The 144179-nt window shown below is 37.8% G+C and overlaps 6 protein-coding genes and 1 long non-coding RNA gene across 7 annotated transcripts; 3 read left to right on the forward strand and 4 right to left on the reverse strand.

Moving 5' to 3' along the window:
• Positions 1 to 26700: 26700 nt before the first annotated feature.
• Positions 26701 to 36926, forward strand: LOC121421204 (zinc finger protein 585A-like). The gene is made up of 2 exons (XM_041615867.1): positions 26701 to 26752; positions 33168 to 36926. The coding sequence occupies exon 2, from the start codon at positions 33231 to 33233 to the stop codon at positions 36924 to 36926; it is 3696 nt and encodes a 1231-aa protein (XP_041471801.1). The 5' UTR covers positions 26701 to 26752; positions 33168 to 33230.
• Positions 36927 to 48663: 11737 nt separating this feature from the next.
• On the forward strand, positions 48664 to 63125 carry LOC121421455 (protein SAAL1-like). The gene is made up of 11 exons (XM_041616147.1): positions 48664 to 48844; positions 50742 to 50957; positions 53081 to 53203; positions 54364 to 54447; positions 56259 to 56338; positions 57434 to 57609; positions 58365 to 58488; positions 59380 to 59462; positions 59901 to 60071; positions 60550 to 60878; positions 62286 to 63125. Exons 2-11 carry the CDS (start codon positions 50751 to 50753, stop codon positions 62409 to 62411), a joined length of 1503 nt encoding a protein of 500 aa, XP_041472081.1. The 5' UTR covers positions 48664 to 48844; positions 50742 to 50750; the 3' UTR covers positions 62412 to 63125.
• A 4924-nt stretch (positions 63126 to 68049) lies between these two features.
• Positions 68050 to 92944, reverse strand: LOC121421338 (cysteine--tRNA ligase, cytoplasmic-like). The gene is given in 17 exon segments (XM_041616025.1): positions 68050 to 68366; positions 68953 to 69096; positions 69908 to 70056; positions 72280 to 72361; positions 72990 to 73058; positions 74021 to 74210; positions 75211 to 75311; positions 76772 to 77005; positions 78075 to 78203; positions 78770 to 79004; positions 79598 to 79686; positions 80713 to 80795; positions 80798 to 80852; positions 84499 to 84624; positions 85975 to 86170; positions 87043 to 87220; positions 92725 to 92944. Coding segments are annotated over 17 exon segments (2187 nt in total). The 5' UTR covers positions 92738 to 92944; the 3' UTR covers positions 68050 to 68252.
• A 546-nt stretch (positions 92945 to 93490) lies between these two features.
• On the forward strand, positions 93491 to 103201 carry LOC121421492 (thymidylate synthase-like). The gene is given in 9 exon segments (XM_041616223.1): positions 93491 to 93608; positions 96473 to 96742; position 96785; positions 99255 to 99383; positions 99386 to 99446; positions 99776 to 99945; positions 101351 to 101451; positions 101917 to 102063; positions 103008 to 103201. Coding segments are annotated over 8 exon segments (993 nt in total). The 5' UTR covers positions 93491 to 93608; positions 96473 to 96496; the 3' UTR covers positions 103146 to 103201.
• On the reverse strand, positions 101956 to 102193 carry LOC121421493. Its single transcript, XR_005970981.1, has 2 exons — positions 102126 to 102193; positions 101956 to 101985 (listed from the first exon to the last, which is right to left on the reverse strand). It is a non-coding gene; the product is annotated as an uncharacterized LOC121421493 (long non-coding RNA).
• A 13792-nt stretch (positions 103202 to 116993) lies between the features above and the next one.
• LOC121421205 (G-protein coupled receptor GRL101-like) lies at positions 116994 to 122005 on the reverse strand. Its single transcript, XM_041615868.1, has 4 exons — positions 121917 to 122005; positions 121525 to 121596; positions 120773 to 120844; positions 116994 to 118248 (listed from the first exon to the last, which is right to left on the reverse strand). Exons 1-4 carry the CDS (start codon positions 122003 to 122005, stop codon positions 117042 to 117044), a joined length of 1440 nt encoding a protein of 479 aa, XP_041471802.1. The 3' UTR covers positions 116994 to 117041.
• A 2302-nt stretch (positions 122006 to 124307) lies between these two features.
• Positions 124308 to 136709, reverse strand: LOC121421207 (reticulon-4 receptor-like 1). The gene is made up of 9 exons (XM_041615869.1): positions 136639 to 136709; positions 135834 to 135888; positions 134788 to 135009; positions 133480 to 133551; positions 130115 to 130186; positions 129303 to 129374; positions 128780 to 128851; positions 125456 to 125527; positions 124308 to 124383 (listed from the first exon to the last, which is right to left on the reverse strand). Exons 2-9 carry the CDS (start codon positions 135842 to 135844, stop codon positions 124308 to 124310), a joined length of 669 nt encoding a protein of 222 aa, XP_041471803.1. The 5' UTR covers positions 135845 to 135888; positions 136639 to 136709.
• Positions 136710 to 144179: the final 7470 nt, after the last annotated feature.

Here is a 144179-nt window from a genome sequence, read left to right on the forward strand (position 1 = left end):
TATGTTTACTCTGCTTTCAATATTGGGAAACTTATTGTCCCTGAGCATTTCATTTTTTCATTCTACGCTTCTGATTTTTCGTTTATAACATGTATATATAGCGTTTATGGTGTCACACATGATGTTTTATGGGTGTGTGTGTCTTGAGCTCTCATTGAAAATCATAATTAGCATATTTGACAGTGACATAAGCCTATATCAGCTATTTGACCGCTAATATTTGAGCCAAATGTTACGTTTTTCGAATGGAAACCTTTGATTTTAAGACGTGCTATTGATAAATGATTGGTCAAATTAATTATCAAGTAATTAACGTAAATATATAGGGAATGATTTAAACCACTTGAGGGACTACTTGTGGTTTTATAGAGGAAAATACATAACAAAGAAGTCCCTAAACATTACGTCACTCCATGACTTCCAGAAGAACTCCATCCTTTAAATAAATTTGATTTCAGAAAAAAAAAATATTTGTGATGGTTTGAGGCAATCCATCAGAGAACTATAAGGTGGTGATTTTTAAAGTATTTCAATGTGTAATACAAGGTCAAAATCATTATTTTTAAGGTTCATAATATAAATACCGTTTCTTAATGCTCTGTCTGAAAATATGATTAATGAAAGGCAAAGTTTAATAATTCTTTATTATCAGTCTAAGAAAATTGCAATTTATAGAATTTAATGGTGGAGCTGCATGTGAAGTTTTAAACAACCAGTTTAAAAACTGTAAATATTTTATGGCGATTTTCTTTAATCTAATCAAAATGAATATGTTTCTCTTTTGCTGCTTTTGTTGAAACCGTCTCCACACCATATGGAAGGTTTAGATTGATTTCGACAATACAAAAAGATAATTGCTAATGGGTTATCAATAAAATTAATTAGACATTCCTGATTAGAACTAGTGCATACGAAAATAATGAGTTTACATTACAGATTAGAAAGATTTTATACTGATGTTCTTACAAAAAAGAAACCTGGGGTTTTATTTTAGTGTATTTGTATGATAATGTCACTAACCCTACTTTGTGGCAGGCTATCGTGAATGTGTGAGCATTTTCTTTGAATCTAGGCAATAGTTTTATGTTGGCGCAGACGATTTACACATATGTATAATCATGTAGACAAAGAGGACAGGTCATAATGGAAATTTGTATAAGAACCTTACATTACAGTACAAAAGCAAAATATGAATTAAAAATTTAATTGATACCACAAGTTTATCTATTTCGTTTCATTTTCGTTTGTCTCGTTTTAAATTAGTATTTTATATATTGTAGTTTGTTTTATTTTCCTACTTGTGCAACGGAATAGTATCGTGTACATTCCACATTCTTGTCAGTAGCTCAAGTAATGTATTTTTAGTTTTGAAATGTGAAAGAAAATGGATGAATCAATCCATTAAAATTGTTTCAAGACGTTAACTTCTTGTTCAAAACTGTTCTTGGAAACTGTTCATATCAGCATGAACCTTGATTTTTATATACATACATTATATATATGTTATGTGTTATTTCATGTAATGCAATGATAATATATAAAATGTTGCCTTGAATTTTTTAACCAAGCGTGACCAACCTTTCATCTTTATAATCGAGATTAAATAATATACTATTTTTGCATTTTGTACATTCAGTTGTATGTTGAGACATATTTAATAGAGAAATTTTATTTAAAAGTGTATCATTGAAGACTAGTTCTGTTTGGAGCATCTGATTTCTATTTTACATTGTATGTTGATACCTATTTTAGGGAGATATTTTATTTGAACTTGCAGACTAGGTATGCTTAGAAAACATTTTCTCTCCATTTTCTTCACAATGTCTTCGCCACAATTTATTTACAAAACATAATGATGTCATGAACCATTGAACGTAATGCCTAAACAGACTGCAATGCTTTTTTTATTCATTGTGTTATTGAAGATTATTGGCGATTTGAAATTGTTTTGTCGATTGCATTGTTAAGGAGTTTCATGGCTCCTGAAATATTATTTATTTTACTCTAATGACAATGGTGCCTTGGTCATTTTTTCGGTTCTATCGCCATATATGCTTCCGTATACAGAACCTACATGCCGCATTACGCATATTGATTGTTATAATTGACCCGAGCTCTCGGTCTCTATATAATCGCACGGCATCCTATTTTGTATCTGAGCAGGGAGGTCAAGGTTATACTCAATTTGCCTGATCGAAGTATTGACATTACGGTGCCGGGATGATTCCTGGCTTTAAACTTTGTGAGTGTTACTCGGACTTTAATATTATTATCAGTATTTTATGTTTCTTCCATTTCATAATGTAGCATTAATTTTGACGTCGAGTGGCTTAGCAAACACTCAAATTACACCTTGGTATTTTTGTGTGTACATCGAAGACGATAATTTCAACCTGAGCTTTCAAAACCTATTTTTAAGATGACAAATCATCATTCAACTTTGATTATTTGTAACTGATTGGGATCCTCGACAGCAATATGTGGTGCGTTATCTGATTATTTTATTTGAGATGAGTATTGCAAATGATAACGTATGCCTCAAGCTCCCCTTATACATATCCACCAGTCCCCATATCTTGAATCCTTCAGATTTGTCTCGAAAACACATTGAGTATTAATTCTACTTGCTCTAATTTTCTCTTAATATAACATTTCTTCGATTCAATGTTAATATCATATGCATTGTACATGTTCACTAACTTATAGAAACGATTGTGTATTTATTTAAAGTGCTTTGAAGCCATTGATACAGGCGCCATTAAATTCAGCGCATTTTTACTATTCATGATATTTTCGTCTACTGATAACCACTCTTTGTTTTGATTTCTTTTTTTATCAAAGACGTATGTTTACTCTGCTTTCAATATTGGGAAACTTATTGTCCCTGAGCATTTCATTTTTTCATTCTACGCTTCTGATTTTTCGTTTATAACATGTATATATAGCGTTTATGGTGTCACACATGATGTTTTATGGGTGTGTGTGTCTTGAGCTCTCATTGAAAATCATAATTAGCATATTTGACAGTGACATAAGCCTATATCAGCTATTTGACCGCTAATATTTGAGCCAAATGTTACGTTTTTCGAATGGAAACCTTTGATTTTAAGACGTGCTATTGATAAATGATTGGTCAAATTAATTATCAAGTAATTAACGTAAATATATAGGGAATGATTTAAACCACTTGAGGGACTACTTGTGGTTTTATAGAGGAAAATACATAACAAAGAAGTCCCTAAACATTACGTCACTCCATGACTTCCAGAAGAACTCCATCCTTTAAATAAATTTGATTTCAGAAAAAAAAATATTCGTGATGGTTTGAGGCAATCCATCAGAGAACTATAAGGTGGTGATTTTTAAAGTATTTCAATGTGTAATACAAGGTCAAAATCATTATTTTTAAGGTTCATAATATAAATACCGTTTCTTAATGCTCTGTCTGAAAATATGATTAATGAAAGGCAAAGTTTAATAATTCTTTATTATCAGTCTAAGAAAATTGCAATTTATAGAATTTAATGGTGGAGCTGCATGTGAAGTTTTAAACAACCAGTTTAAAAACTGTAGATATTTTATGGCGATTTTCTTTAATCTAATCAAAATGAATATGTTTCTCTTTTGCTGCTTTTGTTGAAACCGTCTCCACACCATATGGAAGGTTTAGATTGATTTCGACAATACAAAAAGATAATTGCTAATGGGTTATCAATAAAATTAATTAGACATTCCTGATTAGAACTAGTGCATACGAAAATAATGAGTTTACATTACAGATTAGAAAGATTTTATACTGATGTTCTTACAAAAAAGAAACCTGGGGTTTTATTTTAGTGTATTTGTATGATAATGTCACTAACCCTACTTTGTGGCAGGCTATCGTGAATGTGTGAGCATTTTCTTTGAATCTAGGCAATAGTTTTATGTTGGCGCAGACGATTTACACATATGTATAATCATGTAGACAAAGAGGACAGGTCATAATGGAAATTTGTATAAGAACCTTACATTACAGTACAAAAGCAAAATGTGAATTAAAAATTTAATTGATACCACAAGTTTATCTATTTCGTTTCATTTTCGTTTGTCTCGTTTTAAATTAGTATTTTATATATTGTAGTTTGTTTTATTTTCCTACTTGTGCAACGGAATAGTATCGTGTACATTCCACATTCTTGTCAGTAGCTCAAGTAATGTATTTTTAGTTTTGAAATGTGAAAGAAAATGGATGAATCAATCCATTAAAATTGTTTCAAGACGTTAACTTCTTGTTCAAAACTGTTCTTGGAAACTGTTCATATCAGCATGAACCTTGATTTTTATATACATACATTATATATATGTTATGTGTTATTTCATGTAATACAATGATAATATATAAAATGTTGCCTTGAATTTTTTAACCAAGCGTGACCAACCTTTCATCTTTATAATCGAGATTAAATAATATACTATTTTTGCATTTTGTACATTCAGTTGTATGTTGAGACATATTTAATAGAGAAATTTTATTTAAAAGTGTATCATTGAAGACTAGTTCTGTTTGGAGCATCTGATTTCTATTTTGTAAGCAATTTCTAACAGAGGTTTATATTTGAAAATGTGTTTCAAACCATTGGTTACAAAATGTTATGACGTCATGATGCTAATTGCATTATTAAAGACTTTGATGGCTTTGGAAATTCGATTTGTTTTACTATATTGTTCAAATTAACAATGGAGCCTTGATACTTAATTTGAGCTTAATTCTATCGCTACAGGTGCGTGCGTATAAAGGCCCATTTTAAATGTGATAACTGACTTGAGTTTTCAAACTCATATAACTATTGCATCTTACCATTGGGTCTGGAGACGTTGAATCTGAGCATGAAGTACAGGGTTAGACTTCCATTTACTGACATGAGAAGAAACATTACTGTTCCTTGATGGTTTCTGAACTTTTAATTTGACAGTGTTACTCGGGCCTTAATATTATTACCACTACTTGAAGAGCTTGATTCCAAAAAGGGCTAAATCCACTTTTGACTAAAGTTGATTTTTTTTTATAGAAATATATGTAGGGTATCTTAGACGTGGGGATCAATGCAACATATCGAATTTGAAAAAAAAATGAAAGATTGGTAAAAACTGATTGCAAATTTGAGTTTTCTTCCAAAAGGAGATAATCCAATTTACAGTTATTCAAAATTGATTATTTTCGCTATTTCATATTAAGTTATGCATTCAATTCTTTTAGGTTCATGTTATGGATACAGGTTTACACCAACAGTGCAAATTTGATGAAAATTCAATGATTTTAATGAATATTTTGGGATGTAGCTCATTTTGGAATTATACCGAGAAGTCACCGTCCTTAGAAAAGATGGCAATGAATGCTAAATTTTAAAAATCATGATTATATGAATCTAAGATGATAGTGCTATCATATATATCAAAATTATAATATGGTGAATTATAGGAAAACTTTATTTACAGAAAAACACCAAAAATAAATCAAACTCCTTTTGGAACAAAACTCGTTAATTTTGGTTTCTCATTGGAGACGGATGCTATCTCATTATTGCATTTTGTAGTGTAGCATTAATTTTGTCGTCGAGTGTGTTAGCAAATACTTAAGTTACACATTGGGATTTTTGTGTATGAAACATCAAATACGATAATGAACACCTGAGCTTTCAAATGTTCAAATCTTTATGATAGCAACTCATCATTCAGCTTTGATTATTTGTAATTGACTGTGATCCTCGGCAGCAACACTGTGCCTTGACTATTCAATATGTGGTGCATTTTCTGATTGTTTTATTTGAAGAGCATTGCGCGTGATAGCGCACTTGTGAGCCTCAATTTCACCTAATTCGTATCCGCCAGTCTCCATACCAACATATCTTGTATCCTTTAGAACTGCCTTCAAATCACACGTCTTAAAAGCATTTCTTTATTGAATATTAATTCGTATTGTTCTAGATTTCTCATAATATTACTTTTCCTCAGTTCAATTTTGATATCTGTACATGTTGACTGACTAATAGAAATGATTGTGTACTTATCTATTTAAAGTGCTTTGTTCAAACCCTTGATAATGGCGCCATTTAAATACACCGCATTTTTCTATTTTCATTATTAATAACATTCTTGTCTACAAAACACACTTTTGGTTTGATTTATTTTAAGTATAATTATTAAAGACTTATGTGTACTCTGCTGTAAATGTTGGGAAACTTATTGTCCCTGAGTATTTCTTTTTTTTTTGGGGGGGGGGGGGTGTTTGTGTGTGTGTGTTGAGTTCATTGAAAAACATGATTAGCATAATTGACAAAGCCTGTCATCACGTTACATGAGCTAAATCAGCTGTTTGACCGCTAATATTTAAGCCAAATGTTACGTCTTTCAACTGGAAACGTTTGTTTTTTAATGACGTCCTATTGATAAATGACTGGTCTAAATGAATTATCAAGTAAATAACTTAAATAGTGAATGATTTTACCATTTGAGGAAAATTATATTAAAACCAATTTTGACATTGTAACGTGTGCTTACGATGCAGTCATGTCATTTTAAAAACGAATTTAGAGCTCCGTGTTCGAATCCAAGAAGTGTGTGCGTGTGTTTTTGAGAGTCTGTTTCAGCTAACGTCGCTTTAGATCAGTCTCAGACATAAATCATGTAAATAGGATGATTGACTGTGCATAGTGAATGAAAGAACGTGAGTTAGTACTGAATTTGTCTTCCCTTTTTAGGAAGATAATACTGAAATCTTCGTCACCTTTGTTCATTACAATCATGTTTCACGTTTCATTGAAATGAATAAAGTATTAATCTCTCTCTTCGTTTGTATATCAGTGAATGATGTGATAGATTTCGGACTATTGTTTAAGTCAAGTACTGCAAACTTCAAAATCTGTTATCGAAATACTTAAGGAATAAATAATTCCCATTCATTTGCAGTTAGTTTATTTTGTTGTTGCTTTTTTTTTGGGGGGGGGGGGGTTGGCCACTTATGTAACCTCTCAGTCCTGGGTCAATAGCAAGTTTATTGTAATTGATTTCAGAGGCATTTTGCATAAACGAGTGAAATTCATTCAAAAATCTGTAACGACTCTCAATTTTTGTCTCGCCTGAAGGAAGTTCGGTAGAGACCTACCAATCACTTTCCTGTATTTGGTACCTTTAATTTGGTTTGAAAGGTCAAGTTTTTGTTCAACTTGATCTCATTTCTTTATTTCTACATCAGTATGTTCACACTTAATTGGCACATAATTATGATCCGTGAGTAACGCCACATGTGTGTCCATTAGGATAGTAGGGACAAAGGTCATCTAGGGTCAAAGGTCAAATGATATGAGTTCGTGTCCATTGTTTTTTACTCTTTTTGGTGAAACTTTTTTCTCATTTCTTTCTTTCTACATCATTTTTCATCACACTTCTTTCAAAATGATAACTGGGTAATGCCACATGTGTGTTGTTGAGAATGGCAGGGTCAAAGTTCATCTAAAAGTCAAAAGGTCGAATAAGATGAGGTGCATGTTCACCGTGACCCTTTTATGAAGTTTTCAACTCGCTCTCATTTCTTTATTTCAGCATCAATTTTGATCACCTCTTGGTTAAAAGGGTCAAGTTTTTGTTCAACTGGATCTCCTTTCTTTTTTTCTGCATCAGTTATGTTCACACTGTCTTAATTGGCACAAATGATCCTTGGGTAATACCACATGTGTGCCCGTTAGGATAGACCTAATGGCAACGAAGGTCAAATGACATGAGGTCGTGTCCATCTTGTTTATTTGTGTGTGTTTTTAACACACTTGGTTCAAATAATCATTGGGTAAAATAATGCAATTTGTGTGTTTTTGAGGATATACAGGGTCAAAGGTCACCTAAGGGTCAAAAGGTCAAGTTTTCTGTTCAAGTAGTTCTTTTTGCATCAGTTTTGTTCACCCTTGGTACAAATAAGCCTGGAGTAATACCAAATGTGTATTTATGAGGATGATGAGGTTAAAGGTCATCTAGGCCTAGGCTTATCATGTCCATCCTTTTTTGCAGGTTGATGTTTTTGTTGAACTTGCTCTCATTTTCTGCATAAATTGTAGTTATAGGCATGTTTTGAGGATGCCGATCAAATATCATCTAGGGGTCAAAATTCATCTACATGTAGGAGGGTCGATCCCTTTTCATCTTTTATTGATCGCAAAATCGGAAGACTCCTGGTTCGTGAACCACCTTGTTTAGATTGAACTTGAATAAATAGACCTACATTTACTGCCTAGAACGTTGATTTTATTGTTAATTGCGATATATTGCACTGAATGACAAAAGATGACCATAGATTTGCTAGAATCGGGAATATATTACACAGAAAGATTCAAGAGGTTTTGAACATTTATGGTATCTATGATAGTATATTATAGGTTATTAATATTTCTTAATTCATTTACCAACATGATTCGATGCCTACACTTGGGTTCGCAAATTCACAAAGGCACGGGGTGTTCCGAGCAAATTTCCAGCTGATTCTAGCTGACTGGATGAGACCACTGAAGGCGTATATTGCGACTTTTTGAAAACCGGATGTCACTATAAACATGACAAAAATGGAGTCTAGACTAACTGCACAATATTAAATTTTCACAATGAAATCAAACATTCCGTGTTATTTCATCCGCGAAAAAGAGCAAAAGATTTCATATTTGTGGCAATACAGAAAGGGAATAAATTATTAGCGGGTACGCATCCGACAGAAATCTTAATCAAGGGATATAAAATCAAAAGTAGAATAGCTCCATCATTATAAACAGGACCTATCCATGGTCTATAAAAGAGAAGAATGGTTAAAAGTTTAAAAGAAGCAGAAACGTGTTGGGAAAAGTGTGTGTGTGTGTGTATGCGGGGGGGGGGCGGGGGTCATGAAAAAAGGCCCGTTCTCAAGCCACGCCTTGAAAAAATATTGGCCAGGTAAACGTTTATTGATCATAAACAAAAGCTGCCATTCTTCAGTAATGTAACCAAAGGCTTGATTGGTTGTTCAGAAAATAGAAAAGGCGTGAAAGATTAGAATGCGCCATGTTCAATTTGTTAGCGTTGGTGCACTAGTCGGCGGTTTCAACACTTCACGTTGAAGTCTTCAACACTGTCGCTCAGAATGCGGGAGGATGACAAGACATACAGGACCTACAGCGACTGTCAGGATTTCATATACACAACGTATTTAAGACGTATTTTCTTGCCTAATAAAATGACAATTGAAGAACTGTAGACGCCCACAAGAAAGTATGGAAGACATACTTATGAGGAGATGGAGTTGAAAAAATGCAGATGAAATAACAGTGACTGAAGTGGACCCAAGAAGGAAGGACGGAGAAAACTGAGTCGGCCAAAGAACACCTGGCGGACCTGGCGACGGACGGTGGAGAGTGAAATGTCTAACCTTCGACAGACCTTGGGGGTCTCTGCAGAGACTGGCCCGGGAAAACGAGTGGAGAGCTTTTGTTGCTACCCTACAGGCAACGAGGCACAACGCCAGTAAGTAAGTATATTTCTGTTAAAAAACATTTATAAGCGCAGGCTCATCCAATTGAGCAATATCTGCTGAATTGAGCTGCTCATTTGAGATGTCACTAATAAACGAATTGAAATTTTTATAACTTTCTTAGCCTTAATTATATTTTCCTCAAAACTTCACCAATATTTGTATTTCTTCTACTTTTACAACAAAGTTTTCGCCCGGGTGAATTTTCCCTTTAAAGAGATAATTCGAGGTTGAGAGGATTCTAAAAGAAAAGGAAAGAAATAGCGGGTAATGAAGAAAGAAAAGAGGGAAACAACTATTTAGAAAGTAAGTAATAAAGAAAGAATGAATAAAAAGAATGAAAAGAAGGAAGGAAGAAAGAAAGGAATAAAGAAAGAAAGAATGAATAAAAAGAATGAAAAGAAGGAAGGAAGGGAGAGAAAACCAGTACGATATGGTTTCTAGAGTTAAAAATCCTTCAGATGAACCCGACAAACTTGAGCATCGATCTATCATTTATATTTTGTACAATCAAGGATATACCCTAAATTGCGAGGGAAATAAATGTAAAGATAGTTGTAAAACTCACCTGTACCTGAATAGATAGGTCACTTAAAGGACAAGTCCCCTTAGAAAAATATTGATTTAAATCAATAGAGATAAATCAGACAAGCATAATACTGAAAATTTCATCAAAATCGGATGTAAAATAAGAAAGCTATGACATTTTACAGTTTCGCTTATTTAGTCATATGCAGAAGAGAGAAACGATGATGTCCCTCACTATTTTTTTAATTGTTTGAATTGTACAAATTTTCAATTTTTACAGATTGGACAGTAAGGACCAACTTGACTGAACCATACAATCTTAGAAAATTGTAATTCCACTTGTTCAAGGAGAAATACATCTTTGTTTTGAATATATATTTTGATCTGATCAAAAAGCAGGGATCTGTAAACGGCTGCTTGGAGTTATAGCCATGAAGACCTTACATATTTCAAAAATCAAATAATGCGAGTTTAAGCTCTGTATTAGAAGCAGGATGAGGTCGATATGGATCACAGTTAAAAAAGAGATGATATGTTTCAATATTATTACTTTGAGTTTTGACATATAGGACCGGGGCATTCTAAGAACATTATGTCATAATATGAAAATAATGACTATATTCCTATTTCTCTTCCCGAGCGCGAGACAGAACTTGTCGATATTCCATTTTGAAAAAAGGATAAGTTTGTTATGAAATTAATATCCTCTTTATTAATTTGATAAGCCTAAAAACAGCGCGAAATCTGTTAATATTATGGCTTGAAAACTGGACATTTAAAGCACTTTTGTAATTAATAAGATGATGTGATCAACAATCAATGCGAGCGCGCTATTGCACACCAATTTTTTTATAAACTGTCTTGAAATTTGGATTTTAAGTAGTTTGTAATAGAATTAATATTCAGATATACATAACTCACCAATCAAAATGCCTACGTGCAGCGCTAGCTGATGTACGTTTTGACAATCTGGGCCCTATATAGCTGTAACTGAAAGATTAGCGATTATTAATCGTTAAATAAAATGGCCTATCAAGATCATCGTTGCATACGCATTTTGCTCAGTAGATTGACTAGGAACCAATCAGAACTTGTTATTTCAAATTAGCGATTAATCGCTAACCTTTGTTACGGGGCCTTGACCTGAATAGGGATAAATACCTGACAAATCCAATTTTGCACGCACGCGCAGCGCGAGCAGAAAGTTTCAATATTCAGACCATGAAACAATATTTTACAGAGCACTTTTAAAAAAATCAATTTTTGAAAAAAAGAAAATAATAATGAAAGTTCGATTTCCGAACGCTGTAATATGTGAACGCCTATAATTGCTAGGCATACTACATATTATGTAGTATGCCTAGCAATTGAGTGGAACTCTTGTTGGAATGCTCCCCAGGGAGTGGAGAAGGTGCATACATTGTATGCGGACATGCAAGGATCCGATGACCGGGGTAATAATATGTCTGTAAAGCGCTTAGAGATTTCGTTCCGATATATTAAGCGCTATATAAATGCTGAATATTATTTATTATTAATATGTTTTGTATATTGACTTCAAAATTTGGTTTAAGCTCCATATTGAGCAAGATATGTGGATCACCTAAGGCAATGCGAACGCGGAGCGCGAGCGAAAATTTGATATAATGACGGGAAAGAGTTTCTGAAATTAGTTTCGAAGTCTTCCCCTCGTCTTTTTTATTCAATCGTCTTCCTCTTCTTATGTTTCTCATTTTTTACTTCCTCCCTTTTTTTCTCTCTCTCTCTTTCCCCCTTTTTTATTTATTTCTTGCTCCACCAATAGGGGAGGGGGTGGGGCGGGTCCCTCGCACCCCTGGATCCGCCTAGATGCTTACATCATGACCGTTTTCTTCCCGGACTTAGGCTCCACCTTCTGTTCGCTTATGTTATTACATAATATTACAATTTTTGTAATTATTTCATACTTGGGTGCCTAGCACGTCTCCCTTATAATGAAATAAGTTACAGCACTAAATATCTAATGCACTAAATCAGTTGTCAATCCAATTTGTCTTGTTCTTGGAGGAACAAATTTGAATAAACCTAATTTCATATAATAAAATACAAAGAACAAGTGGAGATGTGACATCATCAGCCCACTTAATGAATATTCATGACGACTGTTTTCACAAAATATTGCTAAACTTAAAAATTCAATAACTCTATTATTTGTTATCCGATCTTGATGAAATTTTTGGCATTTTGCTCAGTAAATTCTACTCTATTTACTAAGCCATATACTTTCAGCCCGGACCACCCCTTTAAGAAAAAATATTGTAGGATCGTTATTTTGTCATTATGCTATTTTGTTTATTTCCTTTATTCTTCAGCTGTTGTACATTTCTGTTCTGTCTAGACTTAGTTCATTTGCATTTCTTTTCAGCACTGCCCTTGCAGTCTGAACTTAGGTTATTTGAGTTTAATGATATTCAGTTGTCATTCATTCATTCTTCTCTGAATGCCTTTCCCGATTCTCTTTTGTCATCTTCATTCCTTCTCTATTCTCTCTTCAGGTGTTTCACTCATTCCATCCCTCACCTGACTCCTTAGTTCTACTTCCATTATTACATAATCACCAGACATCTTTGTCATCTCATCTCATTCCTTATTGGTTTATCTTATTTGAATTGGGTTCTTGCATTTTAGTTCGATCCTTCCATTTTCTTTAGTTTGATTGGTTGTTATTTCTAATTTAAATATTTATGTAAATTATAGAATGATTTGATTTTAGCTGAGGCCAAGCAGCCCAGATATTAGGGATAAGCCCGTCAGTCATAAGGACCATAAGTCATAATACTAACTGGTCATAAGGACCGCTAGTCATAACGTGTAAAATCCTATACCCAAAAGCTCGCTAGTCATAATAGGCAAAAGGGGTCGCTAGTCATAAGGTCATAAGGACCATGGGTCATAAGGTCCGATTTTCATAATGCAAGATAAGGGTTGCTATTCATAATGGACCATAAGGGTAATTGATCATAAGGATCGCCAGTCATAATCAACAATGAGGGTCGGAATTCATAATACTAGATGAGGGTCGCTAGTCATAAAAAGGAAGAGGCTACATTGATCATAAGGGTCGCCAGTCATAATAGGGGATGAGGGTCGCCAGTCATAATGGTAGAAGGGGTTCGCCAGTCATAATAATGGATGAGGGTCGCCAGTCATAATAGGAGAAGGGGTTCGCCAGTCATAATGATAGATGAGGGTCGCCAGTCATAATAGTAGAAGGGGTTCGCTAGTCATAATGGTAGATAAGGGTCGCTATTCATAATAGTAGAAAGGGTTCGCCAGTCATAATGATAGATGAGGGTCGCCAGTCATAATAGTGGATGAGGGTCGCTATTCATAATAGTAGAAGGGGTTCGCCAGTCATAATAATGGATGAGGGTCGCTAGTCATAATAATAGATGAGGTTCGCCAGTCATAATAATGGATGAGGGTCGTCAGTCATAATAATGGATGAGGGTCGCCAGTCATAACAATGGATGAGGGTCGCCAGTCATAATGGTAGAAGGGGTTCGCCAGTCATAATAGTGGATGAAGGTCGCTATTCATAATAGAACAAAGGGTTCGCCAGTCATAATAATGGATGAGGGTCGCCAGTCATAATAGTAGAAGGGGTTCGCCAGTCATAATGGTAGATAAGGGTCGCTATTCATAATAGTAGAAAGGGTTCGCCAGTCATAATGATAGATGAGGGTCGCCAGTCATAATAGCAGAAGGGGTTCGCCAGTCATAATGGTAGATGAGGGTCGCTATTCATAATAGTAGAAAGGGTTCGCCAGTCATAATGATAGATGAGGGTCGCCAGTCATAATAGTGGATGAGGGTCGCTATTCATAATAGTAGAAGGGGTTCGCCAGTCATAATAATGGATGAGGGTCGCTAGTCATAATAATAGATGAGGTTCGCCAGTCATAATAGTGGATGAGGGTCGCTATTCATAATAGTAGAAAGGGTTCGCCAGTCATAATGATAGATGAGGGTTCGCCAGTCATAATAGTGGATGAGGGTCGCTATTCATAATAGTAGAAAGGGTTCGCCAGTCATAATGATAGATGAGGGTCGCCAGTCATAATAGTGGATGAGGGTCGCTATTCATAATAGTAGAAGGGGTTCGCCAGTCATAATGGTAGATAAGGGTCGCTATTCATAATAGTAGAAAGGGTTCGCCAGTCATAATGATAGATGAGGGTCGCCAGTCATAATAGCAGAAGGGGTTCGCCAGTCATAATGGTAGATGAGGGTCGCTATTCATAATAGTAGAAAGGGTTCGCCAGTCATAATAATGGATGAGGGTCGCTAGTCATAATAATAGATGAGGGTCGCCAGTCATAATAGTAGAAGGGGTTCGCCAGTCATAATGGTAGATAAGGGTCGCTATTCATAATAGTAGAAAGGGTTCGCCAGTCATAATGATAGATGAGGGTCGCCAGTCATAATAGCAGAAGGGGTTCGCCAGTCATAATGGTAGATGAGGGTCGCTATTCATAATAGTAGAAAGGGTTCGCCAGTCATAATGTTAGATGAGGGTCGCCAGTCATAATAGTGGATGAGGGTCGCTATTCATAATAGTAGAAGGGGTTCGCCAGTCATAATAATGGATGAGGGTCGCTAGTCATAATAATAGATGAGGTTCGCCAGTCATAATAATGGGTGAGGGTCGCTATTCATAATAATGGATGAGGGTCGCCAGTCATAATAGTGGAAGAGGGTCGCCAGTCATAATAGTAGAAGGGGTTCGCCAGTCATAATAATGGATGAGGGTCGTCAGTCATAATAATGGATGAGGGTCGCCAGTCATAACAATGGATGAGGGTCGCCAGTCATAATAGTAGATGGGGTTCGCCAGTCATAATACTGGATGAGGGTCGCCAGTCATAATAGTAGAAGGGGTTCGCCAGTCATAATAATGGGTGAGGGTCGCTATTCATAATAGTTGATGGGGTTCGCCAGTCATAATAGTGGAAGAGGGTCGCCAGTCATAATAGTAGAAGGGGTTCGCCAGTCATAATAATGGATGAGGGTCGTCAGTCATAATAATGGATGAGGGTCGCCAGTCATAATAATGGATGAGGGTCGCCAGTCATAACAATGGATGAGGGTCGCCAGTCATAATGGTAGAAGGGGTTCGCCAGTCATAATAGTGGATGAAGGTCGCTATTCATAATAGAACAAAGGGTTCGCCAGTCATAATAATGGATGAGGGTCGCCAGTCATAATAGTAGAAGGGGTTCGCCAGTCATATATAATGGTAGATAAGGGTCGCTATTCATAATAGTAGAAAGGGTTCGCCAGTCATAATAATAGATGAGGGTCGCAAGTCATAATAATGGATGAGGGTCGCCAGATATAATAGGATTTATTTATTGGAAACATTTCTTAATAACTTTGGCGCAATCTCAAAATGTATCACTGCAAGGAAAAGACTCCCTGCAGATTATTCAAATCCAAACGTTAACATAAATATATCTCAATTAATTATGATATCAAATTATTTGGGATAAGATGAGATAGGCCTATCCAGCCATAATGATTATGCATTCTCCTTTGGCGACTTGCTGTTTTGAAATTGACTGCGGTATGGTTTCGAATTGGGAGGGGGGACTCGGGTTAGGTAAGTTCGAAATGTTTGTGTGTGTTTGTGGGGGGGGGGGGGTAACATTGTACTGGTTTATTGAAAAGGACGGCAAGGGGAGGGATTGAGCCTCTCATGGTCCCGGTTTCCTGGGTCAGTCAGAATATCAAGGAAAAGTAATATTACATTTCAAGATATTGAAGGTCAAGTCGCAAGAAAAATGTTGACTTAACGTTAAAAATTTCTTATAGATTTATTTATTTAATCATTTATTAAAACATCTTTATACAGGATAAAATGTTTAAATAAAACACTGTTTTTCAACACGGTCCTGTTACATCAAGAATATGAAATAACAATAAAAATGCATACAAACTTAATTAAGTTAAAATACTGAATATGCTTAATTTAAAATAAAAGTTGCAAAAAATAGAGAGAGTAGGAAGAGAAATAGTGTGGTTTAGTATATGGCAGAAGTAGAGAGAGAGAGAAAGAGAGAGAGAGAGGGGAAAGAAAGGAGTACAACAGCATAATACAGAATTAACTAGACAGTTAAGACATACAATAAAATATGGATAAAAGGTCAGTCTACTGTTAATTTAAAAATACTTGTTTTTGTACGACCTCTTGAAATGTAGGAGGTTAGAAATATTCTGGAGTTCATTTGACAAGGAGTTCCATGTCTTTATTGCACTAAATTTAAAGGATTGCTTGAAACTTTCAATATTTGGCTTATAGGTAATACAGCATTCAGTGAATCAGCATTACGTGTATCCATGTCTATCAGTAAATAGTTCAATATCATTACAGAGTCTAATAGGGGCAAGTCCATATATACATTGGTAGAAGCTAAAATACATAAAAAAATCCCTCCTTGTATCAAAAGATTGTCACAATTTCAGTTAAATCTGTACAACTAATAGAAAATCATATTCTTTCATTACAATACGTGCCGCTCGCCTTTGCAGTCTATTAAGTTCCCTGTTTTTCAATGAACAATTACCCCAAACGGAACGAGCATGATCTATACATGACTGATTATTTTTTTCAATAAAGTATTATGTAAGTCTGGTTTAAGAGTTTTACTTAAATGTCGTAAAGCATTTAACTTATTGATCTACATAGATGTTTGACATGAACATTTCATATGAGATTATTATTAACTTCAACACCTAAATATCTTACAGAATTAACTTGTTTGAGTTGCCATTAAGCTTTATATAAAATTTTCCTTTGTTTTTTTAATAACGAGTTGAAATAAGCATAATACTTATTCTAGTAACATTGATCTTTAAACAATTGTTTATATACCACTTATCAATTTCATGTAAACATACCTGTAAATCGCATTGAATTGTTATGTAGTATTTTATGTAGTATGTATTGAAGTTCCTGTTATCCTTTCAGTCATTCACATTCACTTGTTTACAAACTCCCCCAATGTCATCTAAGAATCCAAAAACCCCAATGCCATTTAAATCCTAAACCTTGACCATTAATGACCAACCTCCAGTGATGTCAGCTAACTTCAAGGAAGAAGTAGGACTCACACTTCCAGCCCGAGTCACTTGCACAGAGCATCACCACACCCCTTATACCAGAGAAAGTTTGATAGACAGTTACCTATAGACCAATCAGAACAAGTTAACATCCCCCACCTTGAATTGTTACACCCCAAAACTAATGATATAAATAAGACTGCTTGATTATTGAAGAATAGAATAGAGAAGAATACTAGACCCACGCTCATCCAGATAGAGAATCGGAAATGTACACAATTACATAATCAGCAAAAATATTACAAACATGCAGCAGCACTGGCGTAAATCCCGGGGGATGGGGATATACCCCCCCCCCTTCAAGGAGGGGGAGATGGCCCGAACAAACACCCCCCACACACACACACACATACACACACTTTCTACGAAAGAAATGAAAAAAGTATCACAAGAGATAATTGTTCTATTGGTGAAAATTCTTCCTAAAATACCGCTAAACAAATAAAACAATATTATTTAATCATAAAATGCAAATAAAGAGCCAGTTCACCATTTCCAAACGAAATACTTATGTCATTGAAGAGAAACCCCGGTTTCTTCAAATTCATCAATGTTGGGTCTTTGGGAAGGGATTAAGATGGAATGTCAAAAAAATTGAAACATATAATAAATCCATTAAACCATCATCATGATGGGATAACAAAAGATAATATTGGAGGGGGTTGCCGTATGGACACACAGTGGCGTAACTAAGGGGGGCATGGGGGGCAGGCCCCCCCCCCCCTCCAATCAGCTGAACAAAAAAACAAACGGGGAAAATGAGAAAAGAGGGAGAATGGAAGAGAAACGTAGCGGTGAAGAGGAAAATATTATTCATTATAATGTTATATTATATGATAATTGTTACATTACATAAGAAACATTGTAATCATACCTTTATGAAACATAATTTGCCCAGGGCCTACGTCTTCATTGTTCCTGGTGCTCGCATTGTCTGTTTCACGAGATATATAATCCTGTTGTACTAAAACATCCGTTTTCAAGTCAATATAAACCAAATATGTTTCCTAGCACTTGAGTTATCACTGTTTTATTTAGTGACATAGCTTCTTTTTCATGACTCAAAAAGTGATTGCCCCATGTTAAGGTCTTCGTATCTATGAAACATTTCCTTCCATTATTACGTTCGCTTTAGTGGATTGGTGAGATATGACAGCTCTTCATGAATTTCTAAAATCTGTCTTTAAAATATCCCTTCTCCTAATCTGAATAACAAAAAAATTCATCCCTCGCTCGCATGATTTGGTTAATGAAATACGTATATGGTCCTAGTTAATTCCTACAAAGAAACCTTAGAATGCCCCACTATAGGTCTATATTATTTAAATTTTCAGCTCGCGCTTCGCGCTCGCAATATTTGTCAGATGCGTTTGATAATCAAAATTGCAATGACTGCAAAAAGTGTTTCATGTGTTCAGATGTAATTCTAATAAATCAGCAAGCGCTTAGCACTTGCATAAGATGACTATGGTGAGATATGCATACTCTAAGTGGATTCCTAAAATATATTTCTTAAAATCTCGCTGTTTGTGGTCTAATTGTGGTCAGTATAACCATGATAACTGGCAATCACTCAGTGATTCAAATATTTTGCTGGCGCCCCCCCCATGCCGTGACCCACGGTACGCCACTGTGAAAGTTATCAAACCATTGTCCTCATCCACTATTATGACTGGCGACCCTCATCCATTATTATGACTGGCGAACCCTTTCTACTATTATGACTGGCGACCCTCATCCATTATTATGACTGGCGAACCCCTTCTACTATTATGACTGGTGACCCTCATCCACTATTATGACTGGCGATCCCCATCCATTATTATGAATAGCGACCCTCATCCATTATTATGACTGGCGACCCTCATCCATTATTATGAATAGCGACCCTCATCCATTATTATGACTGGCGACCCTCATCCATTATTATGACTGGCGAACCCCTTCTACTATTATGACTGGCGATCCCCATCCATTATTATGAATAGCGACCCTCATCCATTATTATTACTGGCGACCCTCATCCATTATTATGAATAGCGACCCTCATCCATTATTATGAATAGCGACCCTCATCCATTATTATGACTGGCGAACCCTTTCTACTATTATGACTGGCGACCCTCATCCACTATTATGACTGGTGACCCTCATCCATTACTATGACTGGCGAACCCCTTCTACTTTTATGACTGGCGACCCTCATCCATTATTATGACTGGCGAACCCCTTCTACTATTATGACTGGCGACCCTCATCCATTATTATGACTGGCGAACCCCTTCTACTATTATGACTGGCGACCCTCATCCATTATTATGACTGGCGAACCCCTTCTACTATTATGACTGGCGACCCTCATCCATTATTATGACTGGCGAACCCCTTCTACTATTATGACTGGCGACCCTCATCCACTATTATGACTGGCGAACCCCTTCTACTATTATGACTGGCGAACCCCTTCTACTATTATGACTGGCGACCCTCATCCACTATTATGACTGGCGATCCCTATCCATTATTATGAATAGCGACCCTCATCCATTATTATGAATAGCAACCCTCATTCATTGTTATGAATAGCGACCCTCATCCATTATTATGACTGGCGAACCCTTTCTACTATTATGACTGGCGACCCTCATCCACTATTATGACTGGCGACCCTCATCCATTATTATGACTGGCGACCCTCATCCACTATTATGACTGGCGACCCTCATCCATTATTATGACTGGCGACCCTCATCCATTATTATGACTGGCGAACCCCTTCTACTATTATGACTGGCGACCCTCATCCATTATTATGACTGGCGAACCCCTTCTACTATTATGACTGGCGACCATCATCCATTATTATGACTGGCGAACCCCTTCTACTATTATGACTGGCGACCCTCATCCATTATTATGACTGGCGAACCCCTTCTACTATTATGACTGGCGACCCTCATCCATTATTATGACTGGCGAACCCCTTCTACTATTATGACTGGCGACCCTCATCCATTATTATGACTGGCGAACCCCTTCTACTATTATGGCTGGCGACCCTCATCCATTATTATGACTGGCGAACCCCTTCTACTATTATGACTGGCGACCCTCATCCACTATTATGACTGGCGATCCCCATCCATTATTATGAATAGCGACCCTCATCCATTATTATGACTGGCGAACCCCTTCTACTATTATGACTGGCGACCCTCATCCACTATTATGACTGGCGATCCCCATCCATTATTATGAATAGCAACCCTCATCCATTATTATGACTGGCGACCCTTATCCATTATTATGAATAGCGACCCTCATCTATTATTATGACTGGCGAACCCCTTCTACTATTATGACTGGCGACCCTCATCCATTATTATGACTGGCGAACCCCTTCTACTATTATGACTGGTGACCCTCATCCACTATTATGACTGGCGATCCCCATCCATTATTATGAATAGCGACCCTCATCCATTATTATTACTGGCGACCCTCATCCATTATTATGAATAGCGACCCTCATCCATTATTATGAATAGCGACCCTCATCCATTATTATGACTGGCGACCCTCATCCATTATTATGACTGGCGAACCCCTTCTACTATTATGACTGGCGACCCTCATCCATTATTATGACTGGCGAACCCCTTCTACTATTATGACTGGCGACCATCATCCATTATTATGACTGGCGAACCCCTTCTACTATTATGACTGGCGACCCTCATCCATTATTATGACTGGCGAACCCCTTCTACTATTATGACTGGCGACCCTCATCCATTATTATGACTGGCGAACCCCTTCTACTATTATGACTGGCGACCCTCATCCATTATTATGACTGGCGAACCCCTTCTACTATTATGGCTGGCGACCCTCATCCATTATTATGACTGGCGAACCCCTTCTACTATTATGACTGGCGACCCTCATCCACTATTATGACTGGCAATCCCCATCCATTATTATGAATAGCGACCCTCATCCATTATTATGACTGGCGACCCTCATCCATTATTATGAATAGCGACCCTCATCCTTTATTATGACTGGCGAACCCCTTCTACTATTATGACTGGCGACCCTCATCCACTATTATGACTGGCGATCCCCATCCATTATTATGAATAGCAACCCTCATCCATTATTATGACTGGCGACCCTTATCCATTATTATGAATAGCGACCCTCATCTATTATTATGACTGGCGAACCCCTTCTACTATTATGACTGGCGACCCTCATCCATTATTATGACTGGCGAACCCCTTCTACTATTATGACTGGTGACCCTCATCCACTATTATGACTGGCGATCCCCATCCATTATTATGAATAGCGACCCTCATCCATTATTATTACTGGCGACCCTCATCCATTATTATGAATAGCGACCCTCATCCATTATTATGAATAGCGACCCTCATCCATTATTATGACTGGCGAACCCTTTCTACTATTATGACTGGCGACCCTCATCCACTATTATGACTGGTGACCCTCATCCATTATTATGACTGGCGAACCCCTTCTACTTTTATGACTGGCGACCCTCATCCATTATTATGACTGGCGAACCCCTTCTACTATTATGACTGGCGACCCTCATCCATTATTATGACTGGCGAACCCCTTCTACTATTATGACTGGCGACCCTCATCCATTATTATGACTGGCGAACCCCGTCTATATTTATGACTTGCGACCCTCATCCATTATTATGACTGGCGAACCCCTTCTACTATTATGACTGGCGACCCTCATCCATTACTATGAATAGCGACCCTCATCCATTATTATGACTGGCGAACCCCTTCTACTATTATGACTGGCGACCCTCATCCATTATTATGACTGGCGAACCCCTTCTACTATTATGACTGGCGACCCTCATCCACTATTATGACTGGCGAACCCCTTCTACTATTATGACTGGCGAACCCCTTCTACTATTATGACTGGCGACCCTCATCCACTATTATGACTGGCGATCCCTATCCATTATTATGAATAGCGACCCTCATCCATTATTATGAATAGCAACCCTCATTCATTGTTATGAATAGCGACCCTCATCCATTATTATGACTGGCGAACCCCTTCTACTATTATGACTGGCGACCCTCATCCACTATTATGACTGGCGACCCTCATCCATTATTATGACTGGCGACCCTCATCCACTATTATGACTGGCGACCCTCATCCATTATTATGACTGGCGACCCTCATCCATTATTATGACTGGCGAACCCCTTCTACTATTATGACTGGCGACCCTCATCCATTATTATGACTGGCGAACCCCTTCTACTATTATGACTGGCGACCCTCATCCATTATTATGACTGGCGAACCCCTTCTACTATTATGACTGGCGACCCTCATCCATTACTATGAATAGCGACCCTCATCCATTATTATGACTGGCGAACCCTTCTACTATTATGACTGGCGACCCTCATCCATTATTATGACTGGCGAACCCCTTCTACTATTATGACTGGCGACCCTCATCCACTATTATGACTGGCGAACCCCTTCTACTATTATGACTGGCGAACCCCTTCTTCTATTATGACTGGCGACCCTCATCCACTATTATGACTGGCGATCCCTATCCATTATTATGAATAGCGACCCTCATCCATTATTATGAATAGCAACCCTCATTCATTGTTATGAATAGCGACCCTCATCCATTATTATGACTGGCGAACCCTTTCTACTATTATGACTGGCGATCCTCATCCACTATTATGACTGGCGACCCTCATCCATTATTATGACTGGCGACCCTCATCCATTATTATGACTGGCGACCCTCATCCATTATTATGACTGGCGACCCTCATCCATTATTATGACTGGCGAACCCCTTCTACTATTATGACTGGCGACCCTCATCCATTATTATGACTGGCGAACCCCTTCTACTATTATGACTGGCGACCCTCATCCACTATTATGAATGGCGACCCTTATGATCAACGAACCTTTTTCCTCCTTATGACTGGCGACCCTCTTCCTTTATTATGACTAGCGACCCTCATGTTTGATTATGAATGGCGACCCCCATCGTTGATTATGACTAGCGACCTCTATGAACAAAGCCCCTTATGAATAGCGACCCTTATGACTATTATGACTAGCGGTCCTTATAACTAGCGGGTATTATGACCAGTGGTCCTTATGACTGGCGGGTGGACCCCAGATATTAAACAGTGCACTACCAGACTTCATCGAGTTAAGTTCTATTTTTGTTCCCGTGTCTTTCGAGTTAAGTTCCCTCTTCTCCTCTCCGTTTGCTTCTGTTTGATGTGTGATTGAGCTTCCGTTATTCTCATTTTCAGTTAAACATTTATTTTCCCCCATAAACTGTATCATTTTATTTTCAACCCCACAATATCAATGAGAGACAAAGACAGCTGTTAGAGCTCGAACATAAACGGTTTCCAAGAAAGCTTTATCGTCATCTAGTCCAAGGAATCGAGTTGATCGGACCCTTATTAGATGACAGTATCATTAGAAGATACGTCATTTGGTAAAACTTATAGGTTTCCCCGACCAATTTCACCAGAATTGCATTTAAATAAATTCGAAATGTTTTGTTAACCTTCATGCGCACATGGTTCATTTTCATTTATTCATCATTAAATTCCGTTCCATATCATTTCTTTGAATTTTGTAGAAATTCAATTCAGAGAGAAATTCGTTCGAATTAATGGCCCAAAGTTGTCTTTTAAAGCGACGACGAACTGATGGTTTCATAATTCCGAAGGTTCGTTAGTCCGAAAACAAAATGAGGTTCGTAATTCCGAAGGTTCGAAAACGAAGTGAGGTTCGTTATTCCGAAGGTTCGTTAATCCGAAAAAGAAATGAGTTTCGCCTCTTTAATTCCGAAGGTTCGTTAGTCCGAAAACTGAATGATTAACTTTTCGTTTTCGGACTAACGAACCTTTGGAACATCGAACCTTATTTGGTTTTCGGATTATTGAACCTTCGGAATAACACCACAAATGTTCGGATTAACGAACATCGAGGTATAGACAATTTGCTTGTTTCGGGATTACGAACATTCGAAATTCAAAGTATGGGCCCTAACCGATTTATGAGCGCCTTTTGCCTGAGGATACAAAGCGCTGCTACCCCAGCTTTAGCTCGAGCTACCATCACCGGCACTCAGTGCATGGAAGGAAGTACTCCTGCCGGTTACCCATTCACCTCACCTGGGTCGAGTGCAGCACAGTGTCCATAAATTTCTTGCTGAAGGAAATCACGCCCTGGCTTGGATGCGAACCCACGACTCTCTGTTTCAAAGGCGAGAGTCAACCCTATATATTTTTTACCCCACATGTATTATCTTTACCCTACATTTTTTCTGATCTTTTCAGTTAGAATCAGTTTATTCCAGTATGTTTGATAAAGACGTAATTACCTATTACTATATGGTTGTAAAATAATAATTTCTTTTAGTGTTTGATGAGTGAGTGCAGGGGCGGATCCAGGATTAAAAAAAATGGGGGGGGGGCACATTTTCCCCGAGGTATTTGACGAGCAGAAAAAAAAGTTTTACCAAAGAATAAGGGTATTTCGTCCACAAAAAAATATTATGCCTCCATAAAGGGGATCGGCCCGTGCCCCCTGGATCCGCCAGTCAGTGGGTAGATGCCAATGGTAGGTATTATTTTCTTCATCATCTTGTTCTTTTTTTATCTTTTATCTTAGAATAGTTGCGAAAGTGGAAAAAAACGATTTGTTGTTCCGATGGTGGTTTGTCAGATGGATGATACACCTATTAAAGTTGTAAACATCCAATTTAGAAGTAAAGCCCATCTCCATAATGAAGAAGTGAAAAAAAAAACGAAAGCACTATCTATATCCTATAAGTGATTGTATATTAATGATTTTGAATACCTAAACGTTGGCAAGGGTCGGTGCGAATTTGAAAACCCGGGGGGGGGGGGGCACTTCCATTCACGAGTGGATACCATGCGCGACCATTGGGGTCTCGAAAAGCACCCTTAACACGTAATTTCCATTTTCTGAAAATGCACGTACCCCTTAACATTTATTGGCGTGTGAAACCATACCCTTAACAAGTATTGGGAACAAGACGATACTCTTGGCAAATATTCCCTGAAATGAACCCCTAAACAAGTACAGGAATGTTTTATTGTTACGGGATCTTCGTCGTCGGCTTTACCTTCTTTGGTTTATAGTACGACCCCACCTTCTACATCTCGTGCAAATCGGACTCTAAACACGAAGTGTTGGGGAAAAAAGGACATCCTTTATAAAACATTTTAATTTTGTTTTATCATCCCCGCAAATTCGACCCTAAACACGTAATTTTCCTAGCGAAATAGATACCCCTTTTCATTTTTTTTGTGTTTTTTACACCCTTTTCTCGTTACGTAAGTAACGTGCCCTATCCATTGGCAGCGGAAGCCAAAAATTTTAGGAGGGGACAGCCAAAACATTTTGACAAGCAAAAAAAGGGTTCTCATTCCAAAATTTTTAGGGGGGACGTAGCAAAAATAAATTGACAAGCAAAGAAAAAAAAAAAAAGGTCATCGACAACAAATTTAGGGGGGGGGACACGTCCCCCCCCCCCGCTTCCGCCGCCTATGGCCCTATCGTGAAAAAGACATCCTTTTTACGTGTTTTATTGGTCGCGCATGGTATCACTCGTCAATGTAAGTGCCCCCCCCCCCGGAAGTAAAGCCCATCTCCATAATCATGAAGAAGTGAAAAAAAAAACGAAAGCATTATCCATACCCTATAAGTGATTGTATATTAATGATTTTGAATGCCTAAAAGTTCGCAATGGTCGGTGCGATTTTGAAAACACTTCTTCAGCTATTTTAATTTGATCGTTCTTTAAATTTGATGAGATAACCGTGAAATTGCGTGCCAATAAAGTTAAATTGAATTAAGTATTTGGTCATTTAAATGTTGATCTCATTCGTCATTCAAATTAGTTGCAAATTGAATTATTACATAACTGAATCGGTTGATATTTGACGAAGTTGGACGGGGAAACCTATACTAAACACTGTTTAGTATAGGTTTCCCCGTCCAACTTCGTCAAATATCAACCGATTCAGTTATAGTAAACAGCATAAGCCTTTTAGCAAGGTTTAGTGATGATTTTGTTTGCTCTAATTGCTTGAAAAGATTCAATCTTGAATTACTAATGTTTGATATAAATTGATGAAATTGTTTTTGAAACGCCAAATCAAAGAATAAAGAGAGGCAAAAAAATATCGTCAAACGAAGACTTTATATTTGTTGATCTCTTGGACTTGGAATAAAATTAGGGATAATTTATGTTTGACGATTCTTTTTTTTCATTTTCCTCCATTTATTGTTCATGATTGGAGGTCTCAGCGACACCATATCTGAAATGCGTCTGAGCTTGCTAGCTAGCTAGCTATCTGTGCGCACATATGCGCTATGCTGCTTGCAACATAAACAAAGTAAGACGAGTATCCGGTGCCGATGGTAAATCAACGCTTGTTGTAAGTGGAAAGTGGTAGTCTAACTTTGTTATGGGCTTTGTTTCAATATGTTAATTAAATTCTTGGCCATTCTAAGCTATAAATGATACGAAAAGGTACCTGTACCCTAGGTAGAAACGTATGGTACACTGACTGAAACTGTCATGAGACATGACTCGGTTGACTGTGTCTGTCTCTGTGTGAATATGGTCCCATGTGCTTATGTTCATGTTTTCTAACCCAGGAAGCTTCGGCCTAGTTAGCCAGGGGCGTTGTGGGGAGTGAAAGTTATATACTGTACGTAGCTCACTCCCCACTAACGCCAGGAATCACCGTACATGCCTTTGCGTATCGGACAGGATTACCCATGGTGAACCTAGACCTAAATCACCAATTTTAGTTATGGCAGTGTATACAGCCACACGCGTGTGTCTTTACCATCCAGCCACACGCGTGTGGTTATATCCAGAACACCTATTTGTGGATACCGCCACACGCCGCCAGTAATAACAGTAAAACGCGTATGTAGGTCTGACCGTCTATATCACGATCAAAATAACCTCATTTCTTCATTAAATTCTTACATTCTAAACCACTCTGATTTCTTTAAATCGTTTCAATTTCATTCTCACCGTCTTCTTTCCTTGCTTTTCTTGTCGTTACAAAAGGCCGCCTGTTAAATAGCAAATTTCCACACTTTTTCTACTTGTGTCGATTCTCTACTGACTCTAGGCTATGTGCGTGTACGTGCGTACGTACGAAACTCGGGATTCGTGCATGCTTAACGCTTGGTACGAAAATTATTCGTACCAAACGTAAACGTAACCCAAACTGTGTATGTCTACTGCGCTGCGCTAACGCTGTATGGGTCTGCCACCATACCGCGAAGGAAGCCAGAATCGACACAAGTAGAAAAAGAGAATTTGCTGTTAAACAGACGACCGTTTGTAACAAGACAAGAAAAGCAAGGAGAGAAGACGGTGAGAATGAAATTGAAATGATCCAAGGATATCAAAGGGGTTTAGAATGTAAGAATTTAATGAAGAAATGAGGTTATTTTGATCGTGATATAGACGGTCAGACCTACACACGTGTTTTACTGTTATTACTGGCGGCGTGTGGCGGTATCCACAGATAGGTGTTCTGGATATAACCACACGCGTGTGGCTGGATGGTAAAGACACACGCGTGTGGCTGTATACACTGCCTTTAGTTATAGTTTTTCGCCCAAAGTTATGTACATGGGCAAGTTTTATGTTTACCCCCATTTGATTCTATTTCTTTTATTTTTCATTAAATAAATAGTCGTAAAATTGAAAGAAATTAAGAGCAATAGCGTTCACTTACCCCCGTCTGTTTACGAAGCCATTTTGATTTCTTTTGTTATGATACCTAGAATGCTAGATACACACGCGTGCAGAGCTGCAACTTAGATTTAAAAAATACTTGCATAATTTGTCAATAAAAATCACGATTTGTAAAATATTTGTTTCGGTTGAAAAATATCATGAAATAATTTATATGATATTTATCGATAAAAAAAAATATTTTGCGATTCCTGATATCTATCGGCAGATGCAAATATTTTTTTAATCCAGGTTGGCGGTTTGACTGTATATTTGCATATGCATCCCTATGGAACGTGCATGCAGCTATCCCGGCGGCATGGGCCCTGGGTGCACTAGCGCAGAGGTGATGGTCAGACGGCACTCTGCGCCCGCTTTTCACCAAAAATGCGGCTTATTGTAGCAGATCAATGCGGACGGAACGGCGTAACAGAAAATATGCAAAGCTTTGGAGCGTATTTCTTTTGTCTCGATAAGAAGAAAATGCTATGCTTGGAGCGGATTTCTTTTGCTCAATAAGACAAAAATGCTATGCCTTGGAATGGAAATTTGAGTGTGAAAATGGGGTCCCCTCCGCGGCACATACCCACTATGCATTATATACTGAGTGCAAACACCCCCCCCCCCGGGCCCAGGACTTGTCCATGTTACACTAGGCGGACAAACATATGCTTTCCAAAATGGGGTGGAATAATGGGGTCCCAATAGCACTCCAAAATTAAGGGGGAAATAATAAATTTTGCACTTAGGGGTTGGGCCTACCTCGATTATATGGACGAAGGTCTATTGTGAGACACAGAATCATGACGTCGATGGAGGTAGGACTCCATGATGTTGTTTTATCATATTTTCACATACCGGTATACTTTGTCATCATGGTCTGAGCCTTGAACTGCCTCCCAGACGGATCTCTTGGAGATCCCTCAATCCATTCGTAAAGACAGCAAAGACAATAGTCTTGACCCTTGAACTGCTTCGTTATGACGCAGCTTTGGATAAGCGATGTAATACAAAATGCTGTTTTGAACGTAAGAACAATTTATTGATAAAATTAATAGATAGTAAAATTTGAAACTTGAATATGAATTATTATTATAATAATAATTATAATCAAGTTTCAAGTTTTATTATTTGTTAAGTAACAATTTGTATCTACTGGTAGTTCTAGTTTAACTTAAAGGAGAATGAAACTATTGGAACAAGATAGCTTGTGTGAAAACAGAAAAATCAGAGTAACAGATCAACGAAAGTTTGAGAAAAATCAGACAAATAATGAGAAAGTTATGAGGATATGAATACTGCGATCACTAATGCTATGGAGATCCTCACATTGGCAATGTGACAAATATGCGTGATGTCACTTGTGAACAACGCAACTCTCTGAGAGCTATTTAGTATATATTTCACTTCAACTGTCTCTTATAATGTCGCATTTATCAGTAGATCATAGGGATATAGATAGTAGGGAAGGTAATACAGATTTTTAAAGAATATATCATGGATAAAGAATTTGTATCATCATAAAAAAAAGCAAAAAAGAGAGATTTTGGAGGTATTGTATAGTCTATCAAAAGGAAAGATGTTCAGATGTGACATCACACATCCTTGTCGTATTGTCAATAGGAAGATCTCCATAGCATTAGTGATTGCAATATTCAAATTCTCATAACTCTCATTTTTTGTCCAATTTCTCTCAAACATTCTTTTTCTTATTCTTTGATTTTTCTGTTTCGACAGAATCCTACTTGTTCCAAAGGTTTCATTCCCTTTAACCTAGGCTCATATAATTTGATGTGCATGATACAATCATGGATCCCAAGAAGCCTATTGATTTTTAGGTCAAAAGGTCAAGGTCACAGTGACATATTTTCATCTTACCCTTCTACAGTCCTTGGAATCGTGATAACTTCAGTTTAACTAAACCTAGGCTCATAAAATTTGGTGTACATGATACTAGCTAGCATAGATCCTTGTTAGCCTATTGATTTTGACGTCAAAAAGTCAAGGTCACACTAACATGTTTTCATCTTACCCTTCTGAAGTCCTTGTATAAACACAATAACTTCAGTTTAACTTAATCTAGGCTCATATAATTTGGTGTGTATCATACTAGCATGAATCCCATGAACCCTATTGATTTTGTGGTCAAAAGGTCAAGGCCACACTAGGTGGTTTCAAACCGCCTTGATCACAAGAATCCCCGTTTAATTACGAGAACTTTTTTAGGCTGAAAATACCCATTAATTAGTCCTGCATTCACACTGAAACATATACCCCTTCGGTATAAGTTCCTGAAGATACGAGCATGCGCAGTACGGTCTGATAAGCAGGCAAGGCGCGAGATTCAAAATCACTAGCCCAGCAGCCACCCACGGCGCCGCACCCAACGACACGCTGGGCTAAAAGTTCCTGTAATTTGCTTTCACATTGCCAAAATACCTGCGACCTTGGAAAAATCCCCGCGAAAGTTCTCGTAATTTCGCAAAGTACCTACTATTTAGCAGTTTTTTGTTTCGGGGATATTGCGCGTAGTTTGCTTTCACATTACCAAAATACCTGGTATTTTCTGATCGGGGTAAATTTCCCGATCAGAGAATACCTGGAACTGACGAACTTCGAGGCGGTCTGAAACCACCTACTGACATGTTTTCATCTTGCCCTTCTGAAGTCCTTGTAAATGCCATAACTTCATTTTAACATAAACTAGGCTCATATAATTTGACGTGTATGATACTAGCATAAATCCCATGAAGCCTATTGATTTTGAGGTCAAAAGGTCAAGGTCATACTGTCATGTTTTCATCTTACCCTTTTGAAGTCCTTGTAAACACGATAACTATAGTTTAACTTAACCTAGGCTTATATAATTTAATTTCACAAAACAGTTATAAGCACATCCTGGGTGGTATGCAAATGAGGAGACTGATGACATCATCCACTCACTATTTCTTTTGGATTTGATATGAAATATTCTAATTTTCTCCTCATTGTTAAGTAAAACAGTGATTGATTCCTCCCTGAAGTTAACATGTCATATGAGCATTGCTTAATACTATATTATTCAGTCAAGTCGGTCCCTGTGGTCATATCTGTAAAAAATTAAATATTGTATAATTCAAACAATAAAAAACAAAAGAAATGGCGAGTGATGGACATCATTGACTGATTCATTTGCATGTCACTGAGTTGTGCAAATCACTGTTGTGTGAAAAATAAGCGAAAGTTTAAAATGTCATAACTTTCTTATTTTACATCCGATTTTGATGAAATTTTCAGTTTTATTAATGCTAGTTTGATTTTTCTCTGTTATTTGAGCGAATAAGTTGACTTGGAAATGAATTTTGACCGCTGCAATTAAAAAATTATGGCAAAAATAATAAAAAGTTTTAGAGGAAGTCTGCTGATTAGCAAAAAGTCCGACCATAATACCATTTTATGTCATTTTGGCCCAAACCTCCTTTTTTAACCCAGACAAAAACATTCGCTCAAGCATGAACGAAACTAAATTATTTTAATGGCATTTGAAGGATAAGACTCCAGACCACATATTGACACCAAAATATAGAGATAATAATTTGAAACAAAAATTTTATTGACTTACATGTATCAAATCTGTCCCTCTTTTTGATACGCACTGTACATTAATAAGCATTATAAGAAGATGGGATAAAACAAGTACTTAGACCTATGTGAATCAGGAATCATATTAAATTGGTGAATCTGAGGTTATATGATACATCATTTTTCCACCAGATTTGTGAAGTATGACGATGACAGCAAAGTATGTTATGTTCATATGGAAGAAATAATACTGGGATTATTTCTATTGTTGTGCCATCTCTGGACGGACGTCTCCTCCAAGCTCCGAGAAAATAAGCACAATGCGCATGCGTGTTTGATGACATATGACATATTTTCCCATTCATGAAATCAGAGCCCAAAGTTGGGCACAAACTAGCTTCAAATTGATGGGAAAAAATATCAAACGCAATTTTCTCCGTTTTGTCATGTAAAATTATATTACATGGTGATATTACGAACTTGAACAGAGTTTTTGCATGTAGACAATGTTCGAGAATCAATCCTGACGTGATGATTATTTTTTTAGACAAGTGCACTTGCTCGACTCAAGAAGTCAAGTCGATCGTCATGAAATGTCCGCCATTGAAAATTGAAACGAAATACAAACGTTTCACATCAAGCTCTAAATTCACATTAATGATTATCATATGCAAATTATTGTTAAATATTACGATTAAATAATGTTCTATGGTCATGATTTTAATACTGTTCATGAAAGCAAGATTTATTTTACGTTGATCGCGTCAATTTCCGGCCATTTTCTGGTTTGATTAAAGAATAGTACTGCGCATGCACGATCGATGGCCATGACTTCCATTCATGAATTCATCGTGCATAAATTATCTCGGCACGAGCAGACGAGTAAGACTCGAACTATGATCGAAATAAACTTCAAATTAATGGTGAATAGCATCATAATTACTCATTCGGTTTCATTTTGGGGGCAATAGAAATCAAGTAAGTAGTGGTAAAGTTGGACATTACTGATATTTTGATGATTGATTGTGTAAACCAAACGAATCGGCCGGCCGACGTATTTTTTTTTTTTTTTTCCGATGCACCGATTTTGCAAAATCTGCACCGGTGTTCGATGACATCGATCGAACACCGATTTTAAAATCGATTCGACTCAGGCTTAGTACTATATTCAGAGTAAGATCAGCCGTGTTTTTCTGTATCATTGTTATGAGATACATTGTACAGTCTCAAGAAACAGTCCTGTACCAGGGTTGATATTAGACCTGGTGCCAACTTCCTTTCCAATAAGCATACAGTCAAACCTGTGTTAGTGGCCACCTGTCTATAGTGGCCACCTGCCTATAATGACCACCAAAACCGATTCCCAAGGAGGCAGATTGTGTGTATAAGAACCTGTCTATAGCAGCCACCTGTTTATAAAGGCCACATTTTGTGTTTCCCTTGGGTGGTCACTATAGAAAGGTTTCACTGTATTTTGTTGCAAAAAATGTTTGACCATCGATACTATTTTACCCTTTTATCCTAGACAGCCACTCCTTGCAGCAGGACTGAAGAGGGCAGGAGATGCATTCTTGACCTGATCCACTGAAAGCATGATGAAAGAATCTTTAGTGTCCGAAAAGTCAGGCCAGAATGGAACACAGCTTCTTCGATGTTTTTTCTGCGATGCCTCTTTTTATGAAGAGCAAGACCTCAGCAAACATCTCCAATATCATCTTCAAGGAAGCGGCGTCAAAGAACTCGGCCTGTTTCATTCCCATCATGAGAAACTGTCCAATTCGGAGGAAGTGACACAGGATAGTAGGAGCACGAGTGAGACGCCTTCTATGTGCCAAGATTCTGATGGTACGAGAATATATCCTTCCCACGTTGATCATGAAGAACACAGAAGTAACTGTACAGTGGAGACCATTGGGATACAGAAAGATGGAATGGATATTTCTTGGGCATCCCAGTCACAGAAAGAAGAGGTTGTACAGATGGCAAAATCTGAAGATCAAGGAGAAACTCATTACCTTCTCCAGTTGGGGGAAATAGAGAATATTCAAACTGGAAAATTCGGAGATCAAGCTGATTCTTCTTGTCATCCTCAGGTAGAGAAAGAACAAAGAGAGACCTTCGATCAAGCACATGTTTCTCGTCATCCCGGGTCAGAGAAAAGTTGTACTGCTGAAACAGGAGAAACCTATCAAACTGATATTTCTTGCCAATCCCGATCCGTCAAAGTACAAAATTCTGTAAGACACCATTTCCAGTGCGAGCACTGTGAGGAAGCTTTTGAAACACAGGCGAAACTAATCTTCCATGTTACACAAATGTCGGCCGAAAAGTCCTATTCATGCTCTAAGTGCGGTAGCGAATTTTTACGGAAATGCCTGCTGCTAGTTCACAGTGCATCACCCTGTGAATTGAAACTAGATATTAAGTGCGAGCCTCTGAGGGATTGGTCTAAGTCCATAAGTAAGAAGGAGGAACACATGGATGGGCAAGAATGGTGCTGCAAACGTGAATCAGAGCAGCCCAGACAGATCTGTGGAAAATCACTCGGGTGTTCCCAGTCCACACTGAAATCAGAGACTTCTCATACTGAAACGAAACCTCAGGGCTCAGAGTCTGGAAAGGGAGTTGTCACTGAAGGTAATCTGAAAAAGCACACGGTGAAGAAAAATCTACGCTCACGCGAGAAGACCAAGAGAGTTCAGGCACATGCAGGATTCCATCAGTGCTTGTATTGTTCAAAGGAATTCAAAAGGAAATGTCACTTAGCAGAGCACATTTTGATCCATACAGGGGAAATGCCTTTTGTGTGTTCACTATGTGGGAAGGGGTCCAGGACTAAAAGCAATCTCAACAGGCATGTGAAGATAATGCACCCTGCCAGTTCAATCTCTCATGAGTGCCCATCCTGTTTCAAGATATTTCCTTCTAGGCCTCAATTACAACGTCATCTTTATCTGAAACATAACAAGGAAAAACCATTTCAGTGTTCTGAGTGTGGAAGAAGCTTCATTAAAAAGGGTTTTTTTGATAAGCATATATGCATGAAAAGTAATGTAAAAGCTTCTGGTTGGTCTCAAGATTGTTCATATTGTTCCAAGAAATTCCATTGTAAATCCCGTTTTGATGACCATGTTATGATGCATACAGGGGAAAGGCGCTTCCAGTGTGCAAATTGTGGGAAGGCTTTCATCAAAAAGGCTAAATTTGAAAAGCATACATGCAGAAATACACAAGGAGGAAACAAGGATAAGAAACTTTACGAATGCTCTTACTGTTCCAAGAAATTCCTGAGGAAGTGTCATTTAAGAAGGCATGTTGAGATACATTTAGAGAATAGCCCTTTCCGTTGTTTGAAATGCGGATTGAAGTTTGTTACTAAGACTGATCTTGATTTCCATCAATGTGGGGTTGCGGTGAAAAAACCTCTAGTTCATGAGAAAGTCCATGAATGCTCATATTGTCACAAGAAATTCTTTCGTAAAGCTCACTTACAGGAGCATGTCATGGTCCACACGGGAGAAAGGCCTTTCAAGTGTGCACATTGTGGGAAAGGTTTTATTACCAAGTGTAACTTAAAAAGACATACATGCAGGAATCCAGAAAAGGGACAGATTTCTCAAAAGTATAATAAATGCTCTTATTGTCCCAAGAAATTCTCCCGTAAAGCTCATTTACAGGAGCATGTCATGATACACACGGGAGAAAGGCCTTTCAAGTGTGCACATTGTGGGAAAGGTTTTATTACCAAGTGTAACTTAAAAAGACATACATGCAGGAATCCAGAAAAGGGACAGATTTCTCAAAAGTATAATAAATGCTCTTATTGTCCCAAGAAATTCTCCCGTAAAGCTCATTTACAGGAGCATGTCATGATACACACGGGAGAAAGGCCTTTCAAGTGTGCACATTGTGGGAAAGGTTTTATTACCAAGTGTAATTTTGAAAGGCATTCATGCAAGAATCCACTAAAGGGACAGATTCCTCAAAAATATTACAGGTATGAAGGCTCGTTTAAGAAATACGTTTTAAAGAAGCCTGTCTCTATACATTCAGAGAATAGTGCTTGCCAGTGTTTGAAATGCGGGTTGGAGTTCCCTACCAACAATGATCTTGATAAACATTCATGCAATACATCTGGAAAATCAATACATGTACCTCTAGTTCGTGAGAAAGTCCATGAGTGCTCTTATTGTCACAAGAAATTCTTTTGTAAAGCTCACTTACAGGAGCATGTCATGATACACACGGGAGAAAAGCTCTATCTTTGTGACAAATGTGGGAAGGGTTTTTGTACCAAGGGTAATTTTAAAAGGCATACATGCAGGATTCCAGAAAAAAAACAGATTCCTCAAAGACATTACAGGTATGAAGGCTCGTTTAAGAAATTCCTTAAAAAGCATGTCTCGACACATTCAGAGAATAGCGCTTTCCAGTGTTTGAAATGCGGGTTGGAGTTCATTACCAATGATGATCTTGATAAACATTCATGCAGTACATCTGGAAAATCAATACCTCCAGTTCGTGAGAAAATCCATGAGTGCTCTTATTGTCACAAGAAATTCTTTCGTAAGACTCACTTACAGGAGCACATCATGATACACACGGGAGAAAGGCCTTTCAAGTGTGCATATTGTGGGAAAGGTTTTATCACCAAGTGTAATTTTAAAAGGCATACATGCAAGAATCCAGAAACGGGACAGATTTCTCAAAAGTATTATGAATGCTCTTCTTGTCCCTCAAAATTCTCCCATAAAGCTGATTTACAGGAGCATGTCATGATACACACAGGAAATAGGCTCTATCTTTGTGACAAATGTGGGAAGGGTTTTCGTACCAAGTGTAATTTTAAAAAGCATATATGCAGGACTCCAGAAAAAGAACAAATATGCAGGACTCCAGAAAAAGAACAGATTTCTCAAAGATATCACATATATGAAGGCTCGTTTAAGAAATTCCTTAAGAAGCATGTTTCTACACATTCAGAGAATAGTGCTTTCCAGTGTTTGAAATGCGGGTTGGAGTTCCATACCAACAATGATCTTGATAAACATTCATGCAGTACATCTGGGAAATCAATACCTCCAGTTCGTGAGAAAGTCCATGAGTGCTCTTATTGTCACAAGAAATTCTATCGTAAAGCTCACCTACAAGAGCACATCATGACACACACGGGAGAAAGGCCTTTCAAGTGTGCACATTGTGGGAAAGGTTTCATTACCAAGAGTAACTTTAAAAAGCATACATGCAGGGGTCCTGAGGAAGAACAAATTTCTCAAAACAAGTTATGAATGTCCATAGTCTCGGGGGAAGTTTTGAGGACATTTGCTTCGGCGACGATTGCTCCTTTCGAAATTCCACATACTAATTAACAACTTCACCCAGGGTTTAGCAGTATACCCTACCCTAATCCAAACAAACCATAATGGTTAGTTTCGGTCATGGTCGCTCATTTGGTTTACGTAGCAGAAGATGCAGCCTGATAGTTTATACTATATGTACGCAGACCCTATTGGAAATCAAACTTGATTCCAGACTCAATACTATTACATATTTCCCCTCTCAAAATGTAGCTATATGAAAATATCCGTAGACAAAGATGTATGGTTCAAGAACATTGTTACTTTCAACATTAAATGTGTTGCTTAATTTTGTTTGGGTTGTATTGATTAAATGAAAATAGTCTAGGAACGGAAACTATCGTACGTTAGTCATGCGGTGTTGTACACATAAATATTCCATGTTCTGCCTGCTCGATCTCAAAGTCTGGGAGAAAAGTGAGATGTAACCATTATACCAGTCATGAAGTATTATACATCAACATGTAGGTAATCTTTTTAGTATTGAGATGATGATCAATCTCGACCTTTTTTGAACCCTCAGGGATATTTCAGTGGGAAAACAAAGATGCCAGTGTCTTGGAAATATGGGTGATTTCGGACCTTTTGCCATAGCAAGTGTTGTGAACATGGACAATTTGAAATGAACAGTGAGGCCGAAATAGTGAATTAATTGTAATAATATTTTCACCAAATTAAATGGAATTGAATAAAATTTTCACACTATTATCAATCTGGTGTGAGATTATTAATAGTTATAAAGATATACCCGGATTTTTTTTATAATATTATGCTCGTGAAAACGACTTCGCTGTGTATGTGGACTTTCGGACACTCAAATGCATGCGACTAACCATTATGCCTATTTTACAACTCCCAAGAATGTTCTGTAATCTGTTTGGTCCAAATCTGATCACATGATATTCAGTGAATTGCACTATGGCATCCAAATGCACTATCCTGTACTCTGACATCATACCAAATGTACTATCCTGCACTCTGGCGTCATACCAAACGCACTATCCTGCACTCTGATCAGAGTGCATCTAGAATTATCTAGAACTTGGATCAAATACTAGTACCGATGTAGCATTCTAGGTAACTCAGTAACATGGGGGATGGAGGTGGGGATGTATTAAACAAACAATGCACGCGTTCTCGTGCATTATAGAGGACCTAAATAATGAACTCTGTGCTCGACTCGCCAAATGGATATACCGCACTCGGTCCTGTTGACCTTGGTGTGGTATATCAATTGGCTCTTCTTGCACATCGTTCATTATTTGGCCCTGCATGCACGCGCTTACGTGCATTATTTGTATATAGCATCCCTAACCTTACATCTTGGATAAAGTTAAGCCAAGAGCGATTGTCGCAAGAGCAAGTGCCGTGCCACCCCAGGGAATTGCCACAAAATGTGCCATTTATCAAAACACATTCAGAGCATATCTAATTCTAGTGTTTTAACTACTGAAGAATTTAAGATAATCTGTAGAAGCATCCGTGTAGGAAAACGGAACAAGCGTGGGTCCTTAGAAGGTTCATGGGTGCTCATGTTGTTTCAAGAGATTTATAATTATGTATTTAGTGATACATAGCCTATAGGAGAACAACGCATTGTCTACCCTAAGGATTTATTTCCATGAGTAATTTGAAGAATTACAAATGGGTGCCGAGAGAATAGATAATTAAAGGACAAGTCCACCCCAACAAAAACTTGATTTGAATAAAAAGAGAAAAAATCAACAAGCATAACACTGAAAATTTCATAAAAATCGGATGTGAAATTTAAGAAAGTTATGGCATTTTAAAGTTTCACTTCATTTCATAAAACAGTTATGCACATCTCGGTCGGTATGCAAATGAGGAACTGATGACATCACTCACTATTTCTTTTGTATTTTATTATATGAAATATTTTTATTTTCTCGTCGTCATGTGAAATGAAGTTTCATTCCTCCCTGAACATGTGGAATTCCATTATTTTAACATTTTGTGCTTCAGACAAGGAGTTCCTAATTGTCAAATTCGTATAAATTGAATTATTGTATAATTCAAACAAAAAGAAAAGAAATAGTGAGTGAGTGACATCATCGACTCTTTCACTTGGATGTAACTGGCTCGTTCATATAACTATTTTGTTAAAAACAAGCGAAACTTTGAAATATCATAACTTATTTTACATCCGATTTTGATGAAATTTTCAGCATTGTGCTTGTCTGATTTTTCTCTATTGATTCAAATCAACATTTTTCTGAGGTGGACTTGACCTTTAAGCTGCATCCATGCTCGCATATTGCATGTTTTAAAAAAAAATATATATATATATTTTCCAATTTTTTTCAATTTATGTTACGGTGAATTTCCCCTTTTAAAGCTCACAGATATAGTTCCGGTCCATAAATGCAACCCGTATCCTGAAATCGTGTTTACATGTATCTTAGGCCATGGTCTAAGTCTGGGTTGAAATTGTGGGAAGTTTGAGTGTCCAGAATTTGTTCAATGCTTTTAGAGTTTGCTTGGATTCTTCACATGTTTTTTTTTCAGTGAAGGAGACGATTATCATTTCAAGATTTATTTGAAGATTTGCCCGGGGGCCACTTACATTGGCGAGTGGATACCATGCGCGACCAAAAAAAACACGTAAAAAGGATGTCTTTTTCACGATAGGGCACGTTACGTACGTAACGTGATAAGGGTGTCAAAACACAAAAATAATGAAAAAAGGGTATCTATTTCGCTAGGAAAATTACGTGTTTAGGGTCGAATATGAAGGGATGATAAAACAAAAATGAAATGTATTATAAAGGATGTCCTTTTTGCCCCAAAACTTCGTGTTTAGAGTCCGATTTGCGCGAGGTGTAGAAGGTGGGGTCGTACTAAACCAAATAAGGTAAAGCCGACGACCGAAGGACCCGTAACAAAACATTCCTGTACTTGTTTAGGGGTTCATTTCAGGGAATATTACCAATAAGAGTATCGTTTTGTTTCCAATACTTGTTAAGGGTAGGGTTTCACACGCCAATACTCTGTTATGGGGTGCATTTTCAGAAAATGGAAATTACGTGTTTAGGGTGCTTTTCGAAACCCCATGGTCGCGCATGGTATCCACTCGTGAATGGAAGTGCCCCCCCCCCCGGGAAGATTTGACTGCCAAATGTGAAAATAAAGTTATCATCTAATTCTAGACATTGATGGCTTATTTGGCTCCCCATAGTTAAACCACATTTTTAGATCAGGGTGTAAATTAAAGCTGACTTTGGAATATGGCCCACATGTCCAATTTGGGCCCCGTTTCATGGCAGCTGCAAAAGTCGTGCTTGATGCCACCTGTATGAGAAGCGAAGCTGGGCGAAAAATATGCGCTAATCTTGGCGGGAGAATGTGTTGACGCATTGAATTTGCAAGTATAGCGGAGCATTCATTGGTGCATTTTTATTGTCCATCTTAGCTTTCCATAGAGATATGCCCAGCTGTATTTATCGTACGTACTGCATTCATATCCATTGCTCACATTGGCTTCAGAAATTTCAGAAAAATCAGTAAATCATTATGTTAACATCTACTTGAGACAGAAAAGGGAGTTTAAGACAGACTCTTTAACGCATCTGCTGTGGCACAATTAATGCAGGATGATTACTTTCCTCTGTGCAAAATAGACCCCCTCCGCAAAGGAAGAAAAATTTCATTGCATAACACAGTAGTGTAGGGGGGGGGATACAGGGGTTTAACCGTTCACACCCCCCCCCCCCCAATCTTTTTTTGGAAAACTTTTTTTTGGTTGTCAAATTATTTGGGTACGAATCGACCTCAACTTTTTGATGAAGACTTTTTTTTTTTTTTGGGGGGGGGGGGAGGTTGTCAACTTTTCATTCAGCTCGAGGCCCCCCCCCCCTCCCCTCCCTTTCAAAAATTCTGCATACACTATTGGCACAATAGATGGGGGAAATATAATAATCCCTGTTGAAAGGACACAGTATCTCACAGGGTATCGATATAAGTGCCTTGTGCCCACTTTTTTGTTTTCCTCTTTTGTACCGACAATTGGGGTGCCCCCTTCCACCCTACTGGACGCACCTACAATTCAGAAGAGTTATTTATTTTAATTCATAACCTCCTGATGGATAACTGAATGTATGTAACAAGCCGTGATTATGTCATGAGTAATAAAATTAATGACACAAGGAGAAAATGAATAGCCTATTTGCTTTTTGTATGTTTTAAACGTATTGTGTCTGCGTGTGGATAGTCCACAATTGAGTGCTTTTCAGGCGAAATTGTATACTGTGGCTCGAAGTTGCATTAATTTATAAGTAATACCATGATCACATAAATGTTCTACGGCGGCCGTACGGCGAGTCGAAAACAGCCGTTTCATTAATTTTGATTCAATTATATGTAGTTTGACCAAAAAAAAAATGTTAGAACGGCTTCTTAAACATGTTGACATGATGAGATCCGGGATCTTGTCATCTCATCATCTCTTCTAAACAGTGGCGTAGACAGGTCCTTAGACCTGGGGGGATGATCCCTAGCTGGGTCATACTTTATATATATATATATATATATATATATATATATATATATATATATATATATATATATATATATATAATATATATATATATATATATATATATATATATATATATATATATATATATATATATATATATATATATATATATGTATGTATGTATATATATATATAATTAATATATAAATATAAAGAATGAAGGAGATAACGTACTCGATAAAAACAAAATATCATGGGCCAAAGCAGACGAGTTGAAGATAACAAAATAACACGATCTGCCTCATGGATTATCTCGTGTGTCTTTTAATCACTTTGCTTTCAGCAATAAACAGGGCATCCAGTAATAAACAAACTTCCTTGCACATTTTTCATGGCAGTAATCTTTTGTTTGATTAATGACAATGAGTAAAGATGATCATAAGAGAAATGTCATTTGTCGGATGTCTAGTTATCATCTTGGTCATGACAGTCCTGCTAAACATGATCTGGAATAACTAGTATTCCTTATTTTACTAGTATAGTAGTATACTCTTTTAAAAGTAGCGATATTGTTAATGATCAAACGAATGAATAAACAACTAAAGGAATAAACAAATAAACAGCCAAATAACTAAAAAAATATCAATTACAATTATAGTAATAGGGGTAAAATAAAAAAAGCTCAACATTATATTCCTTATCCACTTGCAGATATGCGGACACTAAAATGATAAGCACACTCTGTTTAAAACTACAATGATTACAAAGGCTTGATTGAATTAAGTATGGAAATGAAATAAACCTCACCGGGTTGTCGGAAGTAAACTGTATAGATAGTAACTTGTTATAATTTCGATTCATTTCTTATTATGTACCTTGTTATGATGATTATGATAAAAACATAGGTAAGGAAATGTAACAGTTTATAACCTTCAAACCTAGAAGAATGCGCACGTACAGAAATCACTGGTATAAGTAATTCCAAAATACATTGCGCCTCGACTTACTTCTTCTTGAAACTGGAAGACGTTTATTTTCACCCAATATAGTTATGCAAAACAGTCCTTAACAGTAAAGGATTATTTCATTCCAAAATCATTCATTTACTAATTCGCTCATTAGAGACTGAAAATTTTCACCTTTCCTTTGCAAAGTAGGGGTTGAGGACATGGCCAGCAGGGAAAAGGGTCAGTGTATGTGTATAGGTAATTTCTTATTAATTCGTTTGAACAGTGTTAATGTGTTATGAAAGCAATTGCTCTGAAAGGGAGTGATTAAGCGACACTTTCTTAAATCTGTAATGAAATATTTTGAACTTATCTCCTTTGCAAATACATAATTATTATAAGGAAATGTACTTGGTGAAACTCTGAATAACGATCCTTAAATGTATATGACGACGCAAGACAGTTGTTATTACTTAAAACTTGCAAGTTGTAAATGCATATAAGATGATTGACTCTGAATAAAAGTCCAATTTTGATCATGTTTGTCATTGCTGTACGTTATGATTATTACTGCTATTATTATTGATTGATTTTAACTAGCATTCATTGCTTTATTACTGTATAGTTTTGCTTCTTCCCCCACAGAAACCTGGGGGGATGATTGTACACACCATCCCCCCACCTAAAATTCTGGGGGGGGGGGATGCATCCCCCCATCCCCCCCGCTATCTACGCCCCTGCTTCTAAAAGATGTTGACATGATGAGATTCGGGATCGTGTCATCTCATCTCTTCTAAAATATGTCGACATGATGAGATCTGGGACGTACCTCGTCATCTTATCTTTTGCTATCAAGATGTCGACTTCCCGAGATAATTATCTCAACATCTCGGTGGCACTTTTAAGCTTCCATAACAGACTCTTTGTAGGATCCCGGTCATAAGAACTTAAAAAAAGTTGGTATTTCAATTTTTTCTTAATGTGTATCTTATTTTTTTTCTTATGTATTTGTTTTTTCGATTTTTATTTTCTATTATTTTTTCGATGGACTTTTTTGCAGACTAAATTCTGATCACAAACAAGACAAAATCAATTAGGTTTAATCAGTAAAAGTAGAAATAATGATACATATATGAATTTTGGCTAAGTACACAATTTGCATTGGATTTGTAGGCTACATGCATGAATTCGTGTTTTTTGAGCAGTTTTGGGTCTTTGCGTAATTTCGTAACTGCGTACCCGGGCCAGTGTTCCACAGCTCAAAAATAAATTTCCCGAAACTGAATCCCAAATTTCCTGAAATTCATAGATATTTCCTGGAATTTTCAAATTTGTTTTAAACGAAAATCGGGCAATAATACAGCGAGCCTACATTCGGCCTAGGTGGCCAAAATCAAGGATTTTAGGGTTTTTTTGTTCACGCTATCTTAAAAAAAAAGCCAAATTACAAATGTGAGCGCGGAGCGCGAGCGGAAAATTTCAGTGAGCTACGTATATATTATGATGGCTGTAAAACATTATTAAAATCTAACCTAAATATCATGAATATTGATAGTTTCTTCGTTTGTTATTTTCGGATTTCCCGAAATTTCCTCGAATATTTTCATTTCCCGAACCTTTCCTGGAAAAGTCAAAATTTTCTAACATTTCCCGAATTTCGGGAAGAGTGGAAACACTGACGCGGGCAGCGCGTTTCCGTTTTACACCCTGGCGAAGGCATTTTCCGCAAAAATAGCTAAGAAGCGACTAGTGAAGAGTCTACGTTTGTTTACATTATCAGCTGGGCGCGCGATGCAAAAGTCTGCACCGAAGATAACAACAGAACATGTTCTTGTGAAGCTGTATTCAGGTTAACACCCCCGGGGGGGGGGGCACTTACATTGACGAGTGGATACCATGCGCGACCAAAAAAGCACGTAAAAAGAATATCTTTTTCACGATAGGGCACGTTACGTACGTAACGTGATAAGGGTGTCAAAAACACAAAAATAATGAAAAAAGGGTATCTATTTCGCTAGGAAAATTACGTGTTTAGGGTCGACTTTGCGGGGATGATAAAACAAAATTAAATGTTTTATAAAGGATGCATGTCCTTTCTGCCCCAACACTACGTGTTTAGAGTCCGATTTGCGCGAGGTGTAGAAGGTGGGGTCGTACTAAACCAAATAAGGTAAAGCCGACGACCGAAGGACCCGTAACAATAAAACATTCCTGTACTTGTTTAGGGGTTCGTTTCAGGGAATATTTGCCAAGAGTATCGTTTTGTTTCCAAGACTTGTTAAGGGTAGGGTTTCACACGCCAATACTTGTTAAGGGGTGCATTTTCAGAATATGAAAATTACGTGTTTAGGGTGCTTTTGGAGACCCCATGGTTGTGCATGGTATCCACTCGTGAATGGAAGTGGCCCCCTGGGGTTAACACTAATGTTTGCCTTGATGATTTGCCTTTCCCGAATTGCAGGTAATTTGCACACTATGGACCTATTACAACGTACAGTTCAGTGGTAATTTGCCCCCTCACTATCATGGAAGAAGATGAAATTCACCGTTGTATGACACTGCATTCTATGACTATAAAAAAATAGACCTATTAAAGTTTATTTTTTGATGAAAGAAAAACAATTGCCTGTAGGGTATACGTAAGACAGTGTTTGTTGATCACTACATTATTAATGTAAGATTAAGATTCATTCAAGCTTGATGAATACAGTATGAATTTATTCATATTTCATCTATTCACTTGTTGGCAAGAAATTGTTATGTTATTTTTTAAAAACTTTGTTTGATGTAAAGTACTGTATACCTTATACCTTAATTTGACGATGGTATTTGGGGCCGTGTATTAGTGATAAAAGACATATAAAAAACTCAATAAATATAGTAACATTCGCATAGCAAAATGCTTGAAAATTGATCAAAATCGGATAAATAACGAAGTTATTGAATTCTAAAGATTTGCATCATTCCGGTGAAACAATTCTTCATGAATATTCATTAGATGGGCTGATGATGTCATATTTTGTATTTCATTTCATGTAGTTGTGTTTATTCAATTGTTTTTTTTCTACCAAGAACTAAAACAATTGGATTGACAACTAATTAAGCGCATTATTTATTTAATTATTGCTGCAACATTTCATCATAATGGAGACAGATCATTTACATATTTATTTAAAAAAAATATATATTATTTCATGTAAAATAACATAAGAAAAAGGAAAGTGGGGATGTGACATCATCGGCCCACCTTGATGATGTGCATATAACTGCCCCCACCAAATATTAATAAACTTTTAAAACTTGTCCGATTCTGATATAATTGTCAGCATTTTGCTCTGAATTTTACTCTATTTATTAAGATGGAAACAGCCTGGACGATCCCTTTAAGGGGAAACAAACTGGACAAATTATACTTTGTTGATTATAAATTGCTACAAGTAATTTTTTACTTTTTTTCAAATTTTAACTATAATTAGCAGTAATATTAGTAGTCGCCGCATCGTCGTCATAGTAGTAATAATAGGGATACATTTAGTAGTTAATGTAGTTATACATTCATTGTTATATTATAAATTATTATTATTATTATTAGCTTATTTTTATCATGGTTAGTAGTAGTAGAAGTATAGTATACTTTATTTTCATTAGCATCATTTTGAAACTGTTATTCTAAATTGCATAGTTTGTTGTCAATATTATCATTATTATTGTTATGAACAGTACTAGTAGTTAAACTGTTATTTCAGTATTACCGTTCGTTTTGTTCTTGCTCTAGCTTCTTCTTCGGCCTTCTTCTCAGTCTTCTTCTCATTCTTCTTCTCATTCTTTTTTTTTCATTCTTCTTTTTCTTCTTCTTCCTCTCATATTTCTTCTTCTTCTAATTCTTCTTTTTCTTAAGTTCTTCTCCTCAGTCTTCTTCTTGTAATTCTTCTTTTATTTTCTTTTTTGTTCTTCCGCTTTTTTTTCTTATCATCATCATCACTATCATTATTATGTATTATTATTATCATTTTATTATCATTTCAATTATTATTATCATTAGTAGTAGTAGTATAGTATCATTGTTGGAATTAGTTGTAGTAGTAGTACGTAGTAGCAGCAGCAGTAGTTGTATCGGTGGCAACTAGTATATTTTAATTCATCGTAACTTCAAATCATTTTGAAACAATTTGAGTCGAAACAATTGGACTTCTTTCTACATGCTGTAGATTCTGTTTCGTTTGGTGTACTATTGTTGATATTCTTGTCATTATTCTGCTAACTAAATTAATTTTGGCTATTGCCCGAATTTTAAGTTTCTCACCTCCCTGAGATTTAATTCATATGAAAGCTCTGTGTACATATGGAGTTATGTGGCCGTGCAGCCACTGACCTCTGTGCTATCAGTGGCTGTGTAGATTGCATGCTGTTGTGTGTGGGGAAACTCGCCACTGTCGGACTCTTAATAACCAGCGACGTGTGTAGACTCTTCGCTAGTCGCTTTTTAGCTATTTTTGCGGAAAATGCCTTCGCCAGGGTGTAAAACGGAAACGCGCACCCGGGCATCGCAAATTTGGTCTGAAAAGTTGACCCAGCGCGGTTAAAACATTTCAAGCAGCGAATTTGTTAGGGTTAATACTGCTGGAAACAATTTGAGCATATTTTAAATTCCCGACATGTGTTTACACGTGGGACAAGACTGCATGATCCACAGCAAAAAATATCCGACTGGTTTGAATGTGATAGGCCTAGAGAATGATTTTCAGTTATTTTTTCAGTTCAATTTTTTTATATTAACAAAGTGCATTATATACAAAAATTAAAATGACATGTATTACAGACATTATGAAAAATCCGAGACATTTGGCTTCCTCCTGCTCGTACGCACGGGCGTCCGTCGATATAACACATGATATTTTTATGAAAATATGCACCCTTTTTCTTAAAAGTTGATGGAGAGGGGGAAAAATTAATCGTATCAAGTCGGGGTATTCAGTAATGAGGACAGGAGAAACTATATTTCACTGATTTTCATGATTCATCTCATTTGATTAACTCATCTATTCGTGTTTTGGGGCTAATCTTTCCCTTAATTACGCATTGCTTTTTGGCAGAAGTTCTATGGAAAATGCGCACTTTTTTCACACAAATTTTGAGACACTCTGTATTCATTCCCCCATTGCTCGAGAATGAATGGGCAGTTAACGACGGGGTGCAAGATTTATTGAAGAATGGAATGTATATTTCACGAAAATGAAAGCCATTTCCTCATTGGATTTTATCTTCAATACGTGTTTTTTAGATGAAGTTAGTTGTCGAATCTGCTCTCCTGCATGGCATTTGAGGTCTCTATCGGTGACGTCACTCAGGATCGTCATGCCTGAACCATCGGCCAGGCAGGGGCCGGGGTCGCAATGGTAGCATGATTTACGCATAATGCACTCGATCTATACAATAATCTTGTCCTCTCGTTCTAATGAATGTGTAACTCATATAATTTTCATCAGAGCATTCAACATGAGTACTGTAGTTAACATTTTTTTTGTTATAAGTGAATTAAAGTCCCTCCAGTGAGTTTGATCACCCCTATTGTAAAAATGTATCACTCCCCCAGTTGTAACACAAACAGCTGCTTACACTCAGGGTCACTCCGTGACCTGTGTGTGCGTTCAAGAGTTGTACACGATTTTCTGTCTCATTTAGGCAGAAATCTTTCATAATGAGAAAAAAAACGTGGAAGCTTCTGAAAAGGTAACAACTTGTGAGGTGTACCTCCCATTGAATCAAGGGGGTAAAATAGATAACAAGACAGATATACGCACTGCATCGATCAGCAATCACTACATATAATTCAAGGAGAGGAGGGCGATCAAGGTATAGGATTTGGCAAGGAAAAAGGCTTTGACTTTTCACACATTTTGTATATGTTTTGCTATCAAGAACATAAAAAAGTGGAAATGGATTGACAACTGGATTGGATTTTCATCAATTGCTGCAACTTATTTTTTTTACAAGAGAGACAATAATTCACACATGTATGGGAAAAAAAAGACAATTGTGCATTTCATGTAATAATATAAGGCAAAGGAAAACAGCCCACGCATTTTTTTGGCTCATTACGGCACAGGGCAATATACGTCATCATTTTTTTTTGTGTAGAAGAAAAGTACGGTATAACATCTTGTGGGAGACTGGTCAACAACTGTAAAATTCCGTAATATTTTCTATAGTTATTCTGGGAAGTGTCGTATCGAAAAGTGAAGTGGAAGCACCAGAGTGGGGAAGCACCAAGCGCCGCTAACGGCCCTCTACGTCCATTGTGAACCAATCATCGGGACTGGATCCTCGAGGTACAGTACCTACATGTATCCTCGACTTAGATCTTTGAATGCCTTGATTTTTGTGTTCTCGATTGAATTGAATTTCAGGTAAGCTGTAGCCTAATTAGGTCAGAAGAACGATTTAAGACTGTTAGACAAGCACGTGCACTCCGACTGTAAGCGAGGTCACTGGTATGGCTGGGGCGTATTTTTAATTGAACTCTGACTCGGAGAGTCTGACTTATTTATGCCGCCGCTGGACAGTACGGTACGGTACCGGTACCGAACGTACAACGGCCCGTGCCCGTGGACGCCACCGCGCTTCCCGACCCTGCTGGCTCGGCTCGACCCCTGGCCCTAGGCCCCTGCCCTTGAGCAAAGTCCGTCTGCGAATCAGATCAGAGTATGGCAGTGTATCCTATTGCCGGACACCTTTATTTCAGTGATTTAAAAATGACAACTAGAGGAAATACAATCAAGAAAAATTATCGGCCAAATCGTGGTTTTGGGAACCACTCGTAGATTTGTGTACGCGCACTTGTGTTCAAAGTGAATGGAGGTGGAAATAGGGAACTGTGCGTGTGACTGAATAAAGCGCTGCTGTATGAAGTGAACGGTGGTTCCCTATATCACGATAATGCCAAATTATCACTTGCTATTCCAAATATTCTGAAAATTATGAATATGATATTATTTTACATTTTCCAACCGTTTTCTTTGCACTGCACTTGCCGCATACCCTCCGTGAAAAACAATTATTTTCGTGCGTGACAAATTACATCATAATTCCGGACGCGCGCCGGACGGGTACGGTAAAAATATTCTTGATAATAATGATGTAAGAAAGAATTGGTGTGATTTTTTTCATGATATGTCATATCATGAGTAAATTATAAGTTTTTGTGTGCTTTCTTATAATGGATTCTGAGCAAATCTTTTATGAAAATTTGTGTTTGCCAGCTAAATTCTTTTTTTTTCAATTGCGCTATCGATATGGCACTTTCCAGTATTACTGCTCGTCATCACTCAGTCATCAAGTTCTATCGATGCGCTGTCAATCGTTGACGGCTGTCTATCACGGTAAACCTCGCGCACGGCAGGGGGTACCGAGTACCTTGAGAACTAGCCGTCAACGATCCCGGCGACGATCTGATCGATAGAGCGGACGAGATTGAATTTCGGCAATTATCAGGTCCGTATTCCCATCAGAAAATAGATCAATTGGGATCAATAGTTAATGCAAAACTATGTTATTTGGTATTTTAAGAATTTTCTGTCATTTTAAAGAAAAATAAGGTAAAAGTTAGATTTTTTCGCCTTGTTTTTGCAATCTTGTTCTTTGAATTGATCAGTGAAAATGAACTGCGGAAGCCTTGCGCTACGAAATTGACTTCGTACGCAGTAATATGCGCGTCCGGAAATATGATAGTGTCCGGTAATACAATACGTGACTATACTAGTGGATAATTCGTGGCTTAACTGCAGAATACCCCGCACACTTATTCGTTTTTCCTTTCTAATCGAAGCGGAAGAGCAAAAACGGAAATCAGCCCCGTGGTTCGGTCTTAAAAGCACAAAAACAAAATCACAGCGAGAGAAAATGTGCTGTGTGTGATTTCGTTTTAGGCCTAATTGTAGATCAAAAACAGAATATTGAAATCAGAAATACTTATGGGCTCTTTCTGATTTCGCTTTTAGACTATATTTGTGTTTTATGTATCAAAAACAAGTTCAGAACACGCTTTTCTCTCCGTGATTCTGTATTTGGACAATCGCACAGCGAACATCGAAATTGCCGTCGGCTCTGTCTCTGATTTCAGATTTGCTCTTCGTTCATCAATATGAAAGAGCGGCATCTAGATCTCTAATTAGATCTAACACAAATACCTATTTTAGATCAAAGTTGATTTATAAGAATATGAATAATGCAATCAAAGATTTTCGGAGATTGAGAATACCATTTTTGCAAAATGGGAAATCCATGTTTTTCTTTCTTTTTTTTTAGATTTCATTCATGGAATCAAAGGATTCGTCGTCATCACTCCCTGGGGGTTCCCCTTTGCAACCTTTGACCTCAGAAGATGCACCAATCAGGAACCCTTCTCCTCCACCGGAGGACATCCTAACAGGAGAAGATAAGACCTTACTGGAAGCTGACACCATTCAAAACACCATGTTTAGCAAACATTGGGTGTTTTCGATCCTTATGAAATTACTTCAGGTATACTTCAGACCCACCATTCAAAACACCATGTTTAGCAAGCTTTGGCCTTTGGTTTTGTTTAACTCTTCATGCGTTCACCTGTAAACCCCCTGTGTGTTGCATTATTTTAGGGTCTCATTCACATTCGTGCCATGAGTCACAGACTCCTAACAATAAACCTGGCCATGGTATTGTTTGTGAGGAGGGTTTATTGATTTTATCCTCTCATTTTTCAATGAACTTCCTGGCTGTGATCAGGATGTATTGATTTTTTGGGAAAACTCAACGATTCTGTAATTTGTAAACTGCAATAATCCCCTGGATAATCCGTCGAACGCTAAAGTAATGTCGCATGCGCGATCGATTGGTACACATGTACGGTATACAAAAGTGTCAGGCTATACATTGTAGCTAGGCACACTCCGGGGCATGCAATTGTTCGAAAAAACAATGGGACAGGGGACGTCTATGGGAAATGTGTGGTTGTGCAAAAATGTGAACGAAACACGCCTACGGATGTGCAATAATGCGAACGTAACGCATGAAGAGTTAATCCTGATGAAATTACTTCATGTGGCCATTTCAAAAAGCTATTTGTAAGTTAAGAGTGACTTTAAGAGCGACTGGTGATCCTTTCTTAAGTGCTAACGCATCACCAATGAATATTTTGGTGTATACCTTTTACCACAAGAAAAAAGGGTCACCAGTCTTTCTTAAAGTCCCTCTTAACTTTAATACAAACAACTTTATGAAACACTCACCTGGTATATTCCAGACTAGACAGCTGGCAGCCGTCTGTTTCGAGGAGTCTTTTAACATTTTTTTTTCTCCTCGTACACAGACAGCTCGCTATCGTGCACGCACCATTAGGGGACTTGCAAAGCCAAGCAACGCAAAATCCCCCCGTCGGGGCTCTTCAATTTTTGTCTTTAATGAATAAAAAATTGACAATTATTGTCACCAAAATGCAAATTAGTATTCCCTCTTGGCATTAATTGCCAAAAAACGGAGAAAAATCAAGTTAAAAGGAACAAAAACAGTGACTTACCTCGGTTGTCACGCAAATTCACTTCCCCGTTTTGTCCGATCTTAAGTACATAAACATATGGCCATTGAGTCCCTGTACAGATCGCGCTAGAACTTCGGTCTCTGTATTTGGTGAGTGAAGCCAACGAAGTTCAGCTGAACAACCAACATGACAGAGACCGAAGCTTTTGGTCTAATTCCAGACCCACTTTTCAAAACACTGCTTATTTAGCAAGCATTGGGTGTTTGTTATCCTTTTACTTGAGAGCCACCGTAGCACCATGTTAAGCAAGTTTGGGGTGTTTTCAATCCTTATTGAATTACATCAGGTATACTTGAGATCTGTTGAGGCTGTGTGGATTCTATTGGCGTGTTACTTTGTGTAGTACAGCATGAGTTGGATGAATCATGTAATGAACTCAATAATCAGTTTTCATTATTTTTTCACTCATTCAGCTTTCTCTTACCTAGCAGAAAATTTAAACTCTCTTTGGAATATATTTTACCTTTTTTTTTTTCCAGAAAAGTAGTGATTGGGCCTGTTTATTAGTGCTAGTATTACCGAAGCATAATTCATAGTAGAATTCCACTTATTACTAAATATGAAACAAGTTTCGAATATTCCTTACTGTGGTTCATTCCCTTTAATTTCACCATTCTTCTTGTTGATTCTTTTATCCTAGCTTGTTTTTCAATTCCTGCAGCAAGTTGAGAAAGAGCAGCATTCACAGATGGAAGCTGATGCTGCTGAATTGGATGATGGGATTGGCATCTATTTGTTCTTTGGTTTTCATGCAACAAGTTACTGGCCCGATAGTGCTGTTTACCAGTCTTGGACTGTCGGACCGGTGCTAGTGTCATATCCTGTATATAATACATGTATACTCCATGATCGGAAATAAAAAAAAGTAACAAATCGTACAAAAAAAGTACTGGTATATTTAAATAGCAATAAAGTACAAAAAAGGTACTGGTATATTTATAGCAAAAAAGAGGAACAAATACTCTAAAAAAGGAACAGTTGGCATGGGGTCTGCATGGTAGGTATATGTTAAATTCCCTTTAATTTCACCATTTTTCTTGTCGATTATTTTATCTGTTTTCAATGTATGCAGCAAGTTGAGAAAGAGCAGCATTCACAGACGGAAGCTGATGCTGCCGAATTGCATGATGGGATTGATATTGATGAAGAGCTGGAGAATGAACTGTGTCGTTTGTGGGATATGACTGCGAATGTGGTATGTGACAAAGCTTTCCACACACCGCATGGTGTGTCACCCGAAAGTAGATTGTATCTGCTTCTGATACGAAAATACAAATAGGAGTGGGCTATAAAATGGGTGATTTGGGGTTTTACTTTGGCAACAGTTTTTTGGTATTCCTTTTACCGTATCTCAACATGAAATAATATTTTTTGTTTTGGGTCCGAGAAAAAATGTGCCGGACCAATATCCGAAATGGCCGCCAAAACCCACAAAATCACATTTTTGGCCACAACTTCTTTATCTGGTGGTCTTTTTTATGGTTTTGGTGTATATTCATACGTTTCGAGGGGAAGGAAATCCTAAAATTAATGATTTTTAACCCTTATTTGTAGAGTTATAGGGTGATTTTTCCTCAATTTACAAATTTTTAGAGCATATTTTTAGCCAAATGTAGGTTTCATCGTCTTGTGGTTCTTGGATTTTAGACAATGAGCTCCACAATTGCAAGCACTTTCATACATAGCTATATTGCTTTTTTCCCTCTAATTTGGGTTTTACAGATATTTGTAAAATATATCTATGAATACAAAATATGTCATGTACATCTATTAGGGGCACACTTTTTTTCTCGGACCCGAGACAAAAAAATATTTTCATTTCATGTTGAGATACATTACAAGGAATGAATAAAAATTGTTAGCATATTAAAATGACCAAAAAAGTTTTTTTGACCAATGTATAGCCCACTCCAAATACGAACCTGTAAAAATCTTAAGCTAAATCAAAATGTTCTCAATACCAGTTGTAGTATGAATACCAAAATAAGAATTCCAGGTTTACTGGGAGCCTCCCTTCAGGTAAAAAATTAATTCAATTCCAAATAATGGTATCAGTCTTGCCATGGGTTGCAATTTGAATCTGGTTTGGGTTTTATTCCCAGAGAGAGAAAAAAAAATAAGCTTGCAGTAAAGCAGAATTTGGAGTTATGTGTTCCTAGCATCAAATGTGATTATTGTACTTTTTCCAATTTATCATAACCAATGCAAATGTGTCAGATAGTATAGCGTGAAGCAGACTGGAGTGTAGCTTTTGACAAAAGGGCTGTACGATATACCAATGATAATGATGTTTTGTTTCAATTTTGAAAAGGGGAAATAATACTTTCTAATTTTTCTCTTTGTCTTTTACTTCAGGAAGTGGCCAAATTCTTACAAGAGTGGAAGTCTCCAGACATTTTCCTTAGCGTCATTTCTAAGACAAATGCTCCAAGAATAACGGTAAGATATCAAGCAAGGTTTATCCCTTTCATTGTATACATGCTTTCAGGGTGCTACATAACTTTTTAGAAGCACTTGCCCAGTCGGGTAAGTCAAATTTTAAATAGTTGGAATATGCCCAAAAATCTGTTTCACTTTCCCGAAAAATCCTTGAAAAAAAAGTTTTAGCTAGAGCTTTCAAAAGAAAGCTTTGCCGTTTTGTAAACCATTTTTTTCTCCCGTAGTTGACATAAACTGATCTACCTTGTTATTGCATTTTTTTTTCCAAAGTGATTATCCTGCCTGCCATTACCAAAATTAGGGTTAATATATCATCAACCCAAATTTTGGTCATTCTACTGTGAGAATTTTGCTTGCCCCGGGCAATTGGGCTAGTGCTTTATATGTAGCACCCTGATGCTATCAAACTTGTACGATTATCTCTAGTACAGAGCAGCAGGCTAATTATTATTTTTGGGGGGCTATCTTCCACAACTTATTGCCTGCAACACTGGATAAGCTTTAATACTGGAATGAATGGGTATTTCCTTGGCTCCTTTTAAAAAAAAAGTTTATATGGCTTATAGCATTTGAGCATTTCGGGGCTAAATTGCCCCCAGCCCCTGTGTGGGGCAGTTCGATCAATTTAAGTACATGTATGTTGGACGACCCTCCAAAGTGATAGTTGTTTGTTTTTCTAGTGTGAAATGTCATGCTCTCAAATTTTACCATGGCTTGAGCAGTTAGCATGTTGATTATTTTACGGTCTAGTGGTTATTACTTTTGGCTTTCAATCAGAGGGACGTTGGTTCGTGCCCCAGCCATAGCGTATTTTTCCCTCAGCAAGAAGTTTACCCACCAAGTGACTTTAGCAGCTGGAGAAATAGCACGGGTAATTCTAAAGTGTGCCTTTGAATAGGCGCCTCACAAATACTATTGTTTTATAGTGGAAATTGTTGTTCTCCTCCAGTGTTATTTCGTTTTGGGGGGTTGAATAAACTATTCCCAATAGTGCATGAATGAGTAATAAATAGAAGTAAGTTTGTTCCAACGTTTCAGCTTCATCTTGATTTAAAAGCTTTCAGGGCTCCCACAGTTAATGGAAAATCCTGGAAAAATTTGTGGTCATGGAAAGTCTTGGAAAAGTCAGGGAATCTGGAATATTTATGAAATGTCATGGAAAAGTCATGGAATAGCATTAACCCTCTTGGCTATGGCAGCTTGCCAGTTTTGCTGTGTCTCCTAACTCTCATACTCTACTGTTATAACTGGTGTTCATAATTTCCATTTTACACAGTTTTGTAACATAGTAAATTCTAACTCCGTGACGTCACGGGAAGTTGTGGAAAGCAGCAATTTAGTCATGGCATAGTCATGGAATTCTGTTTTCAAATTTTTGTGGGAACCCTGAGCTTTGTTCTTACATTGTTTTGATGCAAAACCAGGGGGTGTATCACAAAGAATTTATGTTTGACTTAGAGTCGCGCTTAAATTCCTAGATGCATGCGGTATAAAAGACATTACCTTATTGGTCAGATCATGGGCACGGGACACACACTACTGCATACTGATAAGATTTATCATGTGCGCTTTGGCATTTAAGTGCGACTCTTATTAAGTCACTATTTAAAACTTTGTCAAATACCTCCAGGGGCCGTAACACAAAACTTCGCAATGATCGTAGAACATTTTCTACGATTGACTTCAATGTACATTCAATCGTGAAAATCAAGCGTACAATCAAGTGCGAACTTTAGTGTAACGGGACCCTAGTCGTTGAAATCAGTCAAATACACCTCGAAACTTTTATACCATTGCTCTTTAAATTGTAGGAGATATGCATGGGTGTCCTTGGAAACATGGCCTGCAGTTCTGAAATACGGAGAGAATTTAGCAAGAATCAGCAACTCATGTAAGTGCACATGTATTTTGATGTTTACGTTCATATTCCCTTTGTTATAGAAATTTATTACTATTATTATCAAGTTTTTAATCATATTATTCACAAAATGTCATTATTAAGCAAATAATCACAATTGGTGAAGATGATGGGCAAGCTATCACTTACGAGGAAGCTAGGTGTAGCTATCTTTCCGAAGCGAAGCTGATGAAAGATAGCAAGTACATCCAGCTTGCTGGTCTTGACCTTTAGCCCTTATTTAATGGGGGGGGGGGGGTAAATTGGACCCCTCCAACAAATTTTGTTGCTTTTCCAGCACTCAAAATTTTTGACTGCATCGCTTGCTGACTTTTTACTTTCAATTCTTGTGCATCTTTTGAGACCAAATGTGCGACTTCCGGGTACGCGGTTCCAAAATTATGCAACGTTTTGTAGGTGCATGTCAGACCCCAAATTGCTCAGTGATTCCATGCACAAAGTCATGCAATGCAAATTGTGTTTTTCAACCAAAAATTATAAATGTATGATTATTTAAGTATTGCTGGTCTAAATAGATTTATTTTATGCTATTTATAATTGCAAAAGGGTCCCAGACAAAGTTTATGGGGGAAAAGTAAGTAAAAAAAACAAGGAAATACATGAGAATTAAAAAATAATAAAATACATAAGAACTTAATAATATTTCTGCAAATTTTTGTAGATATTTATCAGAAATATATATAAAATCGATACCCTCACCAAGAATAAGCATTCTGCTATGTACAATGAGTTAAAGGAAAAACATACACGAAAGAAACAAATTTAGGGCGAATTTCATACATGTAAGCTTATTTGCATAATTAATGATAAAAACATATAAAGAATTGAATTTTTGACAAGTTAACTATACAGCCTTGTAGTTTACAGCCTGCTCTAGGCACGTGTAAATTTTTCATCTCTATCGCGCAATTAGCGACTGAGATCTAATATCTCATGGTTTGAAATATCCCAGTTTAATTAGGGTTTGAGGACTGAAGTTGGAATTCTGGGAAATCACTCTACAATCGAGATGCACACTTGGTATTTTATACAGTAAATAATTCTTTCTGGCATTTTCTATTGTCACAGTGACCTTAGCTTTGGCTTGTTGAGTGGTAGCGATGCTCCCACAATGGTTGAAGCCTCTCGTCTCATCTATACATGCCTCAACGATGAAGAGAGCGCCTCCAAGTGGCTGGAAACGGTGAAGAAGGATGGGGATGTTCTCAAGAGCATCACGTTTATCCTACAAAGCTCAACAAACGGTGAGTATATATTTTTCACATGGTTTGCGGGATCATAATTCCAAATAAAAAAAAAAATGAGGATGATTTAGAAAGTAGCGACCTTATTTTGCCCAGAAAGTACTTTGGAGCGTTTCATGAAAGGACTTGTCAGACGTTTTACCCGATAAAGTCTGTTCTTTCCCGCAGCTACCATAGTAACTGTGTTTTTCAGCCAATCAAATTCAAGGGAAGTTGTCAGATGTGACAACTTGTCTGACAAAAATCTTGACGAAACACTCCCCAAGAATGATTACACATTTAGACTGTTTTCGGACAATGTGAGGTTGTCTGCAGTGCCTTAATTCTAGAATAAGTTTTTGTTGAGCTAGCTGCTTTTACATTTTGAAATTCTGAGATCCAAGGTCTCAACAGGCCCACGGCAGTGTACTGACTTGAAATTTACGGCCAAACTTGTGCAAGCTCGATGACTCCTTGATTGCATTAAAAAAAACAATTGTTTACCCTTAGAAGCTGTATACTGTCTTGACCTGGGGAGCGTTTCATCAATATTTTCAGCCGACAAGCTGTCAGATCTGACATCTTTCCATGATTTTGATTGGCTGGGAGGCACTTTTCCTATGGTAACCGTCGGCTAAAATAGGACTTGTCGGATAAAACGTCCGACAAGTCCTTTCATGAAACGCCACCCTGGTGGTTTCCTTATCTGTGGGTGCCATACATGGCATTTCTCTTTAAGAACTTAACCAATCTACATTCTATTTTCCATTCTGCAGGTGATTTGATCCACAATGTAGCTGATCTACTAGACCAGTTATTGGACCTTGATGATGGTCTTCTGCAAGCATGGTCCGGTCCTGTCCTCATTCAAGCCATTACCGAAGCTCTAAACCAAATCAGGTATTTATATGTTATAGCGCTCGTTGCAGAAAGATTTGCATTTTAAGTCCGAACACGGTGAATCTTGTGCCATATGCTGTTGTACATTGTGATTGTTCTGTTTGTGGATTACATATTCCCTTTGTTTTTATAGTGGTGACCATGTGACCACCCTTTCATTTCTCCATCAAAACAATTCAGATACATAGCTGCCAAAGTGACACTAAATATAATCTTTTCCATTTTATTGAAATGGGATTTTTGGAACTGTATAAAGTATGATGATTTTTGGTATGTTTTTTTTAAGGCTTGGAATATGATTGAGAGAAATAAAGAAAGGATTGTTTCACAATTAAAGGCCTAGTCCCACTGGCAGATGGACACAGTATATTCATAACAGATACAGCGGAAATGCAATATTTCAGGTTGGCTCGATCTGTTTTCCAGACAAAAGACAGAATAGGTGAACAATTAACCCAGGGAACGCGGGCGGGAGCCCAGGATCTTACGTGCAATTTGGCATACTCACCTGACAAGCGTGAAGTATGGTCAAAATAATTCTCCGAGTAAATAGTTAAAACAGAAATCAAGCACTTACCACGATTATATGGATGATGGTCTAACGAGTGGCAGTTTTCTGACATCTGGGCACAGACTGGAACCTCAAAAAACAAAAAGTTCTCTCCTTCTACCCCTGTCTCGATCGGCCATTTTTGTTATGAATTGTAACAAAATGGCCGATCGAGATAGATAGAGAGTGTATGAAACATGCATGTAAAGAGTACACAATGGATGGCAAGATTCTTTTCCGTTTTACATCCTCCCTGCATCCATAAGTGCAGTGGGACAAAGCCTTTAGGTTGGCAGCTCTGTTATAACCACATCTTCCTGTCTTCTTTTATTTTCTAATAGTGGCGATCATGCAAACACCCTTTCTCTTCTTCATCATTCCCTCCAAGTAATCTCTACAACTGACTCTGGAATAAATGCACTCGGTAAGTAAAGTTTCCTCATGCACTTTGAACAGCATCTAGAAAAAAAATGTAAATCTAAAAGTAAAGATAATTGAAGCTAGCTTATGTAAAAATATTTTTCATTTTGACTGACTGTTATTTCTGCAGTGCCCTTGTAAAGTTTGATCAGTTTTTTTTGAAACACAGTTTGTTTTAATAGCCCATTCCCGGAATGTAACATTTCGATGATGAGGTCTTGGGTTTAACCCTATTCTATTCCAAGGCGCATTGTTTATTATTATTTTTACCCCGGCTTTAGCTTGAGCTGCCTTTCAGCACTTGGTGCATTCAAGGAATTAATCCTTCCGGTGCCCATTCACCTCACCTGGGTTGAGTGCAGCACAATGTAGATCAACATCATAAACATCATAAGTGTTGGTTTAATAGTTTTTACTATTGCGACAACTTTCTTTTTCCCAGTGGAGTTAAGTGAGAAAGTCCATCCTTTGGTATCATCTTTCATCTCTGATGTGTTTGAGGATGGGGTCCTATCAATAAGAGGGAGAGAGAACACCCTCGCCTCCACCATCTCCGTTCTCAGCATCATGGTATTAAGGTCGAAGGACGTTATCAAACATCTGGTAGTAAAAGGTTGGTAATGTTTCAAATTTTTCTATATGAAATGAAATCTGTTCAGTTGATTTATCACCCAAGTCAGGAGTATTTTGGGGTGAGTCATGCATAATAATGTGTTTTTCTTGTACTATATCAGTCAAAATTTACATCTAGTATAAAAATCTTGGTATATGATACACGGTATTGGTTAAACTTTGCATCAGTTGATCAGACCGATTTTGCCGGGGGGGGGGGGGGGGGCTGGGGAAGAAGGGGACAAATCCTCCCCCCAACTTTTAAACATGATGAGAATAGTCTGTCTGAAATAGATTTGAGGTACCTTTTGAATGTGAATGGTATTATTTTTGTTGCTGTAAAAATATATAAAGATTAGATGATATTCAAATTAGATGGAATTCAGGAAATGGCTTCTGAAAATTAAGCTGCAGTCTTTATATTCTTTATAAACAATAAATATTGCCATTCTGTAATTTCTTTTGACATACGCATTCAGAAAGTAGAACAATCAAACAGCTTACTGAGATGCTTTATGTCATCCACCGTAAAGAGGCATCGTCGTCACGGAAACCGTCCACGGAGGACGAGCATCCGTCCGCTCCATCAAACAGTGAACAAAAAGTGAATGCATCAACCGATGAACAGGAACAGAAGCAGATTGATGCCAAAACTCAAAATGAAGGAGGTGACGGAATGACGCAAGGAGACGGTTGTCATGGCGATAGGAGTAACGAAGAGGACGACGATGAGGAGAGAGTTTGGTTAACGGAGCTCTTGAAAGACCAGCTCATTGATTTCTTCTGTGCCACTCTACAGGTTGCCAAGGTTAGTTTTTGCAAATTCAAATCCTTTTTGCCCAGCTTCACATTCTGAATTAACCGAACATTTTGTTTGGCTTTTTGATTGGAAAAATCTTGGCTCCATAGATTTGTGATACCAACTTTAATAGTTTGAGATGTTTCTGGTTATGCTAAAAATGTATCTGATTATTCCTGTTTCTCATCAAATTATTTTTTTCTGTTCATTGTTGTGTCTCTCTCCTTTTATCGGCCTGCATGGACTTCAAAGTGATGTTTGCCAAGTTTCTGGTGTTTTTAGAAAATTTAGTACAGGTATCTCTGCGCAAGTCAACCTCCCACAAGTTGAATAATCGCCTAACTCGTAGCATTTTTTTTAGACCAAATTATTCAAAACAAATACCTCTTCTATAATGTTGCTGACATTTGCTCTGGGCTTTATATTATCTAACATATGGGGTTCGGTTAAGGGTAGGGGTATAGGTAAATTGCCAATTCGTCTACTGCCAGCTCATCCACTCACCACATGGTCTACTTTCATGTAGTCTAATGCCATTCCGTCCATCGAAATTTTGTCTAACAATAATTTCGTCCGTTACCTATTTGGTCCAATCATCACTTTGTTTAATCACCATTTGTCTATGGCCATTTCGTCTAATAACCAGTTGGTCTAATACCCATTTTCTTTTCATTAATTTTGCACAATTAACACTTTACTTTAATTAGACCACATGGTACATGGGCTAAAAAGCTATTAGACCAACTGGTTATTAGACGGAATGGCATTAGACCAAATGGAAGTAGATCATGTGGTGAGTAGACGAACTAATGGAAGACTAGTTGGCAATTGGACGAATTGGAAATAAACCAGGGTACTTGTTAAATGAAGGGACGAAGTTGGTAATTCTGTTAGTGTGTGGAATTTACAGTGGAGCAATTGTCGCTGGAGCAAATGCTATGGATAAGTTGAATTTCTCCTGAAACAAACATTTTTCTGTGGTCCAAACAGATACGACTTGGGCAGAGCTACCTGTACATGAAAACAAAAATTGGGCTCGACATAAGTAGTGGCCCAGGGCAACCCTAAAATGAGAGTCGGGCCACCAAAATTCTGTAAAAGTGGTGGCTCGGTTAGGCTACCAAAAGTTTCAATAAATTGTAATATTTGTTATTGTTTTAGGGCCACCAAATTCACATTGCGGGCCACCAAATTCACATTGTGGGCCACCAAGAATATGAAATTGAGGATTTCGGTTGACCAATCGGGCCACCAAAAAAAGAAGTTGTGTGGAACCTTGCTTGGTGTACAGTATCAGTAGAAACCAACAAATATCAATCCCAAACACATATTTGCATTCTATCAAAAGCAGACTGTATTGATTAATCCTGGTAACCTTGATCTTTGCCTGATTAAATTGTTTTCCTCTCATTCTAGGACGAAGACCTACAGGGCAAACTCCGTCAGTGTGGGAGTAAAAGACTGCAGGCCATAGCAGACTGTCTTCCCGATGACAGAAACGATCTCCTAGACCTGATGCAGGACATTCAAGGAAAGACATGAGCCATTGCATGTGTTTCAAGCTTGGTTACAGAGACTTGAAGGAAACTGTCAGGGAAATTCATGAGCTATTTTTTCTTCTTAATGAGGACTCTTGGTTCTCAAACTTTACAACTGGTGAAGACGGCCATCATTTATTCATGTCCAATCATCCTGGTGCTAGCGGGAAATTCTTGATGCAAGACATTCATCGAGGACTGATGTTCTTTTGTGGTTGATTCGCCTTGTTGCCAGTTGAAATGACAGGGATTTAATGTAGGATACCCAATGCTGGACGTGAGCAAATTCATCTGTATGAAGCATGGTTACCAAGACTTGAAGGAAAACTGTGAGGGAAAGACATGAGCCGTTTCATCTGTTTCACGCATGGTCACAAAGACTGAAAGAAAATCGTCAGGGAAATATATGAACTATTATTTCATCTGAATGAACGTGACACAAATCATGAAGACAGTAGTACTTTATTCTTGTCCACTCATTTTGTTGTTAAGGGAGATTTCTTGATGGAAGACATTCAAGAATTGTTCTCAAGCCACACAAACGTTGAAGAGTTACAATTGATCGGAGCAGTCGTAAGTCATAACTCTTTGTACAACAGGGCCCTGATGTCCTCTTGTGGTCAGTCGCCTTGTTCCAAGTCGAAATAGTGTTAGATGGAATGGCATGAGACCAAATGGAGGTAAAGCACCATGTTGTATGTGAAATTGACTTGAGGGATAATTTTGAGGGAAAAAAATTGAGGCGTTGGATTGTCATAAAGATAGTCAGAAATGCAGTGTCTTCCAAATAGGAGCATTGAATCTCTGTAACAGGAAGACAGTAATCCCTTTACCTCCATGAATGTCTTCCTGTAAATAGAAACAACTCTTTGATTTAATGGAAGATATTCCAGAACAAACAAGCACGAGGGATTTTGACCTGCAAACAGGTCACACAAACAAAGAGTTGTACTTGAATGTTTTCATTCAGGAGGTGTAATCAAGAGCTAGCCTATTCAGTCAGAGTGCAGGTCCCAAGAAAGTGGCTTCTTTCATCCAAGTGATATTCATGATTTGAGATGTTTTGCATATTTAATGAGTTTGATGCGGACCAAAACACCTCTTTTCATTCGGTCATTGCTGCTCTAATTGTGCATCAAATTTCATGAATTTGGTACCATTGTAAAGAAGAAGAATCATTCTTTCAGGTCATGTGTTTGGATTTATTCAAATATTTTGTAATATAGGTTAAAATTTTGATCTAAAATATGCTACAAAATAAATATTTTCACCTGACAAAAGCTGCTATTTTCACACTTTATTTATGTTTGAGCCTAAATGATTTTTATATCATGATAAAGCTGAATATGCATGCTTTTAAATGATATAGGTTTCAAAATAAGAATTGGTTTAATCGGGTCAAGATCACACTTTTTCATTTGCCAAGTACATAAAGCAGTTTGAAAACAAGAATACTGCACTCTGATTGGTCAAAGAGACCACCCAGTGGCAAATTCTGGCCTGGGTTCGTGGGAAGGTCACACTTCCCATGTGGTAGTTTCCTCAAATACCCTTCGCCTGTTGTTCTGTGAACCTTATCCAGCCAATCAGGACTCTGGATTTCATGCAAGTAGAAAATTTCAGAAATCTCGTCTTGTACCTTGGTGGGAAAAGTGTGATCTTGACCCGATTAAAAGGTGCTGCATATCAAGAGTGACATTGTGAGAAAGTACAGAAGTTCAGCTTTATGGTGATATAGATATCATTGAGGCTCAAAATATGAAGTTTTGCACAATTCGCAAAAGAAAACAGAGGAAGAAAATTCAGTTTTGAGGCACATTTTCAGGCCAGAAATTTACTTATTTATCAAAATATAATTGTATACAAAACAAATGACCAATATGAAAGAGTAACTTTTACTCTATCTGATGGTGCAATAATATTTCATTTAACTTGAGGTTAAAACAGGTAAATTCTTAGAGAAAGAAAATCTCACGAATCACGAGATTTTGCAAGGAGGAAACAGCCACGAAATGATTTGGATGAATCTGGCCTTTTTGCTCATTAGCATAGGGACCTGCGGTCTGACTGTATTGTAAAGTTACTCAAGACTTTATTGCTACTAAATGTCGGATTGGAATATGGAATGTGAAATCGGTCTCACAATCATTTTATTGCATTTGATTGATATCAAACAGTTGGCTTGAATACCTACGTTCTTTAGTGTAAATTATCATTTTTTGCCAAAATTTGAATCAAATAAAATGAAACACTTCATTCAAACATGTTGAAAATCAATCTGGCATTGCATTTTACAAAATTGTTCTTTGTTTGAATGTATGTTAACATGTAATGTGATAAACCAACAAGGACATCATTTTTTTTACAGAACATCCAAATTGTATGGAATATTTTTGAAATAAAATGCGAAAACAAAGTTATTTGGTTTCATCTCTTTTATTACTTTGATTATTCGATGATGATACTCTGTATTCATGAAATTATCTAAATAGTAAATAGATATAATTTACATACATGTATAGTTATGCTCAAAAGTTTATAGTGAACCCCACCACAAAATGCACTCTTTCATGCCGAGTGTTGAATGTAGACAACAATCCTACAATATTCGGCTAGCCAAGAGAAACAATCTTTATTGAATGTAACATTTTATCATCGGACCTCACAATTAATTTAAATTAACATGGCAGAACGTTAGAACTTTATTGAAATACGTTTATTTTCTGTTGGGGTTCACTTACTTTTGAGCACCAATGTATATAATATTTTGTATTAAAGGGGATGGTCCGGGCTGAAAATATTTAGGGCTTAACACAGAGTAAAATTTACAGAGCAAAATGCTAAAATTTTCATCAAAATCGGATAACAAATAGCAAAGTTATTGAATTTTAAAGTTTATCAATATTTTGTGAAAACAATTATACATGTGAATGCACATCGTCACGAATATTCATTAGGTGGGCTGATGATGTCACGTCCGCACTTTCCTTCATCTTCAGTTATTACATGAAATTGTACATAAAGACATACTTAGAACTGTATCACATGAATAAAGAAAATCTTTAAAATTCAATAACTTTCTTATTCATTATCCATTTGTGATCAAATTTTCAGCATTTTGCTTTATGAATTTTACTCTGGTTAGTAAGATATAGATATAAAAATCTCCACCCTGGACCATCCCTTTAACAAGAAAAACAATACTGTACAGCCAGGAAAGATATAAAATATTCCCTGTGAACAGACACAATAAAAATGACAAAGAAAATAAATAATGAAAGAACATCCCTTCTGCACATGTAAAGGGTAACTAAAAGTCATGGCTTAGTGCAATGTATTCACTAGTGTACAGCCACTGAGCGTGGCCGTTATTCTGAGGTCTAACTCTGGGCTGAAATTATGGGAAGCCAAAAATATCAAAAAGATTTTTGCATTTAGTTGTATGTTTCTTATGTTTACTGTGCTCTTTCCTGATTCATCGATGGTGAAGACAATCATCTATCTATACTTCCTAGACAATTAAGAATGATTTGAGAGCAAAATGAGCTGAAATATGATACCTCTTCTGTTAGTGCTTTATGTAACAATTGGCTATCCATACTTAACCCTAAAAAGACTGGGGGGGGAGGGTGATTCAGCCCCCCTCGACATTTTTCATGATAAATTCGCTGCGTAAACTTTTTTGACCGCGTCGCTGACTTTACTTTCAAGTCTCGCGCAACTTTTGAGACCAAATTTGTGATGCCCGGGTACGCGGTTCCAAAATTACGCAACATTTTGTAAGTGATCGCGCGATCGATGGCCGAGATCATGTGGGGGAGCTGAATCAGCCCCCCCCCCCGTCTTCTTAGGCGTCAAAATAGCCCAGTCTATTTAGGGTTAAACCACAACTTTTAAACCCGAGTTTAAGTTAAACCAGACTTCAGAATACGGGCCAGTATAAATTCAAAGAAATATTTTACATTCTAGTCGTCTGATTGGTTGAAAGCCATTCAATATCTGATCCATTGTGTGCTACATGAAAATTTAATTTTCCAATGCACGGCGAGTCGGCAACCATGCATTTAAAAAAACATTTAATTGCCTGATTAAGCCCTCTCCCCCAGTATGTACCACTAAGCAATGTGTGTGTGTACATTTTGTATGTGTTTGCATGCATCAGAGTAAGCGCATCAGCAAGACTGATTCGACTGTGTGCACTTAGATTCATGAATCAAAGCACAGCGCAAGAGAATAGCAACTGCTTTCATACATGAAAATTGGGATAATAATCACGTAATCAGAGAAAAAGAGTTGCCAGACAAGGCCAATATATATATTTCAATTCCATCTTCTTCACGTATTGTCTTCTATTTAATCAAATAATGCGATCTAGGAAAGTTGATGTATAAACCAGATGCATGCCTTCATTCATCCATTATGCGACCTATCCATTCCCGTTGAGGCTGTGTTCAACCCATTGCATTCAGCCTAATGGTTTCATGCAATGAATTGAACAGCGCCTTAACTCCAGTGAAGATGGATCGCAGAATAAACTCGTGTTCATTCACCATTTGTGTACAGAATCCAATGAAATGATCACCAAGGTGTCTGCTTGCATAAATAATGAAACATATTTCCCAAAGGTTTCTGGAAGAAAATCTGTCATTGTTGAGAATATGAAACATCGGATTCAAGCGAAATATCAGGTATTTTTCCTAGCATTAAAGGAGAATGAAACCTGTGGAACAAGATGGCTTGTGTGAAAACAGAAAATCAAAGAAACAGATCAATGAAAGTTTGAGAAAAATCGGACAAATAATGAGAAAGTTATGAGCATGTGGATATTGCGATCACTTATGCTATGGAGATCCTCACATTAGCAATGCGACAAAGATGGGTGATGTCACTTGTGAACAACTCTCCCCATTACTTTAGTATATATTTCATTTAAACTGTCTCTTTTTATCACATCTATCAGTAGATCATGTGTTCTTTCTATAGGAGGGCATGTAATACAGATTTTCAAAGAATACACCATGGATAAAAAGTTTGTATCACTATAAGAAAAAAAAGAGACATTTTGGTGGTATTTTATAGTCCATCAAAGGGAAAGTTGTTCACATGTGACATCACACATACTTGAAGAATTCCATTGCCAATGGGAGGATCTCCATGGCATTTATAGCGATTGCAATATTCAAATGCTCCTAACTTTCCCATTATATGTCCGATTTTTCTCAAACTTTCTTTGTTCTTTTTATTTGATTTTTTCTGTTTTGACACAAGCCTACTTGTTCCAAAGTTTTCATTCCCCTTCCATAATACACTGTCCCACACATGCTCATCTGCGTTGCCAATCTACAGTGTGATCTCATTTCAGCTTACACATAGACTTCATGCTTTCAAAAAGTTCATTAGATGTAATTATACCAGATTAAGATCCACGATATAGTGACAATCTTGGTATTACAAACTTTCTCATTAAATCAGTGTGTACTGCAAATAAGTTAAGTCTAAGACCAGGGGGGCATTTCATCAATATTTTCGTCTGACAAGTTGTCAGATCTGACAACTTTCCTGGATTCTGATTGGTTGAGAAACACTGTTACTATAGTAACTGTCGGATAGCATAGGACTTGTCGGATAAAACGTCAGGTCCTTTCATGAAACGCTCCCCTGATTAACCAAAATGCGGTTGTCCCCTTCCAAGTCGAATTTTGCCTAAAGTCGAACAAGTTTATCTGGTCCAGTGAGATTCGACATGGGCAGAGTTATGTGCATTTGCATTTATCTGTCATTCCTCCATTCTGTATATATGACTCCCCAATGTAATTTGTCCCAGAGCCAAACCCTGGTGACTTCATCAATTTTCGTTGAACTGGTTGTAGAGCTTCTCTTGAGCTTGGTAAAGCTTCGTGAGTTTCTTGACCTGCTTGCCACTTAGTGGTTTGCCCTCTGCGTCGTGAGTCGGAATGCCCTGCAGAACAGAAAAACAGTGAACATTGGATGCAAATGCCAGGGACTGTATCCATTTGAACTTGAAAGCACATGGTCTAATTCTAATTCTAAGATCGTCTGACACCATCATGGTTAAACCCACTTGGTCTACTATCAGATGGTCTAATTCTCAGATTGAAACACCATCATGGTTAAACCCACTTGGTCTACAAGATGATTGTCTTAATTCTCAAATCATCGAACACCATCATGGCTAAGGTCTAATTCTAAGATCGTTTAATTCTACATGTAACACCAAACACACCTGGTCTACTAGAAGATGGTCTCATTCACACCATCATGGCTAAACTCACTTGGTCTACTACAAGATGGTATAATTCTCAGATTGTCTCAACACAATCAAGTCTAAACCCACTTGGTCTACTAGCAGATGGTCAAATTCTCAGATCATCTAACACCATTATGGCTAAACCCACTTGGTCTACTAGCAGATGGTATAATTCTCAGATCCTCTAAGAGCATCAAGGCTATAAAACCGACTTTGATTACTATGAGTTTAGCATAATTACTGTTTGGTCCAACCATCACTCAGTTGTGTTGCTTACCTGTTCATTAAATTGTGAATATTTATCAGTCTCTTTTCTAAACATCTCTTGAGGTGGTATCCTCGCTTGCGCTTCTTTGGCTGCTAGTTTTTCTTGCTCTCTCTTCTTGGCTTCCTCCTTCTTCCTCCTCTTCTCCTCGGCTTGCTACGTAAAACAGAAACCAACAATGTTATACCACAAAGTCATATTCAATACGGCTGTTTCTCTGGGTTAGAAATGTTCATGCACGGACTGCATGCAACTACAGTCAACTGGAAAACCCCAAATTTTCATAAGAAATGTTGTATGCATGGGTGTGGGTGGTGAGACAAAAAAAAACTGACGAGTTTTTGGAAAAAGGATGAAATTTGAAAGTTTCCATACTTTTATACATAGGAAAGCTGAAATAAAGCTGAAAATCAAAACCAAAAGAGCTACGATCACACCCCCGATTTCGAGCAGTTCTAGATTTGAACATGGATATAGAGGACTGCTACAATATGTCGTATCAAGGCACTATACATGTATACTGGGTATAATCATCATTGCTTATGCCAATACCTTACACGATCTCATCAGTCATGAGCTTCATAAACATTGCGATTATTGCCTGTTACTGTGGCCATCATAGCTCATCGTTATAATCATAATCATGAACATCATCATCGTCATTCATCACGATCATCACAACCACCTTCATCATAATTATCATCACTATTCCTCCTCATAATCATAATCATCACCATCATCATCATCATCATCATCATCTCATCATCACCTCATCATCATCACCACCACCATCATCATTATCATCACAACCACCATCATAACCATCATCATCATCGTCATCATCATCATCATCATCACCATCATCACCATCATCATCACCACCACCACCGCCACATCATCATCAACCTTATCATCATCATCATTATCACCCTCATCATCATCATCTTTACCACAACTAAAAACCCACCTGTCTGGCTAATTCTTTCTCTTTCATCAAGACATCCCTGCCGACCAGCTTCACTACCGAGTTCTCTCCTTCCCTATCCTCCAGCCTGACCCCAAGGTCTGGTAGAACATCGTCTCTCAAGGCATCACACACCTGCAAGATCTCGGTGGCTGGGGAAACAAAGGATGTATTGATTGATTGGCTGGTTGGTGGGGATGTTTTTTTACCTGATTGCTAAGAAAGTATGAATGCTTGTAAGCAAGCAACCAGAGGACCAACGGCTTAACCCTAAATCTCCCGGGGTATTTTGATTCTTGTCATTCCAGGGGGGGGATCTCGGCCGCCGATCGCGCGAGCGACGCAAAAATTTGCACGCTGGTAGTGTGCGATGTAATCTACAAGGCTGTATGGTAAAATTTTCCAAAATAATGAGATTTTATTTTATATGAATTAATTATGCTAATTTATGCATAAATCATACTTTTTGCTCTAATTCACTAAATAAAGCTCCTAGAATGCTAATTTTTGGTAAAAATTTTCTTTGTAGCATTCTTAACAATCGTAATTAAAAAAAAAATTTGGTTTGGAAATAAATTTCTTATGTATTTTATTGTTTTATGAATTTCTTATGTATTTCTTTGTTTTTTTACTTTTTGTTTTTTATTGTTTTTTCAATGGAAATTGTTCCAGACATAATTCTGATCATAAACAAGGCAAAATTAATTAAGTTTAATCAGTAAAAGTAGAAATAATGATACATTTATGAATTTTGGCTAAATACGCAATTTGCATTGGATTTGTACATGAAATCACATTTATGAGCAATTTTTGGTCTGACATGCACTTGCATAATGTTGTGTAATGTCGTAACCGCGTACCCGGGCGTCACAACTTTGGTCCCAAAATTTGCGCGAGACTTGAATGTAAAAAGTCAGTGAGCTGTGAGGTGAAAAAATTTCCCGCAGCAGATATATCGCGAAAATTGTTGAGGGGGGGGCCATTATGGCCCCCCCCGGGAGAATTAGGGTTCATTACGAAAATTTCCCGTTTGATTCTCGACCTCACTTCGGACTGCAAACTGCGGTCGCATACCCCGTTTTGCGTTTGCAAATCTCAAACAACTTTTCCAACCCCCCGATAAACCCATCTTGGCCAGGTAATCCCTTTGTCTCGATTTCACCACCACGGGCCAGCTAAACGAGCGTTGAGCCAAGGACGAAATGATAAACAACAGCTGTGCTATTACGTAAGACTTGTCTGCCTGTAGAAGGATCTTCGAAATGAAATTATTGTATTCGATATTAATCATGTTTTCAAAGGCATATTACATTCAGACATCCAATACTAGTCCATTTTCAATTTCGAACGAAGAAAATCGACCTCGAAATAAGGAAAGTATGCGGAATAAAAATTACGGTATATGCTTAGCATGCATCCCATCTAGTTTCTGTCCGTACAGCAAGAAAATATGGGATGCATGCCGTTCACTCGCGCAACGATACAGTCTTAACAAAAGAAAGGAAGGAAGGAAGAGAGAGAGAAAGAAAGAAAGAAAGAAAGAAAGAAAGAAAAAGAAAGAAAGGAAGAAAAAAGTTTCTATCAACGCGTGTATACATGGAACTCCATGCACTCAACAGAATGCAATCCATCGTGTGTGGCCCCCTGCTGTGACCGTTGATGCTGGGGTGTATTATCTTCGGACCGAGGTCAAGAAACAGGTGTTTCTATACTTAAATTTCATGCTTGTTTTGAGAAGAGATTTGATGATAAGGGGAAACTTGGGGTATACTGCTCTTAAACGCAAAATTTTCGTCATGTAAGGTCCTCTCCGAAGGACCTGGTAATGAGGATTAATGCCTTACCCAAGGGCACTAGCGCACCAAGTAAGAATCGAACCTGGATCCCTGAATACGAATCCCCGCTCTAACGACCGAGCTACACAATTCCATAACAAAGAGCAAACTTGCAGATTAACCCTGTCAAGTTTATGCTTTGCATATTTCTCTAAAGGGTAAGAGTAACAGGTAAATTTCCAAATTTACCCTTACAGGCTTATGCTCAATTACACCAAAGACATTACGAAAGGAAGGCTGCCGAACACTTTGATGATCTATTGAAACACTAAATTTTGTCCATGGGGAAGGGTACCAATCCGCATTGGGTAGGCAAACCTTCGCACTTCAGCATGCGGCTGTGTGTAAGACACATGGGGAAAATGGCCAAGGGAGTTAGAGAGGGAGCTTAACAATCAGTCGTAGCACAGTTTTTTTTATGACCGATTGCATTGGCTACAATGTACAGTGTTGAAAATAAAGCATTAAAAAAAATCACTATTCCTTTGTGTTACAGGACTATGGTGGCAATTTAGCTAAAGGAGGAGACTTTATACTCACCTTTGAGAGCCCTTGCTTTCTGTCTGATTGTCTGTCTGAATTCAGCCAACACTTTGAGGTACGGTAACACTGTTTCCTCAACCTGAATTAGAAAATCGGAATGAGTAGTTGATATTGCAACATTACATTAACTACGTAAAGTAATTCACCTTTCATAAGTCTGACCTACATCTCTGCTCAACTTCGGTGACAGGAAAGTCTTAATTTATACTTGGTCACATTTGCTCTACAGCGGCTGTACGGCGAGTCGAAAACAGCCATTTTACTCATTTTTATTCAAAACATCTCTATTTAGCTGGTACAAAAAATGTTAAAACTGTTTTCGCCTCGCCGTACGGCCGCCATAGAACAAATATGACCAAAGTATTCTTCACACTAACAAGAATAATGATCGATCAAGCCTGCTCAAATATTACATTGTTTTGGAGGGAAAAAAGTAGATACATGTGATATTTAAAACAACAAAATACAAATGGAAAATCGAGTGTGTGGCACCAAAGGCTCCCCCAATTGCATACCATCGATGGTGTGGATATTATTGTTTTGGAAATTAGCAAGGAATACAAAAATCGTCCTAACTTTCTAATTTCAACAACAGATTTTTTTTGGCGTGGTCAGTGATAGCACTAGTTTGACCCTCCCCCCACCATCTATTCAACTTAAAGTCATGTTGGGTTTGGTTGAAATATCAGACAATGAATACGACTTACATTACTGCTTTCTGAGGCTCCCCCAACTGGAAAACCAATGGGATCATCTCCTTCTATTGCACCAAAAATCTGGAAAAAACATAACAAAATTAAAGCCAGTTCAACATATTTGGAAGTATCACAGATTTGCTGCAAAACTTGCAATGATCACCATGAAAAAAACAAAATAACTTTTGATATATAACTAAGGATATGTTTTTTACCATTAAATCATTTTGCACATTTTAGTGCTTTGTCTCCACCTAGTTTGCTTCTTTAGCGGCCTGTAACACAGAGCTTTATAGCAATCATTGTAGCATATATTTCTACGATTGATTGCATTGACTGCAATGTACGATCGATCTTGAAAATCAAGAGTACGATCAATAGCTAACCTTTGTGTTACAGGACCCACTTGATGCTATAAATGGTGGTATGACACTGACTGTGATGATGCATTCTGTGCAAACCACCAATTGGAGTTGAAAGTATTCCCCCAAAACAATATATTTTTTTAATTATGAAAATATATTCTTATACAATAAGAGAAATACAGTTTGATATATCAACCTGTAGTCCAGCTTAGTTGTTTTGTTAAAACAACACTCGACACTACACTTACACAAGTGTTGCTTACACCAGATTCACTAACAAATTTGTGCTAAAATTAGACCCACCCAAAAAGTATTGCTACATCTACTATCACCCAAAAGAAGTACTGAATAAAGTAACACTGATCAAATTCTCAACCTGGCAAAATACTTGTCAACTGAATTGGAGTAAATGAATAAACTTACTAAAAATTCATAATTCCAGAAAATTCTGGATTTGAAAAATTTGCTAATAGCTAATCAGCTTTTGTTAAAGCTTATACAAACATTTTCAAGTGTATGTAACACAAGTATTTCACAAATCATTTCACAGTGACTTTCACTGATAACTGCTCAAAGTAAATGAAATCCTTACATCTGATTGGCATGGAGCGAAGTTCTCAGAGAATATCACCAAGGTACACACTTCATGAAACCAGCCTCCATTCCTTATTGACTTACCTTGAACATCTTGGTGATGTACTTCGCAACGGATCCGAGCAAGAAAGCGTTGGGGCTCTCCTTCACTGCTCTTCGTTCTTGTACATAGACATTGCACTGAGTGACAACAGTACGCATGGCATCCAGCGCCGACTTGGTATCTATCGAATCACAGAGGGCGCTGTGCACTTTCTCTTGGCACTCGAGGTATCTGAATATAAAATCCATTCAATTTCATTTTGGCAAACAAATATAAAACTACTCTTCACTACTGTAACAACATCAAAGATCAGAGTTTTGAGTATTGGTAGCTAAAAGATAATTGGCATTTTTTCTAAAATTAATTTATGCCATTAAAACTGCTCTTATATTGTCTAAAAGTCTCAAAATTGTGACTTGTCGCAGAGGGTGTGGAGAACTTTCTCTCAGAACTCCATATATCTGGGCATTACATCCATTCATTTACCAAAAAACAAAACAAAGGAATCATCACATGTATCCATACAGAAATGATAATCTCCTTCAGAGGTAAAACTTCAGTTAATAATCAGGCAATTACAAATTTCTAACAATAAATAATCTTCCACCGAGATCATTCAATAAAGACTACAATAGTTTTCTCCATCATTATTAAAGCAAAGGGAAAGAACACAGTAGACTAAGAAAACACATAATGTAAACATCATTTTGACATTTTGGCTTCCCATAATTTTAGCACAGAGTTAGCCAATGGCCAGATCTATAATCTGTAATTCAGATTACATGCCGTTCTCTCTAATTTATTGCTCACTGCCATCAATTCGGTAGACTCACAATACGGTGCGCCATCTATTGGTAGCAGCGGACAGAAAAAAATTTGCAATGCATCATAGGAAAAAGTCAACATATGTCGAGAGTTCTAGTACTAAAGTGAATGCGTGCATGCGATTACTCAGCGCTGGCTTACGCGGCTCGACCGGATGTGCTGTGTACTAGGGTCCGTGCAGGAGGTAGGAGAGAAATTTGCCTGAATATTTCTTTGCGAAATTCAGACTGCTTTTGGTGATTTCTTGGCATATGGATTTCATTTTTGAAGCACTAGCACTCTGTGCTGCCAGCGCCCGATGTCAACCCCAAAGTTTGATTCGGCCTGTTCGCTGCAACCGATAGATAGTGCACCATATTGTCAATCCACCGAATTGAATAGGGCTTTCACTATAAAGTAAACTTACTGTTGGTTGAGTGCTATTTCAGGAGTTGTCCATTTATGGAACGCTTCACAGCCACTCTTGGGTGAGTTGTTAATGATATCCTTCACATTCAAGAAGAATTCCTACAAAAAGAAAGAAATAAACAAAACTGAAGAAATATATGCATATTCAACAGTGAAACCCTTCTAAAAGGACTGTCTGACAGAGTCAAGAAAAGCGATGAGTAAGTGGTATTAATTGACTGGAAACGGTAGTTTGTCTCATTTTTTTGATAAGCTGCTTTCTTTGATTATATATAATGTGATTTGAGCCAAGTATAATTTACATATCAAAAATCGTGCACAGAAACTTTCAAACGAAAAAAAAGAAAAACATAATTTTACCTATGCTATATAAAAGAGGTCAATTATTGAGTTGAATATGTATCGAATATGGCTCAACATAAAAAAATGTTAACCATATTTTTTCTGTATTTCTTATCATATTTATTCATGTATTTATTCATTTGATTTGTAACTTTGTGTCTCACTGCAACTGTCCATATGAATGTCTGCTTGTAAAATTAAGAATGATCCAATATGTGTGGCTTTTGATCAATCAATTTTGAAACTTACTGGACAGTACACTCAACGGTAGTTGTTGAGTAGTCTAACGTGTCCTTACACAAGGATTACATGAACTTTACAGAAGCCTTTTAAATGGAGAGTGACCCGTGTGTGGGCTCTCATTGACTGTGTGTTACAATACAGAGTCTTCAGATATCTACTAATACTATAGAGAATAAACTGACGAGTAATTGTATTTGTATAGAGAATCTAAAATGTTTTGAGGGGAAAAATAATTGTTTTGCTACTTGGTAACATAATTATTGCGGTATAAATGATTTAAGTGGTTAATAAGCATGTTATAATTCCAGTGGCCTGTATTCTGAAGTCGGGTTTAACTTAAACTCAGGTTTAAAGTTGGGGATTAAGTATGGAGAGCCAATTGGAGCATAAATCCTTAACTGTAAACATTCAGTTTATTACCTCATATGACACCCAAATTATTCATAATTGCCTGGGAATGATAACTGAAGTATTTTCTTCATTATGAAAGCAAAAGGAAACAAAATATTACACATAAGAAATATAAAAATTAAACTTAATTTTTGATTTCTTGGCTTTCCATAACTTTAGTACAGAGTTAGACCGTGGTCTAATTTAAACCTGACTTCAGAATACGGGCCAATGGGTCTATTAGAGTAAACTAGTATTATGGATCAGGAAACTGACAAGCAGAGCTGCCAACCTGAACAAGAACATTTCAGTATTTTCAAGGCTGAAAAGAAGTATTATGGTGAGGAAATCAGTATTGTCACAGGAATACCATAGGACAACACATAAACTGACACTTAAGTAATCAGTATTTTGCATGAAACCATCGGTATTCTTCTCTATTTTCAGTACTAAATACGGAAAATCAGTACTACTTGGCAGCTCTGGACAAGGTATGAGTAGTTGAGAACTGGAGATGGCACTATTGGTTCATATCTGCTTTCATGGATTTAACCAACATGAAGTACAAGATCTTAAGATCTTACATTGACCATCTTCTCATACTGGACTGCGCATTCCATGGTAGCCGTTGAGTAATCTAACGTGTCCTTCCACGAGTGAAGCAGGAAGACTAGCCTGATTTGCCTCGAGGAGTACGTCTCAAGGGCTTGTTTGATGGTGATGAAGTTCTTGAGTGATTTAGACATCTTGCATCCTTGGATCGTCAGGTGGCCGGAGTGAAGGAAGTACCTGACCCAGTTGTCGTTGCAATAGTGAGCCTGGAACGGAGAAAGGCAATAAAGTTAAATCCTTCTCTTTGATCACTTTATTTTTTAAATTGGCAATGCTAAATCAAAGGTGTCATTTTCTCTCTTTGAAGTTTATCTCTGAAAAGGAAAGTGATATGGTGCATGTTTAGAAGAGTGTGGTGGATTTCATGGTACATCATGTATTCTCTTGTGGGCATATGTCGACGGTTCGACGAGTGTGTCCTTGTCGTATTCAGGAGGACACAGTGAAACGTTGAGCTTGAGTAGTCCTTTTCAGGACCAACATATGTCCACAAAAGAATACTTGCTGTAAAGAGAAATCCACTACTCTCTCCTTCTTTGACATAGAAACCTTCAGAAGTTGTATGTTTAGAAGTAATAAATCTGCCCAAAATTTGCATGAAAAATCTACTGCATTGCCAAATTGAGGATTTAAGTGCGTGCTTGTCGCCTCCAGGAGAACACACTTGTGGAATCGTTGAGCTTTGGGTAGTCCTTTCAGGAACAACATATGCCCACGAAAGAATACTTGGTGTAAAGAGAAACCCACTAAACTCTTCTTCTTCGACAGAGAAACTTTCAGACGTTGTATGTTTAGAAGTTATAAATCTGCCTAAAATTTGCATGAAAAATCTACTGCATTGCCAAATTGCGGATTTAACCCGTGATTTGGACATCCTGTATCTCCGGCTCATCATTTGACCAGAGTGACAAAAGTACCTGAAGAGGTAAATAACTCAATCAAGTTTCTGTTTTGTGTTTTTTCCTTTAACTCTGAGGAAAATATTTGACTTAAAGAAGGTAATATTTTCTTGTATAAAGCTCCAGTACATTCAGGAGTACATTGCAAAATTTCTACTAGTAGGCAAACAACAAAGAATGGAAACTTTCTTTGATAACTGCTCTGAATATCAACTTTTCTGTTTAAAAAACATCCAAAACAAAATATTTTAAAACATTCTAAACACAATTACTACTGATTTCTGTCCGTCTTGTACGGTTTGTAAAGGGACAACCAACTTCCAGTAGGCAACAGGCTAATCGTCCAAACAAAACATAAGGGCTTATGTGTTCCTACCTCTGCCTGGGCGAGTTCGTTGTCATGGTGAGGGAATTTGAGATCCGCCCCTCCTGTGTGGATGTCCATTGATTCTCCGAGTATACTGCTAGCCATAGCAGAACATTCTATATGCCAGCCAGGTCTTCCCTTTAAGGTGAAAAAAATGGGAGAACAGTTTGTTTCAGATACAAGTTAGATGTGTCGAGCAAATTGGCTGATCGTAGGCGTTCAGAAACAGTGTATAAGTCAATTTGACAAACTTGGTGCAAGTTTATGTGAATCTGGCATGATAGGGTTAATGCCTCGGTCCCATTTGCCCTACGGCGACTGCATGGCGAGTAAAAAAAAGCCGTTTTATTCATTTTTATTCAAACCACCTAATGTACCTGGTACAAAAAAAGGTTAAAACGGCTGTTTTTGACTCACCGTACGGCTGCCATCGGGAAAATGTGACCGAGGTTTAAGTCACACTTGACTCTTGTGAAACTTCCCCCCCCCCCCGAGCATACCATTCCCCACGGTGACTCCCACACTAGTTCACCAGGCTTGGATTTCTTCCAGAGGGCAAAGTCATCAGTCACTGATTAACAAGCAAAAGTGTGCATCCAGCATGATTTGACCAAGGAAGTCATGTTCTTGCACTAAACACACATTAACATTTAGAAATAAAGTCAGACTAAACCCTTTGCAAAGCACCCCCACAAGAAGCTTACCATTCCCCAAGGTGACTCCCACGCCGGTTCACCAGGCTTGGAGTTCTTCCAGAGGGCAAAGTCGTTGGCGGATTGCTTCTCTTGGAGCTGATCTGGAGAGATGCTGAGGTCCCCTTCCCCCTCGGCCAAGGCGGCCTGATCCCCGTAGGCCTCGGGGACCAGCTTGGCGTAGTGGTGTTTCTCGTCGTTGTCAAACTTTGACGTGGTGAAGTACACGGATCCGTTGGATTCATAACTGGGTGAGAATTATGGGAAGAAAAAATATAGATTTCCTGTAAAAGGACTGTGTTTATCTTTCTTTTCTCAATCGATGAAAGCTCTGATAAAATTAAAAACTTGGACAGTCTAAAATTTTTCACTGAAAGAAAAAAAGAAAATTATAGGGAAAAAGTATATAGACAGTGTTTTCTTTTCCACTCCACATAGAAAAAGACAAATTTGCATATAAAAAACAAAATGTACTAGGGATATCTTTCTTTGTTAAAAAAAAAATGTTTTTAATCAAATAATATAGAAAAAAAAATTCCTGGGAAAAAAAGGGGCTGTGTTTCTTTTTTTTTTACAGTGTAAGACAAGAAAGAAAAAAAAACTCATAGAAAATAAGCTCTAAATAGCTGTGTGTTCTCACTTCAGAAACATAAAGACCCCTCCCCCCCTTAATTACGTATGATCTAGAGATGAGACACTTACAGACTGAGATTCGAAAACAATCATGGCAAACTCAACAAGGGCTCCCCCCCTCCTACATGGAATACAGACAGGGTAGTGACTTCCCCCATTGTCCATTAATGAACCTCACGCCGAAGTATAAACCACACAAGTACTCACCCGAATCCATTATCAATGATTTTCTGGACATAGTCGATAACCTCTGGAACATATTCACTGACTCTGGCCAAGACATCAGCAGGCAAGACCTGAATAGAATACAATATTGATAAATTTTAACAAGCCATAAGCAAACATAACGCCCCCCCTTGTGCTGCAAAGTATACCGGTAAAAAAAAATTAATAACCTACATTTTGTAACCAACCGTTTTGCACTTTTTAATATTTCGGGACCAAAATGACTTTCATTTTTAGAGACCTTTATTTTTCTTGTCACTTTTTTTCTGTTCTAAAATTTCCTTCATTTGGTAGTAAAACGCTTTGGTTTTGCTTGCCAAGTTTCTTGGTAACAAATGACATCCATTTTGTAGTGAAACCCTTTTCTTCTCTTTTCTTTTTTTCTTTTGCTTGTCGAATTTCACTGTCAAATCCCCTCCTTTGAAAAAAGATAAATCTGAGCCTGAAGTCCGTATTTGCCAATATGAGCCCAGTAAAATTCATGCACCCCATTCCACCTCCCTCCCTCCTTCTCTTTTAAGGCACTAGGTGACTTCTAGATCAGTGTTGACCTGTCAGTGTTGGTGTTAGGCCAGTTTCTAGACGAGTATCATACCAAACGTAAAATGAAGATGGTTCCAAAAAGTAATTTACTAGGTGTTGAGCTTTCGATGTTGTGTCTGGATTACTTGTTTAAACTTAAAATTAGTTTTGGACCTAAGATATGCAATCCCAATTGTACTTCAAACACCAACACCAACATCAAACTTGAAATTACTCACTGGCCAAAATCCACTAGAAATAATAAAAGGCATTTATATAGCGCCATTTATCTAGAAATATTCTATTCCGAGGCGCGTTGTTGTTATTATTACCCCGGCTTTAGTTCGAGCTGCCTTTAGGCGCTTGTGCATTCAAGGAATTAATCCTGCCGGGTACCCATTCGCCTCACCTGGGTTGAGTGCAGCACAATGTGGATAAATCTTTTGAAGGAAGTCACCCCATGGCTGGGATTCGAACCCACGACCCTCTGTTACAAAGTCAGAAGACTAATCCACTGGGCCACAACGCTCCATATTAAAACTGGAAGCAAAGAAAATATATCGATGTTTACTTACATTTAAGGCATTCATATCACTGTGGAACTCTGCTTCCCAATGTTGGGGCAGGGCAGAGAAGATGGATTTGTCGGAAATATCCCGCCTTTTTGGGCATCGAGCATCTCGGCTAACGGGTCCTTGGCATCTTGTAATAGAATCTAATAAAACAACCACAGAAGAGAGAAACACCTTTTACATATGGTGCAAGAGAACTAGAAGGCAATTTCTGAGCTCCCTTTTAAAAAGGGTTGAGATTGATCCAATCAATCGCAAGTATGGAAAGCCAGCAACAACAATATCTCAAATTACATGTTTGTTCGAAATATTTTCTATAATGATTATACGTTGTTCACTGCTTTCTTGATTCATTATGCTTCTCTTTGCTTTCATAGGACATAAATCAAAATTTCCTAAAGAAAAATTACGACATTGATGGATCTCCATATACTTGAAATTGAACGGATCAACTGTAACTCTTTGTAAGACGGGCCCAGAAAAAACAAATTGAAATTGCTTAAATTTGATAAATAGATGTGCATTAAATGCTTCAAATTTGAAAAGATTATCTAGAGTTATCTGGTCAAATTCATGATAATCTAACAATTTCATAAGCCCCCACCCCCCTCCTCCCCCACCAATGACATGGGCTCTCCAGGGCTCTGTAACACAAAGATTAGCGATCAATCGCTAAATAGACTGACCAATCAAGGTCAATGTTACACGCCCATTTGGTTAGAAAACCAATCAAACATTTTCTTTCATATTTGCTATTGATCGCTATGCTTTGTGTTATTGGGCCCAGGTCTTGAGTTAAGAATTTTAAAGGGACAAGGATGTTTTTTGATAGGGCATTTTCAGGAGACGGAGGGTGGTGCTTACTTGAGGGCATCAAAGGTCATTTTTGTTGAAAATGTAAAAATTGATATGCTCACCAAAAATAAGCATTCTACTAGCTATAAAATTGAGTTAAAGGCAAAAAATATACAAAATCAAAATTAGGGCAAATTTCATATGCTAATTTGCACACCAGATAATTAATGAATTAAAAGATATCAAAGAAATATATCAGGCTTTGAGAATGTATAGTGGAATTATTTATCCGCGGTTGGTCTGGCAATTACTATTTTTCCCAGAGGGGCGAATTCAAAGCCCTGAGGGAAATAAAGTAGTTTTGCCAGTCCAACCGAGGACTAATAAGTCCCACTATGCTTTTGAATGAAACGCCTGATATACTTGTTTTATATCCTACTTTTAACAATTTATAGCCACGATATATGCGCCGAGCTTGCAAAGTCCGGTTACTTGCGTTGAATTACCTAGTTTTCCCCGACCCACCGCGCTCAGCAGAACGCAGATTAGTGCCTGCGCATCGCTGGACTTGCCCAGGAGAGAGAGCTCGCTGGCCGGTGTGCCCGTGAGTTTAGCCGGATATCCAGTTTTCTGAAATAATAACGTCAGAATATTGGTAGAGCTAAAAATATATCGAGGCCTGACGTCACGCAACATCATAGTTGAAATATATTTGGTCACATGATGCTATTTGAACCAATCACTATACAGGATTCAATCTATGTAGGATATAAAAGCAATTAGTTTTTTGAGAATTTTACTATAATTTAGTCTTGTAGTTTACATCCGGCTAATACAAGCATGCGAATTTCCGAGGCGACCGCGCAATCAATTGCCGAGATCTGAGGGGGGGAGCGTCATATTGACCCCCCCCGTATATGCTGGTTTGAAATAGCCTAGTTAAGATAGAGTTAAGGGGCATCAAAGGTCATCAAAAAAGGGCCTGAATATTAATAATGTACTTTTCTATGGTACAATGGCACGGATTACCAGTGGGAACCGAGGCAAAAAACAACACTTGTTTTAGCCTTGAGTCTGCAACTATTTGGAAGGGCATCAAGGGCGTAGCCTAGGGTTCCTCAATGCCCTGGGGCGGTATTCTGAACATTGTCTTTTCTCGATATTTCATCTTTTCTCAGAGATATGACAAAATCAGTATTCTGGTGGATTTCATAACTTTTGTCACAAAAATTGTCATAAATTTTGTCTCATCTCTTTAGCGCTTACTAAAAATATGCAGTTATGACAAGTTATTACAGGGCGTAGCAGTCATAAATTTGGCATATATTTTAGTACCAAATATCCCGATACCCTGCCGACTGAATGTCACGCATAAAATGATATTATTTAGATTAGATTGTGATATGAGTTTCACTCATCATCCATGACAATTTTCAAAATTATTTTTTCATGCTACAAGTAGGTAGGCCATACATATCAATTCTTCCTTTTTCCCCTCTTTTTTCTGCTTCTCTAAAATCGTTCACAGCTCCGTCTCTCTTTGTCATCAAGCGCATCAATATTCGCATAGTTGCGCGATGCCAGTAACTGTATTGGGATATGCCCTAGCTGTCACTGGGCCTTCCTATTGGCTAGAAGGGCTCCCACTTAGAACCATTACGCGAATCCTGTGTTTTAAAAATATACCCCACCAGCTTATAACACAGGAACTCCATTGCCTTGCGTGTTGTGTCAATGGGAGCTCAGGTGGGGTATTTGAAACCCCAATTTCAGATTTTGGAGAGCTCTCGTTTAAAACTGGGGTGGGTTCATCTGACTGCTGATAATGCCTTGCGTGTTAGTCAGTGGGATCTCAAGTGGGGTATTGACACCCCAATTTCAGTTTTTTGGGAAAGTTGCATTTTTTGCGTTTAAACTGGGGTGGGGTCGATTTAGTGACTGCTGCTGCTGATAAGAGCTGATAACACCGATGCCTGCCACCACAACAGGCTGATGAACAGCATGGAGTGGGATTGCAGCTGTCCTTGTTACGTAATAGTATAAACAAACTCTTCAGAGCTTCCTGGCTGACATTGATCTTGAAAGAATGAATTTGTATTCTATTTGTTTTAGGACATTAGCATATCTAAAAACGATTCGGAATTTAGATGAAGATCGACATGAAATTTTGAACGATGCAAAATGACCCACAATTGCCGAAATAACAAGAAGTTTTAAAAAATCATCCTCTCTCTCTCTTGCTCTCTCTCTCTCTCTCTGCCAGGCCTTATGAAGGTCACTTCTCCTTGTGGGAAGGTGGATTATCTGAGAGAGTGCATGGTTGTTTACTTAAGGATTACCATTCCTGCTGATATCGGGGATGGGGGGGGGGGCAGTGAGAGAAGCTTGGAATTTGAAATTGGGGTGTCAGAGGAGATCTGTTTTTTAACACAAATTTTCGTAATGACTAACGATTATTTTGTTTGGATTGCTTCCGAAAAGATGGGCGGAAACTTTAAGAGATATGACAAGAAAAGACAACGTTCAGAACACCGATTTGTGACAATCATAGCAGTGTCATATCATGGATAGAAATGACAAAAGTTATGACAGTGTTTGAGAGTACCACCCCTGGCTATCTATATCTAAATGTCAACAGTTTCTCTGAATGAGTCCTTTTATCATTATACAGTTGAGTACTACAATGGCATACACACTAGACATTTCCCAGACACACAATTCACTTTCAGTTAACATTTCTTTCTAGAAATCAACAACACAATAAGTTCCAATACCAAACTTTATCGGTATTATTCATTTTGCAATTATCTATGTTACTATTTGTATATTTTTTGTGTCATTATTACCTTGTAAACATATCGCAATTCGGTCTTAGCCGCGATGATGCCTTGATTTTCCTTAATAACCATTGTTCTATCTATCAATCTATCGATCAATCAATCAATCAGTGTGTCTGTCTATCTATCCATCCATCCATCTATACATCTATCATACCTGTTTAAGTTCTTCACACTTTGCCATCTCACACTTGGCGAGAGAATCCCTCACTTTGTTGATTATCTTCATCAGCAAATCTTTCTTCTCAGCATTGGCTTCCTTGTTCATCTTGGCTTGGTATGGCTGGGCAAAAAAAAATTACAAAAAAAAATACAAACTTTGTATATACATCTTTGCATTTACAAAGATTTGTATATTTTTTCTATCTTGATCATTTAGAAGGCACAAGAAAACCCAATCGGGGGGGGGGGGGGGGGGGGGGGGGGCACTTCCATTGACGAGTGGATACCATGCGTGACCATGGGGGCTCAAAAAGCACCCTAAACGTGTATTTTCTATATTCTGAAATGCACCCATCAACAAGTATTGATGTGTGAAACTCTACCCTTAACAACTATTGGAAATAAAATAAATCTCTTGGCAAGTATTCCCTGAATTGACCCCCTAAACATGTACAACAATATTTTTATTGTTGTGTGCACTGTCGTCGGTTTTCCTGATTGGGTTTAGTACAGCACCTGCACCTCCCACATCTCGCGCAAAATCATACGCTTGGGGCAAAAAGTACATCCTTTATAAAACATTTTAGCCTTAATTCTTTACACCCTCGCAAATTCGACCCTAAACATGTAGCTTTCCTAACAACAGTAGATACCCTCTTTTTCATTATTTTAGTGTTTTAGACACCCTTTTTACGTTACGTACCTAACATGCCTATCTTGAAAAAGACATCTTTTTACGTGTTTTGGCGGTCAAGCATGGTTTCCACTCACCAATATAAGTGGTCCACCAGGAAAAACAATCAAAGATGTACATGTATGTCAACGTAAAACAAATAGACAAAACAGATGTAGATATTTTTTTTTCTTCAATATTGAAAATTATGCTTTCCACACTACATTTCCTTAACCCCATACTATCTCTTCTTCAATTCACTGTCTTTCTTAACCCCAGACTATCTGCTCAACCGTGGTTAATGCCTTAACCCCGGACTATCCCTCAGCTCATGAATATTGATTTTATCATACAGAGCGTGATTTACGTGCAATTCGACTTCCGTGATTGGCTAATGCTTAGCACCACATTTCCTTAGCCCTGTTTCGTTTTCACACTGCATCTCTTAGCACCGCAATTGTGGTGCTAGCACCGCGATAAGCCGGCTAACCCTGCTTTTTTGCAGGGCCAGTACTATTTACCGTACTATTTACCATGCTAGCACACTTTGCTAAAACGTAGTATGAAAAGGAAGTGGGCTAAGCTTAACCCCAGGAAATTGGTTGGGCTAAGACCCCCCCTCCCCTAGCCCCACCAATTTAGGACAAAAAGTGCAGTGTGAAAAGCATATACGAGTCCCCATCCCCTGCCACAGGATCATTTGATTCAAAGCACAAGCTGTGGCCTCTATGCCCCCACTAAAATCAAACATACAATATAATAAACAATGCATATTTTTATATGATGTAATAAACCAACCTCAAGTGCATGTCTGACATCAGCTATTACTTGATCAGCATCGCTTGTCTCGTTCACATACTGATCATAGAGGTAGTTGGTCCTGGCACGCTTGATGATCTTATCGTCCACGTCTGTGATATTCATCACATACGTCACATCATAGTTGAAATATTTGGTCATCACTCGCCGTAAGATGTCAAAAGATATGTATGATCTAAACGAGTGTGGAGGAAAAAATGGAACATCCGAGAATTTTATGATTGCAATTAAGAATTGTTTATATTGACAACACATTCTGTTGACGATTGTTATGAATACTTGTTTCATTTTGTTTGTGTAATGTAATATCTCTATTTGCTCTCAAGTTAGATTTGAGTCAATCTTTTACTCTAACTTATTTTTGAATAGTTAAAAAATTTTGGTACTTTGTATCCCAACATTATCAGACCTTCATCATGGCTGTATTTTTTTTCAATTAAACATCATTTATTCACATGACTGAGCACAATTGGTATGAACATATTCCATTCAACTTTTCAAGAGCCAAAATTATATGAGTTATCCATCTCCTGCCATTAGCTAAATTTTGTGAAGGTTGTGCAAAATTCAATAAAACGACAGGATAACTCTCCATGATTCCGTTTTCCTATCAACTCACAGTGTCTGCACCCCCCCCCCCCCCCTGTAAAACACTGCTATCAAATCACTTGCCATAAAAAGCTACCCCTTACAAGTCCATCAACAACATTTTGGTGACCCAATCATTGACATTTTGGGGGAAAACAAGTTCTGTGTACGGGCTTGCAAACTTAATATTACCTAGCTAGCTGAATTTTGTCTATTAGGACTTAAATATATTTTTTTTAAGTTTATTTTTAAAATTTCTCTTTAGGGAAACAAGACATAGTCCTATGGAACACTGACGAACAGAGACTGAAGCGGTCTAAACCTTACTGAAAACAAAAGCTTCAGTATCTGTACATTGGCTGCTCCCCTGAAATCTGTTGGCTCTATTTACCGATAAAGAGGTACAAAAAATGTTTAAAACTCCTCTTTACAGACTGCTGCCAGCTGTCTACGCCTTACCTTGCATGTCCCATATGGGCTGCATCGTAGACCGTCGGGCCGCAGCTGTACCATGAAACGCGCTTGCTTTCTTGAGGAACGAATGGTTCTTTCTGTCGCGTGAGGCTGTTGAAGAGTTGAAGCTGAGCCGTCTGTGTTCCGTTCGGTCTTTCCCATTCTGGCTGACTGCGCTTTTTTCCTGGTAAAGTTATAATTCAGAACTGTGATTGACATTTTCAGTTTAAGTCAGACCTTCAATACTCATTTCATAACATCATGAACTTGGGGTTGCCTAAAATAAATTATGCTAAAGCTTTTGTAAAAACGGTAATACTCAGAAAATAGACCGATGACTAGAAATTAGTATGATGGAGGGCCTTAACGTAAAGCTAAGCACTTTGTTTAGGCCTACAGTCAAGTGATACAAACTATGGCAATTTTAATATTTGAAAAGATTGTCTTGCTAATAATGAATAACATGCCTAAATACTAGTATTTGAAAGATCATTTTCTACAAGGTCTTATCAATTTACTTACCATCCCGTCATGAAAAGAAAACATAGAATTTACTGGACCGGTTAATAAATAAGTCATCTTTTAGTTCAGGAAACATAAATTACTAGGGCCTAGTCGTAAAATTCTGATTAGGCTACTTTCTTTATCTTTAAAAATTAATGGATTTTCCTCAACAAACAGTACCGGTATCGTTACCAATAATAAATATCTACTCTAGACTGTGGGATGGTCGCTAAAATTGTGACTTTCCGTGGGGCGGCAAATGCAACCACGGTCCTTGGACATGATAATATGTAAAATAATATGAGTGAATACATGCAACATGTTGCCATCGCTAAATTCTGCTCCTGACCTCAAAATAATAATATGCGAAATCGTACCATTGATTCGACTGGAATTCCGCCATTCACCCCATGTGTTAAGGACTCCCGCGAACGCGCGCAAACGTCTACAATGCATGTAACCTCGTTCGCGTTTATTTTTTATTCGTTGTAGAATATACGATGGCGGATAAGATGTCGTCGTCTTCGTCGTGTTTTGACAGCGAAAATGACGATTTACCAATAGCAAATGTATGCTACATGCACGTCTTACCCAAGGAAAGATGGCCAGTAAATTTCTTCAAGTAAAGAGCTAGAACAAATTTAAGCCTTTGCTGGATTCGTTGGTGTAGACTACCTGGGACTTCAGAATAAAAATAGCTATTCGTGCAGCAGAGCTGTTTGCGATTGACTTGCATGCAGCTCGACAAGCATTTCAGCAAGATCCGAATGGATCAAAATAAATATAGATGTACCGCGTTACTTTCAAAAGAGGGGGTACACCTCGAGTTGGTTTTTTTTAAATAAATCACTTTTTCATGGCAATCTAACTGTTCTTCTTTCTTTCCTTTCCAGTTTTCACTTTTTATGTCTTTTCTTAGTTCCCTTCTCCCTTTCCTCTTTTTCCCTTTCTTTCTCCCTTTTTCTTCTTTTCCTTTCTTTAATTTCCCGGTGAACTCCGCCAGGGGGCAGCTTGCCCCCCGCCCCTGTTAAGCCACTGCTCCCTGGCCGGGCTGCAAGAAGTCAATCGCAAACTTCTCTGCTGCACGAATAACTAGTTTTATTCTGAAGTCCCAGGTAGTCTACACCAACGAATGTAGCAAGGCTTAAATTTGTTCTAGCTCTTTACTTGAAGAAATTTACTGGCCCTCTTTCCTTTTGTAAGACGTGCATGTAGCATACATTTGCTATTGGTAAATCGTCATTGTCGCTGTCAAAACACGACAAAGACGACATCTTATCCGCCATCGTATATTCTACAACCATGACAACGAATAAAAAATAAACGCGAACGAGGTTACATGCATTGTAGACGTTTGCGTGCGTTCGCGGGAGTCCTTAACACATGGGATGAATGGCGGAATTTCCAGTCGAATCAATGGTATGATTTCGCATATTATTATTTTAATTTTGAGGTCAGGAGTAGCCTGGGGCGTTTTGGGGAGTGAAAGTTATATACTGTACGTATGGAGTCACTCCCCACTAACGCCTGGATTCCTCCCTATACTTCCCCACACACGGGTACAAAACCAGAAACTTTCGCCCCCGAGAATTCTACTTTCCCTCTAAAAGATCTAGCCCTAAAACATGTACATGGGGTCCAACTTCATTTCCAACATTTCAGCGATATTGATTTCATTTTTAAAGAAGAATTCATTAAAAAAACGAGAGATTTGTTTTGAAAAGATGGAAAGAGCTTACTTCCGTGTTTACGTCGCCATCTTGATTTCTTTGTCTTCCGCTTGGCGACAGCACGCAAATCCGATTTGCGTGCTGTCGCCAAGCGGAAGACAAAGAAATCAAGATGGCGACGTAAACACGGAAGTAAGCTCTTTCCATCTTTTCAAAACAAATCTCTCGTTTTTTTAATGAATTCTTCTTTAAAAATGAAATCAATATCGCTGAAATGTTGGAAATGAAGTTGGACCCCATGTACATGTTTTAGGGCTAGATCTTTTAGAGGGAAAGTAGAATTCTCGGGGCGAAAGTTTCTGGTTTTGTACCCGTGTGTGGGAAGTATAGGGAGGACTCCCCATGGCATAATCGTGATATAGTCCCCAAATCCAAAAGTGGGGATCATTAGATTCACACCTACCAGAACGCATGAAAATCACTTCCTTTCTCCAGAACACAGTCCCCAACTCTCGTACAACAATGTGGCAAAATGATAACACACACAAATGAAACACACAGTATATAAACACTAGGGTTCTCTCCCTATTATATACTCGTGATACAGTCCCCACTCAATGGGAAATCAAGTTCGATTTTCACGGCGGTGGGGACAGTTTAAACAGTATAGTATACTCGTGATCCAGTCCCCACGCTATGGGATACACAGTTCGCTTTGTACGCAGTGGGGACTGTTCCCAACAGTATAGCTATACTCGTGATACCATCCCCACGCTATGGGATACACAGTTCGCTTTGTACGCAGTGGGGATAGCTCCAACAGTATATATACTCGTGATACCGTCCCCCCCACAACATCAAAGCGTGCTCGTTCAACAAGAGGATGGGGACAGTTTCCCGATGCAACGTGACAAGGATAAAACACATTTGGGTATGGTTGCGGAAGTTGGGGGAGGGTGAGGGTGGGGGGGGGGGGGGGGGGGGGGGCGGGCGGGGGAGGGGGGAGGACTTCAGCCCTTTCTTTCTTTTCCAAACATAAACGTAAAAATATGACCATAAGATTGTGATTTACTGCATGTGCATCTTTAGTTTCCAATGTAATGCACTTTACCCATGAATGTAATAATTTTTGATCGCCCACAAATGCCTTCATATGAAGCACAAAAGTGCAAAGTCTTTTTCCAGACCCGGTTAATTAAAAATTATAATACAAGTCCAAAGTCTTTTTTCCAGACCCGGTTGTTTCAAAAATCATAATATAAGTCCAAACTAAGATACCATAATGATATTCCAGTGGAATAAAAATTAAAAATCGAGTTTAGTCTCTTTCTCCAAACCCCGATCGATATTCCAAAATTATAAATAATACAACAACAATAACAGTATAACTATAAAGACAGCCCCCCCCCATAATCTTATTAATGCTGGCTAACATGGACATATTTATAGCATAGTCTTTCAGCCAGACCCAGTTATTTTTTTCCAGAATAACGCTAATAGTAATAATAAGAATAAGAAAAACTCAATATCTAAGACCAAACAATCCTTCAACCTAAAAACCTATTTTAAAAAGAGGTTTTGAGCGTTTTCTTTATTCCAGACCTAATCAATTTTCATAAAATATGAAAAAAAATCTTCTAACGTGAGACCCTATCATATTCTTATTCTTGTGGAATAACACAAGTTTTAAACATACTCTTTCCTCCAGATCCGGTTATTTAAAATCAATTTAAACAATCTTAAAAACATAAGACTTTGTCACATCCTTATTCTGTGGAATAACAGGAGTACATGTATTATGCCTAGTCTTTCGTCTATAGACCTGGTTATTTAAAAGATAAACAAATATTGGAAAAAACATCAAAGCTATAAGAACAATCTTCAAAATTAAACCCAAAAGTTAAAATGCTTGGATTTAGAGTGTTGTCTTAACCCCACACCCAGTTCTCTTAAAAATACAAATTAAGCAAAACTTTAATCTTAAAACTTGTTTCCCACGATTTCCAATTTTGAAATAACCGTGTCTGGAGCAAAGACTACACACATATTTCCGTGCTATTCAATGTTGATAAGATTGCGAGGTTTATGTCTTGTCGTGTTTTTAACGATTTTTTTAACTAACTAGGTCTGGAGGAAAGACTACACTATATGTCCATGTTGTTCGACATAAATATTTTTTTATTATTATTATTAATTTATTAGTAGTAGTATTCATTTTTATTTCAAAGATCTGGGTCTGGGTGAAAGACTACGCTATATTTCCATGTGGGCCTTTGTTACTTTTTACTCTGGTCTTGAAAAAAGACTTTGAACTTATATCACAATTTTTTAAAACAACCGGGTCTGGAAAAAAGACTTTGGACTTGTATTATCATTTTTAATTAACCGGGTCTGGAAAAAGACTTTGCACTTTTGTGCTTCATATGAAGGCATTTGTGGGCGATCAAAAATTATTACATTCATGGGTAAAGTGCATTACATTGGAAACTGAAGATGCACAGTAAATCACAATCTTATGGTCATATTTTTACGTTTATGTTTGGAAAAAAAAGGGGCTGAAGTCCTCCCCCCCCCCCCCGCCCCCCCCCCCCCCCCCCCCCCCCCCCCCCCCCCCCCCCCCCACTCCCCTACCCCCAACTTCCGCAACCATACCCAAATGTGTTTTATCCTTGTCACGTTGCATCGGGAAACTGTCCCCATCCTCTTGTTGAACGAGCACGCTTTGATGTTGTGGGGGGACGGTATCACGAGTATATATACTGTTGGAGCTATCCCCACTGCGTACAAAGCGAACTGTGTATCCCATAGCGTGGGGACTGGATCACGAGTATACTATACTGTTTAAACTGTCCCCACCGCCGTGAAAATCGAACTTGATTTCCCATTGAGTGGGGACTGTATCACGAGTATATAATAGGGAGAGAACCCTAGTGTTTATGTACTGTGTGTTTCATTTGTGTGTGTTATCATTTTGCCACATTGTTGTACGAGAGTTGGGGACTGTGTTCTGGAGAAAGGAAGTGATTTTCATGCGTTCTGGTAGGTGTGAATCTAATGATCCCCACTTTTGGATTTGGGGACTATATCACGATTATGCCGGAATCCCAGGCGTTAGTGGGGAGTGACTCCATACGTACAGTATATAACTTTCACTCCCCAAAACCCCCAGGCTAGTCAGGAGCAGAATTTAGCGATGGCAACATGTTGCATGTATTCACTCATAATATTTTACATATTATCATGTCCAAGGACCGTGGTCATGGTGGTTGCATTTGATTTGCCGCCCCACGGAAATGAAAAACGAGAGACATTTTCCTTGTCCATCCCACAGTCTACTAGAATTTAGGTCTGGACTCAGGAGGATTATCATTTTTTAAATTATTTTTCTGCAAATATTTTTACAACTTTTTAGTTTAGTTCAATTAAAAATAAAAAATAACATTATTTCAGGTGAACTTCCCCAAACGTTAGCCTGCTAATCGCTATTCAAACATTAGTAAAACTTATTTCTTACCGTCTGTAGACATATTTACTTTGATATTTTCTTCACTGGTAATTCATAGGTTGAGCAAAGAGGACGGATTTCCCAAGTCTACTGATCTGACAGAGTTGACCAAATATTGCCACACCAATATCAATAGGTGGTAACACACATTTAAAGTTGGGCACAGCTGTTTCAGTCACACATGAGGAGGTACATACATACATGTGTATTGTACACGTAAAACTTCGCATTTGGATGATGAAATATCAGGGCAAGCCCCCAAGACGGTTCATTTTCAATATAGGGGTGTGTTTTTTTTTCTTCCACGCAATCGAGTTCTCATGTAATAGTAAAATGATAGATATTAGTCGTTGAGCATTGTTTTGCGATGTAACAATAATATGAAGATAAAAATTAATGTAAATGTGAGTTTTCAATAGAGTCATGTGTATTTTAAGATATGCAAACAGAGAAATCATTCCCTGTCCGCACGGCCGGTGCCCTTTTAGTTTCAATCGATTCAACCATTTAGACTTAGTCTTTAAAGTAGTCGAAAAAAGGAAAGTTTATGAAATTAACTTGTTATTTACTTGAAATACACGCTTTCAATATCATCTTTTTAAGACCATAGCATGTTTTCTATTTTTTCATATCACAAAGCGAAAAAAAGAATGCTGAATATTATCTATTATATGCTAAAATAGCTATTGCAGTGTCAATACCTTTTTCTTCTAGTTCACTTGAGACAGAGCTCGAGAATAACAAAACACCGCGGGAAAAAAGGGCGCGCCAATTCCAATTGTAATTAAGAGATATCCCGCCGTACAATGTAAACACAGAATCAGACGGGGAGAAGAGATCAACATAACACCTTAATATTTCTTGGCGTAGACCCATGATTGCACTTTCGAAGGGTAAGTCAATAGTATTTTCAGGCTTGTCTAGATGTTGAACATACATATAGATGTAGTTTTTTCTCCATGAATTGCCAGAGTGCATGCCAAACGCAGTTGCTTTGGCCGTTTTGGGATTTGATCTGAGTCTGAGTTGTGCACTGTGTCTGTGACTGCATGAGTGCGAGTGGGTGACTGAGGTCTGAGCTGAGGCTGTCTGCTGAACCAGTGAATGTCACTTGTGTGTGTGATGAGACTGAGACTTTGCAGGCTCAAGCTCTGTCGGCTGTAGTCTTGAGGACGCAATGATGATGATTTTTTTAGATATGTCTTACATTTCTTCATCATTGACGTCTTGACACTCTCTCCATAATGCCTCAGCGAACGACCAAAACAAAGATTGATTTCCCCCAAAAATCCATCTTTTTAAACAGAAATGACTAGAATTTTGTTAATTTTATTAATTCTTACACCTTCCTACGCCTAATGCGTAGGAAGGTTTTAAATATTACTTTAAAAAATGTAAAAAAATGAAGATTTCTTACCCAACTGATGCCGCGTAGACCTCTCGTTCCACATGTAAACAACGGAAATACAATTATAATAGCGTCGACCCTTGAACCGCTTATGTATGACGTACTTCCGGAAAGCAATGCCGTCTTAACGAACAATTTAGAGATAAAAATCTTATTTAACAAATATCAAAATTATTTCGTGATCATAAATAATTTATATATATTTATATGAATTATTTATGATCACAAAATCAATTTTAATATTTGTTAAATAAGATTTTTTATCTCTAAATTGTTCGTTAAGACGGCATTGCTTTCCGGAAGTACGTCATACATAAGCGGTTCAAGGGTCGACGCTATTGTATTTCCGTTGTTTACATGTGGAACGAGAGGTCTACGCGGCATCAGTTAGGTAAGAAATCTTCATTTTTTTACATTTTTTTAAAGTAATATTTAAAACCTTCCTACGCATTAGGCGTAGGAAGGTGTAAGAATTAATAAAATTAACAAAATTCTAGTCATTTCGGTTTAAAAAGATGGATTTTTGGGGGAAATCCATCTTTGTTTTGGTCGTTCGCTGAAGGCATTATGGAGAGAGTGTCAAGACGTCAATGATGAAGAAATGTAAGACACATCTAAAAAAATCATCATCATTGCGTCCTCAAGACTATGTCGGCTGCCTCATCCACAACCAGATACACGTAGATCTAACGGTAAGTTCACCTCAGAGTCAGAAACGGTGGTGAAATAATAAGTTATGGCAGTCTACTATTTATGATGATTTTCATAGAACTTTTTCTTAATTGTTCTAGGCCTACAGTTCTAGAATAAAAAGAAATGCCACCTTGTTACCAAAGAAAAGGGCCATGGGCTTGTTTGAATCGGCCTTTTTCATCAGTCACATCACATGACATCATCGGGTACGGAAAGGACTTGTCCTGTACTGCTGTAGGTTTTCTGGTCTTTACTTCTGTTCTGCCTGGCCAATTGACGATTATCTAGACAGTCGAAACTTTTGATTTGAACTGTAAAAAATTGGTCTTCCAATACATCATAGTACTTTGAATTATAAAATTTGGAAGATGGAATGGAAGTTGAAACCTGAACCCAAGGTGGAACGGTAGGGCCTATATAGCCCTAGATTCATGGAACATGCAAGAAGGTTGACAGAGTACTACAGAGGCTAGACAGGAATAACCATCGTTTCTGGGGATTTATTCAACAATTTCTGACATTTTACTGTAGGCCTAATCCCCATTCACCGACGGTAAAGTGTCCGTGTTGGCTCACATTTGTTATAACACCAGTACTTTTGTCAATCCAGAGTCCAAACTTTGGGGTTATATCACACATCGAGGTTACACTCTAAGGATATATAAGCTACAAATTAAAAAATATAGAACTATTTAACATAAAAATACTTTAAATGATATAGGCCCTAGATGAAAATGCATGAAAGTCATACTTTACCGACGTTTTGTTGGGTACGACACAGGAAAACAGATCAAATTGGCAGCCAAACTATGCTATGAAATATTTACAAACGAGCGGAGAGGGCGTCAACAATATACAAATGTGATATCGATATTGCATTCCCACCAGCACACCTACAAGGCAATACGATACACTACACGAAGACAAGTGATACTAAATATAATCGCGATATATCGAGACATTACTTAAGTTAATTACGATAATGACGTCATTTAAGATGGCAACTTGCAAGAAAAACCGTCGGGTCAGGTGAAAATGTCTTAGATGACAGATTTCTCAATCATCAAGTGGATTTTTTCAATAAATCCGGTCCAAGGTATGCAATTACTTAAGTTATTTATATTTCCCTGATAATGGAAACCATGAAACTGTAAATTTCGCTCAAAAAAAACAGTTTTAAATCGCAATCTATAACACGCCAGTTCACTATACATTGTCTGTAGCCACAAGCCCCTAAGCTCTTCAGTCTAAGTATGGTGAGTGGAGCCAACGTAGTTCAGCGGAACAACCAAAATAAAGAGACTGAAGCTTTTGGTCTATACAGAGGCGAGCATCAAAACTTGTGAAGGATCTGAGAGTCTTGTATGAAAGGAGACTTTGGAGGAGAGGACATATATTGGTCCACCAAATTATACATGGATTGGTCAACATTTCTCCAGACCATTTCTTCTCCAAGTGTGGTAGTAACTCTACAAGAGGTCACTCCATGAAAATATTGAAATCCCATAGTAAGCAAACTGGATTTGAGAAATAAGTCTTTTATAAAAGTTCAGTTTTAGTACAAAAGTAGGCCCTTATCAATGACTGGAATAGTCTTAAGAATCTAATCCATTCTCCCCCCCCCTTCTTCCCCATTTCAAACTGCATATTTGACAGGAACCGAACCAATCCAAAGGTATAATGTCAGAGATTAAAGTTCCTCTCCAACCTATGGACACCAATCTGGTATCGACGAAAGAGAAGGGCATCATGGCCTCAACGGAGAAGATGGACTGTGAGGGAACGATGCCACCCCCTCAGAGACATGACGAAGAACAGTACCTGGACCTTATCAGGCACATCATGGTCCATGGACAGGTCAAAGGTGATAGAACCGGTACTGGAACTAAGTCCATTTTTGGCGCACAGTCAAGATACAATCTCAGAGTAACTTAATCTTTGTTATGTTGATTGATGTTCTTTGAGCAGGGTGATAGTTTTGACTATTGTCCTGCTCAAAAAGTAATTGGTCTCTGAAACATATATATCGGCTGCTCTTTATTGGAGCAAAAAAGAAAAACCTTTCAATGATCTTCAGAAGTAGTCCACGTACCATTTTTGCTTTAAAACTTTTGTCCTTCACAGGGAAAAAGTAGTCTTGATCTCTTCATGGCAATAATTGTTACTATTCCTTATATGAGCAGTGCTTGTTCTGAACAATCTTTAATACGAGTCAGCACTCACTTCTGTTTTACTTAAGTTTTAATATTTGTGACCTACCCAAAACCACCAATAAGTAGCCAGGTATGGTTCTCTGTAAATAGCCAAAAAAGTTAAATTGGTCTTCAAAAACCAAAAAAAATAAAAAATAGCTTTAATATCTGAAAGAGAAATTCCCTCTTCTTCATACCATGAAAACTTGAAGTCATGAAGTTGAATAAAAGAAAAGATACAAGAGTTTCTTGGACACTAGTTTTTCAGACTGCTTGGAAGTTTCACTGAGATTACACAGTATGCACATCTCTTGCTTGAGTGAACCTCAGACTTCAAACCTTGTTTTCTCCCTATTTTTTTGTAATCGGATGTAAAAGATGAAGTTATAACATTTCAAAGGTAATTTGAAACTTCTCTGAAAACAGATTTGAATAAATCAATTTTAAAATGAATGCTTTTCTTGATATTAGTCAACTAGATGAATGTACAATAAAAAGTTGGGTTGTGTATAGAAACTTGTAGTTAAACGAAGTGGAAATATTCTATTCTTAAAATTGAGAATGAAAATATTTGCTATTGAAAACTGGCGATGATAGGAAAAACTCCCAATCTGACTATAGTAGGAAGTCTAGGTAAATGCCAAAGTAAACATGTATTTGTGTAAGGATGCATTAAGGAGCTCAAACAACACCGTTTTGTCATGAAGGTCAAATAAACTTGAACTGAGGAAGGTGTGAAGATTTCTAAAGCTTTGCCAGTTCCCAAGGAAAAACATGGTCCATTGTTTGTGAAGTGCTCGATTCTATTTGAGGGAGTTTATATCCTCATACGTTGATGTCTCCTGTTCTTTTATTTTACCCTTTTTATTTCTCAAATTATTTTTACTACAATGAATCCCTAAAGGTCAATTCCATCAAAATCGGATGTAAAATAAGAAAGTTATGACATTTTAAAGTTTCTCTTATTTATTTTTCACAAAAAAGTTATATGCAAATGAGAGAGAGTCGCTGATGTCACTCACTATTTCTTGTTTTTTATTGTTTGAATTATACAATATTTCAATTTTTGCAGATTTGAAAATATGCACCCTCATGTTAGAACAAACTTTTTTCAAACAAAGATATTACGCATGTTCAGAAACGATCAAACGAATCAAACTTCACTTGACAACGAAGAGAAAATTTGAATTTTGTATTTTCCATGTAATGAAATACAAAAGAAATAGTGAGTGGATGATATCTCCTCATTTGCATACAGACCATTACATGAAATTACGCAAATAATTTAAAATTTCATAACTTTCTTACTTTACATCCGATTTTGATGAAATATTCAGTGCTATGCTTGTTAATTTTTTTCTTTTTATTCAAATTTACAAAAGGTTGGGGTAGACTTGTCCTTTAATAGATTGAATGAAAAGACCCTTTGGTTGAATTTTGCAGATTTATTTTGTTTGGCGATATGAGAGCGCCTTTAAAAACAAATTTTGAAAACCGACTGTATTCCATTTACCCATCAACATGAAAGCATATAAAAAGGATTGTTAAAGTGAGCTGGAGCTGCTATCATAAATGGATATTCCAAACAAAAGAGGGCTTTGCTTTTTGTGATTTAAAAATGATAACGCAAAAGGATCCTTGCCATCCTAGTCCCGTATGTAAACTGATCATGCTTAAGGGGCCACCGAGTAACAAATTATTATTGATCACATTTAACTTTACGTTTCCATGTTGTTTTTCCATTTCATTATATTGTTTCCTTCTGTCAGTCTCTTATTTTACTTCATTTTGCTCTTTATACAGGATTGCCACTTTTTGGGTGATCTTGTTTTAACATATCAGCCTGTAGTTATAATTTTGTGTACATTTTAGATGGTTTTATGTACTTATATGTTTTATATTATTTGAGGTGGAATTCCTGTGTTTTTAAAGTGTTCATCAGATTTTACTTTTTTCTCCATTTCATGAATGATACATCAGACTCTCTGTATTTCTCTTACGATCACTTTTAGTTCATTATTGATCCCCTCATAATCTCAATTCCTTTTTTTTCTTCCTTTGCTCTTTTCCCAATTTTATCATGTCCAACAAAGCCACCTTTTGGTTTTTCAACATATATTCAGATGTAGTTATTAAAACACATAATTTTAGATGGTTTTTTATACCCCTTGTATTGTTTGAGGTAGAATTTTAAATTGTTTATAAAACCCTTTCTTTTTTACCCAATATTTTTTCCCCTCTTGCAGACCAGTTCCCTCTCCTGACGACAAAGCGAGTGTTTTGGCGCGGAGTGGCTGAGGAGCTCCTGTGGTTTGTGAAAGGTTGTACCAACGCTACGGAACTCAAGGATAAGAACATCCACATCTGGGATGCCAACGCTCAAAGGATTTCCTGGAGAAGAGGGGGCTAGGTCATTATGAAGAAGGTGATTTTACATTGTAAATGTAATCTGATCGTGGAAAACACTTGATTCACGCCTTATTTAGAATTTGCTGGAGCAAATTTAGTCCACCTTTTTATTTTCCAAGGAGCTATTACAGGAGAAAGGAGAATTAATATTAAATGCACAGTCCACCGTTCAATGGGAAATAAAATTTGCATGCAGCACAAAATAGATCAAATATTGAATGCCTTTCAACCAATCAAATGAGTCTTTGTATGAGTCGTATCATCGGTAAAGTGCTTACAGATCATGAATGCATTATATACTATATAAGTACCATGTCTTCATCATCATTAGTTTTATTTAATGCATTGAATAATTTAGGTGATCTTGGTCAGTCTATGGGTTCCAGTGGCGCCATTTTGGTGCCGAGTACAAGGATCGATTCACCGATTACTCGGATAAAGGCGTCGATCAGCTTGCCAATGTTATCAAGACCATCAGAGAGAATCCGGATGATAGGAGGATTATCATGTCTGCTTGGAACCCACCAGGTAATTCATGCTTTTCTATATTTTTTTCATCACTGAAGGAAAATATTAAAGGCTTGTTGTTGAAATGTTCCATGACATTTGCTCTGACCACAGTTTCTCTGCTCTAATACACATTACTACTCATGACCAACTTCAACCCTGGTTTTAACACCTTACCCTACCGTAAACCGAACATAAAACTCTATTGCAACCTTAACCCTAGCCCTACATCTTAGATGAAATTAAGCCAGGAGTAATTGTCCCAGGAGCAAATGTCATGTCACCTAAGGAGGTGGGGGGGGGGGTTAAGAATGCGCTTCTCTGTGATTCATTGAATTGTATTTCTTCAGATGATTAAAATAATAGTAATAACATAAGCAACAATATAACATCAAAAACAAGATCACTCTTGAGTACATCAACAATAATAATATTAATGATTGATGATAAACAATATTAATGATAAGACAAATACATGGGTAAGAGTTACAATAATAATAATGATGATGGTAGCAATGTGATAATTTCGATGATTATGGATAGTAATAATCATGATGAATGAGTCATGTAATAGTGATATTGCTTTTGCTACTCCTATGAACTCTTAATGTGCCATGCACTGTAATCAGCGAGTGCCATTTTTTCAGAGTCTATATTTAAAGAGAAATTCCAGTAGTTGCAGTAAACACTAATTTTATGAGAAAGTCTGTAAAACCAGGCTTAATTGTCAGTATATCATCGAGGATGAAGATCTGGTACAGTTACATAAACTGAACTTTGTGAAATCTTGAAATCTACGCTGAAAAACGTTCACACTGAAGATCACCAACACAGATAGGCACACGTGGGACAGTGTATTATTATTGCTGGAATAAAGACCCGACGGAAGTGACCGAATCCGCGATTATTTTGCTTATTTCTCAGCAATTACACAGTTTCTCCCAGAATCCTTTGGCACATATTTTTTATTCATACAAACAGACACTTGGGTGGTCATTATATTAGATTCTGTAAAAAGTCATTTTGAGATCGTTACCAAAACTGGAATTTATCTTTAATTGTTTTATTTACACAATTCCTGAGACAATATTGTTAAACCTATTGACCAGAAGCTGAACTGAAGAATGGAATCAATCATGCATACAACGCACTCAAAATGCAATAGGCATAACAATAGCTGTGTGACCATTGCACGAAAATGTGTTTGTGGCACTCCAGTGGATGCACAAATATGTGTTCATGGCACTTTAAGGGTTGATGACAATAAAATATTGCAAATACCTGTTGGATTTCTTGATATTGTAATCATACCAGATTTGCGGGACTTTATTAGGAATATAGGACCATGGGAATGATAATTGTAACGAAGAATTCTATAGATACTAATTTTGTGTGCATTTTACCAAATTTTGTTCTGTTTCCCCAGATCTCCCCAAGATGGCGCTACCACCATGCCATGCTTTTGTACAATTTTACGTCTGTAACGGAGAGCTTTCCTGTCAACTGTACCAGAGATCCGGTGACATGGTGAGTACTAGATGGTGGTCTGTGTGCTGTGTGAATATGGACAGCCAATTGCGACATAAATCTCTAACAGTAGATATTCAATGAATCAGCTCATTTGAGTATCTAATCATTCTTAATCGTCTTGGAAGGATAAATACGATAATTGTCTTCACTATTAGAAATTGGGAAAGAGTTGCATGATTCTTAGAAATGTTACAATGTAAACACAATTTTGACATTGAGACAGTGCATTATTATTGCTTAAACAATGGATACGGACATCCTCGCTGGAATGTCATGGTTATTTTGGTAAATTCTCAACTAGCGGTATACAATTTCTTCCAAAATCTGTGACATTTGTGTTTTGTTCATCTATGCTCACACTTTATTGGATTCTATATGAACTGTTTGAAATCACAATTAGCATTAATCTTTCATGGCCTATGTTTAAAAAATAGGAAAAAAATGTTTTTCTTTTATTTCCAGGGTCTTGGAGTGCCCTTCAACATTGCCAGCTATTCCCTCCTCACCTACATGATAGCACACGTGACTAACCTCAAACCAGGAGATTTCGTGCACACACTGGGAGATGCTCATGTGTATCTGAATCACATTGAACCACTGGAAGAACAGGTAAGAGACTGGGGTGCACAACTAGTTTTTTTCTCACATACATGATAGCACACGTGACTAACCTCAAACCAGGAGATTTCGTGCACACACTGGGAGATGCTCATGTGTATCTGAATCACATCGAACCACTGGAAGAACAGGTAAGAGACTGGGGTGCACAACTATCTTTTTTCTAGTAAATGAAGAGCCTTTAATAGGAGAAAATTGTAATTTGTTTACAAATTTTCGGAATTACTCCTATTTGTTTAAGATCGGTATGCTCGATCTAATGAAAATCATAAGTCAGAAAAAAATTGGAACCAGTGGGATTCGAACCTGCCATCTACTGCTATCCAGGCTATTCTGGTTCACGGCTAAGCCACGATGAACTGGAATTCAAATACCTCCGATCCTCTTCTTTCTGACTCATTAGTATCCGAATGCCGTCTGCCGTGGACAGTAGCTAGTAAATGAAGAGGCTTCAATAGCTATTTTTTCATGTACATGATAGCACATGTTTTCCCCACTGCATTTCCTGATTCGTTTTCAGTCAAGAATTGCAATTTTGAGACCAATTTGCAATGAGTGGTTATTGATTTTAAAGTTGGGAAATGCTGATGTAGTAGGTGCTCCAAACATTATTACATGTACAAATCCAAAGCAAATTGTCTTTCTAGCCAAAGTTCATAACCGTGTCATCTCTGAATCTGCTGATCAAAATCAATTGGATTTAGTTTATGTTGCCAGTGGAAATGAATTGATGAAAACTGTAAAATACATTGATACCAATTTTTTTGTGCATTTGATCAGAATCCCCCTAAAGTTTATCCAAGGTGGGGCCATATGCTCTTCCCCCTGAAACAGCAAAACCCCAGGACTTACATGTAAAGTATTAATGCAAGGCTTATAGGCCCTATACAGATACTATTAATATTTTTGTATTTATTTTTGCTCTATCTACACAGTTGAAGCGAACCCCGCGTCCGTTCCCCAAGCTGAACATCAAGCGGAAGGTCACCGACATCGACGACTTCAAGTTCGAAGACTTTGAGATTGAAGGATACAAGCCCTACCCGAAGATCACCATGCAGATGGCTGTGTGAAGGTCACTGACAATGAAGGTCATCTTGAAGGTCATGCTCAATGACAGTCAAAGTCATGGACTATGAAAAGCATGGACCAGGTACCGTCTAGATTATGCATAAGGCTTTCATTGTAGAATTCCACGATGGAATGCATCTAAATTTAATCCATTTCCTTTTGGAAACAGGTGATGCCTGTAACCGATTGCCCACTGAAACCAGCTGATCTGTGTGCAAAAGCTATGGAATTTACGGGTTTCAAGGGGTTTATTCTTCCTTTTTTTTGGGGGGGGGAATGAAGTATGGTAGGCCACACCAAGGGCAACCTCTCCCCTTAACTCTTTGCCCGCCATCGACAGAATCACTCCTATGTCACATTGATTTCAAGGTGCAACCGTAAGATTGGATTTGTGTGGACTATTCTAATTCCGCTCACAGTAGCTTTTGATTGGTTCAGCTGCGAGATTAGTAACACGAACACGCAAGTATGAAGCAATTACTCCAGTTCTGAGAGAATTACATTGGCTCCCTGTCCGTTCCCGGATTGTATTCAAACTTCTAGTTTTTGCACACAACTGTTTTTATAAAATTGCCCCGTCCTATTTACTCGATTTAGTTTCATATTACCAGCCATCCCGAAATCTTAGATCAAGCTCAAAAGCATTATTTGTTGTTCCCTCTGTCTTTACAAAGTCATATGGTGAGCGTGCTTTTACTCATGTCTCTGCTGTCCTCTGGAATGCTTTACCGAATTCAATGAGATATCAAAGTGATTTTATGTACATTCAGGAGATCCCTCAAAACATATCTTTTCAATGCATAAAAAAATAACTTTGAACTAATGGTCCAATCTAAATATCTCGATTACTTTATTCTTATATACCTTTCACTATTTCTTCTTTAAGCGCATAGGGACATGCTATGCTATGTGTGATGCGCTATACAAGAATTGAGCATCATTATTATTATTATTGTAAAGAAAGGCTCTGTGAGTGCACTGTACAGTGCAATCCAGGCATTGCTCTTGTGTATGTGGAGCGTTGTGACCCGGTGGATTAGTCTTCTAACTTTGAAACAGAGGTGTCATGGGTTCGAATCCCAGCCATGGCGTAATTCCCTTCAGCAAGAAATTTATCCACATTGTGCCGCACTCAACCCAGGTGAGGTGAATGGGTACCCGGCAGGATTAATTCCTTGAATGCACTGAGTGCTGAAAGTCAGCTCGAGCTAAAGCTGGGGTAATAATAAACAATGCGCCTCTGAATAGAATTTTTCTAGATAGATGGCGCTATATAAATGCCTATTATTATGTGTATGAACAATAGGTTCTTTGCGTATTGTGAATATAATGTGACTTGAGTCGAACTTGGCAGTCTGCTATGTGTGACTTCAGTCAAACAAAGCGGGCAAAGAGTAGAAACAGTGATTTTCTGTTTTAAAAAAATGTCTTTTTGGTTTCTGAAAATCTGTAATTCCATTTCAACTTATGTACACAGCAGAAACCTGAATTTTGTTTGTGCAAAGGTGAATTCCATGAATTTTAACATGAAAAGTATAAGGACCAAGCATAATTTTTGTTTCATTTACTGGTAAAACGGAAAATCACTGTCCCTAAAAGAGTTTAAAAAATCCTCACAGACTGACAAGCTGTGGTACCTAGGCCTACCTAGGTTCATTATTAATATTGATTCAAAGGTTGATATTGTGGTTTAGAACAAATTTCTGAAGTGAAAAATAACTTTGCACTGCCCACTTACGCAAAACATGATCCTTCATACAGTAGATTTGTATGACTAATTACCAGTAATGGTCAATGCCATCAGTTTTTGAAGTCAGCCTTACAATCAGTCACTATGTGTTGTGTAACACGATCCAGACTTCAACCAGATCTTCTGAAGATATTTATTATGTATATAGATATTTTGTTGTAAACATTATAATGGAAGAGGGCTTTGAAATATTTGAGACTGTTTTCTATTTTTGTTTGATTCATTTTATTTTGTTTAGTTTTGTTATTTTGTTTCCATGACAGCAGTTTTCAAACTGTATGATTCGGTGTGGTGCATAGATTTTGTTTTAAAAGGTCAAGTTCACCTTAGAAAAATTTTAACTTGAGTCAAAAGATAAAAATTGAAACAAACATTAAGCTGATAATTTCATCAAGATTGGATGTAAAATAAGAAAGTTGTGACATTTTTAATCTTTTGCTTATTTAAAAAAAAAAAAACTGTTATTTGCACAACTCAGTTGTATTCCCATGAGAGAGTTGATGATGTCCCTCACTATTTCCTTTGTTTTTTATTGTTTTAATTATAAAATATTTTAATTTTTCGCAGATATGACATTGACAACTTGACTGTGTGGTCCAGTGGTTAGAGCATTGGACTCATAATTGCAAGGTTGTGAGTTCGAATCCCAACTCTGCCATTGTCTCCACTTGTCAGCCGCTATGACTGATTAACCTAGACGTAAAACGTTTCATAGGTAATTGGTTATATGCCAGCTTGGCGTTTACCAGCAAAAAAATGCTGTCCTGCTGAGTTCCTACGGGAGTTACCACAAACAGAAACAGAATCACACACACACACAAATATCCACATGTTCAGGGAGGAATACAATGAGGATAAAATTGAAATATTTCATGTAAAAAAAAAATAATAAATGTCGATCATTAGTCCCCTCATTTGCATACTGGCCAGGATGTGCACATAACTGTTGTGAAATTAAGAGAAATTATGTCTTTTACATCTAATTTTGTCAATTTCTCAGTGATATACTTGTTTCAATTTTGCCTCTTTTTGGGTAAAAAAAAAGCAGAGGAAATGGTAAATACTCTCGCTTAAATCTTTGCTTGGGTTGTCAGTTGGGCAACCAGTATTGTATACTATGATAAGTTGCCCAACTGGCAACCAAAGAGAAAACATTTTTTTTAATTTTTTTTCGCCAGCCGGGAAATCTATAATATTCTACTAGTGTATTAAGGGATGCCTGGCTGCCAACCAAGAAGAAAAGTTAGTAAAGTCCTTTAACATTTTGGTTAAATGATGTTTGTCCAAGATAGTTTTTCTAAGCTCACACATTTGGTCGCATTATGAATGCGGACGTTTGTCTATGCATTACTTACATCATTAATCATTGGAATGTACTATGAATTTATTACCAATGAGTGCGTACATTTATTTTACATCTAGAGCTTTTGATACAAATATGAATTGAATGTAAATCATTAAAATAGCAAATAAACATATAGTTTTATTTTGGTGTGTGTGTGTAATTTTGAAATTTTTGGAAAAACTGCAATTTTTGTCTCACCTGCGAAGCAGAGTGAGACTATAGGCGCCGCTTTTCCGACGGCGGCGGCGGCGGCGGCGTCAACATCAAATCTTAACCTGAGGTTAAGTTTTTGAAATGACATCATAACTTAGAAAGTATATGGACCTAGTTCATGAAACTTGGCCATAAGGTTAATCAAGTATTACTGAACATCCTATTAAAGTTTCATGTCACATGACCAAGGTCAAAGGTCATTTAGGGTCAATGAACTTAGACCATGTTGGAGGAATCAACATTGAAATCTTAACCTGAGGTTAAGTTTTTGAAATGTCATCATAACTTAGAAAATATATGGACCTAGTTCATGAAACTTGGACATAAGATTAATCAAGTATCACTGAACATCCTGCATGAGTTTCACGTCACATGACCAAGGTCAAAGGTCATTTAGGGTCAATGAACTTTGGCCGAATTGGGGATATCTGTTGAATTCCCATCATAACTTTGAAAGTTTATGGATCTGATTCATGAAACTTGGACATAATAGTAATCAAGCATCACTGAATATTTTGTACAAGTTTCAGGTCTCATGATTAAGGTCAAAGGTCATTTAGGGTCAATGAACTTTGGCCAAATCGGGGGTATCTGTTGAATTACCATCATAACTTTGAAAGTTTATTAGTCTAGTTCATTAAACTTGGACATATGAGTAATCAAATATCACTGAACATCCTGTGCGCGTTTCAGGTCACATGACCAAGGTCAAAGGTCAATGAACTTTGGCCGAAGTGGGTGTATCAGTTGAATTACCATCAAAACTTTGACAGTTTATGGATCTGATTCATGAAACTTGTACATAAGAGTAATCAAGTATCACTGAACATCCTGTGCGAGTTTCAGGTCACATGATCAAGGTCAAAGGTCATGTAAGGTCAATGAACTTTGGCCATGTTGGGGTTTTTTTGTTGAATAACCATCATATCTCTGTAAGTTTATTGGTCTAGTTCATAAAAAGTGGACATAAGAGTAACCATGTATCACTGAACATCTTGTGCGAGTTAGAGTAGTATTCAAAGTCAGCACTGCTGCTATATTGAACCGCGTGATGCAGGTGAGACGGCCAGAGGCATTCCACTTGTTTATTGCATATATCACTTTCACTTTATTAAATAAATGTTTGCTTTCATATTTAGGTGGAGGTCAAGTCCACCCCAAGCAAACAAAGAGAAAATCAAGCATGATACCCAAAAAAATTGATTTATGATATGAAAGTTGTATTCTGAAGTTTTTGTTTATTTTTGTGGAAACGCTTATTTGCAAATGATGTCACTCACAATCCCTTTGTATTATTTTTATGAGTTATTTATTCCTCCTACTTGTAAAAATAAGACAATAAGAACCCTCTTGGTTGAACAACAAAGGCTATAAGCCAATGGCAATTTCGCATGTTCAAATATTCATGGAGGATTAACATATTAAAAGTTCACATAATATCAAATAAAATACAAAAGAATAGTGAGTGATGTCATCAGTTCCCTCATTTAGATAGCGATCAGAATATGCATATTTGCGTTTTCTCAAATCAAGCAAAATTTTATGAATTTTCAATATGCAGCTTGTTTTATTTTGATGTTTTTGTCAAAATGAACTGGGTGGTAGACTTCTAGTAAATATTTACAAGGTCAGATCGAGTCCCTCCCCTCCCCCCCCCCCTGGCATTTTTTTTTATAGGATAATACAACCCAATAATACAACTAAATTCAGAGAAGCAGAAAAAATGAACCAAATTTTACAAACTTTCACGTCTATAAATTTTTAGAAGTTAAATCAGCAATCACTCGACATATGCAGATTTATGTAGCTTGCTGTCATTTTGATGCAGTGAAGGGATAAATCTAAATTGTTTCAATACACTTAGTGACAAAAAAATGTTTATGCCCCCCCCCCAAAAAAAAAAAGGTTGCACTTAGTAATTCCGAAAGTTCGCAATTCCGAAGGTTCGATGTTCCGAAGGTTCGTTTATCCGAAAACGAAATAAGGTTCGTTGTTCCGAAGGTTCATTAGTCCGAAAACGAATTTACGTTTTCGGCCTAACGCACCTTCGGAATTACGAACCTCATTTGGTTTTCGGACTAACGAGCCTTCGGAATTGCGAAACTCGTTTCATTTTCGGACTAACGAACCTTCAGAATAACGAGCCTTCAGAATATCGGAACCTTCGGAATAACGAAGCTTCGGAATCACGAATGTATGCGAAACAAAAAAGATTATTCAAAATAATGTATATTTTTTCGTGACCCAAGGACAAATCTTCCTTTCGATATATGAGACTTATGTCTTTCTACTTGTCAAAATGTAATACTCAAGTTGCCATTTATTATTTTTATCATTTTTGAATCGTTATTCATAACGTTCGTATCGCTTGTCCGAGTTAGTTTTCTCCTTTTTATGTTTCCCCTCTTCCACATATAGTTTTCGTTACTAAGTTCACTCTGACCGAAGTTACGCCAATTTTAGTGCATGCTCCAAAATAGTTTTCATGTTCAGCTCAAATTCAAATTCTGCATGTATCCAAAATTCATAACTTCAAATAAAAGACGGGACACGTGGTAGATTTAAACCAATCATTTGATTAGGATCTATATCATTTATTTTAGATAAATTATTCAGTAATATAAGCCAGTTAGTCGCAAGGTGATTGATAAAATAATTAGTCACAAACATCACGGTAAACCAAACTTTAAGTTAATTTGATAGCCAATCAGTCACACAGAAATAAAAAAAAATTACACTCGATAAGATTTTGTGTGCAATATTAATGTACGTTTATTTTGACTTATACTTATCAGGACTATTTACAATAATGAGGGTGTTAATTATGCCATCAACACTTTGTTCAGTCATTTAACCTTTTCATGAAATAAACTGCAACATTATTTTTCCAATGAAATGTATATCTCGGAGGCCACCCTATGACCATTCTCAAAGCCCCCAAATGAAAAAAGAGATGAAATCCGTCTATTTGTATAAATTCCAAAAGGCAGCCAAAATTAATTAATTTGACCAAAAGTTTGAATTCCCAATAGCTTATTTGAATCATTTAGAGTTCCCAAGTCGAGCATTTCTCTAAATGAGGTATCATTCAATACCGGGGGGGGGGGGGTGCACTTCTATTGACGAGCTAGTGGATACCATGCGCAACCATGGGGTTTCGAAAAGCACCCTAAAAAGTATTTTCCATATTCTGGAAATGCACCCTTTAACGGGCCCTAAGCAAATATTGGCGTGTGAAACCCTACCCTAAACAAGCATTGAAAACAAAACGATACCGCGCCTTGGCAAGTATTTCCTGAATTTAACCCCATAACAAATACAGAGATTTTAATTGTGTATTTCATGGACGTCGGTTTTACCTTTAGCTACATGTACATCATTAGGTTTAGTCGGGGATTAGAACGGCCCCACTTCCCACACCTCGCGCAATCGGACTCTAAACACGTAGTGTTGTCTGGTTGGGCAAAAAGTACATCTTTTATAAAAAAAAAAACCTAGTTTTTTTTTTTATGCCCTCGCAAGTTTGACCCGGCTAAACACGTAACTTTTTTAACGAAATAGATACCTTTTTTTCATTATTTTAGTGTTTTTGACACCCTTATTACGTTACGTACGTAACGAGCCCTATCTTGTAAAAGACCTCCTTTTTAATGTTTTTTGTATCCACTCGTCAATGTAAGTGCCCCCCCCCCCCTTTAATTCAATAGAGTTCCCATTTGATCATATGAGTTGCACATTGCATAAAAAAGACCATTTTTGGTTTCATGCAAAAAAAAACGTTATTGTGTATTGAAAGACCTTTAATACTTTTTTTGCAAGAGATAAAAAAATGTAGTATTGGTTACATACAAATGTTTATATTCAAACGCAAAGACCTTATTGTAAATGTATATCTATTATCTCGCATTTCTTTGTGTCAAACGACCGCACTACAAGTTCCAAATGGGGGAGGGGGGGGGGCGTCATTATAAAAAAAATCAAGATAGCCACATAGGTGAAATACTTTTGCGTAGGACTTTAAACCCGGGGGGGGGGGGGCACTCGACCAAAAAAATGGTGGGGGTGTGCCGCGGCCGGGCGAGACAAAAAACGGGGGCCTTGGAGCGGCCTTGTAAAAAGGAGGGCCCTCGGAACGGGCTTCGGAACTACAAACGTTTGTGAAAACGGGCCGGGGTCCTTAATTGGAACGGATCGCCAGCGTGTAAGTGCGTATGCATCCCAAATGGAACGGGCATGCGTGTATGATGCAGAGGCGATGGTCGGACAGTGCGTTAATTGCGGCCGCTTTTCGATAAACTTGCAGCTCATTGTAGCAGAGATCAATGCGACCAAAACGGCGTAACGAAAAAGATGCGAAGCTTTGGAGCGGATTTTTTTTTCTCGATAAGAAGAAAATGCTATGCTTTGGAGCGGCTTTCTCTGTTCTTTTCTCAATAAGACAAAAATGCCTTGGAGCGGAAATTTTAGTGTAAAAATGGGGGTCCCCTCCGCGGCACATACCCAGTATGCATTATACTGAGTGCCCCCCCCCCCGGACTTTAAAGTTGAATCATATCAATTGATGGATTCCCATATACTCGAGATTGTACTGATCAATCGCAACTCTTTGTGAGACCGGGTCCAGGAGTTTCAGCAGCACTTGCGTTGGATGGTAGGTGGTTCCCTCTGTCCTCGTTTTTAACCTCTTGTAGGTTGATTTTGTTGTCTTCGATCCCATTCTTCTTTTTCGCCTTCATGCCATCGATATAAACGATTAGTGGCGTAGACAGGTCCTTAGACCTGGGGGATAGCATGATCCCTAGCTGGGTCATACTTTATATATATATATATATATATATAATATATATATATATATATATATATATATATATATATTTATATATATACATGTAATTAATATATAAATATAAAGAATAAAGGAGATAACGTACTCGATAAAAACAAAATATCATGGGCCAAAGCAGACGAGTTAAAGATAACAAAATAACACGATCTGCCTCATGGATTATCTAGTGTGTCTTTTAATCACTTTGCTTTCAGCAATAAACAGGGCATCCAGTAATAAACAAACTTCCTTGCACATTTTTCATGGCAGTAATCTTTTGTTTGATCAATGACAATGAGTAAAGATGATCATAAGAGAAATGTCATTTGTCGGAAGTCTAGTTATCATCTTGGTCATGACAGTCCTGCTAAACATGATCTAGAATAACTAGTATTCCTTATTTTACTAGTATAGTAGTATACTCTTTTAAAAGTAGCGATATTGTTAATGATCAAACGAATGAATTAACAACTAAAGGAATAAACAAATAAACAGCCAAATAACTAAAAAAATATCAATTACAATTATAGTAATAGGGGTAAAATAAAAAAAGCTCAACATTATATTTCTTATCCACATGCAGATATGCGGACACTAAAATGATAAGCACACTCTGTTTAAAATTACCATGATTACAAAGGCTTGATTGAATTAAGTATGGAGATGAAATAAACCTCACCGGGTTGTCGAAAGTAAACTGCATAGATAGTAACTTGTTATAATTTCGATTCATTTCTTATTATGTACCTTGTTATGATAATTATGGTAAAAACATAGGTAAGGAAATGTAACAGTTTATAACCTTCAAACCTAGAAGACTGCGCACATATACAGAAATCACTGGTATAAGTAATTCCAAAATACATTGCGCCAAAAATATTGAGTGAAAAAAACCTCGGATATCACTGAGGCCATCCAAAATTTGCACTTTCATTCCAAAATCATTCATTTACTAATTCGCTCCTCAGAGACTGAAAATTTTCACCTTTCCTTTGCAAAGTAGGGGTTGAGGACATGGCCAGCAGGGAAAAGGGTCAGTGTATGTGTATAGGTAATTTCTTTATTAATTCGTTTGAACAGTGTTAATGTGTTATGAAAGCAATTGCTCTGAAAGGGAGTGATTAAGCGACACTTTCTTAAATCTGTAATGAAATATTTTGAACTTATCTCCTTTGCAAATACATAATTATTATAAGGAAATGTACTTGGTGAAACTCTGAATAACGATCCTTAAATGTATATGACGACGCAAGACAGTTGTTATTACTTAAAACTTGCAAGTTGTAAATGCATATAAGATGATTGACTCTGAATAAAAGTCCAATTTTGATCATGTTTGTCATTGTTGTACGTTATGATTATTACTGCTATTATTATTGATTGATTTTAACTAGCATTCATTGCTTTGTTACTGTATAGTTTTGCTTCTTCCCCCACAGAAACCTGGGGGGGGGGATGATTGTACACACCATCCCCCCCACCTAAAATTCTGGGGGGATGCATCCCCCCCCGCTATCTACGCCCCTGTAAACGATGAAGGTATATAGGAACGGATTGATTGATGAATTGATATAGGGGTTTGGCTAAGCCTTTTCAAAGGAATTGTTACGTTGTAGAGGGTTTCCCCGTTGTAAATGCGAAAAGTTCTGCATAACTGAGAGTTTTTTTGATGATCGTTTGAGAATAAGGTCATATAGTACCAGCTCAAAGGTGTCTGATTCAGCATTATACTTTACACACCCTCCCATTCCCCTTGTAGCATGTGTAGGGTTTCACTTTTGCAGGTCTTCTATTCGTGTCTTCTTTTTTTCCTTCTTCTTCAGGGGGGTGTTTCTGTTATGTGACAGGTCATAGATCAACGAAAACTTTTTCATCATTTGATGTTGATTGTGTTGATGTGAATTTTCGAATGTATAATATAATGGATTCGAAGATAATTCCCTTGACATTGAAACAAAATTTCCTCCGGCACCCCTTTTCTCACTCCCCGCTTGCTCTAAATGTTGCAAATAGATTCACAAAATCGTCTGATCAAAGGTTCAGGGGTTAGGATATGGAAAAAATGCGGGTATCGCTAATGAGATTCAAAGCAAGCGAGGGGAGACAGACAGTTTTCAAATCAGCATCAACCTACATTGGCCTTCACGAAGCTGAAGTGTTTCAGAGTGTTTCATTAATGAGTAATGGGATAATATAGGTCTACCACTGCGCTGAAGCTAGATGACTTAGTCTTGTTTGAGTTATGTTTTAAAGGAATTAAGAAAAAAAACGTAGGAAAAGGCAAATACTTTTGGGGCTCTTGCTTAACTTTTTGCTTGGGTTTATCAGTTGGGCAACCAGTATTGTATACTAGTATATTATAGGTTGCCCAGCTGGCAACCAAAGAGAAAACTTTTTTTTTGGCCAGCCGGGAAATCTATAAAATTCTACTCTTGTATTAAAGGTTGCCTGGCTGGCAACCAAGAAGAAAAGTTAAGTGAAAGCCCTAAAAACATTTTGGTTAAATGATCTTTGTCCAAGATAGTTGTTGCTAAGCTGACACATTGGGTGGCATTATGAATGCAGACATTAATTGTTGGAATGTACTATGAATTTATTATCAATGAGTGCCTACATTTATTTTACATAGAGCTTTTGATACAAATATGAATGGATGTCAAATCATTAAAATAGCAAATAACACATGTAGTTTCAATCCTTTTTTTTCTGTCATTTTGAAATTTTGAAGAAAAAAATGCAATGTTTTTCATTGCATCTTTCACTCTTACTTTATTAAATTATTTTTTGCTTTCATATTTACATGGAGGTCCGATTTTTCTCAAACTTTCTTTGTTCTTATTCTTTCGTTTTTTCTGTTTCGACACAAGCCTACGTTCCAACGGTTTCATTTTCCCTTTAAAAAATAGACAATAAGAACCCTCTTGATTGAATCACAAGGGTTAAAAGCCAGTGGCAATTTCTCATGTTCAAATATTTAGGGAGGAATAAAATATTACTTCACATTGCAGTGAGAACATTTTAAAAGTTCATATTTCATATGATATTAAAATACAAAAGAAAAGTGAGTGAGTGATGTCGTCAGATCCCTCGTTTGGCTAGTGACCAGAATGTGTATATTTGTATTTTGTAAAATCAAGCAAAATTTCATGCATTTTCAATATTTAGCTTGTTTTATTTTGACCGTTTTGCTGAAATAAACTTGGGGGTCGACTTCTGAGAGTAAAATTCTACATGGTTAGATCAAGACCACCCCCTTTTTTTAATAGGATAACACAACCCCATAACAGTTATATGCAGCAATCAATTAACATATGCAGATTTATGCATTTGTGTAGCCTAATGTCATTGTGATGCAGTGAAAAGATAACTCCAATTGTTTCAATACATTAAATTACTAAACAAACATGTCCCCCCCAAAAAAAAAAAAATCGTGAGAGCATGTATAATATGCTTAAAAGGTAAATAATCTGAGGACAAAACTGTATCTTCCTTTCGACATATCAGACTTGTATCTTTCCACTTGGCAAAATGTAAAACTCAAGTTGCCATTTACTCTGTTTAGCATTTTTAAATCGTCATTCATAATGTTCTTATCGCTTGTCCGATTTAGTTAAAAACTTTTCTCCATTCTTTTCTGTTTACCCTAATCCACATATAGCGTTCGTTACTAAGTTCACTCCGACCGAAGTTACGCCAATTTTAGTGCAGGCTCCAAATTATTTTTCATGTTTAGATCAAATTCAAATTCTGCAAGTATCCAAAATTCATAACTTAAAATAAAGGACGGGACACGTGATAGATTTTAACCAATCATTTGATTAGGATTTATATCATTTATTTTACATAAATTATTCAGTAATATAACCAGTTAGTCGCAAGATGATTGATAAAATAATTAGTCACAAACATCATGGCTAACCAAACTTTTTAATTTGATAGTCTATCAGTCATACAGAAATGAAAATTACACTCGATAAGATTTTGTGTGCAATTTCGTGCTCTGTTTTACCCAACCTATTAATGTACGTTTATTCTCATATTTATCAGGACTATTTACAATAATGAGGGTGTTAATTATGCCATCAACTCTTTGTTCAGTCATTTAACCTTTTCATGAAATAAACTGCGACATAATTTTTCCAATGAAATGTATTTCTCGGAGGCCACCCAATTACCATTCTAAAAGCCCCCAAATAAAAAAAGAGATGAAATCCGTCTATCTGTATGAATTCCAAAAGGCAGCCAAAATTAATTAATTTGACCAAAAGTTTGAATTCCCAATAGCTTATTTGAATCATTTAGAGTTCCCAAGTCGAGCATTTCTCTAAATGAGGTATCATTCAATACCGGTGGGGGGGGGGGGGGGTGCACTTCTATTGACGAGCTAGTTGATACCATGCGTAACCATGGGGTTTCGAAAAGCACCCTATAAAGTATTTTCCATATTCTGGAAATGCGTGTGGAACCCTACGCTTAACAAGTATTGAAAACAAAACGATACCGCGCCTCGGCAAGTATTCCCTGAATTTAACCCCATAACAAATACAGAGATTTTAATTGTGTATTTCATGGACGTCGGTTTTACCTTTAGCTACATGTACATCATTAGGTTTAGTCGGGGTTTAGAACGGCCCCACTTCCCACACCTCGCGCAATCGGACTCTAAACACGTAGTGTTGTCTGGTTGGGAAAAAAGTACATCTTTTATAAAAAAAAAAACACATATGTCTTTTTTATACCCTCGCAAGTTTGACCCGGCTAAACACGTAACTTTTTTAACGAAATAGATACCTTTTTTTCATTATTTGAGTGTGAAAAAGACCTCCTTTTTAATGTTTTTTTATCCACTCGTCAATGTAAGTGCCCCCCCGGGCATTCGATAGAGCGTTAAAAACATTTTTGGTTTCATACAAAAAAAAACGTATTGTATATTGAAATATAAAGACCTTTATTACTTTTTTTGCAAGAGATTAAAAAAAAATGTAGTATTGGTTTACATACAAATATTTATATTCAAACGCAAAGATCTTTAATATTTCTTGTAAATGTATATCTATTATCTCGCATTTCTTTCACCTACATTGCATTTCTTTGTGTCAAACGACCACACTACAAGTTCCAAATTGGGGAGGGGGGGGGCGTCATTAGAAAATAAAATCAGGATAGCCACAACGGTGAAATGCTTTTGCGTAGGACTTTAAACCGGGGGGGGGGGGGAGCACTCGACCTAGGAATGGTGGGTGTGCCGCGGGCGAGACAAAAAACGGTGGCCTTGGAGCGGCCTTGTTGTAAAAAGGAGGGTCCTCGGAACGGGCTTCGGAACTACAAACGTTTGTGAAAACGGGGGTCCTTAATTGGAACGGATCGCCAGCGTGTAAGTGCGTATATGCATCCCAATGGAACGGGCATGCGTGTATGATGCAGAGGCGATGGTCGGACAGTGCGTTAATTGCGGCCGCTTTTCACTAAACATGCAGCTCATTGTAGCAGATCGATGCGACCGGAACGGCGTAACGAAAAATATGCGAAGCTTTGGAGCGGATTTTTATTTCTCGATAAGAAGAAAATGCTATGCTTTGGAGCGGCTTTCTTTGTTCTTTTTCTCAATAAGACAAAAATGCCTTGGAACGGAAATTTGAGTGTAAAAATGGGGGTCCCCTCCGCGGCACATACCCAGTATGCATTATACTGAGTGCCCCCCCCCCCGGACTTTAAAGTTGAATCATATCACTTGATGGATTCCCATATACTCGAGATCGTACTGATTAATCGCAACTCTTTGTGAGACCGGGTCCAGGAGTTTCAGCAGCACTTGCGTTGGATGGTAGGTGGTTCCCTCTGTCCTCGTTTTTAACCTCTTGTAGGTTGATTTTGTTGTCTTTGATCCCAGTCTTCTTTTTCGCCTTCATGCCATCGATATAAACGATGAAGGTATATAGGAACGGATTGATTGATGAATTGATAGGGACGATGAGAATCACTGTCCAAGCATAGAGGGAAGGATCAAGGGTGACTGCTCCGGTCTGAGACAGGATACCCATGATGATGACTGGCATCCAACAAGCAAGGTCTGTAGCAACGATCATCGCCATACGGACTGCCAGTTTAGTCTCTTGCCTATTGGGTTTGCTGCTGCGCACTTTGGCCGAAGAACGCCTGGACGTGATAAACATCGTTATGTAACATATCGACATGAAAGTGAAAGACACTAGATTGAAGCCAATGAAAATTATTATGGAAAACAACCATGGAGGCCTAGAACCGCTTTCATTGATTTTGAAATCTACTTGGTACTCAAAGAAGAAATGTCCAGTGATTTCCAAAAATCCAGTATCTTTCGCCTCAACATGCAGCGGTAGACCAAGGCAAACATCGGAAAGTCCGTATACGTCAGGTCTGTATGATGTAACGATCACCAATGTGATACTCAACATTACAGTGAAGGACCACGCTGCAGCAACAAGAATTATAGACCCCTTGTGACCAAGTCTAAACTCTGGCCTGAATGGAAACATGATGCATATGAACCTATCAATGGTTATCAAGGTCAGGGTCAGAACCGATGCTTCACTGGATAAGAATCCTAGAAATCCAGCAAATCTACACATGTTGGAATCCCGCCACTGAAGGGCACTCAGGTAGAAGGTATTGCCATACTTAAGATCGGCAGACGTAATGATAATCATGTAAACTCCCATCAACATATCAGCCATCGCCAAGCTAGTTATCATGGTATTCTGGACTGTGTCTTTCATTTTCTTCTTATCTTTCTTGTGAGTTCTATCCCGAAGCCGAAGGAAGAGAACGGTGCCGTTGCCAGCTAAGGCCAATAAACCCATGACCCACCCTGCAATCCTCAAGGCCAAGTTTGGGTATAATCTGCTACAGGTGTCCAAGGGACTGGTCTGGGATGTCCTCGCGCAAGTGGTATTTTCCGCTAAAAGACAACACAGGCGATTGTCAGAGGTAGACCTGGATGCAAAAAGTAATTCAAATTGTCAAGACAAAAACATGTGAGTACTTAAATAAAATGGTAGGATTTTATCTTTTCTAAAGTCATTTACCTTTATGTCTGTTTGATAGGGCCATGACTCATGAACAAAATATGAAACCTAACACTTGAAAAACAAAATAATGATGAGAGGGAAATGCTACTTCAACCGAATCCTTTTATCTTTTGTACTCGGTACGTTATGTCTTGTGTGCATTTTGAAGAAAATACCTACATTGCACGCCCTTTCTTCGATCGAGCACGCAGGGGCAGGCAAAATCATTCGGTGCACGAAGGTTCCTACGTGTTCTGCTAAACTCAACCAAATACAAAAATATATATTCGAATTCGTCACTGTGAAACCCCGTTCAAATTGATTAGAAACCAACTGGTCACCAATGCGGCAAGGTGCCAACTAGTTGTCATGCAAAATCGAGCAATTGGGACCAGCAAGACGCAGATGGTTTACTATAACGATGCTTGAAACCTTGCAATTTTTTGCGTTGCGTGAATGCATGTCAGTAGCATGGCCAAATATCACCCCGGGGTACAGGTTAGGCTGGGCTTCATGAACATTCAGGCAGAATGCTGTCGGTATGTTTCCTCCGCATTTAAGATGTGCAGGCGGTCGTATCCGTGTTCGATGGCCGGGTATTCTCTAGCTGTGAACCAACTACTATCCGATGATGGGAATTATCATAAGTTTGATGAATACGTTGAAACGACGTTGATTAATGTGAGGCTAACAATGGACCTTGATGGAGATCTCGATCTCGATCTCGAGCTAGGTTGAGAGGATAGTGATTACTGTTGGGGGCAACACTTAACCTTGGAAAAACTCTGCTCTTTAGTCAGCGCATTCTGCTCACGTATCCGTCACCTGTACGCCTTTAGCAGAATGATGTTGTGGTTAGATGTGGTGGTACAGATGAATCGCACAAGGTGTCAGCAATAGTTGATCCAGCTTCAGGACGAACCCATGATGCCAGACGTGGCCTTATAATGCTGCTGTAAGGGCTAGTCCAGCTGTTTGACCTTCTAAAACAATTCCTTGATCTAAAGCTCGCTATATCTTGACAGTAGTTCTACCTCGATCGGCAATATCTTCCTTGGTCTTCCGAAAGGAAATGATCGATCGCAGATCCAGGTGCGCGAGAGGAGTCTTTTCAAGAGCTTGAACGGAACGCAGAAATAGGTTTGGGTCATTTCTTGGATTGTTAGATTTTGATGTGGCGATGGCTGTTAGCACCTTGCGCCAGATATTTCACTTCGACAAGCATAGGAGGCAGTTGGCATAGAAACCTCCAAGCCATTCCAGAGATGGATACCCGCGCCACTCTACGTACGTTCTCTGGTCCATGAGCATATAGCAAGTACACACTAGCGGGAGAGATCAACGCGAAAGCCACAATGATGGACGTATAGTCCAACGTGTTCCTTGCTTGAACTCCTAAAGGTTTGATCCGTTTTCCAAGAGATATTCGACGATCTGATTGCCAGACACGATTCGCTTGGAGCTTCTTTCTTCGAGGCAATTGACTTTATTCCAGGTTTTTGTTTATATAAGGCAATTCCTTCCACGGCCTCTAACCAGATCTGCGTATCCTGTCTAGGCAGGCTGTAAGTTCAGAAGCGATAATTCCACATCGAGCATAGAGGAAATCGAAGGTGTTGCGTCTGCATGTAGGAGCTTGCTTGAGGGATGCTGACTTTTGAGGTTCAGGTCGGAGGCCATTTAACGGTTGGAGACTAGGTTGTCCACAAGATCTTAGGTAAGTCCAGTTTGCCTTGCGAAAATTCCACCTCTTCACTGCGCAGGCATAAAAGAAATGGTACAGACTGGGCTTAATTTTGTGATCAGAGGGATCGAGCCAGCTGTGTGACGATTTGCAGAAATAGCAAAGGATAATTTAATTGGACAGGGTCTTGAAGGTTAAAGAAATGCCAATTAAGTCATGGTTGGAGTTTGTATTCCAGCATCCGTAGTTAAGACTGCTTGTTACGTACTTGCTTGGGGTTAAACAGGAGATGCATGCCAGAAGCCCAGAGATTTCGCTTGTAGATTGCAGTTACGATTAAAGTCTGTGGAGCACTCGCTATCATTTCGCTCCAGGCTTTATGGTTAACCCAGATCTCAGTGTAGAGAACTTCACAATGTAAAAGAATTTTTTTTGTTTTCCATTCATGCATGTGATATATATCTTTGTAATCATTCTATAATTTATTTCTCTTTAAAGGAAATAAAAACCGGGGGCTTATTTCGATTTCATGACCATATGCATTAAGTTTATCAATATTTTCTTTAAATGCACACAAAGACAAATTGCATTAGATGCGGTTTCTGTCAGTTAATTTCCAGTGAACCAAAAATGTTTGCTATGAACATGGTGAATACTTGCCTCTGATTCGGCTTGGCTTACACAAATTCACATGCAAGACGGATAGAACGTTACATTCATTTGCTTTGATAGATGTAAATCACTATGAAAACAGAAGTTTACTTACATTTTCTCTAAGGATACAAGTCCAGCAAGTGCATTCGAGTCTACAGCTCCCAATTCAGTGCCAAGAAAGAACCTAACAAAGACAAAGTCAATGGCAGTGTAAGGACTTATATTTTAATGCGGCACTATATTTCTGGCGTTTAAATATTTCCCGCACTAATATCATTATCATCACCACCAACATCACCTAGGTAGTCTTTCATAAGGCTTTTCGTACATATCGTAAAAAAGTACACACGGCTTTATGCACGAAGATATGTTCTTATATAGAGTAGGGGCTGTGAGGTTATGGATATAATATTAATAATACTAATAATGGTATATGCATAGCGCACGTGGCCACATTGCTTGGTGCTCAAGGCGCTCCTATGTGGCGCTCCAACATTATATATACCGGTGTGTTGGCTCAGTTGGTAGAGCGTCAGTCTCACAAGCGAAAAGTCCGGAGTTCAAACCCCGGCTGCGTCAGACCGAAAAGACATTAAAAGATAAAAGTGGTTGTTACCCTGTTTGACGTTCAACGATTGAAGGGATATAGCCTCGTCGATTTGGCGCTGCACAGCGGCTGCAGGGCCAAGGATCAATTGGGTAAAGCAAATTTCCGGAGTATTTAATTTCTTGACTATAATTTTCATCATTAAGCACACAAGGAATTATCTTAATTCGTGCATATAGTCATGCGTATTATTTACGATAGTTACGTGAATGACGCGGATAACATGAAACAATAAAAAATACATTAACTTTGCTTACAGATACTGGAGATTCCCCAGGGATTCAAAGGCATGCCCTTCGATGACATGGATATGGTTGTCAGTTAAAAACCTGAGGACAGAGGTCGAACAAAATAACAAGGAAAATGAAGAGCGCGTGGTTAGACAAACAAGAGCATTCTGTTAAGGGACCATTTGCCAAAGAGTGGTAAGAAATTGTCATTTTTGGTCAAAAATTTGCCAAAATGGCCAAAATTGCGTGAGTACAATCAATAAAAGTAACATTTTTAGAATCAGCACACAATTTTACCCCGGATAACCTTGTCAAACCTTCCCCATCAAAAATGTTGAATAAAGCCCCCCCATCTCCTAGACTAAATCAGAAACCTATTCAGTAAACCTCTACAGAGTCTTAAGCGCCAGTTAACTTACAGATATTGAAGAGATCGTAGTCCTGTGAATACTCCACTACTCAAAACGGTGATGGAATTCGATGACAAATTTCTAGGCAAAAGAAGCATTTTTTTTCAATGAAGGCTTCATTTATTGAAGAAAAATCGAGAAAATTGAAAAGGACAGTAAAGAGAAGATGATATAGAAAGCGTTCAAGCAAATTGCAAATGAGGGTTTGTAAATCTAATGAGATTGTGGTAACTTTGCCCTTCAATGGTAGTTTTAAAAAAAATGCCATCGCTTTGCCTGCCCCACTGCCTGATTTTGCTTGTCCGCACTGCAACATACCGTTTAGGCCAAAGATTGGTCTGTTCAGCCCCCGGGGGGCCACTTACATTGGCGAATGGATACCATGCGCGACCAAAAAAACACGTAAAAAGGATGTCTTTTTCACGATAGGGCACGTTACGTACGTAACGTGATAAGGGTGTCAAAAACACAAAATAATGAAAAAAGGGTATCTATTCCGCTAGGAAAATTACGTGTTTAGGGTCGAATTTGTGGGATGATAAAACAAAATTAAAATGTTTTATAAAGGATGTCCTTTTTGCCCCAACACTACGTGTTTAGAGTCCTATTTGCGCGAGGTGTAGAAGGTGGGTTCGTACTAAACCAAATAAGGTAAAGCCGACGACCGAAGGACCCGTAACAATAAAACATTCCTGTACTTGTTTAGGGGTCCATTTCAGGGAATATTTGCCAAGAGTATTGTTTTGTTTCCAATACTTGTAAAGGGTAAGGTTTCACACGCCAATACTTGTTAAGGGGTGCATTTTCAGAATATGGAAATTACGTGTTTAGGGTGCTTTTCGAGACCCCATGGTCGCGCATGGTATCCACTCGTGAATGGAAGTGGCCCCCCCCCCCCCGGGGTTCAGCCATCTTCGAACCAGCCTCAATTCGTGAAGCTGTGGACGTTTTCACAGGCAAAGGACGAAAACTATCATCATTATCATCATCATCCTCACCATCGTCATCATTACCATAGTAACTATGAGGAACAGCCAATCAAAATGAAGGCTTTCCCTGAAGGTATCATTAGATCACCTATATTTGAAGAGTTTAGTTGCAAAAGGGGTTAGGTCCACTTTGGACCATTCCAAGAAAAAAATAGTTTTTTTTATTCTCACTTACTGCAATAGTTTTATGAGAAACTAAATTGACTTAATGTACTACCCTATCATGTTAAATTCAAATTGGGTACAAAAGAAATCTACCTGTCTTCATTTTTTTCTACATATTGTTCTAAAAATTATCATTGTGGACCTAATCCCTTTTGCAAGTAAACTGAAATGAGTCTATTTTGATTTAAAAAAGTGATTTTATTTGCCATTTTTATTTACGTTTTCATGTGAATTTCAAATTTTCTTTGTTTTCATCAGAGCGACTTGATTATGAACAATGGACCTAACCCCTTTTGACAAATGAGCTCTTCAGAAGAGTTTGTTTGCAAAATGGGTTAGGTTCACTCCAAGAAAATCATTTGTTTTTATTCTCCCATATTGCAATATTCTTATGGGAATTAAATTTTCATACCCTACCATGAGGATATAACATTGGATATAACAGAAATCTACCTGTCTTCATATTTTTAAAAATATTATTTTCCCCAAAAAATTATGCGTGGACCTAACCCCTTTTGCAACTAAACTAAAATGGACCTAACCCCTTTAAAAAAAAGTGATTTTTATTTGCCCTTTTAGATCACCTTTTAAGGGGAATTTCAACTTTTCTTTGGTATCATCTTATAGAGCTACTAAAAATAGACAAAAATATCAAATATGATGAAAAATGGACCTAACCCCCTCTGCAAGTGAGCTCTTCATTTGCTTTCATGTAACTGGGCCAAGCTGGTCTAAAGGTTAGCAACTATATTTGCGACATTGGCCGGAAAGTTGAAATCAAAAACTGAACAAAGTCAATAACTTACATCAAAGCGGCATCAAAGTCATTTAGGATTTATATCGTCATTTTTCCCCCCAACAAAACGCGAATAGTTTTGAAACAGAACTCCAATGTTACCTCTTTTGATAAGAAATTACTAGAACGGGTTGACTTTAGTTTAAAAAAAATGTTTAACAAATCTTTGCGAACTGGGTTATGCAACCCATCTGTGCCAGTGAATCATTTTTCAAGGAAGGATCAATAAGAGCAAAGTAAATGGAGTTGCTTGCTTCAAATGGCTATGGAAAAGATGTTTCAGATCAAAGTTGTAAACGTTTAACCCACTTTATAGATATGTTCCGAAATATTTACAATGATAACATTAAATTGGTAAATAGTACCTGATATCATTACATACAAAGATCGACGTGGTTGATACTATTTTTACAATCTCCAAGTATAGTGGAGACGTAATTGAGTGAGAACTTACAATATTTTAAGGTTTTCAAGATCAGAAAATGCCCCAACATCTAGATGGCTGATTTGATTTTCATACAGATACCTGAAAGAGAAGAAATACATTCAATATCTATTTGTATCGGATGAACATAGACGCAGGGAACGATTCAGAATGATTTCTATTGAAATAAATTTGTCAACAAGCAGTTGGTCTGATTTTCTCATGTAGATAATTTTAATCAGAATGGGCTATTCTATATTGATTTGCTCTAATTCCCAAATCGGCCTACACTACAAGTGAATCTAATCTAATAGCAGATCCGGATTATTAGTGCATTTGTCAATTGAAAACCTGGTCTATACGGTACTTTATATAAGCTAAGTGGTGTTATAGGCCTACCAAATACGACATTGACAGGCCTATTCAATAGTGTGGCTAAAATAGCCAAAGTGGAAGGTAAAAATGAGCTAAAATTGTAATCAGACCAAACGATTAGCAGAAGAGGTTAAGAAGGAAAGTGGCAATTTACCATCTGTGGGGGGGGGGGTGTCTCTCCGAGAACGGCGACATTGTCCGTCAGCTAGGGCCTCACGTGTCATACCGAGGTTTTACCTGACTGATTAGAAAGCACGAATGCCTGTGAAAAAGCAACCAGGGGACCGACGGCTTAAGGTCCTCTCCGAGGGACCTGGTAATTAGGATAAATGCCTTACCAAAGGGTACTAGCGCACCACTTGGGAATCGAACCCTGGTCACCGGAATCTGAAACCCCCGCTCTACCGACTGAGCTATCGCGCCTCCCGCATAATTTATTTTCCAAGTGGAGGTGGGGGGTAGGGTATTTCTGAAAGGAACTGGAAAGTAAGGGCATTTTTACTTTTGCATCTTTATGGTAAAATTAAGGGAAGGGGTAGTTTGCCACGTAAACCATTCACACGAGTCGTGTGGTCTGAATAGTCAGATAAAGGTCCTTGCAATTTTGCGTACATAATATCTTACTAGACTTGCGTAAAAACCATATGTATTGATTTCTTATCAGGTTCTGCGTCTGCAGACTATAGGGAAGGGGAATATAGAGTGGGACATTAGCGGATAATTATTCTTCATTTTTTAAGGCATTATAAATTTCATTCTCAACGAAACTCAAAATTGTAATTTCTTTAGTTTTACTTACAAGAATTCTAATTCCTTCAGTCCGTCGAAAACCCCCTTGTCGATGCCTTGGATCCTATTGAGGTGTAGACCTCTGTTTTTCAAGAGAGAGTGAATAAACTGACTATATTAATGAAATAAGGAAACCGACATTAGATATTTGAAAATGACGTTTCAAGTTATTTATCAGTCATGATTCCAGGTAAAGCCATTCTCTTGGATCATTGTGTATTTATTTTTTTTTTCTCTGTTGGTATTGGCACTCAGAATAGGGTTGGCATACTAAAAATTCACGTAAAAATGTATGTCATAGGTCAAGGGTCACTTTCTCTGACATAACACATTTATTGGTATTTATCTAAATTACATTTATTGGCATCAATAATTTGGTGGATTCACAGAACGGAGCGCCAGCTATCGGTTGGCAGCGGACAGGCCAATGTCTAACGTTTGGGGTCGACATCACGCGCAGGCTAGGCTAGTGCTGGTGTGAAGATGCTTAAGAAAATAAAACCATTTGATAAGCGGAGGAAAAATTTACCAAAACGGTTTAAATTTCCCAACAAATATGCAGAAAATCTCTCTCCCACCTCCTAGATCCTGGTAAACATAATATTATGTAAACCGGCCGAGAAGCGTCAGTCAGCGAAGTATCGCATGCATTATGCACTATAAAGCGCGCTCAGCAGATACCAACTTTGTCCGCTGCAACCAATAGGTGGGGCACAGTAATTGTGAATACACCGAATAAATTTGGTTAAAACACAAGTTATCTTCATAAAGAATTCAATTCTTGAATATCTAGGTTGCTAAAAAATAAAATGGAATGCTTATTAAAATTTAAAATGGAATCCATGGAATGGAATGATATCAGGGAATATGTGGAAGAGTCGCGACGCGTCGTGGTGTAGATGTTCAGAGTTTAAGAACTCTTGTTCGAATGCTCCCCAGGGAGTCGGGAAAGTGAAACTTTGCGGGCATGCCAGGATCCGATGATCGAGGTAATGGTAACTGAATTTTAAAGCACAAAGGAACAGAATTTAATTGAGCGAAAGCTTGGGTGTTGCTGCCCTCTACGTTTGTTGATGACATTGCCTTTGGGAAGGTCCACTCTGCTCAGATTTTTATGACCACAAAAGCTCTGACCCTAACCCAGAGAACTTTTATGGGAGATTTTAGAGTTATTTTTTTTTCGTTTGTTCACTTTTTTTTTTCAAGGATAATGAAAACTCCACGACATTTAACGTTAGTAATATTAAAAGAATATTTCTGTATTTTTTTTCCAAAAAGGTAAAACAAAACGCAATCAAGATTCTTGTTGTTTGCATAAATGCAAATACATAGACTGATGACATTGTTTTATGGTTCTTCATGCTTAATTTTGCTGCCCCTACCAAATCTACACAAGACCTTGATATCTTCTGGTCTGGCCGCGCCCAATACAGGCAGGATTATGTCGACGCGACTCGACCTAGCGAGGTATGGACTTAAAGGACATGGACTTGGTCTGCCATTGTTATGGCACTATTTCAAATGAGCAACGACGATTTTTTTTTAAAGGTTAGAAACAAAACTTTCACTTTCAGTGTAGATTAGCGTCTGAAAATATATAAGTATTTAATATCCGACCCAGCTTTTTGAACTTCTCTTTTAACGCCATTCTTACATGACACACTTTAATCATGCCTCTCAAAGGGGGGTGGGGGGGGGACAAGCGCCGGGTTTGCCCCCCCCTACCCTCCTCCTGTGCCTATGACGATCGCACAACAAAACAAATCCGCAACTAATGTGCGGGTAACCCAAATCCTAACCCTACGGTAACAGCCTGCGAGACCGAAGGCCAGCGAGAACGGAGGCCCGCAAGACCGAATATTTTTTCCCCCTTCATCGGGTCCCGCGGTCGAATGGTTTAAAAGCACATCGTTGCAGCGGCATAACAGGTGCCTGTTATCATAGGGGGGGGGGGGGGGGGGGTAGAGCCAAATCTTTCCCACTTATTCCGTCTAGAATTTGTGGCATAACTAGGATTTCAGTATAGGGGCAGTAGTGAGCCGGGAAGCGCGTTCGGGGGGGGGGGGGGGAGGGAGGGGAGTGCACCCCCCTCCCGCGAGAAGCACAAAAGGTCCGACGTTCCTTTAAATTGTCCCTTATCTGCTCTCGCTCATTTTAATACGTCCCCTGTCTGTTTTTGGAAGGGGGGGGGGGGGCGAGAGCAAAAAAAAATCCCGGTAACTAAAACCAGAATCTGTGGCTTTGCTAACGGTTCATTTTAGGGGGTGGTTGTGAAACATTTTATAATGAGCGCGCGAAAGGCGCTCCATATTATAAGGGGAGTTTTTCCCCTCCCGCGCGAAGCTCGGAAGCGCCGACGTTTTCTTCGAATTGTTCCTTGCCCGCTCCTGCTCTTTTTAAGTTCTGTGCCTGTACAGAACGTGAAGCAGAAGCTCCGACCCTTCTTTGAATCGTTCATTGTCTGCTCCGCTCTTCTTTAGTTTTCTGCCTGAAATGGGGAGGGCCACATCCAAAAATTTCCCGTTAACTAAATCTACAATTAGTGGCGAAGCTTGGATCTAATTCAAGGGGGCGGTAGTCAGCACGCGAAGCGTGTGAATCACGGGACACGGGAGCAGACAAGGAGCAATTCGAATAAAATGTCTGAGCTTCGGTGCTTTGCGTGGGAGGGGAAAACTCCCCCTTATAGGGAGCGCCTTTCGCGCGCTCAGTATTAAGTGTTTCGCCACTTCGCGTGCTCACTACCTACCACTAAAATGAAATCCTTCTGGATTTAGTTACCGGGAAATATTTTGGCTCTAGCCCATCCCCCCCCTCCCGCCCGAAAATAGGCAGAGGACGTATTAAGAGCGGTAGCAGACAAGGAACGATTCACGAGAACGTCGGAGCTTCCACGCTTCTCGAGGGAGACACCCCACCCCCAGGGAGCGCGCTTCCCGTGCTCACTACCGCCCCTAAACTGAAATATGTCAATTCTAGACGGAGTTACCGGGGAATATTTGGCTCTGCCTCTCCCCCCCCCCCACCAGGCATAGGCCTACACCGCTGCAACGTACCCGGCACTTGATGAAGGAAAATAAAATTAAAAAATATAATCGGTCTTGCGAGCCTAAAATAATGGGGAGAGTTGTTCACAAGTGACACTAAACATCTCTGTCGCATTGTCAATGTGAGGATCGCTATAGCATTAGTGATATCAAAATATTCAAATGCTAATAACTTTCTCATTATTTGTCCGATTTTTCGCTGATATATGTCGTTGATTTTTCTGTTTTCACACAAGCTTTCTTGTTCCAAAGGTTTCATTCTCCTTTAACTAGACGGTAATACTTACAGTTCTCGAAGATTGCTCAATCCAGTAAACACGCCAGGTTGCAAGTATTCTAAGTGGTTCCCAAAGAGTTCCCTTAATAATAAGATGTAAGATATTTGGCACCTTGCATAAAACTTTGAATTTTGTCACTAATAATAACATATATGTCAAGAAGTCTATACCAAAATAGAAATGAAGTATTTCAATGTAAGTTCACATAAATGAAAAGACAGGTTAATTATACTAAACATGTTAAATGAGTTGAGGTAGCGGGGCTAATCCGCCCTATGAACAAGTCCGCCAACCACATGATTTCCCCCTTTGCTGTGATTGGATATATTGTTGATGAGGTAATATCAACCACCCCAAAGGTTGCAACATAATTTGACGAGAGGTAAAAATTCCAGAAAAGTACGACCATTTGATGCCATTTTTATGTGGTATATGTTTATAAGCGGATAAGGAGGAATTATTCTTTGCCCTGACGCAAATCCGAACTATACCAGAGCTTTCAGCTCAAACAAAGATCCAGACGAATACTTACAAGTAAAGAAGACTGTTCAAATGTGTAAATGTGCCTTTTTCAATCGAAGATAGCTCGCTCCATTGAATATTCCTAGCCGACAGAATAAAACAATAGTTAATATAACATATTAAAATAATGAGGCGACACGCCATGTAAATGAATACGATATCACTAAGAATTGAGCTTGGAGTTTGGACCGACATTCAATATCATTGGAACACACAAACGGGCATAATAGTAATTGTATCAGGAGGGGGGGGGGGGATATTTTTTCTTCCACGGACACTCGAAGCCCATCATACAGAAACGTATTTCAGTGAACACTGCTAGTGCAAGTTAAAGATACTTTTGATATTTACACCTGAAAAAAGAGACAGTTACAATGATAATAACGATAATGACAGAATTGACAGTATTAGTATAAAGAATAATAATAATCATAATGATAATATTAATAATCGTGACTCTTAAAATATTTATACCAATATATGATAATAATATTACTTTTCATAATAATGATAATTACAACAATAATAATATTTACAATAATGGCAATTATCATGGATATGATGCAGAATCGATGATACTGATAATAACAACAATAATGATAATAATAATAATATATGATGACCATTTTTTCATTAATAAAGATGTAAATTTAAATAAGCACATTTTAGTTTTTCATGCACTGCACCAGTTTCATGTTGTTTTCTTTTAACTTTTCGTTATATATAAGAATGGAGGCTGATTGAACACAGACTTTCCATATCTAAAACCTCCCCGAATTGTGTTCAAGTCCTGAATGCCATGCTATATCTGATATAACTTACATATGTTGCAATTTGTGTAAACCAGTGAAAGCTGTATTCCTGATCTTCTGTATCTTGTTCGAACCTAAGATTCTATATAAAAAGAACAAGCTGTGTAATTTATAAAAAAAATCACTTCAATCTGGCTTCCTTGAAAGGTGGGTGACGTCGTGTCGGGTCTAGTGGCGTAGCTAGGATATCTTCCTGGGGGTACTTGGTGTCATTACCTTTTAATGGGGGGGGGGCATTTTTCTGTAGCTGTATGTGTCACAGGGGCGGATCCACTTTCGCCAAAAGGGGAAGGGCCCAACTTTTTTTAAATCCATATTTTCCCCGATCGGTCGCTCAAAGTTGACCTATTATTATAATAATTTTTTTGGGAGGGGGAGGGGTAGGGGTAGTCCTCTCAGTAATTTCTTTGCTTTATTCTTTTAAAACAACATAAATATGAAATAATATTTCAATCACTATATGTATTTAAAAAGATAATGTCAGGTCGAAGTGCGAGCTATTTCATTTTCATTTTGTTTTGGAAGTTTTATGTATTTTGTCCTGAAAATTTAACATTCTGGGTATTGTTTGTGATCCTGAACAAAATGCATATGGAACTCAGATAATTACCGCGAACGCCAAGCGCGAACAGACAATTATAATAAACGTTCTGGCCTGATCTAAAAGGGACCTGGTAAGGACTGTTTGCAGATATCCGTGAAGACGACACATAGCTTTAACAATTAAATAATGCGAAAATTTTTGACATTCCGACCTTAAAAAAGAGGTAATTCTCAACAATTTTATGTAATTATGAAAGGGATAGGTATGTAACTAAACAATTGATGTGAACGCTAAGCGCGAGCGGAAGAAAATTCAGATTTTAGATCTAAAAACTGGACACTTCATTTATGTTTTTAAACCATGAATAGGATGGGTACCGGATGGGTAATTGGGTATCTACCTACATCAATAATGCATCCGTGAAGTGCGAGCAGAAAATTATTGATATTCTGGTCTGAAACTGGATAATTTCAGCACGTTTTAAACAAAAAACAAAGAACAAACTGCCGTTCTCAATAAACATGCATGCGCGTGTTTTAGAGTTAGACCTATAATCTGAATACATTTTTTATCATGAAGATCAATAGTGCGAGCTCGAACCGCGAGCTGAAAACATTTGATATTCCGATCTGAAATAGTGTTGATTTGTGCACTATTTCAAGCACTGTAGCAAAATTCTGAAGTGGATGTAGATCACACTTAATAGATAGAAATAGCTGAAAGTGTTGATATTCCCGACCTTTCGTTGGAGAACGTGAATGCTTATTTGCGACGGTTATTAATTTTGGAAGAGACTTTGGGCCCTCGTCATGGTCGTAACACTCTGTTCTGCAATGCAAATTGTGTGACATGAGATTTTTTTTTCGTTTCGCATCTGGAACGGAAGCATTCATTCTGCGTTTCGTGTGTAAAATTCTGGTTGCGACTATGGTAACAGCGATATATCCGATTCAGGACGACTTTCCAAAGCCCCATTTGGTTTCTCCCTGAGCTCGAAAGGCCGCCCGGGGGGCCCACTTCCATTGAAGAGTGGATACCAGGCGCGACCACGCGTAAAAAGGGAAAGAGTGTGCAAGTACGGTACGTATAGGCCTATGTAACATTATAAGGGTGTCAATACTTGTAGGGTTTCACAAGCTAAATACTTGTTAAGAGATGCATTTTCATATTCTGGAAAAGCCTTGCTTCCCTTGTTTAGGGTGCTTTTCAAAACCGCATGGTCGTGCCTGGTATCCACTCATCAATCGAAGTGGTCCCCCGGGAATTCGAATCTTATCCCCATTTCTGGGGAAAGTAAAGCATAATGCCCATTACATTGTGTGCTAGAGGCATGTCGTTTGTGTAGGAGTAAACAAAAGAAAAAAAAAAATCAACGCATGCGAAATGCTTTCGGCTGGAGAGGTGATTTGACCCATGGAATCAATTGTCAGAGATCCACCAATAATCCACATTAAATGCAATATCGATTCGATGGACTGTAATGATCTATATCTAAGCCTTGATTCAGTAACTTTTTCCTCATTCAATATGTACTCGATTTTTTTTAAAAGAAGAAAACACTTTCTTATCCATGTCATAATCTATTTAGGTCCTGCACTTCGAATATCTCCAGTTTTTAGTCGTAATGTACATGCATGGCGCGGGTGTCTCGGGAAAGAATTTTGCACACGAAAAACAGATCTGTAGGGCCTGTAACCCCCCCCCCCCGTAACACAAAGCTTAGCATTGATTGTAGAGCAGTTTTATACGTGTGATTCTATTGACTATAATGTACAATCAATCTTAAAAATTAAGTGTATGATTAAGCGTTAAGCTTTGTGTTAGGGGACCCTAATATAAGCGTCCGTGAGGATTGCGAAAGGTGGCAATTAAGACCATAATACGGACATTTTAAAGAAAAAAAATTAATGAATGCTCGATGTCCGAGCTGAAATATGTTTTGTATATACATGTATTGACTTGATATTTTAAGCTCCATATAAACCATGTTGAGCAAGACATGAACCACATCGAACAGGCAATGCAAGCGCCAGCGAAAATTTTATATAGTGACATGAAAACTTTTCCCCTCACCTTATTTTATTCACTCGTGTTCCTCCTCTTATTTTCCTCTTCGTTTTCCCTTCTCTCTTTCCCCCTTTTTTCTTTCTTTTTCCTTCTTTTTGCTCCGCCAATTTTTTCAGGGGTCGGAGACCTGGGGGGGGGGAACGTTCTCCCCCGGCACCCCCGTAGCTACGCCCCTGGCCGCGTCGCACGCAATAAAACTTGGATGTTGTCTCGTAGAACTGAGTTGTCGCGTGGCGCCAACCTTTCTGACTTTGTGAGACCCTTTCTTCCTTTTTCGCGACCTGACATCTTGATGAGTGAGATTCATCGAATTGCGTATTTTCACAGAGATTTTATTTTTACACAGCCATATGAAAGAGGCTATCATTTGGATCAATTCATTACCACTTGATCTAAAGTCATCTGCCGTTCGGTCTTCTAAGCAATTCATCTAATCGGTACCACTTCATCCACCGCGAATTCTTCTAAGACCCCTTTGGTCTAATACACATGTTGTCTAAACCCATTTGGTCTAAACGACACTTGACAAACTTCAACTCGTCTAATGATCACATGGTTAAACATTAGATGATTTTCCCCATTTTGTAATCATTTAATATGCTTAATAAACCCTCGATGGCTTAATCAATTTAGTCAAACTCATAGCCATGAATATCGCGATGTTAACATTGTATGTATGGATATTACAAACGGTAGAAGAGCAAAATATATATATATAAAACCTCTTTTACAATATCATAAAAACATGACTAGTTTAAACTCACAGTGTCAGAAGGTTCGGAAATCCAGTGAAGGTGTTTGCTTCGATGGAGACTAAACTCGTATTATAAAGAAATCTAAAGAAAAAAAAGGAGAGCAGAAAGGGGATATCAATTTAACTCTCCCGGATGAAATCAACATTATAAAACAAATATCTCATCATGCGTTTATATTTTATAGCAATCGTAATCGTTTCCAGTAAAACATGCAAAACGTCGCTTAAATAGATTTTAAAGGTAAAGAACGCGAAGTGATGAAAATATCATCAAAATCGAATTTTGAATTCATTAATATTTTGTGAAAACATTTATATGCACATCGTTATGAATATTCATTAGGTGGGCTGATGATGTGAAATCCCGACTTTCCTTTTTATTATGTTATTACAATTTACATGTAATCATTATTGGTTAATTTTTCATGCATGTGTAAATCATGTGTCTCCATTGTAATGAAATAAGTTGCGGCAATAAACAACTAACATGACTTATGCACTTAATCAGTAATGTAGAAGTTCTTGGTGGAAAAAAATGTTTGATAAACCTAGTTTCATATAATAAAATACAAAAGAACAAATGGGGATATATATATCATCAGCCTACCTAATGAATATTTATGAATATTTATTGATTCTAAGGTTTCCCAACACATCACCGAGCCCCGTCTCATAAAATGTTACAATTATTCCAATCAAGCACAACTACATGTATGGCAAGCCAGTTGCATGTACGTCGTTATCTAAAATGCATGTTAGTTTAAAATATATCCAACTGTTTCTGTACACATCCATGGGTCCCGTCTTACAAAGAGTTACGATTAATCCAATGAAGCACAACTATGGGAAGACAGCTCCGTAGTTATCTAAATTTTATGTTTGATCAAAATATTTTCTAGATAATTTATCGTGCATTCTTATTTCATTAATCGTTTTCTTGAAAATCGACGGTACTTCTCCAAAGTCTCTGTTTACAAAGGGCATTTGGCAAAAAAATTGAAGGATTTTCATATAGCTGAGGTTGATCAGGGGCCCGTCTTACAAAGAATTGCGATGTATCCAATCAATCGCAACTATGGAAAGCCAGCAAAGTCAACATATAAAATGCACGTTGGTTAAAAAAGAATTCTAGTTATGAAATGTATATCCATAAATTCATTGATTTCTTGACAACTTGATGTGTTCTCCTTTGTTTACAAAGGACATTTTGCAAATTTCCTGTGGAAAAAAATTATGACATTGATGGATTTCCATAGAGTTACGATTGATTGGGTCAATCGTAACTCTTTGTAAGACGGGGCCCTGATCATCAACTTACAAGACTGTATCCTGTCTCTGTCGGGCTAATATTTGCTCTGGATGCAGTTCTAAATTGTAACGCTGAATGTACGCGAAATAGCCGATTAGTTTCATTAGAGCTTCTTCTATTTTCAGGTTGGCTTCCACCGTTGAACGACTGAGCCCCTTCATTCTCCATCTCAATTTTTCTACCGATTTCAACGGAGATAGAGTGGTCCTTGTTCGTTCAGTTGTCAAATCCCTTTATCAGGCGAAACATAGAAAATAAAGACAAACATGAAATGTCGATGTGAGATCACTCATTATAAGTCGAAAGAATATTATTGTTTTCCCCTATCAATTACTTCTACGTCCGAAACGCTTCTATGACTTCTCTGTAGCAGGGGCGCCGGAGGGGGGTGGGGCCATGGGGCAGAGGGGGCACTTGCTTCCAACAGAGGTTCGGGGCAAAGCGAGATTTTGTCCCAAACGCGTCCATTAAAAAGTAAAAAAAGATAATTTAAATACAAAAAAATGCGAAGAAACCTTTCTTGTCTCACAATTTTTCAATTTCATATTGAAAAAAAAGGGAGACATTTTTACCTCCGTAGGTGCGCTTACACTTCTAAGCATGGCAAAGCCTCGCGTCCTTCAACGAGCGCAGCTTAACCAATGCCCCCGTAAAATATATCTTTGATTAACCCTTCCTTTCCTTGTAAGTTTTCTAGCAATACTGTTAAGGATATTTTCCGTTCCCCCCAAAAAAAAATAAAAAAATAATAAAATAAAAAAATTCTACGTTCAACCTTTCGATGAATACAATTCAGACTTAAACCGAATGAAAAAGTGAAAGTAAATTCATGCTGGCCATGTCAGTAGCTTCGGATATTTTGAGTGTGTAAAACCGTAAATTAACAATAATAAGAATAGGGTACATTCTGAAGTGCTTTATTTTCGTAAAATAAACATTTCTTTTTTTCTATATGATTTTAGTCCGTTCGCAATGGAGTTTGAATTTTTGTTCTGAATATAAACGGAATATTTATAATAAAAAAGAATTGAATGGTCTCGATTGAGCTAACTTACATGCATCGCATGGATGACGGAACGCCGGCAATCGGAGTTGGTACACATAACACCCCTGTAATTGGATGATAAAAGTACACTAATCTATGGTAAGTAAATTGTCAATTAGGTCACCAGTGGGGTACATTTTGGGAGGGAGGGGGGCAAGAGGGGAAAAACAACCGCCCCCCAAAAAACACACAAAAATAAGGGGACAGAGAAAAGGGAGAGAAAAGAAGGAGGAACATGGAGGAAAATAGATATATATATATATATATACATTTTCACAATTTGTTGAAACACATTATTTTTTTATTTGAATTTATTCATTTTTTCTGCTCGCGCTCCCATTTCTCCCAAATGACATCCTGAATATATAGAAATAATAAAGACAAAACAATAACCCCCCCCAAAAAAAACATCCCACAGTGTTTCATTTAGATTAGTTCTCCCAAATCATATTCCACCTACTTTCTCTGAGTTGCCGATTGGGGTTAAAAGTGGAAATAATTTGATTTTTACCCCCCCCCCCTCCCTTCCCATCGATTGCCGATACTGGATCAACAGTGACCCCCAGTAATGAACTTCTGGGGTGAAGTACATATGTTTGTGATAAAATTGAATTCTCTACATCAGGGGCGAATCAAAGATTTTTTAAGGGGGGGGGCACATTTTTCCGAGGAAAAATGGACAACCCCCCAAAAAAAAAAAAAATTAATTTTTATATTACGAATTTTTCAATTTTGATTCTAATGGGGGGGGGGGGTGGGGCATGGGCCGGCTGTTCCCCCCCCTCTGGATCCGCTAGTGATCTACATATACTTACCTTGATACCACCCTGTAACACCACATACATCCACAGCTGGTATGCAATTTTGGGCTGATTGTGGATTAACAATGAAAGAATAATAATGACATTTATCATGCATGTCATGACGATGGAGACGATGATGAAGAAGGAGGAGGAGGAGAAGTAGAAGAAGACAAAAAAGAAGAGGAAGAAGATGATGATAGTAATAATGATGAAAATAATAATCATATTTCTTATAATACTATACTAAAGAAAAATAGAAGACTCAGAGGCATAGGAATAACACAAACAATAACAAACGTAACAATTATGATCTACCAATCCGAAAAGTAGCCCTTCAACATGTTCAAGGAATAAATTTAAGATTGCCTTCCATTTCCATCCATAAGAAACAAACAAACAAACAGATAACGAGATCTCGAATCTTTTTATGTCTACATCATTTTTGAGAGAAGAATAGATGGTAATATATCATGTATATTGGAACCATAATCATGTCACCTGATCATCTCTCCCTTGGGCTGTAGACATGTCAAGATCCATGATTTTGCCATCTTATCATCATTTTTCTTCAATAGATTTATTTCAGACCTAACAAGATGACTGTTTTTTAACATCTGGGTGGCAGTTTTATTAAAAGCTTCCTTAGGAAACTAAGCTTAGTGATTTTGGTATGAATATTTATTTGAATAATTTTACCTCCTCCTTAGCGCGTTCTCATTTTTTTTAAAAGGCACTTCAAGTTTCATAATAACAACAATGTTAAGGAAAATAGAGGTCATAAGGGTTCTTGGAAGGAAATACATTTTCTTTTGATTTTTTCCTAAGTCTCATGACACAGAAAATGCTCCATGATTTGTCATGTTTGTTGAAAGGGAGCATTCGTAATATCATTACGCGGAAATATATTAATTACATGGATTTATTTTCAAATAATGAAGTGAATTCTTACCATTGTTGGAATCCAGGAAGCAATGTCCTGCCACACACGTTTCTTCTTCCGTGAGAGCTGATGCTGAATCTGGAAAAACATACATTGTTCATTAACCAAAGCATTATTTCGATAAAACTCTATACAAGCTTCAGACAAAAAATGTAAATAAAGGAGAAGTATACCCTGCCTGACGTAAATAACCTTTAATAAAAGAAGGGGGAAAATAGAGAACAATATTGGTGAATTGATCATGTTTCCAGTTCCCATAATTTACAACTCTGACATGTTATTACCTAAGTACGTATGTAGGCCTTCGTACCGTCTCTCCAAAATGTTACAAGAAACCCATACAAATCCGATTTAAAACAATACTGATATAGATTTGATAATATTTATTGCAAAAATAAAGAAGATAAAGAAAGATAAAAAGCATACACTGAAATAACACAAGCCAACAAGAGAGAAAAAGTTGATAAATCGATTGTTATATTTATCATTGTATAATTTTCTATGTCATCAATAGATCATGATATGAATTAATTTATTATTGTCTGCGCTATGCTTTGAATTACGTAAATAAAATCATCGATAAGGATAGGAGGGGGGGGGGGGGGAGAAACATGGGTCTTGTCATAGCTACCAGGGAGGTGTTTCATGAAAGGACTTGTCGGACATTATTATCCGACAAATCCCATTTTATCCGACAATTACCATAGGAACAGTGCCTCTCAGCCAATCAAAATCATGGAAAGATGTCAGATCTGACAACTTGTCGGATGAAAATACTGATAGAACACCCCCCCCCTGATGTTCCTCTCACCATTTATGTTGAGTAGGGTACACTGGTGGCAGCTAGTCTGACAAACGGGCAGGACCTCTGAAGGGTAAGACTCGCAAGCTCCCTGCCTGGCCCATTCTTCACAGCTAGGATTGATATCCCGACAATCTGGGTTTTGAAAGAAGATTATGTTGATACTGACAATAATTCCAATTTGCTTAAGCAGCTCATCACTGCAAACTGCGTCCTTATTTGCATTTTTGAAGAAGACAGAAAAGTAAAAAAAAAAAAAATAGAAAGACAGGAAAATTTCTGGTAGTCACATATAAGTCGCTGAGGAAATGTTTTATTGTTCGCCACTGGTTAGTATTTTCTATGTTGCTGCTATCTTCATTGTCTGATGAACGACAACAATATAGTCATCATAATCATCTTCACCAGCACCACCGCCACCATCGCAATCAACATCACAGTCATTATCGCCATCATACAACAACAGAAAGAAAAATCTCAACATTATGCATAATTGTTATTTAAATTACAACCACTATTAAAGAAAATGCTTCCATTGTCTTTTCATATAACAGCGTAAGGGTCATAAATTGAATTTCCATTATACACAGCAAAAAATGTGGTGTTAACCGGTGTACACAGAGGACCACACCAGATATTTTACACCAGTGTTAAATTGGTGGTTTAGTTTTACACCTATAGGTGTTATTACAACACCTATGGTTGTTACATTTACACTCTTTGGTGTTATGTTCAATTTCTAGGGTGTAACACCTCAAGGTGTGGTCCTCCTTTCACACCATTTGGTGTCAGTTTTAACACCACAGTTTTTACAATGTAGGATCCTACCTGAGCATCTTACACCAGCCTCGTTGAAAACTGAGTTGCATCCCATTGTCTGGATCTTAAGTTCTCTCCTGGGACATTCCGAGATGTCAGTTTCGTTCCCCTTGCACTGGAGATCAATCGCGTGTATATTCAAAGAACTCGGTCCAAACTCCGACAATGGTGTGGTACCAAGTGCCCCGGTTAGGCCAAGACTTCGGCAGATGACATGGGCGTCGTTGATGTCAAAGCCGTTGTCGCAGAGAGTACCCCAAGTTCCATTGATGCGAACCTCCACTCTGCCCTCTTCCGGTGTCAGTCCATTCATCAACCTCACATCTTGAGAGCGTTTTATGGAAGAATGAGGCAAGTTAAAAAACATCAGAATAAAGTATTAGCTTCGTTATTCTATTAGTTTGTTTGTTGGACTTTATTTATTCAGGAATTAAAACATGATATAGTTTCCAAGAGTCAAAATTCAACCATTTTTCAGAGCAGCCGTGATTAATAGATATCAGTTAAACGTGGACATATTTTCATTCCGTAACACTATTTCGTAATAAATTCGAGTGAATGCAAAGCTTATTTCGAAATACATGTATGTTATAATTGTCTTCTTAGCGAATCCGAAAATGAAGAGTTGGAGGTGGGGAATATGTACTCGTGGTGCCCTCTTCAAGCATTTACAACTGACGGGTTTGGATTAAACTGCATGGATATGCCCTGTAGCTGTGGGATTGTCATAGAAATTTGATCAAGACAAAAACAACTATTTGTTTTTGCATGCAAGAGAGAAAGTACTGAAGTTTTGGGTCTTTTCAACCACAACTACTCAGTAGACTTGTCGAATCATCTACTTTATAAGTTTTATATAGGCCAGCTAGATATTAGAAGAAGTTGTTTTGGCTTAACTTTAGAAATTGTAAAAAAATTGAAATATTTGGGTTGCTTCACAATTCAATCAAATTTACACAGTTTCGTCAGGAAACAGGATGCTCGTGATGTATAACTCTGGCGCGCATGCGCGGCGGTTTACACATTTTCAGCATTGCAGTATCATTTGGACGAATGTTATCGGGATATGAACTCCGCAAGGGTCCAAATGGAGCAGGCCGAATTCCTGTTTTAAGGACAAGTCCACCCCAACAAAAACTTGATTTGAATAAAAAGAGAAAAATTCAACAAGCATAACGCTGAAAATTTCATCTAAATTGGATGTAAAATAAGAAAGTTATGGCATTTTAAAGTTTCGCTTATTTTCAACAAAATAGTTATATGAACGAGCTAGTTACATCCAAATGAGAGAGTTGATGACATCACTCACTCACTATTTCTCTTGTATTTTATTATATGAAATATGAAAAAAATGATTTTCTCGTCATTGTCATGTGAAATGAAGTTTCATTCCTTCCCTGAACATGTGGAATTCCATTATTTTAATATTTTGTGCTTCATGCAATGAGGTCCTAATGATCAAATTCATAAAAATTGAAATATTGTATAATTCAAACAATAAAAAACAAAAGAAATAGTGAGTGAGTGACGTCATCGACTCTCTCATTTGGATGTAACTGGCTCGTTCATATAACTATTTTGTTGAAAATAAGCGAAACTTTGAAATGTCATAACTTTCTTATTTTACATCCGATTTTGATGAAATTTTCAGCATTGTGCTTGTCTGATTTTTTTCTATTGATTTAAATTAACATTTTTCTGAGGTGGATTTGACCTTTAACCTATTGATATATATCCGAAGCCAAGCATGCACTGTAATTAGGTTAAACTATTCGCACTTTATTAGATTACCAGCAACTTTGCTTTCACTATTTTATTTTAAGAAACTTGATTCCCCATTTCTCCGGAACTAGAAAGAGGAAACAAAACAAGGAAGTGCAATATTTACATTTTTAAAAATATATTTTCATTTTATCTTTTATATTTAAAGCACTTAATTAAAAGGAAATTATTCTCTTTCGTTGATTACAAATGAAGATTGTTTTTCTGCTCATTGAATTACTTTTGTGTCCTGTCATTCGGAATTGACATGATTGAGGAATATTTTATTTCCTCTATTTTGTTCGTCATGTAAAAGAAGAGGAGGCGCGCATAGCTCAGTCGGTAGAGCGGGGTTTCCTATTCCGGTGACCCAGGTTCAATTGCGATCTTGTAGCGATTGCTTAGTCTACGATTTTAGCCCGGGGGGGGGGGCACTTACATTGACGAGTGGATACCATGCGCGACCAAAAAAACACGTAAAGATGTCCTTTTCACGATAGGGCACGTTACGTACGTAACGTGATAAGGGTGTCAAAAACACAAAAATAATGAAAAAAGGGTATCTATTTCGCTAGGAAAATTACGTGTTTAGGGTCGAATTTGCGGGGATGCTAAAACAAAATCAAAATGTTTTATAAAGGATGTCCTTTTTGCCCCAACACTACGTCCTATTTGCGCGAGGTGTAGAAGGTGGGGTCGCACTAAACCAAAAAAGGTAAAGCCGACGACCGAACGACCCGTAACAATAAAACATTCCTGTACTTGTTAAGGGGTTCATTTCAGGGAATATTTGCCAAGAGTATCGTTTTGTTTCCAATATTTGTTAGGGGTAGGATTTCACAAGCCAATACTTGTTAAGGGGTGCATTTTCAGAATATGGAAATTACGTGTTTAGGGTGCTTTTCGAGACCCCATGGTCGCGCATGGTATCCACTCGTGAATGGAAGTGGCCCCCGGGAATTTTAGGTGACATAAGTAGTTACAGGGTGTATTTTATGATTAAAATATTTACAGTTATAGTACGATTTCTAGTGTTGGGCATCGTAGAGGGCAGGAACTTAACACGGCAGGAAGTAATTCCTCAAAAAGCTGTGTGCACCGAGAAGGTAGCCTAGCTTAGCCGGGTAATAATAGCAGGGCCCGCTGGGAGAACAGTTTTCGGAACTGAAGTGGCTACCCTGGGTAAATATACCTTTATTATTATTATTATTATTATAGAGGGTCAAACACGAAGATATTATATATAATAGAGGCACTACATTTATCGTACGATATCGCTGCGTTGATTGTACGATGCCCGTGGATTCCACGATTCTTCTGCGTTAACCGTGCGATGACCCTGCGGTGATAGCTACAGTCCTACGATTTTGCCAAACAAAAGTATAACTTTCGCTTAACATAGTCATGGTACTTAACACAATCGGGAATCCGAAGAGAAATTTTAGGACCTGCGATCATCTTACCCCAATACGACACACAAGAAGGTCATACAATTAGCAGGATGATCATCATAAAAAAAATCACTCTACGATGATCGGATACCAAATGCACGCATGGCATAGATTTTAGTTGTATATTCTCTGCATCTGTTCAACAAAAAATACGTGTAGGCCTATGAAAAATGCTTTCTGTACATGTACCTGTAGGCCTATATATAACCGGATAGATATTATGCATTTGCTTGAGAAAATCAATAATAAATGTTAAACTACTTTTAATTCCCAATCGCGATAGGTCTACTTCCGAAATAATAAGAACATAATAATAATAATCCGCTTTTACATAGCGCATAATACATCGAAGCGCCTTATTACAGATATATTATTACCCGCGTTACGCTTAATTTCTCCCTTTGCAAAAGTAAACGCCTGGTCACACCGCCCGAGCGTTGTTGGAGCGGTCGTGGAGCGGTAGGGAGAGAGGGTCGATTTCGCTCACAAAATTGGGGGAAAAATGGAAAACAAAAATCGAAAAAAAAATCAATCGAAATCGAAAATGGTAAACGGTAGCGAGCGGTGATGATTTGTTTTTCTCTCCGCTCCACGACCGCTCCAACAACGCTCGGGCGGTGTGACCATGCCTTTACATTTGGATTTCAAGTGGAGGTATTAATCTTTCACACTTGAAATCCAAGAAAAAAATATTATTAATAAAACCATCCATACAATCATATATGATTCTGGCTCCCTCCAAGCTTGCTTTGTATAATGCTGCCATTGCAAGTTGGCATGTTAATCGGAGGGGGGGGGGGGGTACTGTATTCAATTTAAATATTGTGCGTTCAAATTATTAATCGGGGTTAATAATGCTAATAAACACAAATTTCTCGTACGGAATTAACTTTAAAGTCAGTGCGCAACAATATGTTTGCACGACGCCATCTCTAGTCAAAAAAAACGCATACATTCGTAATTCCGAAGCTTCGTAATTCCGAAGGTTCGGTTATTCCGAAGGTTCGTATTTCCGAAGGTTCGTAATTCCGAAGGTTCGTAATTCCGAAGGTTCGTCAATCCGAAAACGAAATAAGGTTCGTAATTCCGAAGGTTCGTTAATCCGAAAACGAAGTAAGGTTCGTAATTCCGAAGGTTCGTTAATCCGAAAACAAAATAAGGTTCGTAATTCCGAAGGTTCGTTAATCCGAAAACAAAATAAGGTTCGTAATTCCGAAGGTTCGTTAATCCGAAAACGAAATAAGGTTCGTTAATCCGAAAATTAAATAAGGTTCGTATTTCCGAAAATGAAAATAATTCATTTTGGTAACAAAAACGATGTTGTCATTACAAGATTACACGATATTACGCAATGATAGTAATAACGATCGATGATACATGCGTGTGTTGGGGCCAAAGCATGTATTTCATTAAGAATATAGGCGCCCTGATCAAGCATAGGCTAATTTCGATTTTATCTGAGCAATTGCTGCCAAAGCAAATGGTTTAATTACAGATGCAGGGATCAAGTGTGTTGGAAGCGTGCGAGCAACCTCTAGATAATAGGATTTGTATTGGAGGGGATGTCATTTTTAATAACAGCTTCTGCTGGTAATGAAAATAACACTAATAATGATTCTTGTGAGATGTTGAAAGCGCGAATCGCAAGCTCAAACTAGTATTTTATGTAACAAGACGCGAAGTGAGCATTCGGAGCATTTTTTGTAATCGTGAGAAAGATGTGTATCTTTCTAAAGAATTAATGCGAGGGCGAGCTGTAATTTGTTTATATACTGACCTG

This window comes from Lytechinus variegatus, chromosome 9, assembly GCF_018143015.1.
Source record: "Lytechinus variegatus isolate NC3 chromosome 9, Lvar_3.0, whole genome shotgun sequence".
NCBI classification, from domain to species: domain Eukaryota; kingdom Metazoa; phylum Echinodermata; class Echinoidea; order Temnopleuroida; family Toxopneustidae; genus Lytechinus; species Lytechinus variegatus.

What these genes read in the sequence shown, in the direction of transcription:
- LOC121421204 (XM_041615867.1), top strand. Translation starts at nt 33,231, where the DNA reads ATGATGAAAGAATCTTTAGTGTCCGAAAAGTCAGGCCAGAATGGAACA.
- LOC121421455 (XM_041616147.1), top strand. Translation starts at nt 50,751, where the DNA reads ATGGAATCAAAGGATTCGTCGTCATCACTCCCTGGGGGTTCCCCTTTG. An exon ending in GGGATATGACTGCGAATGTG is followed by an intron (nt 53,204 to 54,363) that starts GTATGTGACAAA and finishes CTTTTACTTCAG; the next exon opens with GAAGTGGCCAAATTCTTACA. An exon ending in CCTACAAAGCTCAACAAACG is followed by an intron (nt 57,610 to 58,364) that starts GTGAGTATATAT and finishes TCCATTCTGCAG; the next exon opens with GTGATTTGATCCACAATGTA.
- LOC121421205 (XM_041615868.1), bottom strand. Translation starts at nt 122,005, where the DNA reads ATGCTTCTTTTGCCTAGAAATTTGTCATCGAATTCCATCACCGTTTTG. An exon ending in CTACGATCTCTTCAATATCT is followed by an intron (nt 121,597 to 121,916) that starts GTAAGTTAACTG and finishes CTCTGTCCTCAG; the next exon opens with GTTTTTAACTGACAACCATA. An exon ending in CTTGTATCCTTAGAGAAAAT is followed by an intron (nt 118,249 to 120,772) that starts GTAAGTAAACTT and finishes TTTTGCATCCAG; the next exon opens with GTCTACCTCTGACAATCGCC.
- LOC121421207 (XM_041615869.1), bottom strand. An exon ending in TTTCCGAACCTTCTGACACT is followed by an intron (nt 130,187 to 133,479) that starts GTGAGTTTAAAC and finishes CTTTTTATATAG; the next exon opens with AATCTTAGGTTCGAACAAGA. An exon ending in CTGAAGGAATTAGAATTCTT is followed by an intron (nt 124,384 to 125,455) that starts GTAAGTAAAACT and finishes CTTCTCTTTCAG; the next exon opens with GTATCTGTATGAAAATCAAA.